Source organism: Perca flavescens, chromosome 22 (assembly GCF_004354835.1).
Source record: "Perca flavescens isolate YP-PL-M2 chromosome 22, PFLA_1.0, whole genome shotgun sequence".
NCBI lineage: Eukaryota > Metazoa > Chordata > Actinopteri > Perciformes > Percidae > Perca > Perca flavescens.
The window spans coordinates 1,170,821-1,314,160 of NC_041352.1; the positions used below are offsets into that span (position 1 = coordinate 1,170,821).

The 143,340-nt window shown below is 40.7% G+C and overlaps 2 protein-coding genes across 4 annotated transcripts; one reads left to right on the forward strand and one right to left on the reverse strand.

Moving 5' to 3' along the window:
- Nucleotides 1–13,618: 13,618 nt before the first annotated feature.
- Nucleotides 13,619–78,642, reverse strand: si:dkey-225n22.4 (collagen alpha-1(XXI) chain). Its single transcript, XM_028569955.1, has 30 exons — nucleotides 78,496–78,642; nucleotides 78,201–78,320; nucleotides 70,885–71,001; nucleotides 69,576–69,762; nucleotides 68,974–69,139; nucleotides 68,652–68,880; nucleotides 64,761–64,934; nucleotides 63,446–63,523; nucleotides 63,318–63,329; nucleotides 62,828–62,917; nucleotides 60,996–61,049; nucleotides 60,842–60,895; nucleotides 59,683–59,736; nucleotides 59,537–59,590; nucleotides 58,516–58,592; nucleotides 58,095–58,148; nucleotides 46,623–46,676; nucleotides 42,881–42,887; nucleotides 40,157–40,201; nucleotides 40,004–40,057; nucleotides 35,036–35,089; nucleotides 32,586–32,639; nucleotides 29,833–29,904; nucleotides 26,440–26,484; nucleotides 20,281–20,313; nucleotides 18,966–19,112; nucleotides 18,655–18,709; nucleotides 16,931–17,125; nucleotides 14,796–14,873; nucleotides 13,619–14,310 (listed from the first exon to the last, which is right to left on the reverse strand). Exons 1-30 carry the CDS (start codon nucleotides 78,640–78,642, stop codon nucleotides 14,123–14,125), a joined length of 2,748 nt encoding a protein of 915 aa, XP_028425756.1. The 3' UTR covers nucleotides 13,619–14,122.
- A 27,043-nt stretch (nucleotides 78,643–105,685) lies between these two features.
- zcchc2 (zinc finger, CCHC domain containing 2) lies at nucleotides 105,686–139,585 on the forward strand. Of its 3 annotated transcripts, none has more exons than XM_028569044.1 (14): nucleotides 105,686–106,690; nucleotides 111,804–111,924; nucleotides 112,453–112,523; nucleotides 119,238–119,309; nucleotides 121,753–121,853; nucleotides 123,216–123,319; nucleotides 124,580–124,642; nucleotides 126,272–126,326; nucleotides 126,508–126,628; nucleotides 131,500–131,567; nucleotides 131,969–132,039; nucleotides 133,636–133,752; nucleotides 133,909–135,534; nucleotides 137,940–139,585. In XM_028569044.1, the coding sequence occupies exons 1-14, from the start codon at nucleotides 105,893–105,895 to the stop codon at nucleotides 137,999–138,001; spliced, it is 3,450 nt and encodes a 1,149-aa protein (XP_028424845.1). In that variant the 5' UTR covers nucleotides 105,686–105,892; the 3' UTR covers nucleotides 138,002–139,585. The 3 variants fall into 3 exon arrangements, with proteins under 3 accessions (XP_028424845.1, XP_028424847.1, XP_028424846.1); XM_028569046.1 differs by having other exon boundaries at nucleotides 131,969–132,003; XM_028569045.1 differs by having other exon boundaries at nucleotides 112,456–112,523.
- The last annotated feature ends 3,755 nt before the right edge of the window (nucleotides 139,586–143,340 follow it).

Here is a 143,340-nt window from a genome sequence, read left to right on the forward strand (position 1 = left end):
TAGGCCTTAGTGGTCCCCTAATACTGTATCTGAAGCCTCTTTTATATAGACCTTAGTGGTCCTCTAATACTGTATCAGAAGTCTCTTTTATATAGACCTTAGTGGTCCTCTAATACTGTATCTGAAGTCTCTTTTATATAGGCCTTAGTGGTCCCCTAATACTGTATCTGAAGTCTCTTTTATATAGACCTTAGTGGTCCCCTAATACTGTATCTGAAGTCTCTTTTATATAGACCTCAGTGGTCCCCTAATACTGTATCTGAAGTCTCTTTATATAGACCTTAGTGGTCCCCTAATACTGTATCTGAAGTCTCTTTTATATAGACCTTAGTGGTCCCCTAATACTGTATCTGAAGTCTCTTTTATATAGGCCTTAGTGGTCCCCTAATACTGTATCTGAAGTCTCTTTTATATATCCCTTAGTGGTCCCCTAATACTGTATCTGAAGTCTCTTTTATATAGACCTTAGTGGTCCCCTAATACTGTATCTGAAGTCTCTTTCCTGAAATTCAGCCTTGGTGCAGAATTACAGCCACTAGAGCCAGTCCCACAATGAGCTTGGCTTAGGATGTGCCATTTCTGTGTCTGTAGCTATTGAGGGGGGGTGTGGCCTTGACCGACTGCCACTTTGCTCGTTTGAAAGCCATGATGTCTCTCTCTCATGGGTGGGCCAAATTCTCTGAGCGGGCAAAGCAGAGAAAGAGGCGGTAACCTTGTTCCTTATGACCTCATAAAGAGAAGATTCCGGATTGGTCCATCTGAGCTTTCATTTTCAAAAGGCAGAGCAGGATACCCAGGGCTCGGTTTACACCTATCACCATTTCTAGTCACTGGGGGGCCAAATGCCAGCATGCACAGTCCCACAATGAATGTGAGCAGCATTTTAAAAAGTGGCTACTGCCTGTTCCAAAGTGGATCGATGCGTGTCTGTGCACAGTTTACAGCATATCCTGTTTATACAACAGTAAAGAACAAACAACATTTGAATGGCCTATTTTTAGAAAATAGTGTAAACACTCATTGGGTGACCATGTTTGCAAACCTCATGTTTATTAAATAATATGCTGATCTTTTTTTGCCTACTTTTTGCTTTAAAAAAAGATTTGTTATAGAAATGATACAGCAGGCTTGTGATTATTTGTGTCTGTGAACGTGCAAGTACAATTGTGTACTGTATAACTAAATGGGAAAAATGAATTGATTGCTAATAAGATTATTGAATTGAATGAATTGCTCAAAAGGACACCTTTGCACATTGCCCAGTTTGGTTGTTTTTTGTGATGCAGACTTTTTTCATGTGAACCAGGAGTAAACATGAAGTCATATGGACTGACAAGTGACTGACAGCAGGTCATGCAGCTCTGTATATGTTTCTTATGTGTTTATTTTTGTTATCTGGTGTCACAAAGAGCTCATAAAGAAATAACTGCTCATGAGCATTAATAGTATTATTAGACAGAGTAGGATACATGATAACGTGCACAGAGTAGGATAAGAGCACAGCAGATCTGTGTTTGATTTATCAAATCTCTGCACTCACATGCTGTCACACAGGTATAGGTGTGACCACTCATTTACTGATATGCATAAATATATACTTATAATCAATATTTCTAAGTGATATATATTTTCTAAGATTGTTTCCTGAACAGTTCACAATCAGATTGTGTTTGATATTAATAATTACAGCAGGCATCTGTAGTGTTGTTTTCGTCAACAAAAATTATGACTAAATATCGTCGTCAACGAACCTTTATCACGTGACGAAAACGGTGCAAGACGCAACGTAATTGCTGGTCATGTGACGAAGACTATAATTAAATGTATAATGCATATTGTTGACGAATAAAAACGAGACTAAATGTGGTTTACAAAATAAAAACTATGCTAAAATGTCTCTGCATTTTTGATGAAAACCAAAACGAGACGAGACGAAAAAAAAATGTATTTAGAAGATGCAGCATTTAGAGGGTGAGACGAACGTAAACGACAACAAACTAAACCAAGTCTGCCAACCGGAGTTCGTCTTTGGGAGGAAAAGAATAAACGACATTTGGAAAAAAAAGAAAACGGAATGTGTTGTGGAAAAAGATGCGACCACAAAATCACAGGAAAAAACACAACGAAGCTTAAAGGTCCCATGGCATGAAAATGTCACTTGATGAGGTTTTTTAACATTAATATGAGTTCCCCCAGCCTGCCTATGGTCCCCCAGTGGCTAGAAATGGTGATAGGTGTAAACCAAGCCCTGGGTATCCTGCTCTGTCTTTGAGAAAATGAAAGCTCAGATGGGCCGATCTGGAATCTTCTCCTTAGGAGGTCAACAACATCAAAAGAAATAATTTGACAGATCTGCTAGACCGCTGCCACAGCTTCAGAGGGGAGAGTCCATCAGACTCCAACAGCAGGGCAGCTGGAAGCCAGCAGTCATCATCCAGCCAGCTGACACTGAGCACTCCTACATCCTCCACACTCCAGACGGACACCTCCGGAGCACAAAGGAGGAGCACAGTTGGTCTGAGGACAGGGGAAGTGCAGCAGACACTGAGCCTGAGGAGCCAGTCTGTACACCACAGACATCATACTCACCTGAACAATGCTCACCTGATGCGAACATCACACACCTGACACATACACAGATGCTCACACACCTGACACATACACAGAGCCTCACACACCTGACACATACACAGAGCCTCACACACCTGACACATACACAGAGCCGGCTCCATACAAGTCTGTCCTGGACTTGTGAAATGTAAAGGGTGTGGACAGATCGCTGCCCTAAAAAGACAAGAAAATAAAAGAAAAAAACAGAAAACAGAAAAAAAGACAAGAAAGAAACATGTCTGGCACAGAAGTTAAATCTGTAGATTGCTGTGATGTTTAATAGAGCATTGAGACTGCAATTTATTTAAAGTATTTTGGCACATAGCTGTACATTTAATTACAAGTGAAATTCTGGTTCTGAAAGGAATATATGCTATGCAATAATGAGTATTAGAGTAATAATATATTCTATGTTGCAGTATTCAGTATGCTAAGACTGTTTACCTGTTCAAAGAACGTTTATGTTACAGAGAGTTGTACCTACCCTTCCCAGCTGTGAAAAACGCTGCTAATCAGCACTTCATTTTTAAGGAGGTGGATGTTATATTTATAGGTGATTACCTCTTGTGTTTGATATTAATAATTACATCAGGCATCTGTATAGACACCTACTGCATATATACAGGAACTCGTAGAGGTCCTGACAGGCAGTTGTTGATCAGTTAATTGAATAGTTACCTGAAGGTACCTGCTGAAGTCTCTACCATTTATTATATTTATAAGTGTGTAACATGACTTTATCTTTTGAATTCATGCTAAAATCACATTCACTACTATCATGAAGTCCATCCATTTGCTTTTGAGACCACAAATAAACAGCACCGGTGTCTGCTTGGAAGGTCTCCATCCGGTAGTTTATTGCATCAGCCCCAAAGCGTATTAAATGTGCAAATGGACCTTTTATGTTTGAGAGCACAGAACCTTTATAATGTGCTGACAGGGGGGCGGCCTCTAGCTCACCCAGTAAGAGAGAGTTCGCCCCATGTTGTCTGATGTTGGCAACGCGGGTTCAAATCCGACCTGCTGCCCTTTGCTGCGTGTCATCACCCATCTCTCTCCCCCTTTCATGTCTATCCACTGTCAGAAATAAAGGGAAAAGCCCCCAAAAAATTATCTTAAAAAATATGCTGACAGGATTAAAGAACACAAAGTCTGTGCGTTATTCTCCACTGGGCGCGTCTGTGCTGCGTGATGGTACGGGTCCATATATCCGCGTTGTTTTCACAGATGGGATCGCCCCGCTTCCCAGCATTGCACGGTAGTGAGCTCGCCACCAGTTTCTCTTCGCTGTCCACTGACAAGCAAAGAAAACAGTTTACAGCCTCCTACAACCGCCATGGCTGCAGCTGATTGGACGAACGGGCCACATGGGGCTGGCTGCTCCACTCCATTTCAAAACTGACCATAATGGCAGCTCGTTTGGAATACAATCACATATTTTACAAAAATAGTTCAGCAAAACGTGTTTCTGAAAAGATTTTAAGCGAGAAATAGGCTGTGCAGTTGCTGAATCTATCTTCATTTCAGATCGACAAAAGTCAATTTAAAAGATTGTCGTCAGCTTTTGAGAGGCTGCGAGCCGGCCACTCCTCATTTGCATAAAGTTGGCTGGATTCAACTTCATGCAAATGAGGAGCGGGCGACTCAAACGCCCTGCTGCTCCAAAGTGGAGCGTCTTGCCTGCCAGAGGTAAGTACTTAAAAGAACAATCATGTGGTTATTAAGCTAGTATCTACCTTCCACTCCAAGCACTCCTGCAATTAAACCCCATGCCTTCTCTTTTCTGGCGCAGACGTGCTGTGTGGAATAGTTTATCAAAGGGTAGATTGGTAGGAGATTTGAGTTCCCATTGAATAAAGCTGTAGCCTATGTTCCATCAAAGCATGTACAGATATTATTAACGAAAACTGCAAACAAGAAATCAGTAAAAAAGTCAGTGTTACATAATTAAGTTTTATTTTATTATAACATAATTTTACACCAAACTAATCATGGAATGTATTTGCAAATTGTACAAAGTATATGTATAAAAATACAATTTCAAACAAGCATTTTTCCAGCATTTATGGATATTAGAAATAATGGTAACTTTGAAAAGGTGATTAATTGATGCATTTTGGAATATATTACAAATACAAAGGATAGACAAAATAATGCAAACAAGAGAGTTTTCATGAAGTGTCCTTTGTTTAAAGTACCGGTGCGCGGTGAGGTTGCAGGTTGCAATCAACTGAAAGCTCTCCCGTGTGCAAGTAGAGAACAACGGTGGCTGACGCGGAAATGCTAATGTCCCTATCTTGAGCCAGTGTTTGATTTGTCACTGTTGAAGAGTACCCACTTTGTATGTAGATATAAATGGCTCATTCCAAGTTAACAAAAAAAAGTATTTCAATTGATTATACACTAATAAAAACATAAGTTATTAATATTGTATTACATTTTTGCCAATAGATCGCCCTAAATATTACACATTAGACCTTTAACCACTCTAATCTTAAATCAAATGAATAATGGTAACACTTAAGTCAAAAGGCTAAAGGTAACAAATTATGTCACCATCTGCACTAAATAATCAGCTTTCACATAGCCTGCACTACTTTTGCTGTGAAGATTGTTGCTGATAGAGTCTGCTAACACCTTTTGTGGTAGGTGTCAGTATTATTTTTCAAGATACCGTGATACTGTGTTAAAACCAACCACAGCTACACTTTTCAGACTCAGTCACAGCCTTAAATGTGAAGCTGTACTCGGCAGAAAAACTGGAGCTTACTTAGAAGCAGAAGCAGAAGTAGCACGACATTGACATAGTGCTGCAAATAGCCTTAACACGGAGGGTGGAGTTGGGTGGTTGGGTGTAAAAAACATGTGACTTTGATGTTGTGGACCTTGTTCCGTCTCCTACCAACAGTCAGGTTCTGCGGAGGCTCCATGCAGAGCTTCCCCCATAGCCTACATCATATTTCCATAAACTTGTGGAACTCACAAAAGATTGGTTAAAAATAGAATGGTCAACATATCCTGACTAGTAGTCTTCTAGTATGGGTCAAGTTTAAAAAATGCTGGATTTCCCATAGAGCAACATAAAAACATCTTGCATTAGACCCTTACCTGGTAAACTCCCACGTCTATCAAACACCAAGCCCCTTGTTAGTATTGCTATAAATTCAGGTCGAGATATGGTGTAGAACAAGCTCCAGCTGGATCCTACATTTTCCATAATCCATCTCATTAGACCCTTTTTGCCTCCTGAATGCTCACTCCTTTTAAAGTCTCCAGTTTTTAACACAAGCTTTCTGTTAAAAAAAGAAGTCAAGTCTAAAACCAAGGTCAAAATAACCGTAATGACATAATCACAAAATACACTCTACAATTGTTTTCACAGACTATTACTACTTGTGATGAATAAATAAAACTGTATGTGTAAAATACGTGTATTAATTCTTAAAAGTATGGATTGAATGTAACTTACAAAATATCTAAAATGTACCTTGCCTGAACATAACCATAAAATAACATTAATCATACTTCAGCTATTACAGGAAAAACAAATGAAATTCTTTTACAGTGACCAGAGTTTCCTGCAAATCTACTATACAGGTATATGCCAATGCAAATTAGTTGTATATGAACATTGGTTTATTTAGGACAGGGATGCCTGCTAACATTTACATAAGGGCAATGTTTCCATTTTAACATTTCCATTATCTAAAATCTAACTGGCAGATTGTCATGAAATTCATGCTCCTCTGAGGATCAACCCATTTCATTCTCCATGAAGTTCTCTAGCATCACCGTCAGACCAAAATATCAACTTTGTAAACAAGATAAGTATAATATATAATATAATAATTACAATTTAATATACATATTGCAATGACATTTCTTTAGCACATTCATGGACCCCAGAGGATGAACCTTTACTGTATTGATGACTCCATGCCTTTACACTAGCATCTAGGGCACATTTAGACTACTGGAAAGTCTTTACGAATAGCACAATCATGAAATGTTTGATCAATCTATTTAGTACAGTAGGATGTGATATACAATACAGCCTCTCTGTGCTGCTGGCTATAGCTTTAGGGCGTTTTCACACATACCTAATTTGGTCTGGACTTTCTGACTTTTCAGTTTGATCCGAACAAAAATTACAGGTCTGAAACCCCCCCGGACTGTGGATCAAAAGACCAAATATTGGTCTGATAAAAAGTGGTGGTCTCGTTTCGGACCAAACTGAACCATGGTCCAGTTTGTTTATAATGTGAAAGCATTTTTTAGATGGTTCGGATTTTCAGACCAAATACAAGAAGCTCTGGCAGGCTCTCCTCGGTTTACAAGACCGGGGAAGCTCCTTTAAGGAATAGCTCGGTGCTTAGTGTGTGAGAAAGAGTGTGACGGTGAATGAGCATAGATCAGACAGCTGTCGGCTATCAGAGCAGAGAATACATCAGCAGTTTACTTGTCAAGTGGTAGTAAATGTACAGTGTAGGTTTCAGTTTGTCTCTGAATAAATGCTACAGAAAGAAAGTTCCCGTGTCTCGCTTCTCAACATCACGACAAAACAAAAAGAGCCTCGACAGTAGGGGGGGCAGCAGTCAGTAGGGGGGGGGCAGCAGTCAGTAGGAGAGAGCAGCAGTCAGTAGGCGGGAGCAGCAGTCAGTAGGGGGGGCAGCAGTCAGTAGGGGGGGAGCAGCAGTCAGTAGGGGGGAGCAGCAGTCAGTATGGGGGGCAGCAGTCAGTAGGGGGAGCAGCAGTCAGTAGGAGAGAGTAGCAGTCAGTAGGGGGAGCAGCAGTCAGTAGGGGGGGAGTAGCAGTCAGTAGGGGAGAGTAGCAGTCAGTAGGGGGGGGTAGCAGTCAGTAGGGGGGTAGCAGTCAGTAGGGGAGAGCAGCAGTCAGTAGGGGGGGGCAGCAGTCAGTAGGGGGGAGTAGCAGTCAGTAGGGGAGAGTAGCAGTCAGTAGGGGAGTAGCAGTCAGTAGGGGAGTAGCAGTCAGTAGGGGGGGAGTAGCAGTCAGTGGGGGGGGAGCAGCAGTCAGTAGGGGGGGGGGGCAGTCAGTAGGGGAGTCAGTCAGTGGGGGAGGCAGCAGTCAGTGGGGAGAGCAGCAGTCAGTAGGGGAGGCAGCAGTCAGTAGGGGGCAGCAGTCAGTGGGGGGAGGCAGCAGTCAGTAGGGGAGGCAGCAGTCAGTGAGGGAGGCAGCAGTCAGTGGGGAGGCAGCAGTCAGTGGGGAGGCAGCAGTCAGTGGGGGAGGCAGCAGTCAGTAGGGGAGCAGCAGTCAGTAGGGGGCAGCAGTCAGTGCGGGGGGCAGCAGTCAGTGGGGGAGCAGCAGTCAGTCAGCAGTCAGTAGGGAGGCAGCAGTCAGTGGGGAGGCAGTCAGTAGGGGCAGCAGTCAGTAGGGGAGTAGCAGTCAGTGGGGGGAGCAGCAGTCAGTCAGCAGTCAGTAGGGGGCAGCAGTCAGTAGGGGGGGCAGCAGTCAGTAGGGGGGCAGCAGTCAGTGGGGGGCAGCAGTCAGTAGGGGGCAGCAGTCAGTAGGGGGGGGCAGCAGTCAGTAGGGGGGGCAGCAGTCAGTAGGGGGGAGTAGCAGTCAGTAGGGGGGCAGCAGTCAGTAGGGGGGAGTAGCAGTCAGTAGGGGGGAGCAGCAGTCAGTAGGGGGGAGTAGCAGTCAGTAGGGGGGGGCAGTCAGTAGGGGGGCAGCAGTCAGTAGGGGGGAGTAGCAGTCAGTAGGGGGGAGAGCAGCAGTCAGTAGGGGGGGGAGTAGCAGCAGTCAGTAGGGGGGAGTAGCAGTCAGTAGGGGGGCAGCAGTCAGTAGGGGGGGAGTAGCAGTCAGTAGGGGGGGGAGCAGTCATTAGGGGGGAGCAGCAGTCAGTAGGGGGGGGGTAGCAGTCAGTAGGGGGAGTAGCAGTCAGTAGGGGGGGGAGCGGCAGTCAGTAGGGGGGGAGTAGCAGTCAGTAGGGGGGAGAGCAGTCAGTAGGGGGGGGGAGCAGTCAGTAGGGGGGGGGAGTAGCAGTCAGTAGGGGGGGGAGTCAGTAGGGGGGGGGGGAGTAGCAGTCAGTAGGGGGGGGGGGAGCAGTCAGTAGGGGGGGAGTAGCAGTCAGTAGGGGGGGGAGCAGTCAGTAGGGGGGGAGTAGCAGTCAGTAGGGGGGAGTAGCAGTCAGTTGAAAAAACTCCGACACAGAGAAAGGATACGAGAGGAGTATCTGGAGCTCACGTATGTGATGACAACAGGAAGTAGTTTTGTCACGTAGAGATCTTTAGCACGCTTGCATAGCTGCAGTGGGAAACTTACCGAATCAAATGTATACAATGTAACAAAAAACATGAACCTTGGTCCGGACCTTGGTTCAGACTTTAAGGTGTGAAAACGCCGTTAGACTTTCATTTTAAATGAAATAATGGTTGCAAAGTGAACAAACTCGGCAGCTGTAGGGAAAAGGCATACATATAGCAAAGTTGTGTGATATATTTATACAGTAAAATCATATTTTCATCATAAATTTGATAAAAAAAAAATGCACTGCAAAAATTACAATTATATTAAATAGTAGGGGTAAATCCTACCCTTCCAGCAGGACTGTTCTCTTGATGCACACCTGAATTCTTCCTACTCCTACTTGAATGACTTCTTACACCACCATTTGCTACTTTTACAGCAGTGATAATTAGACACCTGCCAAGATTAATTTGACAAGTCAAAATTTACAGTTTGAGAGCAACAACTGTGACCATGTTTGACTCTACAAGGCATTTGAAAGGGTACCAAATATTTTTATGTTTGCCTTATCATTCCTTACCATACATGGAATGTTAAGTCTCTCGTCTTGGGAAACTGGGACAACAAGCTCCAGCAGACAACGAACAACCGATACTTTCCGTAAACGGTGATGGAAAAACATTTGTGTAAATAAACAATAAACATATCTTTTTGTGCTCCTTGCAAACACATTGTTTCACTGCTTATTCCTGTAGGTGAATGCTATAGCAGCTTACTGTTGCTAAATCTGGATCTTAAATAGCAGCTCTATTTGGCTCCATAGACCTGTTCCCACGGATGTGTCATTTCTCCACATAGCGGATGTGACTGCACGCATGGCTCATCTGAATTCCTTTTGCTGAGTAAATTGACTTCAGATGGACCATATAATGGAGACCATACTTTTAATTATCAACCAGATTAAAACATGATAACATCAAAATGCTAACATGAGCTCTGCAGGAGTCATTTAAAAGCATTGACAGATATTTGCAAAAATGAATCCATCTAGTCACATTGTGGGCCTAGTGTATGACTTCACAAAAGTAAACATGGTCAGACAAACAGTCAAACAGTGGGTTCAACAACAAAAAAACAAGTAGGGAAAGCAGTTGCTAAAATGAATAAGCCAAATACATCAAGAAATCTAACATTCTTGGAGCGTGGAACTGTACAGCTATCCAAGCAGCCAATCATATGCCAGCACACTGCACAGAGCTGCGGCAACAGGCCAGCACAGGCGACTTGGTGAGATAAGGTCTGTGTTTGTTTCTGTTTCTTCAAAGAGCCTATTGGTGTACCAAATTCTCCAAAAAAAGCATATGTTTAAATAATGGAAGAGTCTCAAATAATAACCATGGCCAAAATACTTGATTTTGACCTTTTCAGAGAAATATTTTGAATCATTTCTACTCTGCTGTTTTTTCTGAGAGTGATTAGGTGAGGCCGGTTACACACCGGCTGCGTGGCGTGAGCGTGGCGTGAGCCGTGTCCGTTTATATTTGGGCTCCCATGGTAACAGGTTAGAGCTTACACACTATTTTTCACGCGACATGCAAGTGTGTTGGAAGCATTTCCAGGCAAACTAGAATACAAAAAGATGTTTATATGTCATTTTGACAGAAATACATATTAATAAATGACATGTTGATGTTTGAAAGTCTCTAGGTTTTGACATAAATGCAGATATAAATGTAATTTTAAAAAAAAATGATGATTTTCTAATATTGCACCTGTTAATATGAACGAAATATTCTGTAGCCCTTTTTTGCCGTCAATACTGCCGATGTTGTCTTTGCTGTAATCAGATCAGTATATATTTTTGTTTAACATGGTATTTCATTTTATCAATGAGAAACATATGTGACATATATATATATATATATATATATATATATATATATATATATATATATATGTGTCCAGACAAGGCTAGCAGCAGCAGCGCCGCTTCAGACACGTTTGTGGTGTGTAAAGACATAGTCAGAGTAATCCACGCAGGCGCTACGCAGCTGAAACGCCACGCTCACGCCACGCTCACGCCACGCTCACGCCACGCTCACGCCACGCTCACGCCACGCAGCCAGTGTATAACCAGCCTTACTGTCAATGAAACTCAACACTCCCAGCAGATGTTTCAAAGTAAAAGCCTACCACGAATGGGATGGACTGTGCCCTTTAAGCCACTGGGAGGCTTTTTATGTAAAACATCAGTGCAGGAAGTGTTGAGTTTTGTTGACGGTAACTTAACAGTGATCAAAACATAGTTAAAGTAAAGCGATTGGCAATAATTGATGCATAAAAGTATTTTTGTTAGAAAGGAGAGACTTTGAGCAGCAGTGTGTTGAGTTTTGTTGTACTGATGTACTTAATGCTGTAAAATTAAATTACACTAATTCATCAAGACGGAGTAGACATGGATAAAATGTCGAGTTTGAGCAAATCAAATTTAAGCATATTAATAAACAGGGAAGCTCCTTACTTAAATAATTCAAGAAAAACTTAGAAAACTAGAAATAAAGGCCTGTCGATAATATAAGCCCGCTCAAATCTGCAATTGAGGTAAATAAAGACCGCTATTTCAGCATTACCTGTAATCCACACACAGAAAAGCAATGCAGAATAAATCTATATAATATTGGCAAACAAGAAAACAAATATGAAGGTATGAGGTTGAAAACAGACAGTGACAGGATTCCTACAACCCTGGTGCCACAGTGATGGATTAGCATAACCCCTGGCGCTCCAAACACAATAGGTGAAAGAATATCTTTTCCCACCAGAAGAGATTACATGTAGGATGCACTAGAAGCAGACTGACAGTGAAATAATGTACTGCAAACTAACAATGTGGTTGGAGTGATTTTAACTCTGAGTTTTCTCATTTATTCAACTTTTAGGTTCTTATCTTTAACCAAACAGCCTGACCTAGCTGTCAGCTAACCTTTCACAACATAATCGTGTGATTGGTGTGTCTGGTTCTTTTATTGTGACACATTCCCATTCCCATTCATTGTCAAGGAGTGTACTGTACTTTTGACATCCTTTGTATACACAATAATTTGTCTCAGGCAGATCTTCACTACAAACACATTCTCACTCCCATCATGTAAAATAAGGGCGCTTGGTCAGGTGCCTTTGGCGTTGTTATTAACGCTAAAAGTCTCCTTTAGTGTCAGATCTGAACATGCTTTATGTAAGCCCACTTGGTCGGGACTATTGGCGTCACTTTTGACGCAGTTAGGTTTAGGAAAAGATGTTGGGTGGGCTTATAAAACGTACCTTTCCGTGACACGCGGGACAAGAATGGGACAGTTGGGTTTAGGAAAAGAAGAACGGGACAGTTGGGTTAAGGAAAAGAAGAACGGGACAGTTGGGTTAAGGAAAAGAAGAACGGGACAGTTGGGTTAAGGAAAAGAAGAACGGGACAGTTGGGTTAAGGAAAAGAAGAACGGGACAGTTGGGTTAAGGAAAAGAAGAACGGGATAGTTGGGATAAGGGAAAGAAGAACGGGACAGTTGGGTTTAGGTAAAGAAGAACGGGACAGTTGGGTTAAGGAAACGTGACACGCGGGACACTAACCCCGGTCGCAGGGGTGAAAGTCCTGTGTTGTTTGACCCAACCACCCTCCCTACGTGGAAATTTGGGCTTTAATACTACTTACTACGTTTTTTTTGCTCTTAATAATACAGTACGTCATTTTCAAGCGCCACGTAGCTGCTGCTCTGCCCAGTGTATTGTACACACACGCTGAAGGGGGCTTTTTGCGTTGGATTGGACACTGAGAGCCACTGTCCAAGCGTTCGTATTTTACGAGTTCGGAGTGAACGGGTTGCCACTGAAGGCAGGAATAATATCACTGGTTGATATTAACCTCATTTGGTGAAGCCAAGGGAACCACAGCTTTCAAGCACAGCATGTGTGCTAATACGTGCTGGAATGTAACTAAGTACATTTACTAAAGTATTGTACTTAAGTACAAATTTGAGGTACTTTACTGTACTTCTACTCCGCTACATTTCAGAGAGAAATATTGTACTCTTTACTCCACTGCAATTTACTGACTGCTTTAGTTGCTAGTTACTTTACACATTTTAGAAAATTATAAATTAAACTACCCAACAATATAACAGCCTACAAGTCCAGCTGAAATAATTAGACCATTAAACACTTAGTTGATTGACAGAACTGTCAGTTGCTAGTAGCCAAGGAGGAGACGGAGGATTAAAAAAACATGATGGACTCTTCAGAAGAGGTCATTATCTTCACTCCAGTTTCTGCGTGCGAAAGTCACCGGACGCCACAATCTTCTGAACATAGTCCTACTGAGAAATCCAGAGAGAGTTGTGTGGAGCTGATAGTCTTAATTAGCTTTGTAGCAACTCATCTGGCAATGGCTTCAATGGAACGGACATTTATTAATATCAAACAGCTACGCACTAAAGCTTTAAGTAAAAGATCTGAATACTTCGTCCACCACTGGTGCTAATTATACCCTTCTGATAATATTATGCAGTTATATGCCGTTTTTATATATATATATATATATATATATATATATATATATATGACTCATAGTCATGAATAAATGAATAGGTATAGGTAGAATGAGTTTTGCCCAGTTGTCAGTAGATCTCATTTCTTTTTTGCCACATTAGCCAACATAGGAGGTTTTATTAGGCTTTTTGAAATGCATTAAGACCTCTTCTTCTTCTTCTTCTTCTTTAATTCATTTATATTTTATACATTTTCTTGAGGAGATATGTCTGTTTTTCTGTCCATGCGTGTTGTGTAAAAAATGTGATGGGACTGCTGGTGATGTTAGCCGGTAAGCATCCTGTCTTGATAGCAAAGCCTTCAGTAACATTGACTCAAACATAGAGTAGCTCATGTAAAAGAGGAGGTAGCTATTTTTTTGTTATGTTATTTCAAATCCTAGTTTGTCTTGCTATTTCAAAAAAACAAACAACACAACTCAGTTTAAAGTGTAAAGTAGCCATGTTAGCCTGGTATCTAGGTCACTAGCCTGCTGACTGCCTTTGATTATGAATCCATCCATAATCATAAATCAATGCCCTGCCTAGTTCACTTATTTCAATTCAGCTCAACTAACAGGGTTATTTCTGCCTCCATCGCAGCTGTTCTCCACACACACTTTGTCATAAAGGAGTCAACAGTCACACATCTCTGTGTATCAGTGATACAGTACATTTCCTTGAATCACTTTGGTGTGTTCAACAGCAGCCTTTCCCACACTGCTATGTCATCAGACGTTGGGTCCTTTGCTGTAATGTTCCCTGACGTTGTACGTCTGATAACACATGGAAATATCACAAACCCCTGGAAGCCCTGGGTTGCCCCTTTTACCAGGATCTCCTGGTGGTCCTGGTTTTCCAGGAATTCCCTGGTTTCCTGGATGGCCGATTCCATCAAAGCCCCGAGGACCTTGAATACCTGCAGTGATAAGGAAAGACAAAAAAATTATAATAAAATAAGTTAGAACACAGCTGTTACTGGTATTTCTGCCTCATTTACGGCAAGAATGTTCCATTAAATGTGATCATAATTCTTGTTCTATGGACTATAAATAGCACATGCAGGATCATAAATTACATCTTCTCATGAATTAATAAGCTATTATAGCTTCCAGAGAAATACAGCACTCACTGTCTGTTACTTGGCCTTACATCTCCCTCACCCCACGGACCGAGCTGTCACTAAAAGTACTCGTTGAAAATTAAGTACAAACAGGGTCCACCCACATATTTCTTTGTTAAAAATGTAACACTACAAGCAGCCTTGATGCATTTTCGTTAAAAATGCACAGATCTGAAAGGCCAGATGTCAGAACGCCGTGGTTAGGTTGCTGAAATAGCTTAATCGGTGAAGACATGTAAAAAAAAAAAAAAAACAGGCTGATAGATAGGCTTTTTACATACCTGGCTGTCCAGGGGGTCCAGGAGGTCCACGGTAACCTTCTCCTTTGCTGCCTTTGAGCCCTCTCGGTCCTGTGTCACCTGGGGACATAATATGTCTGCTTTAAAAAAATAGCATCGGAGCTTCTATAAATGAGCTTTCGGATTTAGAGCTGCAGGGGCCAAAAAGCTATGTTCCCTCTAAAGCACCTGTGTCCAGTCTTGTGCTGTTGAACAGGCCGCAGGCTTTCATTGCAAGGCTACTCTACAGCTATTTATCACGCTAATTCTGATCTTTTTTTTTTGACAATCTGGATTTATTTAATTATATTAATTAAAGCACTTTGATGGCGTTTTGGGTAACATTTACATGGACACAGTAGCTTCAGTGCAGAGTCCATATGGCACAAAGTGAACCATTAGACAGGATTTCAACAGGTTTAGTTCAACATCGCTATCTAAATCATTTCAATGAAACTACAGCTTTGGGAGTCTTTGCTGCAGATTTAAGAAGTGTGAAACCATAATTGGCACATTCTCTGCAGGACATATAGTAACAAGACTAAAGGTGTTTTCACATTTAGTCCTCTTTAAACGAATCAAACTCAGTCCTCTTAAAGTGGACCAAAAAGTGGATGAACAGAAAAGGGACTCAGTTCTTTTTGCGTTCACATTGTCAATTTACTCAGTTACTCAGTTCGGTTTCTGGTCCGCTTCAGCTCTGATGGGGCCTCAGGGCTAAAATACAAACGCAAAAGGCTAAAAGATGAATAGAACCACAACGTGGACTTGAAGCGAGCTGTACTCAGACCACCTTACTACGGTTCGTTCCAGAGGCGTCTGAGTCCCTTTGGAGTGTTCACATATGCACAAAAAATGCTGACTAATAGGTGTGAGTTCTTTTGAGGGGCTGAAGTGGGCCAAGTGTAAAACCCCTAAGAATCTACTGCCGTTAAGGTTTAGCAGGTATAATGTTTACCATGTTTACCATCTTAATTTAGCCTGTTAGCATGCTAACATTTGCTAATTAACAGTAAACAAAGAGCACAACCGAGGCTGATGGGAATGTCATTCGTTTTTTTAGGTGTTATTATTAAGTAATGAACAAATTTAAATATTGACCTGATGATGGCTCTGGAGGAACAGGTATGGCATCCCCAAAGTGATTACAATTCATCCTGAGGGAAGACGAATACCTGTACTAAATGGCATGGCAAGAGACCTTTCACTAAAAACTGAAAATGTCAACCTCCTCGTGGGGCTGGATGGAAAGTCAGAGGATCCCTAAAGTCATAAGGATTCATCATCTGGGAACCATGCATATTTGTACAAAGGTGTGCCAAACCAATCTACTAGATGCTGATATATTTTACTGAATAAATGAAAACCTTGATCTGCTGGTGGCACTACAAGAAAAATCTGGGCCGAGGGGTTGGCATGGCTAGAAACCTCTGTATGCAGTTGCCAGCAGGCTGCTGTTAGTGTGGTGCCACTTCCTGCCACATAAGAATTTGAAAACTAAATTTGTTTACCGAGTAGAACCAGACCGCACCGAAAAGCTTAACGGGGTCTAGTGTTGTACTTCCATACAGTTGGTGACTTGCAAAATCAGATTAAATGAATTTTAATAAAACTCTCGTCTCCAAGTCCATCTTTCAGTCTCATCCCTCAGTGTTTTTAGCCAAGCCTGGAACCTGAAGTTGCCGTGGAAATAGTACACAGCAGTGGAGTGGTACAGTTTGGCATCTTTCACAGCTGATTAGCCACTTCATCTTGAAGGGGTAATACATCAAAGACAGCTCATTGAGATGGGTTTGCATTCAGTATTTGTTGTCTTTTGCTCTGCTGACTTTCACTGATGTTCGCTTGTTTAATGATCTTGTTTTATGGGGTACAGTGAACATCAACATATCCAATTTGTTAGTTGTTGACACTCTTTTGATTTTAATCGTTGAGGAAAGCAACAGTAAATTTTGTCCTAGCTCTTCTTCATGAAGTTGTGTTGTTATTTATTGCCTTGTTTTCATCAGGGTAAAGAGACTGATAGAAAGATATTTGTCACCGTTATAGACAGTGGATCAGACACCACTTGCTTAAGAAGGAGCATTGAATACCGATAACATAACGTCATTCCCTTAAAAAAGGAAGGGTCATATCACCTTTGAGGCCTGCAGGGCCCTGCATTCCAGAAGGTCCTGGGTAACCGGGAGTGCCACTCCTGCCAGGGTAGCCTGGAGTGCCCATGGAGCCTTTGGGTCCTGGGGCTCCTGGCTCGCCCGCGGGTCCCTTCATGCTCTGGCATGGTTCACACCTAGCTGGGGGGGCCAGGGTCTGGAGCAGTGCTGGGAGTTGATCTGCAGGGCACAGCCAGAAGGTTCTGAGTAATCCATTTGGATATTAAATATTATGTCAAAACTGATTCATAAAAGAGTCTGACCACATAATACTGTAGACCTAGTCTGGCTCAACAGATGCACATTGCTGGAATAAAGCCTGATATCCGTTCCCTCCCCTCTTGTTATCTCCGCTATGTGGGCTTAGCACCACCCCAGGACGGTTGGGATTGGTTTAAAGAAATACAAACAAGCCAGACTGTTTTTTTCCCCCCTATCCACGAATAAATAAAGGTGGTGTAGCCTGACATTACTCCAGCGCTGACACAGCGCTGTGGAGGTCTGGCAATGTGAGACTACTGTAAACCTAGTCTCGCTTTGCCAGACCATCCACGCGCTGCGGAGCGGAGGAGGGTCTGACTACTCCACATAGCCTTCCGGGATGGGAGAAAAACATGCTCTGGTATATTGGCATGTCTTTAAACCAAGTTTGTACCTTGTAAGGTACAAAATCGGAACAGCAAGAATCCTATCCTATCCTAACCCATCCTATGCATAGTAGCAGCGGGCCGCCAGTGGGCTCCATCCAGCCTCTTGCATCATAATGTATATGATATTTCTTAAACCCAATTGAGATCATCCTAACTAGAAATTCCAACTTAACTGATTACATGGCCCTAAATAAAGTGATATAAGATGTGCGTTTACATGCTCCAAAGCATTTAATCAGAATTTGACTTGGGCAAAGTGATTCCACCCACTGTGATGCATCTAATTTGCTGGAAATATAACTTAAGAAAAGTAGGGTCTCCAACAAAAAAGTCAAAAAATCAGCCACAGACCCATTTTGTTTTGCTACTGCCAAGTTTTAGTCCTTCCTGGGAAAGCAATGTCAGCTAATGTTAACCCCATTGTGGCACAAACATGCGCAGAATGATTAGGCATTCATATTTTCCTATTGAACGGATTATCAAAGGTTTACACCACCCCTGTCAACCCATTTTAAAAGTCTTTTCGATTGGGCCTGATCAGGCCAGTCTCTTCCGATTGAAGTGGTTACATGATGCATTTTTATTGTGAGTGGGCTATTATTCTGCTTATTAGTGGAATATTAGGGTCTATGTAAACACAGCTACAGTTGGGAGGAGCTATGATTAATGGATAAAGGTGAGGGAAACAAGGAGGCATGTTGAAATGGAAAGCACCCATAGTTTAGCTTGATTTGCTTTGGACTGAGGCCAAAGACTGTTGAATGTACCCACTTAATGACTTTCACTTTCTTGTCAATGAAGGTTAAAAATTAATAATACCCATCATATGTTGGGTATTTAACATTATGCTACTTTTTACAGAGATAATAATACATTAAATTGTTCACCAAATACCCCAGTTTGACCCAATGTGTTAAAATCCGTGCAAAATGTGCAACTCTACATCTGAGATAACTGTTGGTGTGTGCATCATTTGGTGTGTGCTGGGAGTGAAGTTTGGGCTTTCATACCCCAGACTCTGGTTTTCACAAAGTGACATAAAAACAAACAGATACTTACTACGCAAAACATCAGTGCAGAGCTTTAGAAGATGTTCATCTGAGGGAGGCTTGCCCTGCAACACACAATTACACTTTGATTCAGCGGAATCCACTGTGGGACTGTGATTGAGTGTGCCTGGAGATTTCCAGGACCTTCTCAACGCTCCACTCTCTGTCTTCACATAGACCACACACACTAACAGCAACACTCCCATTACTCCCACACATAACTCCCCCAATCCAGGCAGGAAATCACTGACTGTTTCTTTCAGCCCATATTTCTAATTTTTTTTATATCCCAGTGAGAGGGTCAGGAGGAGGCTCACTCACAGGTTTCCCAGGATATCCTGGTTGGCCTGGTTGGCCCGGAATCCCGTCATGACCAGGAAATCCCCTGGGGCCAACAGCACCCATGTGTCCCATGTCCCCTTTCTTTCCTTCAGGGCCCCTGTGGCCTACGTCACCTGTCACTCCTGTCTGAAGAAGCAGGAGGGAGGACAGAAAATATTAGGTTACAAAAGAGAAAAGTTGAAATTAAGGCTTATTTTGTAATAATTGACGACATTATGTTATCTAATACATAAGCATGAATTGACTGTTCTCTGAACAATGCCCAAAACATTGCTTACCAACCATAACTAGGCTGGTGTGTTACATTTTGCTGTAGTAAGAAAAAATCAGTATTTAAACAGTTCAGAGGGTTGTGTCTTCTTTTTTTAACCTTCCCAAAACCAAGAGTAAAAGTGTAAGGAATGAATCAAGCAGTGTGTTTGTCCGCGCCAATGTAAGTTGCAGTCATTAGCATGACTAGCTACTAGCTTAGTACCTACAGTGAAGTAGGCTAATATTACGGTCTGTGTTACTACCGTAGAGCTAATTAAAAAATTAATAAGTAATTTACATTAGGTAGTGGGGTTATAGGTTGCGTTGAAAAAAATAATTGTTCACAACAACAACAAGCTAGGACTAACTTACTCTACAATGCAACACAAGATAAATGCTGTTTCTTCTGAGACATGCTAAGCTAAGTTAGCTTAATTAGCTAGATAGCTATAGCTGACAAAATCTGCCTGCGGCAGTTGTCATTTTAGCTGGCAAAAATCAACGGTCTCCAGCTAGAAATGAGAAGCTGCCTTTGTCTAAGTCTGTCTGAAAACAAGCACCCATTGTTTAAAAATGGAGTATTTTAAGTGGACAATCTTCCACCTGATCTTTGCAAACTGCATGTGCCATGCGAGAATGGGTAGGTTGACAGGTGTGCTATCAATTGATATAATTATACCAATTAAATCTAAACACAGCATTCCAAAGGTTTCTAGTCTGTCAAAAATCATGCAAATACAGTGTGAACTTGTGTCAAATGATATCCTACAAATGGTAAAGCATTTGCACAACTGAGGTAGGCTATATCTCCATGAATTGTGATTCTGCAGACAGTACTGTAAGTGTTTGATATTTCAGATGTGTGCGCCTTTAGAAAAGAGAGCTTTTGTTATGTATATTTTTGCCCAGGGGGCCAGGCCTGGAGGTATTGGCTCTGTAAGTCTTCTATAGCAGCCATGCAGGCTTGACAGGGCTTCTCAGTGTGGTGCAGAATAAGACAGAATGGATTATATCTAATACCACAAAGTCTAATTCGACAAACCTCTCCTTTCCTTCCCATGGGTCCCACTTCACCCTGATGGAAGAAAGAAAAGAGAATGGGAAGGGTGGGGAGGAAAAGAGAAGAGGGGGAAATAGAGAGATACAGTTACAAACTTCAGTTTACATATCAAAGGCTGAGTTAGTATGTCAGAGGAGCTATGCTTGCTGCTCTGCATTGCTGATGCAGAACTATTCTCTTTTCTGTCAAAACCGGTGGCTTACAAAACATTTTAGATTGGTTATTGTAATGCATTTCCTAAAGTGCTAAAAAAGAAGGCTTTGGCTGTGTTCTGCTTCCCTTTAAATACTTCCTCTTTTTCATCCACACGTTCCTCTTTACTGGTAAGTTATTTTAGTAATAGTGCCATAGGAAACAAATAAACCAGTGTTCCCTCATTCTGCTTCAAGGAAGTTTTGTCAAGGAAACACATGATCATTGGGAGTACTTTTCACAGCATGTTAATGTCCACAGCACGCTGCTCTACCCATAGCATGCTTAAAAGCCCCAATTGCACATGCAGACTCAAACACTGGAGATACAAAAGGATGCCATTTATTGTGAATAGTCAAAAATACAAACTAAGCTTTGCATTGCAGCATGGGGAAGTTAACAAACATTCAGTGTAATGCAAATTTCCGATGAAGCACACAGTTTTCTACGTAATCCAACTACGCAAAGGAAGTTCAAAGAAAACGAAAAAGCTAGGAAAAAAAAAAAGCTGATTTTTCTTGGGCATCAGCTTCCAAATTCTCTACGGATTTTCAAGAGCTACTGGGGCTTGAATTACAAAAACGACGCATGGAAAAACCACTATAGTGGCAACATCACACACTAACTGGCTCTTTGGAGCTCAGTACGTAAATTACATGGCGCGTGGTTAATTAATGTATATTTAGTTATCGTAAGAATGCTTGAATTCTATTTTGGCTATCAGCAATACTCTATTCAATATTCAAAAGAGAATAGGTATGGGGATGGAGACTGCATGCGGGAGGATGATGGATGCAGCGGCGGCTCTTGAGGGCCTGGAAACTCGCTTTCCTCATCAGGCTAGTTCCCTCGGAGCGGCTCCGCTGGACCGTTTCCTGCAGCAGCAGGTGAAACTTTGGGTCTCCAAATGTTTGGATGGAGAAGGGGATCTTTGTTGAACTGGAGCCGTTTCTCAAAGTCTTTGCAAGCTTCTTCAAGTGCTTCTTTCCAACTCACGGATGGGTCTAAGTTCGTTCTAACATGGGCCCACAGGCAGCTTGTGGTAGAGAAGAACGAAGACAAAGGAATGTCCGATGGGTGTAGCAGCTGGTATCCATGATACGCAGGATGAAGTAAAAGAGAAGAAAGAGCATGCAAGTCTGCTGTCGTCTTTTACTTCAAGGTCTTGGTCCGAAGGCAGTGTCAAAGATGACCCTGGCCACTCCCTCATCCTAAATTTTCCTTGAATTAATTTTAAACTAATCTTTCCCTTTTTGACGTTAAATATCCCTAGTTTCAATACCTTACTCTCCCATGATTGAAACCTAGAGATATTTAGCTGCATGTAGAATACAAATATAGCTACCATTATTATTCAGCATTAAAACATAGTACAATAGTGTAAACATCAAACCATTGAAAAGCAATCAAGGATGCGGTCACATAAGAAAGCATCAAAGCATTCTTACATGTGTTGGAGCACCCTCTTCTCACAGCAGGATATCGGTGAGACTCATCTTTCCTGTTGTTTCAGTATCCTTTGATCAGTGGCTTTAGTTGTAGATGAGAATCTCTAGTTGTGTCCACTGGTGCGGTTCCTGACTCTCCAGGACTGGGCCAGTATTAGCAGTCAGAAAGTGGAATTCCTGTCCTGGGGTTTCAACTAATGTCAGCTAGTCTTACCAGAGTCCAGTTCTGGATGAGTTCAGAAACTCACCAAACGTCATTTAAAGCTATTCATGCTACAACGCTCCACATAAAACAAGCGTTAGGCTCTTGAGAGATGAGATGGCCTGCCTCTTTGGGTCACATGTACCCACACTGTGAAGTTGCATATCCACACTGATAATCAACAGCAGCAATTTTAGCCAATTTTGGTGCCTAAGTGTTCCCAGAGGCCTTATATCTGTTTGTTGGCCCAATTCCCACTTTTTGGCCTTTAGCTCCTCTGCCATACTCTTTCCATGACGTAACACTTTTCCCTTCAGTAACAATTTCCTGTGATTGGCTCCGATCCCCTGTCTACACAGGATGCATGTCAGTATGTATGTGATCTGCTGAAATTTGCCCTGTGCCTAAACTTCCAACGTAATAAGGTGTGATTCTGGTCTACTGTACATCATTAAAATGAACTGTCAACCTTGACTTTTTAGACAGCATGGATGATAAATCCTAGAGATGCTCAAATATGCATGAATACTAATATCTTCAGTTTCATTGTAACTGAGCAAACTCAATCTGCTGATGAGTTTGTTTTGCCATCTAACATTTGCTTTGCAAAATATGAGCCCTCGGATGCAGCTAACAGGTTTGATACAAAAATGTTGTTTCAATCTGTAATTATCTCCAAGCAACGCTCACATTGTAGTCTTGGCCTTTGCAAAAAACAGAGTTCTGCACTGTAATCTGAACGCCACTTTACTTTCCAGTAGAAGACAAGTGGTAATGAGAAGGAAACCCAGAAAACAGAACACACCCTCTCCTGAATTGCAGTGTAGTCATATATATTTTCCCCAGTAAGTATTGGTAAGTCTGTCTAAAGGCAAACATATATCTTATACATTTCAGCAGTGACAAACTTGTTTTTCCCTGATGTATTTAGCCTTAAGAGTGTGTCACAAGGAGGATGGGCTGCTCTCAACCCTGTGGAATTACAGTGTGAACATTAAGCAGCATACTGAGAAATACAATTGTTTTATCTGTCTCAAGTGTCACAGACAGGACTACACAACTCTGTCTCCACATGTTGCAATATTGCTACTGCTATGTGAAAACACATCCACACACCCACACACACACACACACACACACACACACACACACACACACACACTCACTGGATTTATTGTCTAAACCCCATCTAGGGAAGTGAAAATCGATGCCTCAGTAATCGATACTTACTGATCAATTCTTAAATGCTACTCACTTGGCAACATTCCCATTGAAACGTGTAAATTACAAAGCTTGGCCTGAAAGCTGGAAATTGCAGATCACAGATCGATTCATACCATTATGTTTGCTCATTACCAATTATTGATGAGGACGATAATCTCAACATGGATGAACAGGTTAAATCAATTATGCAATTCTGCTTCTCTCTCCTTACGAAGCCTTATTTAACCTTGTGAAATCATTCATGAAGATCTTCTTACAAGTTTACCCCTCTAACACTAGCTGGGAAGATGCTAGCACTAGTCAGTCAGAAAACATGTTGAAATGTCACAATAGGAATAGCACAAATGTAAATAATAAAATCAATGATGAATTCCATTTAGCTGCTTCAGTTTCAGGGTCCTGGTATTGTTCAAGCTGGCTAACAGTCACACTGTCATGGCTTACTGGGACACTTGAATAGAACAGATTCATCGTTAATGTTATAAATACCATCATAGCCAACTGTGTCTCAGCTGTGACACAATGGTAGCAATAGCTCTCTGAACTTGCCATCCCGCTAACCATTAGCCACCATTAGCCACCATTATCACTTATCAAGCACGTTAGCACAGTCACTCACTGGACAGTAAGTTCACACGTTTATTAAAGAGATGTATTTGTACCTGTGTAATAACTGTCTAACAACCATGCCTCTTTTTTAGAGCAGTTAATACTCCGGCAAAGGTCAAGTGGCGATTCCTTTGAAATTCCCTTTCTTTACAAGTCTTAGACCTGCTGCCTGTCTGTGACCTGCCCCTGTGCCTTCACTTTGTCAGATTTGTTTGCCCGTTTAGAATGTTATAATTGCCAACTGTAAATCTGTAAGCTGACCACTGATTTTTAGTTAAATGCCTGTAATTCAGGCTGCCATGCCTGAGTGTTTTAATTGGGTCTTTGATAGGGGTGCAACGGATCAAAAAAAACTCACGGTTCGGATTGGACCACGGGTTTTGAGTCACGGATCGGATACATTTTTGCATCAGCACAAAAAAGGGGGGAAATTAAATGATTCATTAAAAATGTTACAACAATAGCCTTTAACAATAATAACTTCTTTCACCAGTTAAATGACAAAAGCAGATGAGAAAAGGGTATTTCACAATAACTTTAAACAAGGTTTACCAGTTTCAAGTAAACACAACATTCATGTAGTCACAGCAGTGACCAGAGTGCTAGTTTGTGTCTTTTAGCTCATAGCTTTAGCGACAGACTGTTGTACGTCCTGCTGTTGGAATCCTCTTCAGTGAAATACAGTCACACGTTTACACCGTTTAGCTGTCAGCGTTTTAACCCGTGTTTAATCCAGCTACTAGTTAACGGTAACGTTAGGCTAACATCAACGTTACCTGCTGCCAAGTGTACCGTTAGTGTTAACTAGCGTGACATGCAGCGATGCTTCTGTTGCCTCTAACGTCTGTTTCGGAACATCAGAGAGCAGCACAGGCATTTAAAGCTGCCGACACACCAACCAGACTGCCAACTGTCGGCAGAAAAGCCAGTCGGACTGATCAGTCTCCCCGAGTTGGTCCAAAAAGTGCCTCGGAACACACCGAGGAGACGAGACGTAATAAGTCTCCATAACAGCAGGCGGCGCTAATCTGTATTGTCGGCCAAAAATTAAAACCAGCACCTGATTGGACGAACACGTCACGTGGGTCTGGTTTCTCTGGAACTTCAAACCCAGACTGTCATGGCGGCTTGTTCAGAATACCATCTCATATTGTAGTAAAATAGTTCCCTGAAACATGTTTCTGAAAACATTTGAAGAGAGAAATAGGCCGTGCAGTTGCTGAATCTGTCTTCATTTCAGATCAACAAAGGTCAGTTTAAAAGATTTTCATCAGATTTTGAGAGACTCTAGTCACGCTCATCCTGCTCCCCGTTTCCAGGTTGGCTCTCCACCAATCAGATGGGTCATTTGAGTCCCACTGCCGGCAGTGCCGATTATACACGTCAAATATGATGACGGCTCCTTGGACGGATGACGGCACGGAACACACGGAACAGACTCGAGTCACTGACCTCGCCAGACTGTCCAACGGCCGATTATCGGCTTGGTGTGTCAGCGCCTTAGGTGGCACCGAAATGAGACACCGAAATTCGTGTTGCTATTCCGGCACCGGTGAGAGAGAGATTTATCAGCCTATGTTAATTAACAGCGAGAGTAAAAGGTATTTCACACTATTATTATGGTTAAACTTTGCAATTGATGTCAGGCATTCCGAACGGTGAGTGTGATCCATACGGACCGCGGATCAACTGTGGTTCGTTACACCACTAGTCTTTGCATTGAGCCAATAATCTGTACTGTGACACTATGATCCTCATATGGTAGTTGAGAGGTTGAGTCTAAACACCAAAGCGAGCTGAAGCTTTGCCATGAGGGCAGAGAGACTCTGGAACAACTCTCCTAAACAGATTAGCTCAGTTTAGTCAGTAAACTCTTTCTGTGTCCCTGCTCAAAGTTTACTTTATCAGAATAACTGTACTTGATTTTATGATTTTACATTACTGTCTGGAGCTTCCTTGCTGTTTTATTCCCTCATTTTTTAGTTTGTCTCTTCTCATTTAGCCAGTTTTAGTATTGTATTGAATTCTGCTCTGCTGTTTGCTTGCACTGTTTTCTCTTCAGTCTTTTATTGCATTTTTATGTGTTTTATATGCTGCCGGATTTTAATCGCGTGAAGTACCTTGTAAAGTCACTTTTAGAGAGGTGTTATATTGGTAGAGTTCATTATTATCATATTTATTTTGTGATAAAGTCTTTGTGGTGACTTGTATCAGGGGAGTTATGATTTTAACTACGGACAGACTTTACAAAAAATGAAAACTCAAGTTCTAACCACAAATTAGCTCATTGTAAGTGAGGGCTGGCCACCATATTCTTCCTTATCCTTATGTCCTTGCGGGGACATTTGTTACTTGTAACTGCACACATACACACAAACACATTATTAAAACCCAGAATCCCCATTAAACCTATAGAAACATAAGCACCACTGCCACCCAGTGGAAGCAGTATGACACTTCACTCACAGGTACACCAGGAGTCCCTGGATCTCCATCTCTGCCTGGCTCCCCCTGCAAAGAGATACATCATGATTAACTGAATGTTTGGATTAGTCAATTTACATACCTGCTGGTATGGCTTCATGTGGTGTGTGTGTGTGTGTGTGTGTGTGTGTGAGTGTGTGTGTGTGTGTGTGTGTGTGTCTGTTTGTCTGTCTGTCTGTGTGTGTGTGTGTGTGTGTGTGTGTGTGTGTGTGTGTGTGTGTGTGTGTGTGTGTGTGTGTGTGTGTGTGTGTGTGTGCGCATGTGCCCAAGGGTGAGATTAAATGTGTGTGCAACAACGGGTGTGGCGATTTAGGTGTGTGTGTGTGTGTATGTGTTACTGTGAGCTGGTCCATGTCTTCATTCTGTGTGTGTGTGTGTGTGTGTGTGTGTGTGTGTGTGTGTGAGAGAGAGAGAGAGAGAGAGAGAGAGAGAGAGACAGTGGAGAAAAGGTCATGATTACCACTAGCAGCCAATAAGAGAAACCCACGGAGAGAGGGGATAGGAATTGGCTAGTGTTGACCTTTTACAAACCTGACTTTTTATCTCACGTGTGGCTGTGCTCTCCGTACTCTGCTCCTCTGGGCTCTTACACTCTTTTCCATTAGTGCACATAAAGGGAAGCAACTCAATCAGACTATTCATGACACGCTTTGATTGTTCAATTTGTGACTGATGCTGTGGTTACAATGGTAGAAGTACAACGGGACGGCTTCTTGTTGCTACATTGTTGAGGTGTTAATGCTGGAATAGGCCCCAGCCCTTTGTGAGTGTGAAAAAACAGGTATAGCTAATAAGAAGATCTATAATAAAAAGAAAATATAAAAAAAAAAAACTGTGTATATGTGACTGTATTAACACTGATATTAAGTATTGCATTAGTTTGGCTTCTTACACTCATACTAGTAGAAGATATTGGAGCCTACTCAAACATGCTAAGTACCCTAATTACCACTCAGAGGATGATATAAATCAGTGCTTCTTCAGGAGCAACTTGCAGGTTGACCTTTTTACTAAATTCATACTTGACCTTTCCTGAAAATGACTATTCGAAAAGTTGATACAGGATTTTATATGTTTTACAAGATATAACGGAAGGTCATAGCGATATGGGGCCAAGGCTGGCGTGTTCACCGTTCCCAAACCCCCCAGATGGACGTTGGTTTCGAGGCGCTAGTCTTTTGTGTCGACACAGAAGACAAAAACAGGAAAAATGGATGTGTCTCAGGAACAGAGGGTCGTAGCGGGCCAAACCCAGTGTGACCGGCCCGTAAAACAGGGAGATCGGCCCATTGGTTTATTGTAATTGACACTGGGCTTCAAGACAGAGAATGGAATTGGAATGGAATACAAGCACAAAAGTGGGTTTAAGAAGTGTAAATTTAAAGAGGCAGCCAAGAGAGAAAAGTCAAAGCTTAAAAAAATAGGACTTTTTTTAAATGCTACATGGATTATGATGAATTCACGCATGTAGTACTTCATGAACTATCAGTAATGTACAAGGATTAATGGTATCTCATGCATGACTTAATGCAGGAACAATGCGTTAATTAATGCATCAATGAAGGTATTTCAATCATCATGATTTCTGATTCATTAATGATGTTCATGTCTTCTTCGCAAAGCTGACCAGTCACAGTAGTGTACCGTCACTCAAAAGAATTGTAGTGTTATTAATCATTGTTAATAACACATGAATTCTTTATTACTTCATCATGTCTGTGGCCCTTCAAATAAAGTTGACCTGCTCCATCTTAAAACACTGATATGATTAAAGTCATGCATGGAATCATGATAATTCATGTTCCATTATTATTAAGTGTTACCAACAAAAAGGCCCTATTTCTAACTTGTTCATAACACTGAAAAGGGTTATAATTCCAGTAGCACATTCCAGCTTCAACAGTTTCCGCGTGCTGTCCACTCCGTTCACTGAGATCACTCCCTGTGCTCATCAGCTGGTCACTCTGCTTTACCGACATTGGGTTGATGCAACAATTAATTGCGTCATTCTCAGTTCATTTTTATTTTTTAAAACAGGAATCGTGTGGCCGGGTTGGGACAGTGGCTAGAGCAGGCGCACATATATATGGAGGTTTATGCCTCGACGCAGAGGTCCGACCTGTGACGATTTCCTGCATGTCTTCCCCCTCTCTCTCTCTCTCTCTCTCCCCTTTCTCACATATCTGTATGTGCATATGACTTTCCAGTTAATAGTGTGAAGAAAAAGTACAATACCTGGTGTCCTTTAGAGCCCGTCTCACCTCTCTCGCCCTAAAAATACATTGAACATACTGTAATTTCATTTATGCAAATGGACCATATTTATATAGCGCTTTTCTAGTCTTAACAACTACTCAAAGCGCTTTTACATAGTAGAGGAAGCACTCAAACATTCACCATTCACACACTGTGGCCAAGGCTGCTGCACAAGGTGCCACCTGCTCATCAGATAAACATTCACACGCATTTGCATTCGGGGTTGCCCAAGGACACTTCAACATGGGACTGCAGGGCCAGGGATCGAACCACCAACCTCCCGATTGGCAGGTGACCATTAATGTTCTGACAAAAGTAATGCTGCCCTCATCATGACAAAAAGGCATCATGAGCATCACTGTCCTGTTGATAACATACAGTAGACCTACTGTAAAAAAGAAAAGAAAATCAAATGCAGCATGTTAAGTACTCAATGCAGAAAATAAATTCAAATTTTAGAGACTGGAAACAATCCAACGAGTTGTGTCAATCAAGTGTGTAATGGTGTAATCATCTCAGCTGGACTTGTAGGCCGTTATATTGTTGGGTAGTTTAATTTATAATAAAACATTGTATTTTTAAATCAAATGTATTTTGTGAGTTTGATTTGTAAAGTAACTAGTAACTAAAGCTGTAACAGATGAATCTAGTGGAGTAACTAAAGTAACTAGTAACTAAAGTTGTAACAGATCAATGTAGTGGAGTAAAAACTACAATATTTCTCTCTGAAATGTATCAGAGTAGAAGTAGAAAGTGGCATGAAAAAAATAAGACTCATCAACATTTGGACTTAAGTACAGTACTGGAGTAAATGTGCTTAGTTACATTCCGTCACTTAGCATGGGCATGCTGCTTCTGAAGTGTGAAGGACAACCTTTAGCACTATTTAAGTTAGTCATGTCATCTAAGCATAAAATGAATAATACATTAACACGTATGCATTATGTTAAGCTGTCAACATACAGTACATGTAAATGTGATCCTGACAGCCAAAGCTATAAATCATTCATAAAGCGTTGCCTCTGTTGCCACTTGTAGACTTCATTAAGTCCAAACGAAACCATCCAGGTCATTTATTTTAATTGCTTCATGTATGCTATTATATGAATTGACTCTCACCTTGTGACCTTTGAACCCCGGCATCCCCATGGCACCCGGCAGCCCTGGAAAACCTGACTCCCCTGTTGAGCCCTGCAGAGGTGAAATATTACTGTGGTCTGGAAATCAATGGCTGGCATTTAAGAAAATGACAGGGTTCATACAGTGTGTTGTGATATTCCCCTAAAACTGGCCATTTATTTCTCTCTAGAAAACAGTTGGAACCATCCTGTCTTGGTTTGTAATCCAACAAGGGAGCAGAAAAAGTGTAGCTAGTAGTGGTAGTAGTAGTAGTAGTAGTAGTAGTAGTAGTAGTAGTAGTAGAACTGGTTGGTAGAATGAAAACAAACAGACAATGGTAGCCAAGAGTGTATGTGGAGTGTCAAATACAGCAACGTGGGGACACAGCTAGAGAGAGAGGAAAAAAGAGAACCAGTACTGGTCCCTACACCTTGTACTTGGTTCTGAAGTGACTCAGGAGTTTCTGGAGGGTTTCCGACTGGGACTGAAACTTACGTGCTTTCTTGCTGAGGGATAAATAAGAAGATGTATACCAATGTGCCTCAGCTACGGAGCTAGAGCACCAACTGTGATTAGACTAGCTTAGCATAAAGACCAGAAAGAGGGTGCTCTGTCTAAAGCAGTCTTGTATGAAGTACTTGAAAGTCATACTTGAATAAAAGTACAAGTATCTACAGATATTTACTTTACTTAAGTATCATAAGTAATTGTCTGATATTAGATTAGATAGTACTTAATTATTAGAAGTCAAAGTAAAAAAAACTTTGGTTATGAACTTTATGGCCAAAGGGGTATAATGTTATCTTCATCATCATCTGTTACAGCAGGTGTTTCCATGACACTATCAGTTATTCTGCTTCCTCCTCTTCTTCTTTAGTTTTGGCCTATGGTTTTCTTTTTGCCGCTGGGCAACAACAGGCATTATGTCACCAACTGGAATGGAGCGTGCATTAACTTGCAAGTTAGATGCTGGAATTATTTCTAAAGTCTTACAGAGTGCTGCAGGAATCAGTCCTAAAACCCCAAAGGGAATTTTGAAACGTTGAATGTTTTTTTTGTTGTTGTCAGATGCCTGAAATAAAGTCTGTGATTAACTCAAGCTTAAGCGATTTCCACATTTTGTTCCCAACATAAAATACATACACATTTTCAGATTTAAAAATGGCGGCTGCTAACAACTTGGTAAATGGGACAACATTTTGCCAAACACGCAGAATCTGTCGCAAACGTTGGCTTTTTACTTCTGTGGTGTTCCTTTTGTGGAGATTAACTTGCCGAACAAAATCTCCAAGTATCATAAACATATGTTGTTGTCAAAGTAAAAAAAAACGCAGATTAATCAGGCTCTATGATGCCCCTTAACCCCGTATATCACTGAATACACATCCGTCCGCATGTACGTACGTAGCACTGTAAACATGATGGAAGCAGATGACAGAACTGTTGCTCATTCCTGCACTGGGCTTAACAAGCATGACATGGGAAGGACTCAGCCAGCGACAGCAGGTTGTTACAGTAAGAGCCAATCAGTGCCCTTGGTGTAAATAGGAACCGATCTTTGGTTCCTCGGACGCAACATGGAAGCACATACAGTTTTTGACCACACACACATGCACACCAACACCACAATGCTACACAGGCATACATACAAGCAGTGATTTGTCTGGAAACCCAACTAAGATCATGGAAATAAATGGAACCAAAGGCTTTAAACGCAAATATGATTTGGACTGTCATTGATCAAAAAGGTCAAAAATGCGTCAATTACTCTACCCCTGGAACAGCACCTCAGGGGCTTAAAGATTGGGCTTAGCCTCTACATTTAAAGCCAAAAACTGTATGTGCTTCCAGGTTGCACCCGAGGAACTAAAGATTGGTTCCTATTTATACAAGGGCACGGATTGGCTCTTACAATAGCCATACAGACCTCTACACACATCAGACTGCTTGGTTAAAACTCAACATTTCTTCGTTTTCGGCTGAGATGGATAGGATTCAGTATTTCAGCGTTTTCACCGTATAAGACTTCTGCTCAGAGCCTAATCCAGACAGAACAGCATACTGAATTTCAGTCTGCATGCACATTTTTTCATCTTAAACTTGTAATACTGGTAGTGAGAGAACAGGTTTGCGGACTGCAGAGTCTTTTGTGTGTGTGTGTGTGTGTGTGTTTGTGTGTGTGTTTGTGTGTGTGTGTATGTGTGTGAGAGAGAGAGAGAGAGAGAGAGAGAGATCAGAAATCAAAGGAAAGCAGAGAAACCCGACAATGACAGCAAAATGCAATGCAGATTCTCATGCAAAGACACTCACACTCAACACTGAGCTGATATTCAGGTCCAGCCCTATGTCTATTGATGGGTTCACTCATCTACCAAAAATCCATTTGAATATTTAGAAAAAGTTCTCATGGCAAATATTGATGTATGCGATTCATTCAAATTAATTATTTACAAAGCATGTAATTAATTATATTAACTGTGGACAATAATAACAGACACCCTGGCTGTTTCTCAGATACGTGTTAGTTAATTAGTGAGCTATAGAAGTGTCTGGAGATGGATTTTTTTTCACTTTGGATGGAGCCAAACTAGCTGTTTCCCCTGCTGAAAGCTAGGCTAACGGCTGTTTATCCCCACTCTAACTCTTAAAACCAGACATTTTGGTCAAAAAAAACAATCATCTAGCGACACTAGGTATGATGTAAATGCCTATAATTATCTAATGTCTGGTCGATAATCTCCGGCTCTACTCACCTTCTGGCCTGGTGGACCAATAGGACCAGTGACCCCTGGGTCTCCACCCTTCCCCTAAATAAAACACACACACACACACTCACACCACATTTGTCTGACAATACTTCTGAAGACCTTCTGTTAAGTACACTCATTCCTAAACACAAATCATATGGCTCTATTTTAACCATTACAAAGACCAGCACACCCACCAGTGTGAGCATATCAGAGTGTAGTTGCATGCTGTGCAGAGGGCAGCATGCACAAAATGTTGTCTGAAGTGGAATATAAATCACAGCATGTGGTGATTAATCACTATGCTCTTAGCCAGTCACGTTACTGCTCTCTTCCTTGTTAAACAGCTGTGTCAGTCACACGAGGTATGACAGTGCTGGCTCAAAATCTGTCTGAACGAGAGGGGGACCAGACGTATCTGCCAGAACTAATAAAACATGATCTTACAGATTCGTCTGGTTCCCAGGCTAGTGTCCACTTTCAGTAGAACTCAATCAATCGCATGATGATAAAGCTAAATTGTTACTTTTTTATTTATTTATTATTAAACCTTTATTTAACCAGGTAAGGCTGATGGAGAACAAATTGTCATTTGCAACGATGACCTGGCCAAGACAAAGCACAAACGTTAAACATTAAATACGCTAAATTTAAAGGTACAAAATACTGCAGTCAAGAGTCTACCAAAAATACAGGTCAAATATGTTCAATAAACAGTTTGTGCAGTGTGATGTCTAAGTAGTATGGCAGTAACGCAATACAATACAATAGTCCAAGTAAAAATACTGAGGGTAGTACAGTCTATATACAGTTTGTGCAGATGGAGTAGTGCAAAAGAGCATTAAACTTTAAAGTGCTCATATTATGCTCATTTTCAGGTTCATAATTGTATTTAGAGGTTGTACCAGAATAGGTTTATGTAGTTTAACTTTGAAAAAAAACACCATATTTTTGTCGTACTGCACATTGCTGCAGCTCCTCTTTTCACCCTGTGTGTTGAGCTCTCTGTTTTAGCTACAGAGTGAGGCATCACACTTCTGTTCCATCTTTGTTGCACATGCACATGCTCAGTACCTAGGTAAGGACTACTAACCAGTCAGAAGCAGAGTATGAGGGCGTGCCCTGACAGTACCTAGGTAAGGACTACTAGCCAGTCAGAAGCAGAGTATGAGGGCGTGCCCTGACAGTAGCTAGGTAAGGACTACTAGCCAGTCAGAAGCAGAGTATGAAGGCGTGTCCTGACAGTACCTAGGTAAGGACTACTAGCCAGTCAGAAGTAGAGTATGAGGGCGTGCCCTGACAGTACCTAGGTAAGGACTACTAGCCAGTCAGAAGCAGAGTATGAGGGCGTGCCATGCTAGCAGCTAGGTGAGCATTATAACGTGTGTTCCAAAGTGACCACATTTGTCTCTGAAGTAAAGGCTGGACTACAATAGAGCTGTTTGGAGCAGTTGGTGAACAGTGTTTTCTGTTGGAGTAAGTCCCTTTGGGGGGGACTTTGGGCTTTTTCACTTTGTAAACCTATAACGTGCACAAAAAAGATATATGACACAATAAAGGAAAGGGAAAAAGCCAAAAAGCGTAATATGAGCACTTTAAGCACTGCCTGATAGGGAGGTTCCCAAACATGTGTTAGGGTGTGTAAAATCAGAAATGTTTATTTAGGCTGTATGTTTATTTATCTATTTATGTTTGCTTTGATCGATTTACTGAATTGTCAGGTGCCATTTCCTGCGAGCACTCTTCCTCAGCACACTGTCAAAGACCACATGTTCACCTTCATATGCATGAAACTCCAAACGTTCACTCACTCTCCTGCCATCTGCATGTCGTGCATGCTGTGCCCTGATTATACAAATTCCAAAGGGACAGGAAATCTGCATTTCAAGGTCAGGGAAATATGAAAATGCCCCTTGTGCTAGTCTTTGCAAAAAGGGGCACTCCACTGACTGTACAGATAAGGATTAGTTTATTTGGTATTGTTGCAGTTTTGGGGGCTATAAGTCGAGATATTACAGTCTCTGCTTCTTTGATTTTGACCATTCTTGTTCACTTGTCTCTTGCAAATCTCCCAACTTTACAAAAGATGGCAATAACGAATCACTGGAGTACCCTTTTAGTTCTCTAACTAACCCCCAATTATGTAAAATACTGTTACCCTCACTTTGCATAAATGTGTAAAAGAGTCAAACTTAAACTTGTTCTTTGAACGAGAGAAATACAAGTGTACACACATCAACAGTCCAAATATGAGCCGTCCTTGGCAGAATAGCATATATCACATATTTAGAAACACCTACAATTTGCCTCCCTCTCAGCAAAATGTAGTTTTCTCTACGGGAACATCAACATAACAGGGAGGGAGGGTAAGCATTAGAACAGGCTGAGAACAGCCGAGCGGCTGGGGAGCAGCAGCCATTAGCATAATAACTAATTATAACGTTCAACGCACAGACCTTGGGACCATCTTGGCCAATCTCTCCGGGCGGCCCCCGGGGGCCCTGGATTCCCTGGATTGAGAGAGAAATTGGGGGAGAGAAGGGAAAGGAGAGGGAGGGCAGGAAAGGGACAAGGGAGGAGAGGAATGAGAGGGAGAAAGAGAGAGAGAGAATGAGATAAAAGAGACAGGAACGGTGCTTTGGGCTGAATGTGACAGAGTGCGTGACGGCTTAGTCAGGAGGGACTGAGGGAGAAATGAGATGGCTCAGGCGCACACATACACACACACACACACACACACACACACACACACACATACACACACACATACAAATTCATGCACTTTGACTTTGTGTGCGCAAACACACACCAGTTTGCATATTGAACAGAGCATTCTGCTGTATCAAGAGCCCAGCTCTATCTTCCCACATGCCTTCACCAGAGAAACACACACACACAAATAAATATACTTTCCAGTAATCTGTTTGACTGTAAGAGAAAAAAGGTAATATTTTCAATAAAAAAAAGCCAAACCATAAAAATCTGAGTATCATTATCAATGTACTATTGTTGCCCAAATCGGTATATTTGTTGTTTCTTTTGTTGATTCAGCTCCTAGAATGCCCCTAATATGAATACCAATTCCAATTCAAAATGTATAAAATATTTGTTTGAGTAGTGTATGTACATCCCAATATATATATATATATATATATATATATATATACATACACTACCGGTCAAAAGTTTGGGGTCAGTTAGAAATTTCCATTCCACTCCATTATAGACAGAATACCAGCTGATCTGAGTGGGTGGCTGATCTTTAATGCAATATCTAAATTGCCCATTATCAGCTACCATTCATCCAATGTTCCAAAGTAACATGCTGTTTACTAATCTAAAATCATTTTAAAAGTCTAACTGAGAAAACATCGGCGAACGCTTTTGCAGTTATGTAAGCACATAATGTAATCTGAAAACTGCTGCCCTGGTTAAAAAAACAATGCTACTGATCTCAGCTGGTATTCTGTCTATAATGGAGTGGAATGGAAATTTCTGACCGGTAGTGTATATATATATATATATATATATATATATATATATATATCAGGATCATCCGCAAAAACTCTATTAAGAATAAAGGCACCCACACACTGAATAGGGGTCTTCCTTATATAGACTTCACCTAATTCCAATCAGGTGTGAATCCCAGCTGAAGGCCTTTTATCAACCTTCCATTAGCTAAACCTGTCAGGCTTTCCATTCTCACATGCCACACCACATGACCACATTATAAAGGTGCCAAATGTAACACTCCAAATTTTTATTTTCAAAGGCAAAAAAGGGATCACCCTGTTCCTCTTTGTATACAGGGTATCTCTCGTACCCTAATCCACATGTACACAGATTCAACATGTGGAGAAGTCGAAAGCCTGACAGGAGTGCTCTGTCAAGGTACGGTTGCTAAGCTAAGATTGGATAACCACTTGTGAAAAGGCTGCCTTTCTCCCTTTTCACTAGGCCCTGTTCCCAAAATTAATACTGTTTTGTGTCTGCTTAATCCTTCATTTTAGTGTAATGTTTGTTTATTTGCTACTTTATCATTTGACATAGGCCTGTTTGCTTTATGGGTTCATAGTAATTTGCTATGGTTTTTCCTGTGATCAGTGTATTCAGAGGGTCTTGTTTCTTTGAGGTATTTGATTGCACTCTATTGATGTATATTGGTGCTTTTCCATTACATGGTACCTACTCGCCTCGCCTCGACTCTACTCGCCTTTTTTGGTTTTCCATTACGAAAAAAAGTACCTGGTACCTGCTAACAGGTAAGTTTTTTAGTACCTGCTCAGTCGAGGTTCCAAGCGAGCTGAGGCGAGCCGAGAAGGTGACGTGAAACCCTGCAGGCTTCTGATTGGTCGGAAAGAAGCGTCACTGATCACTGCATTGCTAGCGAGAGACGGCATTTTTAAATAGTTTAGCCAGCGGTGTTTTTTTGCTGCTGGAGGCTCCACGCAGAGCTTTCTCCGTAGCATACAAGTGGCCTGATGGTTATACTGGTGCGCTGGTGTGTGCATGTGTGATGTGTGTGTGTCGAGTCGCCGTATGTGTGTGTGTGGGGAGCTAGTGAGCGAGGGAGAAGTGAGAGAGTGACGGCGATTATCTCCGCAGCGAGTAGCGACTCTAGAGTCATATATATGTGACCACGGTGGGAAATCTGGAGCAGTACACGTGAACTATCTCTTTGATATGTTGTTTACGGAGACGGAGAACCAGGAAATGCGTCGGGGATATGTCAATGGGAAAAGCAAGCTACTAAGCCACGCCCACGGCAGTCGCTATGACGACCAGCCATGCTGAGGCGATACTAAAATCTGCAATGTAAAACGGACGCACAGCGAGTCGAGGTGAGTAGAGTCGAGTAGAGTCGAGGCGAGTCGAGCAGGTACCATGTAATGGAAAAACGCCATATGTAACTGATATCGAATTGATATGGAGGTTTGTGTTGTAAATATTGTAAATAATTTGTACACCTTGACGTAATTGATGGCTCAACCTGGGGTTCACAGTTGGGTCGAACCATGTGTATGTAGACCTTCTTGGTCACATGTTACATATATAATAGTACATATATCATTTAGAAACGAAAGGTTTCAAAGATTAAGGGTTGAAATATATGCGTGGTAGATGCATTTGCATCTGAACATTTTACGCCCTTTCAGTTGGTACGTTAACACAATCCATTTTTAAACTTAATAGTTTGCTGCGGAAACACAATATAGGAAAATAAAATACACAAGTTAAAGCAATAAGAAACAATTTACAATACATACAATGCAATGTAATGTTAACCATGAGTATGTACATATGAAAGACCATGGCTGGGTCAAACTAACTGTTTGACAGTTAGTTTGACCCAGCCATGGTCTTTCAGTCAAACTAACTGTCAAACTAACTGTCAAACAGTTAGTTTGACATTTATGTATGGTTATTAATTGTGGTTGCCTAGATACAAGGGGTGGCTCATCCTACTTCCTCCTCCTGACTCTATATGTGTCTGTGTCTTAATGGGTGTCAGATAAGTCAGAGAACCACCCACTGCAGGCAGAATGTCATAGCAGTGTTCTGACAGGAATAGAAAGAGGGGGTTGAAGACAAAAATATGAAGCTTGTGGTTGTGGAAAGGTAGTCTCGCTTTGCCAGACCTTCCTCCAAAGCACGCTGAAGGAGGGTCTGGCTACTCCACATAGCATTCAAGGATGGTAGGAAAACGTGCTCTGGTTTAATGGCATTTCTTTAAACCAATAAGAATCGTAATGGGTGGTGATAAACTCCCCACAGAGCTGCTGCAAAAACTCAGATTGGACAGATAGTCTAGCTAGCTGTCTGGATTTACCCTGCAGAGATCTGAGGAGCAGTTAACCATAGTCCTCACAAATCCACCAGAGGTTAGAACGCCAACACAAAGGAAGAGGAAGGTAACAGAAAAGACATGCGGAATTTCCTGTAGCACCGGAGCAATCCTGGAAGTGGAACACGAAGGATATAGACTAGTGGAAAGGTGACCTCTGTGCACTTAGATCTTAGTTTCTGTTTTATATGTAAATCCATGGCCATCCAAATGTGTCCTTTAATGTATGTTAAAGTAAATGTCAGTATCCTCTCATCTATCTGTAATGTCACACTTTGACCACGAGAGGGTGGCGGAGATACAGACATATTGTCCAATGATCACCATGGTGGTCTGTGTATTCACAGTGCTCTGATGTAATTGCATCTGGCTGTGTGTAATCTTGTTTACCAGAGGGGGGTGCCCTGACTGTGTGTACAGCCGTAAACCCACACACACTCATTTGACTTCTAGTTCTAAATTAACAGCCAATCACCGCCTTAATGGCATTGCAAAGTAAATCAAATGGACTCATATGGCGCCTGGGCTAAATTAATGATCCCATTATGAGCCCACTGCAGAGACAGTAATGTGAATTGTAGTCTTGGAGCTAAGGCTACATTGCTCAAAGACAAATGTGAAAACAGGTGGACCTTGTTTTCACATTTTCACAATTTGGAATATGCTGTATATGTTTTGATCCCATAAGGATTAAATGTGGGCCAAGTAGGCATGCAGGATCAGTACCATGATCAGTCTTGGCAAGCCTTTGTGAGCTGACTGCATGGGCCTCTTCTAGGTTTCTTGGACAAGGTAACATTTGACCAAATGTCCCTCTTCCACTGCCAATTGGGACAATCGTCAATAGCCTTTAATTACTCAAGATTTGTTTTGGGCAGAGGGTTCCTCTACAGTTTTCTCCCAGTTTGGAATACCAAATTCCCTATATACTGCACTACTGAGAGACATGTGCTACCTCCATGTGGCCAGCTGCTTCTTTTCACCTTCCGGGAAAGAGCTTCACTGTGCAGGAGTAAAGACCTCAATATGCTTCCAACAAACTAGGTCGTAGGATGTCCCTAATGGACTTAATAGGCCGTGTCTAAGAGCCAAAGTGTTTATAGCTGTTCCAAATGCTCACTTTCTGACAGCTTTTCCCTATTTCATAGTGTTTATTCGGTTGTATACACAAAATGTGACAGAAGTAACAGTACAATTTTTTTTTTTTTAAAGAGAGACATTGAAAGGAAAGTTCAAGCCGTGCTTCATTTTAACACCTTTGCACACATGGACACTTGCTACACTAAGTGGGCTTTCATAGAGTTACAAAAACTATGTATTCCTCATTCAGAAGGGGGTTTGAAAAGCTGTTTGATAATCTGAAAAGCACTTAGTTTGAAGCATACTGAGACCTTAATGCATCGAATGTACATGCTGTCCCTAACGTGCCCCGACACTCACTAGTGCAGTAACAGGTGACGTGAACCCATGCAGCAATTGTGTTTGCTGAAACAAATGAGGTACAAATACTGGGAATCATCACTGAATCATTTCAGCATGTTGAAGAAAAACTGAAAAGTGATGATGTTGTACCAACCAGAGTTCCATTTAGTCCAGGTGGTCCTTGTGGCCCAGGCAAGCCTCGCTCTCCCTAAAAATACATTCAAGAACAGAAAATAAACAACTGAAGGGAATTCATTTATTTCACCAACTATTCTGACAAGTTCCTTTCAGTCAGATCACGTTTTACCTGATGTCCCTTTGGGCCAGCTTCGCCAGGAGGTCCCTGGACACCCTGTAGACGACACAGTAAGGGTTTGACAAAGATTATTATTATTGTGACACTGTGTCAAGTTTTCAGCCTAATTGATGTATTTTACCTTTATTCTGAATATTTAAATGCACTGTAAGATGCTGTAAAATGCTGTGGTATGCAACATTCCTCATTTGAATACAACATTGATAGACCATTAAACATTCAGTGGTCTCTGTGACCATGTGTGTTCACACCTAAGTCCAATCATTGAACCTCTGCTGGATGCACACAGTGTCAACACTGGAAGTATATAGCTATGGTTGCCATCTTGTCCAAGGTCCACCTACTTGCTTGTTCTGGAGCGTTCAAACATTTAACACAGTCTTCATAATCATGTTTGCTCAGTTGCCTTGAAACTGTACTGTAGATTTACAAACTTTTCATTATTCTGAGCTCTTTTTGGTCTTTTCACCAATGCTGGCCTTACGTAAGCTTGTCATCTTATTCTTAAAGTGACTATATGTAACTTTTAAATGTTTCTGAAACTGTGTAATGTTCCATCTGATGATCATAAATTACCTGTAACAGCAAACAAGACTAACAGTGAAAAGAACGCAAAACACAAAATGATTTTCGGCAGGTAGATGGCGCTACAGAGCACACATTCTGACGGGTTACAGATTTCGGCCCGGAAAAGCCTGCCTAAGTGAGTATGCAGGTAAAAGCTGGTAGGAGATTTCTTTATATAGGCCTAATTGTATTTTAATTTAATTGTATAAGTTATCTGCTGTAGTTATGGCTGATACTGGGGCAGGACCAGCACAGAAAAGGAAATAAACAAAGAACTGCTAAAAGCTAAAAAAGAAAGTGAAAGACAACTTGCGAAACCTGAGTCACACTCGGTCGGGCTTTCAACAGACGGAGACAATTACCGGATTGTAAATGATTTAACACCGACTCCGAATTGGCCCTCAGGTATGTAATATGTCTATTTAATTCATAAACTAACTTCGGATTATGAAATGTGGTTGTCCAAAGGAGCCTCTGGAATCAACACAAATTGAAAGTTACAAATGAGCACTTTAACCTTGCAAACAGCAGACAAAAGAATCTCACCTCATGATCGACTTACTAATGACGACTCTACTATTATCTATTCTCTCATTAAACTAATTTCCAACTGTAGCTGTTTTCAGTTAAAGATCTCTAGACTAGCTGGTGAACATAGTGGAGTGTTCAGCAGCTAAAGAGAAAGATATTTCCCTTAGGAGCTGGTGGAACCCAAAACCGAGCAAAAAAGAAGGGTGAATATTGTTGGCCGACTCCAAATGAATGTTGCTCTGTGTCTACTGTATGTGTAAATGTGTCCATCTTCCTACAGTTACCATTGTCTAGCCAACAGACAATTGATATGCACATGGCCTATTTCAAGACATGCTATTAGAGGTTACACACTTCTGAAAACTAAAGGCAACTGAGTGGGCTGTAAAACAAGGCTGATAGACAGACATGGAACCATACAGTGTGGCGTTGTGTGACAGTACAGGTTTTTGTGCTTTCTGCTGCAGGATATAATGGATGCAAAGAAGGTTCCACAATTTATTTATTTGAAATTTGAAGAAAGTTTTTTTCTGTCACAGTATTGTATGTGCTTTTTAATGATTAAAAAGCTATTTTCGGTAATATCTAAATGCTTTTTTAAATTGCTGGTGTTTCTTTTAATATCTTTCTTTTAAAATTTGAAATCCTCAAACAGATTGATGGAAATGTCCAATTATGTGCACCAATGTTAAGAGAAGTGTCTGTTACTTTTTATGTGTCTTGGCAAGTAGATCCCCACAATTTGGAAGCTGTCTTTAAACACAGGAGATGGTACTGATATAAGTTCATTAAGTAAATATGAATAGGGGTTACAGTATGCTATGTCCTGTCATCTAATGCATCAGCTAACAGATGTTAGACTATGATCTAGGAAAAGTTAAAGGCTTTGGAAAAGTGGCTCTGTTAGTCTCCCTCCCTGTCATACAAATCCAAATGGATCATACTGGAGGATCAAAGTGCTTTGGGTTCAGACTATGTGAACCTGCACTGATCATTCCACTACAGATAAGCTTGCTGTGTGTGTATGTGCGATAAAGTAAAATAAGTGATATGCTCTGGGTTTAAAGTAGTCTGATAGATCCGGATATCAGTGGGTGTCTGACACGGTGGCTTTACCTCAGTAACAACATCGGGGCTTTTTCTCTAACATCACGACAACTTCCTGTGTACTCTGTCTTCCTCTCTGAGTCTGTTTGTCAAAGATATCAGTCAATGTCACATTTTAATCTTAGAAAAGCCAAATAGACCATTTTAATTCAATCCAAATGGTTTGTCAGATCATGGCAAGGTGATATCCATATATGAACATTAGATTTCATTGTGGATTGACTGGGATTAAAACTAAACTGATTCAAGTTCTGTGCCTTTTTAGGTTCCAAAGAGAAGGTATTTGGTGGTGATGGTGAAAGTGATTGAAATATGAGATGCATCCGTTTCTCTGGAGAAAACATGAGCACCGATCAGGGTGATAATAATTCACATTAGAGTGACGCGGGCCCTGCATCGTAACATTTGTCTTACTCATCCATCTCTCATCAGCATACCCGCAAGTCTGTGGATGGATGGGGATACATGATCTGTCTTTAGCAGATCCCGGTTATCGAGACAGCGTCATACCTTCACCCTGAGGTGAACAGAGGGCAGAACAGGAGAGGGTAGGACGACAGATGAGGTAGGGAGAGGAGAAAGTAACAAAGAAGACTTTCAATTTGGGACTAAACAACAGCTGCGCTGGACTAATGTCATAGGAAAATACTGTAATACCAAATGCCATCAAGTCTAAAACAATTCACACAACAGAACCCAACCAAGCCCAAGGCATTTAGTCCTATATGTCGTAAAGTCAGTCTAACAAGCTTTAAACGTGTATCATTATTTGCTGCTTACAAGTTGAATTCCAGTTTCAAATAACGATCAATTTGGCACACCATTTAGCACACCATTGTTAAATATGGCTTATATATATATATTTTTTTTTACTCCACTCCACTTTGACAGCTCTAGTTACTTTGCAGATTTACAAAGTAGGATATTAATACAAAATATAAGCCAACCAAATCAATATGATGTAATATTATAGATTAAGCTACATAAAACAAATATCAGCTACAACATTAAAGTGATGAAAACATGAATGCATCAATAATTATAATTTAGTAATATAATATAGACCTACATGATTGTGAAATGAGTCATTCTACATAATGAGTACTTTTATTTTTGGTACTTTGATGCCAACACTTTTGTACTTTTACTTCAGTACAATTTTGAATGCAGGACTTACTTATTGGGCAATGGTAAATACATTCACTTTAGAGTTCTGCAAATTTGGAATAACATGGCCCATTTACTTCACCTCTACGAGCGGATCCACAGATTTTCACGATGCTATCAAAATTAATGAATATTGTCTCAAACTTTCACTTACAGTGTCACAGTGATGAAGCACTCCCTGTTTATTATATAGTGCATTGTTTTTACTGGACAGCATTTTATTTTAATGTATGAATTCTGAGTGCGAATTTTTGAATGATACTGTATATAGTCTCTTCAAAAAACACCCAAATGGGATGAAAGAAGTAGTGCCCTCAATGCACTGTTGGATTTAAAGTAAACTTTTGATTGTCTAACATATAGGGAGTGAATAAGTGGACAAGGGAGTGATTTCGAACACAGTGATTGTTTTAAATGCTAATGTGACTGGGCCTCTAGTGTGACATTTCAATAAATTGCCTGCACCTTTTTTTCATCTAATCCAAAATCAGATTAGAAGACCCATAGCGGCGGTGCACCCCTTGTTTGCCCAAAGAAGTTTGAACAAAAACAAGATTGAGTCAATCTGGACATTACAGGTGTGCACTGGAGCTCTTGTGCCTATATTGCTGCTTTGTTCCTCCCTCAGCCTGGCACAATGAGGGATGACTGGGCTTCTAGCTGTCTTCTATCAATATCTCTGTGCATTTAGGACAAAGATAGGACCAGAACATGTTAAGCCTAGCTTAGCACAAATTGTAGCACACAAAAAGCCCCTAGCTTTGTTTCTTTCTTTTTTTGAAATGAAAAAAAAAGAAGTAGGTACAAAACCTCTGAGCATCACTTGCCATCATATCATCATTCCATATAGTATACCAGATATTAAATGTGTCTGGCCATCCTCTCATACTTAAAGTGCTCATATTATGCTCATAGGTTCATAATTGTATTTAGAGGTTGTACCAGAATAGGTTTACATGGTTTAATTTTCAAAAACACCATATATTTGTTGTACTGCACATTGCTGCAGCTCCTCTTTTCACCCTGTGTGTTGAGCTCTCTGTTTTAGCTACAGAGTCAGGAGCAGAGTATGAGGGCGCACCCTGACAGTACCTAGGTCAGGACTACTAGCCAGTCAGAAGCAGAGTATGAGGGTGTGTCCTGACAGTAGGACTACTAGCCAGTCAGAAGCAGAGTATGAGGGCACACCCTGACAGTACCTAGGTAAGGACTACTAGCCAGTCAGAAGCAGAGTATGAGGGCGTGCCCTGACAGTACCTAGGTAGGGACTACTAGCCAGTCAGAAGCAGAGTATGAGGGCGTGCCCTGACAGTACCTAGGTAGGGACTACTAGCCAGTCAGAAGCAGAGTATGAGGGCGTGCCATGCTAGCAGCTAGGCGAGCATTATAACGTGTGTTCCAAAGTGACGACGTTTGTCTCTGAAGTAAAGGCTGGACTACAATAGAGCTGTTTGGAGAAGTTTGTGAACAGTGTTTTCTGTTGGAGATGGTAAGTCCCTTTGGGGGACTTTGGGCTTTTTCACTTTGTAAACCTATAATGTGCACAAAAAAGATATATAACACAATAAAGCATATGAGCACTTTAAAGACATCAGCTCTAACCCAGCTTGTAGAGAGGCAAACAAATCCATATTATAATACAGTATTACAATATTTGTTTAGATCATTTCAGCTTTGCTCATCATCCTTCATTCAGGGATGCATTTGTGACTACATACATATAGGCATTGTTTGCCTGGTTGTGTCTACATTTGATGATCAAACATGATGAACACAGAGACAGTTTAATGTAGCCTCTGTTACAAGGCAATAACAAGCGGGACAATGGCATATAGTAAAACTATTTACAATCATAAAGCCTGCATTCACAGTTTTTGTTTCCCAGCATTCCATGCAAACATCAGCTTGATTGGGAAGGGAGGGTTGGGTTTTGGGATGCAGTGGGAAGCTGCTCTGCACGCCACGCTGTCTGCTACTGTGGACCTATGAAGGTCTGTGTGTGTTCACATGCACATGTTGACATGGGTCTCCACTGTATTTTATACAGCATGTGCAACCTACATCCAGACAAACTGGGTGTCTGGATATCAGTACTGAAAGCTGTGTAATTAGAAAAGACAGAAAAACAAGTCCCCTAGTTTGTGTGTTTGTGCACATCTATACGTGTGCTTTGCTTTAGACACAACCTCTTATAAAACGCGTGGTTGGGGCGTGCAACAGCAATGAGTTAACCACTCTGATACTTAACAGACACAGGATGTAAAAGTGTGAACATTTAGAGTACATAAAGATGGCATAACATTCATTCAGTTATGATTTCAAATAGTTGTAAGGTCCCTTAAATATGACAGCATTTCCAATGGCCTCTCATGGCCACAGTTATGATAAATGTGGATTTTAAAACAAACATCACAGGATATCCAGATATGTTGTTTTTCTATGAAAAAATAAGGTCAAATTCTTCTATTAGGTTTAACTGATTTTTTTTACAAACCATGCTGCATCCAGTATGGATAGTTAGTTAGTCATAACGACCTAATAAGAAAGCATGGACTGCAAAAAATAGAACATTTGGCATATTAATTAATTTCTTTCGGCAGTTAATTGAGCCTGACTTCTCATTGCCCTTGCATGTGTGTGTGTGTGTGTGTGTGTGTGTGTGTGTGTGTGTGTGTGGGCAGTGAGTTTACTAGCAGACAACACTGTGTAAAAGTGACAATGAATCCAAGCTCTCATGTTTACGTCCTGATTACTCTGTCCTTGAAATCTTTATGGGACCATTTAAAAACAAGTTGCTTGTTATATCTACAGAATGCTGAGTTAACAGGAATTGTGTTTTGTAAGCAGTCTGCCTCTGCATTCATCAGGATCTATAACACTGAGCACTTTGTGAATTATGCTCTAACAGCCTATATTACTACATTGATCTATCATCATAATTTGTTTCTGACTTGTAATCGCTGCATATTCATTACACAGAAGTGTTTTAGCTTCAATATCAAATAACTGAAGCCTTCAACCCCTGACAGATATCACATGTTGTAAAATCACGTCATGCAGCATTCTGTAATCAGTATCGACTCACCGGGGCACCTTGAGCTCCAGCTGCTCCAGCAGTACCACTGAATCCCTTCTCTCCCTGAGGACACAAAACACAAGTGGTGTTGTGATGAGTCCTGCAGGGTAACATTGGTCTTACAGTATCTGATCATCATCACTTATTCACATAGTCCTGTGAAAGAAGACACAACTGAATAGAGCATAAGAGTAAAACTAGGGAAGCACCAATATTAAAATGTTAGCCAATACCGATATTAACCAATATTTAACTATGTCAATATGATCTGTATAAAATAAGTTTCTATGACAATCATATGTTGTACATAGTGGAAAAAAACGTGTAATCATTTAAATTAAAAAAGTTAGTCTTTTCTTTAGTTGCAAAACATTTGGAATAGCCCATAGGCCTACATCATAGATGCACCACATTTGTTTCCCTCCAAAGTTACAGGGACACCATGAAAAACACAAGGAACTAAAAGTGTTAGTTTTTGCTTACTTTTATAAATTGTGACAAGAGTAAAACTTAATGAAAGTCCAGTTTAAAGGAGAAATCTGGTCCAAAATGAACCTAGGGGTTAATAACACGTGTACCAAGACGACCGTTCTCTGGGATATGTTTTCATGCTAATCAAATGTGACCAGTTTTAGCGCCAACCGCTAATTAGCTTATAACAAAGTGTGGTGCTATTTTGAGCCTTGTTAGTGGTATAGAAATAGAAATTTCTTTTTATTTAAGCCTTGCCCCGATGATAAGCTAATTAGCGGTTTGCGCTAAAACTGGTCACATTCGATTAGCAACACGTGTTATTAACCCCTGGGTTCATTTTGGGCCAGATTTCTCCTTTAACTCACATCTGTGAAAAAGCTTGTATCATTATAAAGTATCTATCTATCTATCTATCTATCTATCTATCTATCTATCTATCTATCTATCTATCTATCTGTCTGTCTATCTATTAATAAATAGGGTTAGGGGTAGCTAATCTAATGTAATATAAACAAAAGATAGTCAGTTCTAATGAGAGAACATAATTGTTAATTTGATTATTAAGCACATTTTTTTTATAGACATTGGTTAAGTAAAGATCATGTGAGGGACACCTCGGATGGCTCCAATTACCAGCTTTTGGAAGCTTCTGCAGTCTCTAATTGTGAATATTGCTCAACGGAGACAGACTAATTTTAAATTTAAAACATAATGCAATATTTGTCTTTACTACTGTTAAAGGCGTTGGTTTTAACTATGCAAAAACATACTTGTACAGTGGACTGCGGTGGTTTGGATTCATACACTGCCTTACAAAGTTTGGTACTTTTGCTCGTTTACCTGGAAATCCTTCTTATTGTATCATACTGTACGTAAATCACACAGGAAAACTCCATTTGTCCGTGCTACTAGCATCTAAGGGAGTTGTCTGCATATGGCGTGTCCTGAGTTTATCTGTGGCAGTGATACTGACGCATGAACACCAGGCGAGTCCTGTGGTCAGAGATCTCGCAGTGAGGTGGGAGCTTGTTAAATCAAAAATGAACAGCAACAAACACATTTTAAGCCACAACACAACACACAAGACACCAAAATCCACTGCTTGGTTTTCCTCTAAGACCTCTCTTACTGGTTAACTATGTTTGTTGAAAGAATTACGACGCAAGTGGTATGTGAACGTGTTCCAGTTTGAACCGCGGTAATACACTGCCACTGGCGATGAACATGTATAACAAGCTGTAAAATATATTCTGGTACTGCAAGCCATTCATTTGTTAAGTTACATGATATTCCCAGTATGTATATATATATCAAAATCAAACTTGATGTTGTAGTGTCCCAACATACACACCACTTCATATTTCCTCTGGCTTTTGTGGAATCACAAATCGTCATAAACACCAACTTTGGTTAACAGTATATTTAAGCCATCCATTTAATGTTGTTGCAGTTTTTAGGTTTTTTTTTTGGGGGGGTTCATGTTAAAAAATAACTGTTCTCATTCCAACCTGTTATCTCTTGAATTCAATGTGTTTAGTAGATCCATAAATAAATAAAACATGAAAAATGAATATCTCGGGGTGTTCAGTTCTCTTCTGTTTCTCTGGATTTGGATACCTGCACTCTGAAACTAGCTTACTATCCAGCTAGCAGGTATGTCACAGACTAAAGCTAGCGACCTAGCCTGCTATGAATTAATAAAGCGGGCTAACGCCAGCTGGCTCAATGATTTAAACTTGCATGCTAAGATCTTAATGGTATAAGCGTTGCCAAACCATGACTCATCATAGACCTCCGTCCCCGCTGACATTTTGTTACATGTTACACCACACACCTGGTTCGTGAGGTGCATTCCTAACCAGGTGACCAGAGCTGCTCTGGCTGAGCGGACACTGGGGACTTTATTGATGCATTTAAAATACTATTTGGTTATTCAAAAATGTGATTAATGATTGCAAATGGCTCTTATAATATGCATAATATTTTGTATTGCCCCAATAACCCCCAAGCCAACTGGCTCCTAATGATACTACTGGTTCCTGTTGGTGCTCATTTGAGTATTTCTGGCAGCGGGACAGCGTATGTGGGATTGAGTCAATAAACTACAGTGTGTGTGTTCATGGTAAGGAAACAGACAGCACAAAACATGATGACTTTCAGATCTTGTGAATTCAACTTAAATGCAGTCATGTATATTCATGTATGTTCTTATGTGAAACTCTGCAGGTCCTCTGAGGAAAACTCTCCACAGGATTCCCAAACTGTGCATTATGACGGAGAGAGAACAAATGTAGTGAATGTGACTGGACATGATAGTCAAAGCCTCTAACACGGCCAGCTATTATTGTGTGATAATGTATTATTTCTGATACCATCCCATCCAAGTGCACCACAGGTGCCTGGCCATGAAACTACCAAAACTGCATTTGGCACTGGTCCCAACACACTGGGCAGATTGTCCTTGATTCGGAGAAATAGAGCGCCTGATGTTAATTTGCTTTAACATTATGATAGACATGCTTTCTAACCACTGGGGGCCACTTACAATTGAATTGAATTAAACTTGATTATTTAATTAACTTGATAAAAAAAAAAAGCAATCCTGAAAATTCCCAGTATGGATAAAAACATGATCATGTCCCAAGATTTTTAGACAAGTAGGCAAAATAACTAAGATCTGTCTTTGTCTGCGTGTATAGTCTTGAAATGTTTTTTAATTGGTTAATCTAAAACAAACGTCAGTGCTCTGCTGGCCTTCTAATATGACACCATGAGGTTTAAAGCACTTTCTTAGTGTTCTCTGCAGACACAGAGGTTACCCGATCCCACCAACATATATTTTAAGTGCAGAGCTCTGCATGTTGGCAGTAAGGAAACAACTGAATTAGCTCTCCACTGCGTCTGTTTTCTTTTGAAGTGTCTCGCCGCACTACGCACATAAACCCATAGACCTCATAATTACACAGCCAAGACGCCCACCGCGGCCCAATAAATGACAAGATGACATACGTTTCTGGATGCCTAGAACAAGAGAAAATAGACAAGTGCACAGAGATCGGCTGAATCTGTGAGCGGACTAACCTGCTACTTCCCCTCTGCCACATATTGTTAAAGACTAAAGAGACTGCTTGACATCTCTGAGCCTAACTAGAATTGAATGAATTCTGGTAGGGGATCTAAAAGAAAAGTCAATAAAATATAAAGACAGCTAGCAGAACAATACAATATCAAAATAGAGTATATTCTTTATAACAGAGGATCAAACTAAACAGTGTCTATTGCTCAGTTACTGCCCCAAGCAAAGGAGTTCAAGTATGTCAGGGGATTGTTCACGAGTGAGCGTACAATGGAACACAAAATCAATAGGTTCAATTGGCGCAGCATTATCAGGAATAGAGATATAAAGACAGAGAGGAAACAAGGAAAGAAAGAGACAAAAAGGATCCAGTTGAGGTAGCATCTGACAAAAAGTCCTCCAGGACACCTCCCTTTAGAGTTTTTGTCTTTAAAGATTATTTTTTGGGCATAAAGGGGAGAGAGAGAGGGGGAATGACATGCAGCAAAGGGCTGCAGGTCAGAATTGAACCCTGGGCCACTGTGGTAAGGAGTGAGCCTTAGTACATGGGGTCACATGCTCAACTGGGTGACCTACCAGGGCGCCCCCCTTAAGAGGTTTTTACAGGCGTCCAATTGGTAGAAGACCCCAGGGCAGACTTAGAACATGCTCATAAGGATTACGTTTCCCATCTGACCTGGGAACACCTTGGGTTCTGGGTCCTGGAGGAGCTGGAAGCTGTGGCTTGGGAGATGTTTCTGAGAAATGTGTCCCCCTTCAAACATAGTACCAGGTACCCATGACTGACAAATGCGGCACTAAAATCCTTAGTCTCAAAGCTTTTGTTGGTGACAATGCACTGTATCTGACCAGGAAATCATCTTTAGGAAAACCACAAATTCCACAGCCTTCTGCAGCTTCCTCCACCACCCCTACCTCCTTGTGTGCTAATCGTTTGGTATTGTTAATTTAACTAATAACTGCTCAAAGACCAGAGCCTCCTCCACCAAATCTAGATAACTAAATAACCATTTGCAATCAATTTGTTGACGATAAAAGCAATTATACAGACCATATATTTCTCAACCCCATACTTGTTATACCATGCTTCTTTACTGCCCTATAGAACCTTTAGAAGACCTGCCAACTGCTCAAGGTCTGACTATTCACCCTGCATAACAAAAACATAAGAAAAAAGCAGACTGGCAGCTAGGCTGATTAATTCTAACCTCACATTATGTCACTACCTCAGAAAGCATGTCTCTCCGCCATTATAAATAATGTATCCTGTGTGTTTCCCTGTGTGTCTGTGTGTGTGTGTGTGTGTGTGTGTGTGTGTGTGTGTGTGTGTGTGTGTGTGTGTGTGTGTGTGTGTGTGTGTGTGTGTGTGTGTGTGTGTGTGTGTGTGTGTGTGTGTGGCATTAAGGGTTCTTAAAGTAAAAGGCCTGTTTATTTTCAGCATAGAAAATGTTAGGTGTCACTTTGAACACTTTAAACTCCAACTGAAATCTCATTTAATCATTTTTGTTGTCAAAATAATGTCAACATCTACAGTGTGTTTAATTGATGGCAGATAGCAAGCTGAGCCCCAGGAGGGGAATGAAAGACAAAGAAAACAAACTTGCGATACTGACACCATGTCATGGACAGAGTGTGTTGTTAGTATTATCGAGTAAAGACCACATCGGCATTAAACCGGACCCAAGTGAAACGTGGAAGGATATTTACATTCTGTTTAATGTGCTACAGTTGAGCAGCTAATTAGCTATCTAGCCTGTAAACCGACATTAGCAGTGCACCTTTCCCTGGTGAATCTTTGTTTGGTTGCTTATTTAAAAAGCCGGGGATTGATGAGATCCGTCCAGAAATGCTGAAAGCTCTGGGTGTGGAGGGACTGTCTAGGATGGTTCAAAAAGGGGGACCAGAGAGTGTGAGCCAATTACAAGGGTATCACACTTCTCAGCCTCCCTTATACGGTCTACTCCAAGGTGCTGGAAAGGAGGGTTCGGCCAATAGTCGAACCTCAGATTGAAGAGGTTCATTCTCACTAGGATCCTGGAGAGGGTCTGGGAGTATGCCCATCCGGTCTACATGTTTTGGGGATCTAGAGAAAGTATATGACCGTGTCCCCCCGGTCCTACTGTGGGAGGTGCTGCGGGAGTATGGGGTGAGGAGGTCCCTTCTCAGGGCCTATAGTGAAAGCTGTGTCCGGGTTCTCGGCAGTAAGTCGGACTCTGCTTCAAGTGAGGCTTGGCCTCTGCCAGGGCTGCACTTTGTCACCAATCCTGTTTGTGATATTCATGGACAGGATATTGAGGCAAAGCTGGGGTGGGGAGGGATTACAGTCCTTTGGGCTGGGGATCTCATCGCTGCTCTTTGCAGATGATGTGGTCCTGATGGCATCATCGGCCTGTGACCTTCAGCACTCACTGGATCGGTTCGTAGTCGAGTGTGAAGGGGCCTGGGATGAGGATCAGCACCTCTAAATCTGAGGCCATGGTTCTCAGCAGGAAACCGATGGAGTGCCTACTCCGGGTAGGGAATGAGTCCTTACCCCAAGTGAAGGAGTTCAAGTACCTTGGGGTTTTGTTTGCGAGTGAGCGTCTGTATATTGATCTGTTTACCAAATCAGTATTTTTCTCTACCCCTGTGACCCCGCCCGAGGTACATCTGTACTTGTTCTGTACAACTGATGATTTGGAGGTCTAACAGCCTGCAGGCTGGAGAGCTGTACCCTATGTAGTCAGGAGGTCTCGAAACTTAACTAAATTACAAGCACAGTGTTAAAAATAAACACAGTGGCTGCCCTCTGATTTGTATAATATTCCAATTTTAAACACTAAAACATCTTTCCAAAGGTCTCCTTACAGGTAACAGTTATACTACTAGTAATTAAAGGGAAGGAATAGGTTATATACAGTATCTGTATCCCTCTGTCACATTGAAACCTCACACAGCTGCATCTGAAAATCCATAATTTTGGGTGTAGAAAACTCAGTGCATGATAATAAGAGACCTACACCTACCACAAGGCTGATCATCTTCAACTTGTTTCACTTGAGTGTGAAACAAGTTGATGTATAGCTGAAAGAGAGCTTTATGTGTGTGGGAGTGTGTGATTAAAGACCATGCTGACAGCCTAAAGCCTTACACAGTATATCTAAGTTTAGGCCTCATTAACGTTCAATGGATCTGTCGTGGATGGGTGGACATAAATTATTTACAGTCGATGAAAGATGTTTCCTCAGGCAGTGACCACACTGCGAGCTAATTTGGTTCTCCACAGATAACATCTGGATTTTCCCCCTCCGTACTTTACTATGATTGGGTGTTCTCCACCTGGCAGTTGTATGGGAACTGGCTTAATGCTGGGCTTACACAGCAGTATTTACAAGCCATATTCCAATGGGACACTTTCACAATACTGTCAAAAGACATCTGTGATATTAAAAATAACACATCCATTTCACTGCTGTAGCCAAGATTTTGCAAATGCTGAAGTTGAGTCCAAATCCTCCCTAAAAAATGTTTGACTAGACACCAAAAAACTTTTCTCTGATAAATTAATTCATAGAATTTTCCGGTTATATTCTCTATCCCTGCATCGTGGTCTAAATGCTGTTTCAAAAAATCAGCCTTAAAAAAATCCTTGATGTGGTGACTGGATATTGTAAACTCCTCCTCAGGTCATTAAAATCCCCAAATTCCCAAAAACAATACTGAGGACGTGACCTAAGTTCTAATTTCTTTTAAGCCAACAATTAATATATTGATAAAGACCATAATTGTTTCTTTGGCTGGAGAGGGAAGGCTTTGCAACAGCATTTAAATCTTATTGTTGTAAAATAATATGGGAAATGCTTTTGAATTCACATTGGACTTCATGCCAATAAAGCTCGAGATTTTATCAAAACATTAGTCTCGCATTGTCACATTCCACCACAGCGCTGCAGAGGAGGGTCTGGCTAGTCCACACAGCATTCCAGGATGGCAGAATTATTGGCATCTTTAAACCAATCACAATCGTCAAGGGTGGCGCTAAGTGCCAGACTCTGGAAGGAACTTGTTTTGGTGGAACATTGTACGTTCAAAAGTAGTTTTAGTTGTGCAACAGAAAACTCTGATTGGACAGATAGTCTAGCTAGCTGTCTGGATTTACCCTGCAGAGATCTGAGGAGCAGTTAACCATAGTCCTCAGAAATCCACTGGAGTTTAAAATTACAACACAAAGGAAGCGGAAGGTAACGGCTATCCAGCTGAAAAGAAGGACATCCGTCGGAATTTCCGGTTGCAACTGAGCAATCCCGGAAGTGGAACATCATGGATATAGACATATCAAAACATCGACCGAATGGCATGGTAGGAAAAGCACTTCTTGGGCTTTATGTAGGTAAAGCTGCCTAATGTATGCAGCTCCATTCATTCCACGATAAAGACCATATAAGACCATGTCACACTTAGGAAATAGTGTTTCCAGTTTATAGACAATGTAATTTAACAGTTTGATGATAATAAATGTGAAAACACAATCTTTTTTTAATTGACGGGACATGGACCTAAGTATCTACAAAATCTTAGTATTGGCCCTGAAAGTATCAAGTGGTTTTGGATTTATAATCATAAAAAAACCTTGTTCAAGTGCCTTTAAACTTATGAAAAACAGTAAAAAAACAGAAATCAGTTGCAACACAAAACAAATTAATTTTATATGGGACTGTTATAAGCTGAAATAATTCTAACTGGGTAATTAACAGAAGGCAACACACACTGGAATTCACTTTTGTGGGACCCTGATTGTTTAAAAAAAGTCAATACTGAGAACAGTCAAAGAAATCCATGCCCAGCCCGGAGCCAGATCAGCATCATCAACAGACGTGTTGTCTGTGGAAGTCTTTTACCACAGCTAATTTGATCGAGCCGTGTGATGATGAGTTTCTGCCTCTGTTAAATCAGCCTAAAAGACTCCAAATTTACCTCACTGTGACTTCAGAAAGACGTAACTACTCAACATGATTTCTTGTGCTCGAGCTGAATCGAAATCTTGTTAGACCTGTGACGCTCTCAGCTCACCTGTGGAATATTTATATTCAGCATGCTCCAAAATAAATGTCCTTGTCAGTCTTCAACAAATATTAGAGAAAAGCTAACATGTGCACACAAAATACTTCAAATAAGTGCAGCCAAAATACCTTATATGTTTGCTTCAGTGATTCATAACTGGCCAGTTTGGTCAAAACAGGGGGAAATTTGATTCATTACAAACATATTGGATCTGGTGCCATATGATTTGCGTTATGTCATAACGGGAAAAGCATGAGAGTGATCAGTGTGAGAATAAACATATTACTGATTTTAATGTCTCATCCAACATGTCTTGAAGTGTCTGCTGTTAATCTAAAACAAAATCTCAGTCAATAACAACACACTTGGACACAGAAACCCAGTGTTCTCTATTAACTGGAAGTAAGAGCCACTTCATTTTACAGATAATCTGAGGTCTGCATTTAAACTCTGACCTTTTAACCGCAAAATTACACTCAACAAGCAATTAGTCCTCTTTACAGCACACGTTGCTGCGTTCTATTAAAGGCAGCCTGTTTACTGTTGATCATTAGGACGCTCAATGTTCCCTGACATTGCAGGAAGAAATTCTGTTTGTTAGTCTTGTGGCCTGTTTGATGGAACCCAGGTCAGGTCAAGACTAGATTGTTCTAGGACTGTGTGATAAGTCTAGCCAGTCTTATGTAGTCTAATGGAAGTCTTATGTATTTTATCTTAACATAATGCATTCATGAAAGAAGATGCAATAGAAGCAATGATCTAGAAACAGCCTACCGTAAACATGATATCAACACTGAACCAAACCTTTGGTGGTCAAATGTTGACCACATATAGTTGTACATGTACAAACTTGTACTAGTTGACTTAATTCAGTCTGAGGGCCAATACTATAGTGTATGGTGCAATTCGTAGTTTTCACGTGACGTCACAGCACTATGAGAACGCCCGCCTGGAGGGCAAAAAGAAGCTGCTCTGAACTGTCCATGACGAGTCAGCTCAACTTTTACCACACTGTAGCCAAAATATCAGATAGTTGTTGTTCAATTGGACGCACAAACCGAAGACAGACAAGCCTGTTCTAACGTTTGCGCGCTAGTAAGCCATCTTGTTCCCAGAATCGTGTCCGATGGAAGACAGAATTGCATAATGAAATGCAATCCAACAGCATAAACAAAGTGACTGAAAACTATGAATAAAGGAGCTTAGGCTAAAATCGGGACCTAGACCATCTGACCAGTTGGATGGAGTTTGTGTTCTTCAAAAGTAACCTAACAGTTAACAGTTTAGTCTTTCCTAAACACATTTACCACACCACACCCCTCCCATCCCCCCCCACCCATCCACACATGGGCACCAAATGTGTGCTGTTTTCAGCTCCCTGTGGACCACCACCCTTCAGTTGGTGTAAAGCACTTCCAGATTCTTGGGGGGGGAAAGTAGTTTATTATGATAACAGGAAGAGTCCCAAATTACTGAGCAGGGTGGCTGCAAGTCAAACTGGTAGAACAACCAAATGAGTTCAGAGAAGACTCAAAATAGCATTGCACACTTGTAGCTGGTGGGCGTGCTCACATGCTTGCAGATGTGTGCATGTGCTCTTTCATTTAGCCACTTGTTCTGTTTAAGTAACCACAAGGGAACATCCCATTTACAACATGAATGTGGCCTGCACTCATGCAGTGGTGTTAATTTCATTGACTGAGGAAAGTGGAGAGTGTTTTCAGATTTATTGTATGACTTTACATGGATGCATGTAAGTCTGTTTGATACATAATGATTTTAAGCCCAACATGGGAAAAGATGTGACTGAGAGATTGTTTGTTTTACTTTCACAAAGGAAGCTACTCACTTTTCCTTTGAGGTACCATGTGTTGTCAAAAAGTACTATACCATGATTTTCACATGTGGTAGACCATTTACTGACCATCGCACGTTCACAATTACCACAAAATGAGTCTGACCTGCCAACGCCAATTCACCCTGCCTGCGTGCGCACGGCGAGAGAGGAGAGGGAGATGGAGAGGGACAGACCGAGACGATGTGCTGCTCTGCTTACAGTGACAATTTGGATGTCATCCTGATGAAAGCCTTTATTAGAAGGACAACTAAGAGAAGGTCGACTTTTGGCAATGCATGAGCCTGAGTCAAAGTGAGACAGCCTATATGCAGTGGTTAGGAGAGTACCATTTAAGAAACTCAAGTAAAAGTAGAAAGGATTCTGATAATGGAAGCTAAAGTAATTCTGTGAAAAAATTGTAAAAACGCAATGCAGGCTGCTTTCCAGCATAATTTGTTGTTTGTTTAAAATAACCAAAGAAATAAAATCAAACTCTCTGTACCAATTTAAATTGCTAGCGTCATATCATTTTGCATTGCGTCAAATCGCATTGAATCACATTGTGGTGAATCAAATCGTGTCAAATCGCACCGCATTGCAATAAGGGGTGAACCAGATAGTATCGCATCGGTAGTTGCTGCATATATCGTTAATGAATGGGATCATTGGCAATGCACCAAAATGTTTATTGAATCGGCCTGAGACTAGAGACCCACATCCCTAGTCCAGCAGTCCAATTTGTTCGATAAAAACCTTCTGTCTGAACACGTCTTTAGACAATAGTGTGCTTCCAAGCTTCATCACCAAACGTCACTGTTGGACCTTACTAATGTTCTTGTGGCTGAAAGGGAACAAATCCCTGCAGCCAGGTTCCAACATCTGGTTGAAGGTTTTCACAGAAGAGTGGAGGCTGTTATAGCAGCATACAGTAACAATTCCTACGGTTTTGGAATGAGATGTTCAACAGTCAAGGAGTGTTATGTATGGATGTCCACATATTTTAGGCTCTGTAGTGTGTCTATGTGATCTGCCAGTAGCTACAGTCTGCACTGACCTTTGGTCCTGGTGGCCCAATTTGTCCGCCGGTGCCTGGCAGTCCTGGCTCCCCCTGGTTGGACAATGAACACCCACTGAGAGGCAAAGTGGAGCAGCAGCAGCCAAATTCAACACTATTACAGTAATTATCTGTCCCACTTCAAACACTGCGCTGGTACGACTGCAGAGACTGCTGTGACATGAGGAAATCCCAAACACACACACCCATGCACAGAGGGAGCCAAACCTCCAGAATTAGAGAACGCTTCTCTTTCCATATGTTTATAGTAGGGTTACTTACTGTGCATCTGGCTTGAAGTGGTTAGGTTGTTACATTTGGCATAATATTTTATTTTCATAAACTGACACCTCAGATTTCATGCTTTCACATCCTGGAACGGTCAGGTACGCTGGCTTAATTCCTGTTGTGGACACATGACCGTTGAACAGAACAGGATCTTACCATTGGTCCAGCTTGTCCTGGAGGCCCTAGCTCGCCTCTCTCACCAGGAAGACCCTGGATACAAAGAAATCTGCTTATACTGTATTTTGTAGTGACATTTAATAAATTTAAAATCTCTCTTTTTTATATCTAATCAGTATTAAATGTTTATTTATGTTTTTTATCCTTTTAATTCATCAGGACACTAACACTCTTCACTGCAAACCCAGAAAAAAATCAATTCAATTTCAATTCAATTTTATTAGTATCAAATCATAACAAGAGTTATCCCAAGACACTTTACAGATAGAGTAGGTCTAGACCACATTCTATAATTTACAAAGACCCAACAATTCCCCCAAGAGCATGAAAAACTCCCTTTAGGCAGAAACCTCAGACAGACCCAGTCTCTTGTAGTCAGGACTGGTTCAATTCCACTGTCCCATACTGCCCATGAATATATACTGTATATATATATATATATATATATATATATATATATATATATATATATATATATTTGCATATATCTATATATATGCAATATAGACAGGCTTTCTTATCCAGGGAGATGGTAGTAGGGCCAACTGGGGCTGACCTGGCGAAAGCTGTGTCTTGCAAAAAAACCGAGTACGCTACCGTAAAAGAGTCAAGTGTTCAATATTCGCTCATTTTCTGTTTTGAAGCTATATGGCGTAGTTTCTGTCTCCCCCATGTGGAATTCTAAGTAATGACGCGTCTACATGATACAAGCCTACCCGGAGGATTAAAAAAACATGATGGACTCTTCAGAAGAGGTCATTATCTTCACTCCAGTTTCTGCGCGTGAAAGTCGCCGGACGCCACAATCTTCTGAACATAGTCCTACTGAGAAATCCAGAGAGAGTTGTGTGGAGCTGATAGTCTTAATTAGCTTTGTAGCAACTCATCTGGCAACGGCTTAAATGTGATGGACATTTATTAATATAAAATAGTTACGCGCTAAAGCTTTAAACATGGCTTTATTAAGATAGTCTCACCTTGGGTCCTGGGAGTCCTGGTTCTCCTGATAAGCCTGGTTCCCCTCTGTCTCCCTGGACGTGTCAGCAGAATCAGGAACTATTAGTACTGGCAGCAGATAAAAAAGAAGCCACAACACTGATACAACTGCTTCCTAAAGACTTACCTTGTTACCTTTTAGACCGGGCTCCCCTCTTAGTCCTGTGGGTCCACCTTCACCCTGCCCAGCCAAGGGAAAACAGAAGGTAGGAGCATGTAATCAAAGTATGAAAGTAATTTAATGAATAAATGTTATCATACATTTTAAAAGTCCATTATAAAGTCTATAGAGTATTGGTTATGGTTATGGTTATGATTATGGTTATGGTATAGGTTATAATTTATAGGGTATAGGGTAGATATAGGGTTAGGTGCCTTGAAGTCAACGGTTGCAGCGCTGCCTTGAAGTCGATTAGGCAATGATTATGGTTATGGTTATGGTTATGGTTATGGTTATGGTTAGGGTTAGGTGCCTTGAAGTCAACGGTAGCAGCGCTGCCTGGAAGGAGACGTTGGGGGTTTAAAACACCATCAAGCGACCTGAACCTGCCGTAGGTGATGACTTGGGAGTAAGAATACGTTGCTCCTCCGCTCATTTAATAAAATATTATGGTTGATGGTATTAAAAGCTGTGCATAAATTAAGAACTAAAATAGCATTTTTGCCATGATCAGACTGTAAAATGATATAATTTGTGACACTATGGAGAACTGTCTGTGTGCTGTCACTTTAAGGGAAACAGACAGCATTTATCAAATACTTTTTCTGCTAAAAATTCCAAATATTGGTTGCATTGAACTTTTTCTAGACTTTAGAAATGAAAAGAAACGTAGAGATGGACCTGTGGTTCGGGGATTGAGCAATAATTATCTGTGTCTTGAGTGGAGTTGACATCTCTTTGGTGTAGCAGCAGTGCAGTAAAATCAAAGTAACAATTGTCACTTGCATTGTAGCGATTCGTACGGAAGAGGATTGGGGGATGTGAAAACTGTATTTGGGTTCAGAGTTTGAAGTCAGGATTCTGATTCAGAATTCTGAGCTTAATCCCAGCATTCTCACTTTAATCTCAGAACTCTGACTTTTTTTAAAGTCTAAAAAAATTGTTTTTTAAAGTTTTAAAAAAAGAAGTCAGAATTCTGAGAATAAATTTAGAATTCTGAGATTAAAGTCACAATTCTGACTTTATTCTCAGATTTCTGACGAAAAAACTCAGAACTCAATACATTTTTTTTTTACGTGTGGCCCTACTCTTCTTCGAAGATGTTATAATGCAACAGATGCTTTACCTTCATCCCTGGTAACCCAGGAGGGCCGGATTCCCCAGGTTTCCCATCTTTACCCTGGGGACAGAGACAACATAGGCTGAATCTAGCATGTGCAGACAACATGTGGTGACAACAGCATGAAGTGGTGAAAAGAAAGAAACTGATTAGCACTTACAGGCTTACCATCAGGTCCTGGTGGTCCTTCCCTACCTTTCTCACCTCGGAAACCCTGCAGTATTAATACATACATAGGCTTTAATAAATGCACATTATTTTAGCCCTGCTATGGCTGGCAATGTTAATAATAATAATAATAATAATAATAATAATAATAATAATAATAATAATAACTTGTATTTATATAGTGCCTTTAATTAAACCCAAGGACATTTTACAGAATGACTGTGGCTCAGATAAAGGAGGTTGTAGGTTGTGGTAAACAGGTGGTGCCCAGGGATGTAGCACTGTGGATATCTGCAGGGAGGGTGTTCCAGAGGGATGGGGCTGCAACACTAAAGGCTCTGTCTCTGAAGGTACAGAGTCTGGTGTGGGGAATGGAGAGAAGGACTGCAGATCTCCGGGTGGGGTGTATGGATGGAGGAGGTCGGAGAGGTACTGTGGGGCCAGGGTTTTGTAGGTGAGGAGGAGGATTTTATATGTGATGCGGGACTTAATTGGAAGCCAGTGAAGGTGGATGAGGGTTGGGGTGATGTGCTGCTGGTTATATATATGTTGGTCTGTTGGTCAGTCCGCTCTGGGTCGAGACTATTTGAGGCTCTCGGGACTCGCGTCTAGCCCTTCGGCATCATATTTAGATGCACTTGGTTGGCATTTTGGTGCACTCTTTGACGCTCTGGGTCGGGACGTACATTTAACTAACATGCAGCACGAGAGTGGGACAGTTAGGTTTATGAAAAAATCTTGGGGGTTACAAAATGTACATTTCAGTAACACGCGGGACAAGAACGGGACACGCACCCAGTGATTCTAGGTCTTTCATACTAATCGCTGCCGTATATATATGTAAGAATACTACGTCATCTTACAGCTCTACGGCCGAGCAGCTGCTCTGCCCGGTGCGTCCTGTACAGACGCTAATAATACGAGTCCATATACGCATTGTTTTCACGGATGGGATCACCCCGCTTCCCAGCATTGCACAAGTGGGCTTGAGCTGAGCCGGCTGCTCCTCATTTACATAAAGTTGGCTGGATTCAACTTTATGCAAATGAGGAGTGGGCGACTCTAACTCCCCGCTTCTCCAAAGTCCCCGCGACGCCACCAGAATGCATTACACAGTTTATGGCCACATATCTGAAAAGCATGCAATTTCCAGCAGCTTCAGCTGCATATTTAAGCAGCTCTCCAAAAACAAAACTTGGAGATTCTAAAAACCACCCTGGGTAAAAGAAATAAATACTACTGTGAATCATCAGAAGTGAGTCACTACGACTACATGTCATTCAAGGTCATTAGTAGAGGACATAAGTTGAGGTCTGGAATATATCGTTTTGGTAAAATGCACCAATTCCACATTAAATACATACAAATTAGTTTTAGAGTTTCCAATTGGCCTGTTGTAGTCGCCCCTCGCTTTCCATATACAGACGCATATATCACTGTGGCCCAGTGTGTATATAACTACCAGTGTGTGTAATAACATCCAATCTACTGTATAGTGTTGACTCCAGTTGGAGCAGATTTATTATTGGAACAACAAGAAAGAAATACGAGAAAAAAAATGTGTATGTAAGCAAGCAGTGCATTCTGTATTCCTCTATTTGTAGATCCTAATTGGTTTCTGAACACCTTAAATAATAAAGTAGCTAATTTGATCACCCACACCACACACACACAATTACGTCAAAGTTGGGCAACGGGGTGCTGTACACCAATATATTTGTGCTTCAAGGCCATGGTGTAAAAGCCACCAGAGGGACAAGTCATATATCAAATGTCCTTTGAGTCTTATAGGAGGAAGTGTGTGTGTGTGTGTGTGTGTGTTACCATGGGTCCTGGCAGGCCGCGCGGCCCTTGTGGACTGACGGCACAGTTGCAGTCTTTTTCCTCCACTGTGGCTGTTCGATTCAGAGGACACTGGAAACACAAACACACAACCTGTCTGCGATACATAACACACTCAAAGCTTCCTCATTTGGTAGAGATAACACACGTTGATAAAGCCTATATTACATTATAAGGACAAAAAAAAAACTGATACAGATGTAGGATTTTTTTTGTCATTAATATAAGCTATATTCATGTGTCCTAAACATATTATGTTACCATCCTAGGATTTTTTTTACTGTTTACAAAAAAAGACTTTCCTCTGAAAGGGCAAACTTCAGTCCCTATAGAAGCAAGCTATGAACATTGCCAGTGATTCTGACTCTGCAATATCTTATTCGGTGTGATATCATATTTGCGCTACATCAGTAAATACTTTAGGCCAAACTTTTGAAGTGTGTAAAAAAAACTGGATAGAAACCGCACTTACCCTTTCATCATCCTGTAGCGTAAGTGAGAGAGGACAAGAGAAAAAACAATGGTTATCATTGTACAAGTACAGAATGTGACCTTTGCAGTGGAGATTCCAGTAGATACAAGCGACAGAGGAGATCTTACCACAGAGTAAATCTCACAAGCTGTTTCTCTCTCACTCTGATGAGGATCACAGTACAGACGCAGCTTCTGAAGCTCCACCTGAATACAAAGACAATTCAAAATGAAAAAGTGGTGAGGAAAATGGGAAAACGTAATAGATTGATGAAATTATTAAAGGTCCTATGACATGCTGCTTTTTGGATGCTTATATAGACCTTAGTGGTTCCCTAATACTGTATCTGAAGTCTCTTTTATATAGACCTTAGTGGTCCCCTAATACTGTATCTGAAGTCTCTTTTATATAGACCTTAGTGGTCCCCTAATACTGTATCTGAAGTCTCTTTTATATAGACCTTAGTGGTCCCCTAATACTGTATCTGAAGTCTCTTTCCCGAAATTCAGCAGGAATTGGTGCAGAATTACAATCACTAGAGCCAGTCCCACAATGAGCTTTCCTTAGGATGTGCCATTTCTGTGTCTGTAGCTATTGAGGAGGAGAGAGGGGGGGCAAGGTGGAGGGTGGGGGTGTGGCCTTGACCAACTGCCATGCTTCAGGTAAATTTACCTGATGAAGGTCTGAGACCGAAACTTATTTTTCTTCTTAATAAATTATTGCTTGCGTAATGGTCAGTGTGTGGGATTTTCTCTAAACTTTTTGATCTGCTACTTTTGATCATATCCTTCGCACCTGCCCGACAAAAGAGGTGTGCAAAAAAGCTTTGCTACGATGCCATGGGACCTTGAAATGTGTGTCAAGCCCAAAAAAATAAAGGAAAAACAAGAAGTAGAAAAATGAAATGAGCTATTGAAAAAAACCTGCATTTTCATTTATTTTATCAAATGACTGCTGTCAAAGGTCAGTAATAAAGTTATATTTTTTGTCTCCATACATGCCATTGCCTTGGAATGGAAATGCATGTTATGTTGACATGGAAGAATAAAGAGAAACAAAGAGAGTAATTATGTAAAATAAATAAGAATATCTAAAATAAATGCAAAGACATCACTGTATGTCCTGCATAAAGAAAATCAGGATAAGGATCTGGTTCATGGGGTTTTGGAAAGATACTGGAATTATTTGTTTACTTTCTTTTTTATTTCCATTTGTGCATATTTATGCTATACTAGTTTCAAATACGTTTCAAGTGTTAGAACAAAAAAAAACATTCATTATTTGTGGCTGCTTTTACTATAGCCTACATTTAAATCTGTTTCTCAAATCAACTCAAATGTGTTGCTTCATAAGCCAGACAAAGGGATCACCTGCACTTGGTGTCAAAATGTATTAAAATCATTTCTTTTCTTTCCTCCTCTCAGTTTCGGTGTCATTACTCACAGGCACAGTGATGTCTGTTCCTCGCCTTTTAGCAACCTGCGTCTCCCCGTTGATGTAAATCGGTTCCACCGGTTTCAGCATTATCTCCTGGAGAGGCTGACCGTCAAGGAAACTGGAGACCTGGCGTGGTCTTACCAGGAGTTTGAGCTGATGCCACTTTCCATCATACAGATTCTGAGAGAAGGCACACATATGAATTTCATAAATACCGTTTGTCGGGGTTATAGATACATTTCCTGAGAGTTGGTTCATTTATGAGACTGAGACATATCTTTGTTCAAGCAAAGTTGGATGTGAAAACAAGTTCACTCAGCCTTCCATTTCTGTTGGCAGTCCTATTTGTGCACGTGTTTCATCTAATCGAATGTTGTCATTAAGGCCAAAAATGGGTGCTCCCTTGTGGCTGGGTTAGCTCAGTGGGTAGAGCAGGCGCACATATATAGAGGTTGTTCCTCGACACAGAAGGTCTGGGGTTCAGGTCAGACCTGTGATGGTTTCCTGCGTGTCTTCCCCCTATCTCTAACCTTTCTTACCTTGCTGTCCTGTCCATTAAAGGCACAAAAGCCCCCAAAAAAGTGTGTTCCCTAAATGCTGCACAAATAGTTAAGACCAAGAACTCCTTTTTCCATCACAATCTTTTTTTCTTAAAAGGTCAACCCATCCAGAAGTAGAGAGAGAAACAGAGCAGCTATTGTTTCACAGGGACTAGGCCACAGCCATCATTTCCAAATGACAAATCACAGGCGTCTACGTTGGGCCACGTCAAACCACATCAAATCAAACATGTGCAAACACAAATTGAACATAATTACAACCCTGTATGCTATGTGTTAGGATGGAGGGTGGTGGGTGCCCTGTGGAAAAAACAGCCTGGCGTGTTCAACGGGATGTATTATTACCTTGTGCTGCCATGAAAACAGAGACATGTGCTCCAAGAACTACACATCCAACCAACTAGTTTCCACTGGAGAAATCCGGGGGTTCGGAGTAGGAAACGTTTTCTTTGAGCCTCCTCCATGGTCTCCATCACATTACATCTTCACCAGTTCAGCTGTGTATTTGAACTGAACAGGGGATGCTGTTTAAATAACTGCTAGTTTGGCTCTCTGTAAGTCATCCCAGTCAGGTTCATTCACAGAAAGCAACATGACGGGAAATCCGACGTTGGAAGAGACCGAATACACTCTAATAACACAATATGTTCTTTCAGGGGCAGGAAAATAACGGTAGAACCGCACAGTAGGCTCTTTGTATTAATCAATATAAACTGTGACATTTATGTTTTCCTCATATTCATTTAATTTATGAATCAAGTTTCTTTCTACCATTATGAAGATATTACTAATGGTGCAACTTTAAGCAGCTGCATTGACGGAGTTAGATTCTCACTGCTATAAGCCTGGTTAAACTGTCCCAAGTTGTTAAGTTATTGACAAGCTGAGACATCATATGCTCACATGCTAAGATACCACTTTACAAGACCCAACACATGTATGCAGATTCAGAATGCTGTGTATACATTTTCAAATAGGACTAGAAAATGTCCAAAGTAAATAAAACCAAATTGAATAATTTTGAAAATGTGATTTTCAGTCTTTGGTCTTCTACTACAAAACTCATAAATTCCTAAACAAACCACATACTGTATAATATCTGAGAAATCATAATAAATACTTTTGTGGGAACTTAAACATATTAGTATGTTTGATCATCTATTGTATATACAAGGATATTTTAGGGTTTTTTGTCAAGCCATTTAATTTTGGAAATTTGACAGCCTCAAATCATCACAGTATTTACAATACAGAAAAAATTGCACTTCTCACTTCTCCCAGTTACTATATACAGCTCACAAATTCAGTTTTCATCCTGAATAATATATTCTCTAGACTAACAAACCAGACCCACATCCAGATTTTGGGTCTGGAAACTCTCCATTGACAGGGCTCAGTCCAAGGGGCGGGATAAACGGTTGTCTTTCAAATTCCCCTCTGCACCAATAGGATAGCGCTACAACCAGGCAGAGCAACGAAGAAGGTAGCGAAGCTAGTTGATAGATTCAACTTTTGTCATATCCGGCCGGCAAAACTCCAAACACATCTTCCTTTTTTAAGAATGATTTCTGTGCCGTTATTTGTTCTTTTCTTAAAGAAAAGCTGAACTCCAAGTCTTCCAGAAGACCGCTGCTCCCAGCAGCAGCAGCAAAATAAATTTGCTGCCACTAGGGTGCATCTAGATTTCTAAGCTATATATTTACATATCTTTTTTAAAGATGATTTCTTTTCAACATTTTACCATTATTTGATATTTGTTGTGCATATTTGTGCAACACCCGGCTGTGATCACTGTATGTGGTATCCATCTTAACTGAATGGCTACCAGAAGCCCTGGTCCTGAATAGTTTTAGCCAGAGGAAGAATTCCAGTTCTCACCTCTGGAATTAAAGATCATTGGCTTATGAGCCAAAGAGGGAGGTATAACGTGATTCAGGGGCATACTTTTATGTATATATGTCATGTATTTTGGTTTGGTTGAGATACCTTCAAAGCACTGCATTCCAATTTATTTTCCAAAAACAAAGTGGTAGCCATTGCTTTGGTCTGACTGATTGTTATTATGATAAGATGAAAGATGAAAACACAAGATGAAATAACATTTCACAATAATGAGCTGAATTAGATTTTGAATTTTGAACACTTTGGGTCCCCATAGCAACATCCAGCTGTGTAAGACTAATGGTCGTAGCCTTACCGCTCCTTTCTTTATTCCAAATCATTCAGTTTCCTTCTATTTAAATATGTATATATATATATATATATATATATATATATATATATATTTAGGACTGTCAAAATTAACGCGTTAATTTTTGCGTTTATTTTTTAATATTTAACTCGTTAAAAAAAATGTACGAAATTAACGCAGCTGTGTTTGTTTACTTCATGTGGCGGCTGAGAAATGTAATACGTCTACATAACAGCAGGCGGCGCTACTCTGCATTGTTGCCCAAGTAATGAAAACCGGCAGCTGATTGGACGAACGCGTCACATGGGTTTTCTTTCTCCGGATATTGAGAGCCAGACTGTCATGGCGGCCGTTCAGAATACGATCTCATATTGTACTAAGATAGTTCACTGAAACATGTTTCTGAAAACATTTTAAGCGAGAAATAGGCCGTGCAGTTGCTGAATCTGTCTTCATTTCAGCTCAACAAAGGTCAGTTTAGAAGATGTTCGTCAGATTTTGAGAGACTCTAGTCATCTCATTCCACTCGCCATTTCTGGGTGAGTCCCGACTGCCCTGCCGGCAACTGAACTCTCGGCTCGTTGGAGATGAACTGAACTCTCGGCTCGTTGGAGATGAACTGCGCCTCGCCTGTAAAGTAGACGAGAGCAGGCGACAGCAGCCGGGGACGGTGACAAAAATCTGCTCTCAAGTCAGATAGTTTCTAGCCGTTTCAGCAGCCTTCAGCAGGACTAAATAAGCCAAATTTTTGCTGCTGTTGTTCTGAAAGATATTATATATATATATATATATATATATATATACGACCCTTTTCTTAATCCGTCCCACATTTTTAAAGTAAACCCATTTCTATTATTTGTAATAAACTGTGAGTCACCCAAGAATCTGTGCAGCAAACAAGGCTGACCAACAGAGCTAAACCTAAAGTGATACAATAGCCAGACTGATAAAGTCTTTGCAGCTGTGTCCAGAGGCTAAGGTAGAGACATCCATTTCGTCTAAATTGGATTAACCAGTTGACAGAGAGCTATCAGGCATTTTCACACGTGGTCATATTGGGAAAGGAGCATTTGTCAATCATTGGAAATCAAAGCCCAGCCAAAAGCCATATTGATCTGGTAAGGACGTGAAACTACTAATACCAACCTGAAAGCCGGCTTTAAAGGTGACTCTCTGCTCCTTTTCTGTAATACTGGTGGTGGTGGTGGTGAAGATGACAGTTTTGTCCTTCCCATTTAGTGTCACTGCAGCCTGGATCTCTTTATCTTTAGACAGCACCCTCCAAAGGTCAAAAGTCAGCATGCTCAAAGACCCCTTTACACGCAGGGTTGCTACGAACACATAGGATGGAGGGAGTCCTTCTGGGAAAATATCCCTAATACAAGGATAAAGTCAAATACCTAAATATAAACGGTGAAATGAATGATAGATTTTTAAAGACCATTACACTCTTTAGACAACATTCTACCTGGTATTTTCAGTAATGTCTGTTGAGACAGACAGTGCATAGGCTGCCTCAGAAATCAGAGAGCCAGGGATCTCCTTGGCCTTCTTCTGAATGTTCATGCCCAGCATCAGCTCAAAGCCTTTCTCATCACGAGACGCCACCGGGATTCGTGTTGGACACACAGACTCTAGAAAGAAAAGGGTCATTTATTCAGGCAGCTAAATAAGAGCTAACCTCTAAATATGTATGCAATCATTCATTGTTGGGTCAACTGTGTTATGTGGTGGTGTATTTTGTTGTATTTTTGTGGACGACACAATTGAATGAATATCTTTTGCTGTTGAATTTAAAATTAACAAACATAATTCACTGGATCTCAACACAAGTGCAGGCTCAGTGAGCCCTAATGCAAAAATGGAACAAGCACTGGAACAAGAAAAACTACAGAGAAACTACAGATGCAGCCATTAATAATGTTAGTAATTACGCCTATCTTTTTTTCACTACCACATGCCGTAATGTCTGCAGTTACACTGCTTTTCCTTCAAGTCTGTCTAGTGGAGAGTCATGTTTCTATGTTCTCTAAACATGCCAAAAGAGATAGATGAAGTAGATATCCTGACCTTCACAGAGTTTTTGCTCCATGGAGTCTCGAATACGGTCAATGGTGGTGTAATCTTCGGCATACAGGACATAGGTGGATGATGGTCTATTGGCGATGGAGACAAGCTCCGAAGTGGTGATCTCACTGCCAACTCCAACAGCAAATACTATAATGCCCTGAGCTCGTGCCTCCATACTGGCATCCACCTAAAGAAACATAGGCTTTCTCTGGTGAAAATTAGCCCCCAAGAGGCTTTCCATTTAGACCCTTGACAGAGGAGTTTATGAAAAAACAGTATGACAAAAATACAATTAACAATATAACAGCCAACAGCTTTCACATAAATGTCATCCACACTTTCCTCCAGCGCGCTTTGGAGGAGGGTTTGGCAAAGCAAGACTATAGTGTGGATTAGGGCTGTTGGAATGAATTCCGTGAGTCAAATATAATTCGAATAGTAAAGTAATCAATACTATTCAAAGCTGAAATTACTCAAATGTAATTTTTTAAAATGTATATATATATATATATATATATATATATATATATATATATATAGGTTGGCTAACATTAGCTAATCTCCCTCTTCTCATGTCTGATTAACTATAAGTTATGCAAGTGAGAAACACAAGGCAATATGAGCTAACGTTACGTACCGAGTAACGTTAGTACAACATCATGGAGCTAACATTACGTACCGAGTAACGTTAGTACAGGGGGAGTAACAGGCTGCGGCTGGAAATCGGAAGAAGGATGGGAAATAGTTTTAGTTTAAAATCGACATCCACAGAGCCTTAACAACAGAGCCGCTTCACTACACTTGTTAGATCATTTTTCATTACTGAGTTCTGTGTTGATTGTTTGTTGCTGTGTGCTCGTGGTGGAAACTAATGTAAACAGAGAGCGGCGTGCCAGAAATGCAATGCGCCGTGACGTAGATCCCCTTCAAGGCCAGGCTGATGTTAGAAGTCCCTCTAGTGGACAGAACAACCACATGCTTATAGTGGCATTGACAATAAATGAGCCTGAGTAATGTAGTACATATTAATAACAGGCTGTATTTGAGCATTAAATATTCAAATATTATTCTAATATTTAAAAAAAATAACAAATGAAATTTGAATGGTATTATAGAGGAAGACTGACAGCTCTAGTGTGGATAACCCATTGTAAGATAGCGTTGCCTTGTTGAGGTTCTATGGATGGGAAGATCCTGTCATTCTTTTTTCCCACTGTAATACATCTGAAGCCCCCTGTGTCTGCCACCCAAATAAACGTATTCACTTTGTTTCAACCCAAGCACTTGAACCCGGCAGAGTGACATTTACCACGTCATCCTGAGATTTGCCATCAGTAACCACCACAGCTATGCGGTTCTTGACCTGGCTGGATCTTTGGGAGGAAGAGAAGACGTGGTCCACGGCAAACTTGATGGCCCTGCCAGTCTGCAAGACAGTCAGAAAACAGTGATGACCTGGTGGAGTACATTGAAAAATGCCATGATGCTGTGAGGGATCATGTATGTGAACTTGTATGTTCACCAGCTTCCAAAAAGCAGCAGATTAAAACATGTATTTATTTTTTTTCCAAACCTAGCGTGCCTGTATGTTTATTGACAATTTCTGTGCTTGTGGTGCTGTGTGGTCATGTTGCTGCAGATGCACCTGTGGTAACTTAATGTTGGAACCCTTGGACCTGCCTAAGTGCAGTCTGCCTCTCCATAACCAGCCAGCTCCACTTTATTAGTTTCTCGTTTTTGGATGGAGTACTGGAAGTAGTGAAGATTTTTATAGGCCATTTTATAGTAAATTTGAGGTCTGTTTCATTCCTCAGGGTGCAGGTGCCCTTATCTACCAGTTGGAGTCCTTAGTGCAGCAACCAGTGTCTAACACCTAGCTCCTGTGTCAAGTCAATGCTTTCTATTTGTTTTATTAGTTCAGTTTGTTCTTACCACTTCCTGGTTTTGTTTCATACTCACCTTCTCGTCTTGTGTCAGGTCTATTTACTTCCTGGTCTTAGTCTGCCTTCCCACCGTGTGTGATTACCTTTCCCCCCCATGTCTCCTTATCTCCTCCGTCCTTGTGTATATAACCCAACCGATGCTTGTGAGTTGCTTTACTCCAAATAAACCTGTTTGGATTTTATCACCTGAGAGTTGTGCTTCTGTGGGTCCATCTACCATGTATGACCACTCATATATGGAACCCCAAAGTGTTAAATACTAAATAAACACAAATATATTATGGTATAAATAATCATATGAATAGATTGAGCAAAATATTAATACAATTCAAGTCATTATTATTAAATTTTTATTTCATATGCATTTAATGATAGACATTTGTATATTAAAATGCTCCTTTTTTTAAGACTTGTTTTTGCGTCTTATATTTGCATTTCTCTCAATTACATAACATTTTATGTCAAGTTTTATTCCTAATGTACCTTTCTATAATGCCACATTTTATTTCATGCCAGTAGTAATTACATGGTAAACCTACCATGCTATCTGATGATATGAGCGTGCGTGATGACGTTGCGCCCGAACTTCGGTACTCGCGATCGCCATCTAGCGGCTGAATATGGTAGTGCATCTAATTGTCGAAGCTGCGTTAGCCAACAATGTGACCTCAGGGTTTGTAATCCTTACACGTGTATACAAGTATGAATCGTTAAGGTCGAGATAATCCTCCCCGCTAGCCGAAATGTAAAATTCAATAGGGCCGCCGTCCGTTAGAGCTGACATTGGGGTGATTTCTACAAATGTTGATTTTTCGATAGATGTTTGTGTGTACGGTACTGTAAACAGATCCAATTCTGTCTTCACACACTCTTTGGACTGATTATGAATAAACGCCATGATTGATTCTGTAAAATTAAAATATGTCTTTTGTCAGGGCCAAAGAGCGTCGATTCGGAGCTCTGCGCCTACTGACAGATGCCTTCTTTTTGAGGATCTTTCGTTTTTTGTGGGTTTTTTTATGCTTTTTGTTCACAGTCCGGCAACGGCCACATCCTGGTGGGCTTCTTTTTAATGCTTTGCGTCTGTACACCATGAGCCCATTGCCCTGTTGCCTGGATGCCACGGCGTTCCTGACATTAGTCACAACATCGCCAATAAAACCACTTGCTGCTGTTTTCAGATGGGGTTTGGTTATATTAAACCCCTTTTTTAAAAGTGGAACAGCCATTCAAAATTAATTTCTGAATATCCCCCCTAATCCATGCCCATATTGTGTGCTGGAGCCTATGAATCCCGGCAACTCTCCACCAGCTTGATTCATGTAATAGTGCATATATCTTCCATCATCGGTTGTGTACGCTTTCCTCATCATTTTAATGCTGTTTCACAGGTCTAAAATGTAGTTTGACAATTACTTTTCCGTATGAGAAAGGGATGTGTTGGTTCTGATCGTCTCGTAGTTCTATCTGAATATCAGTAATAGTCAAGCGTGACAACGATGTGTAGTGAGGACTGTCGTAACTCAGAGTGGGCATGCGTTTGCTCTCATCAGAGATATTTATACAACGGAGCAGGGGTACATGACTATCACCGACTAGCTGGTAGTCCACAATGTCACTATAAATAAATATATTATAACGACCCCCATGCATGTCGGCAGGGTGTGGAGCTGCACATTTTAAATGGGGGCCAATGTGAATTTCGAACACAGAGTCTGGAATGAACCCAAGAATTTCGTCCAGATGCCCCCTAAACACAATATTACAGCCGTCTCCTCCCGTGAAAAGAATCTTATTAGTGATAGGGTTGTGGCTCATAGTTATGTGGGCTAGGGCTGTGTTAGCAGCACATTTCATATTATATTCTTTAACAATGCTGTCGATCGTATTATAAGAACCAACTGTTAGCCTTAGCTTGTTGAACATTTTCGTTTTCGAATGTAATATGATCGGTTTAGCCAGTTTTGTTCTGAATTGCCAAATCTTATTATTTGGATAAACTAATTGTGAGGCATTACTAGGTAGCGTAACAAAAAATCTGTTCTTATTCATAGCTCCAACACCTTTCACTAACAAACCACAATGACTAATATTACAAGACTGTCCCAGCTCTTTTATCTTACATCTTCTATGTCTTTTTCAGAGATCCATGAATTGAATTTCTCCAGCCATCCTAACCATTTCACAAGTACAAGCTTTTTACGTCCTGCTTTCTTTCGAGCCAGGACTTTCTCAATTTTAAACACTTTGTTTTTGTCTACAATTACAGCCTGTAACTCTGCTTCGTAAAAGGTACCTGTCACCGGCTCCCCACTATTGTCTTTCAGTATATAAACAGGAGGAGTTCTACCTATACGTTTTGATATTGTAAAAAACTCATCTGTAAAAGTCTGTTGGTAACCTTTACGAAACATGCCTCTGTGCTTTGATATCCAAACGGTGTCCCCCATCTGAAATTTAAACAGCACTGTTCCATGTGGTCTCAGTTTGTACAGAGTGTTAAAGACAGTTTTCTCATTGTCTTTACATACGGAGGACGGAGCCATTTTTATTGACCTATGGTATGCAGAGTTGTAAGCAGCAACCATATCTCGTACTACCTCAATATATCGGCGCGAGTTAACAGCCGTTAAATATCTCCACATTCTGGTTTTGAAAGTCCTATTGAAACGCTCAACAACACTTGCTTTTGTTTCGTTCGATGTGGAAAAATGGTGAATTTTATATTGTGTCATCAATTTTTGAAAAACCTTATTATAAAATTATTTTCCAGCGTCTGTTTGAAGCTTCTGGGGTATGCGTCCTTGTTCCAATATTTCCTTAAAGGCACTTGTGACAATAGGACCCGATTTGTTTTTAAGACATATTACCCAGGCATATTTAGAAAACACATCAATACATGTCAATAAATATTGCATATTATCGTTTTCCGTTGAATATTCAGACATATCGACCAAATCAGCCTGAAATTGCTTATCGATACCATTAACAATCACTCTGTTTCTTGGGAAGTGTTTCAATGCAGGGGCGTGCAGTGTATACACATCCTGCCTCAGCAGAAACTTTTTAACCGTGGGGATAGTTGGAGACAAGCCAGTACATTCTTTGACGGAATCACGAAGCCTGTGTACACCTCCTAACCCTCCTGGGTGGGACGGATCATAATATATTTTGTGCATAACCTTCTCCATGATTCATTTAAAACACAAGTGAACACATTAGAGTTATGTCATTCTTTTTATTTTTACAAAACACACTCACACAGTCATACAAATGACAGTTATGAAGACAGTGAAACCCGTTCTATCATAGATAGCATATTGGCTAATATGGATACATTGCTTTTACTGATTATGAATATACGCAGTTTTTGCAAATCCTGTAAGACATCAGTATACTATTTTTCTTGCACATACAAACTCACTGTATCTACAAGCATTGTATACATAGTAAAGTGATAGGTGATAAACTTTCAGCATCTTAAAATTGCGTGTAATGTTGGCTATGACATCACAAAATGTTTCCAATATACTCTCACGTGTCATTAACATTGATAATAACATCTGCAACAGATCCTCCCAAGGAGGGGTGCTTTGTTGTCTTCTTACAATCACCATCAGTTTTTCTAACCTACTCACAACTGTACGATCTACATCAACACTCTTACATTGGTATTTTTCAACATCGTTCACATTATTAGCAATGGCTTGATCTAAAATACCAGATAAATGCGATACGTGGTATCGCTCACTGATATGGTTATACATTACACATAAACAATTCCCCATATTTATTAGTTTTTTCTTGCATATAAATCTCTCCAATAGTCACCAATCTCTCTAATTTCGGCTATTTTGACAACATCATCCCCTATCATAGAGTCATACATAGCACTGATTTTAGTCGTACCATCTTCAGCCGTTTTCAACTCGTACAAAACTGTTTCGGATACTCCCCGGATTCTACCCTCATCAGCCGTGAGATGTTTCATGGACAGAAAACGTTGTACGACCCCAATGAATTTGAACTTTTTTATAACTCTTGTCTAGGCACAAACCAAATGTAGTGGGTCCTATTCTAGATGTCTCACCTTCTTCAACAACAGATGATCCAGATTGTTGTCCAAATGCGTGGAAAGACATGGCTGAAAAACGATTCCTCTTTGCTTTTGCCGAAAAAGAATTAAAAAGTGAAACTCCAGAGGGCTTTTTGTTGAGGAAGTCTGAGAAAACGAGGTAGCAAACTAGCTAGCAGAACAGCTAAAAATGGTGAAACAAGGGGTTTTAAACACCACAAACCACACCCTGTAGGGCGTTTTTACAATCCACCAATAGCAAACCCCTTCCTAACAGCTAACCATTGGTCTATCAGACGTTTTAACACCTTTTTACAAAATGTAAATGATGCCTCACCCCCACGTAAACCATGACGACCACGATACCTACGTCATCACATCCGCTAGATGCGTGCGCAGCTTCGACGACGAGATGCACTACCAGGTTCGGCCGCTAGATGGCGTTCGCGAGTACCGACGTTCGACCGCTACGTCATCACGCACGCTCATGTCATCAGATAGCATGGCAAGAATGCGCGTGCGTGTGATGACGTCACACATGCACGCGCAATCTTACCATGTAACTACTACTCATGCCGTCGTTATTCATGACAGTGGGGTTGTCAGCACCCTATTACCATTCAGCAGCTTGACAAGGCTGCTCATGCTACCTACCTAGCCGGCCTGCTTTATTGTGGTGACAGCTGGGCTGCAGTCAAATACTCAAATTTGCTTAGGAAGGTTCCTAACGGAGTGAAATGACCCGGAAGTAGTTAAGTGGCTGCCATGATAAGAGCCATTGGAATTGTGTAAGTGATAAGGAAAGGTGCTTCATTGCTTCCTTTGTTACCTCCTTTAGCATAGGATACACTGGACCATCCTTTACGTCCCACAAGTCTTTGTGGCAGCTAAATTTAAAAGCTACGCATCACCATTTCGCCGTTAATTATCTATAAGTTGTGCAGTAGCGCTGTAATCCTGTACGCACTGTGCGTACATTTCATTTTCGGAGAAATTGCAACACATCTAATAGGCCTAATAATGATAATGTGCTTTATGGCACTGTTTGAGTGGTTTAATAAACCGGCTAATGTGAGAACGTTACTCTCCTTTCCAATGCGTAACATGACAGTGAGCATGTGTTAACAGAACTATGACTGAATGGATCGCTGAATCCAAAGTTACACAGCACACCGGACAGCGGTTTATCTAGAGCCCAGTGCAGCTTATTTCAATATATCTGTTTTGTTAAAAACTCACTACAGATATGATACATTATTATGACCATTTGTAAAAGTAGGAATATTATGTGAGAATGCACGGATCGGCATTCATGGCATTCAAATCAACTACCTGAAATCTCCCAGCCACACCAATCCAAATAAGTTATTGCCACCCTTTCTACAGTCTCTGTAGTCTATTGCTTTTAAATGATGCATTGTAGTGATGGATCAGTGTTTTCTTTGAAGATTTACTGTAGTGATGAGAGAGGCTGTTTTTCAGTAACAGTCAATGTTTCCATGCGCGCAGTAATGTCACTGTTGCTGATATCATGGGATATTTAAACAGCTAAACTAAAATCTGTAGTTATAAACTTGACAGAGAAAACATAACTCAACTTTTAGCTTATGAAATAATCGATGGAGCCTGCATGAAACATCACGTTTAGAACGCTCGGGGCAAAGTATTCCAGATAATCTTGTTTCACCAGCAGACCCTCGTCAATAACATCGAGTGTAAGAACAGTCGGATTCTCCTCGCACCGTGGTTGTCTTATCCTAATTCCTTTTGAATTCTCCTTCACACCTTTCCTTGACCTCATGACTTTTACAATCGGAGTTAAGGAAAAATGGGTTAGGAAAAGGACTTAGGAGGTCATTTTTGGACTTTTCGACTGCAGCCCTGGATTGTGACTGTGACTGCTGCCATCGTCCTGCTCGACGCCCACTGCTACTACTACTATTATTAGTCATAGTTATATTAGCTTTAATGTTATATTTCTCTCTCTCGCTCTCTGTTTCCCCCAACTGGTCGAGGCAGATGGCCACCCACTTAGAGCCAGGGTCTGATCAAGATTTCTGCCCGTTATAAGGAAGTCTTTCCTCAACGCCGTCGTACCAAATGCTTGCTCTTGGGGGAATTGTTATGTCTCTGTACATTATTCTATCTGTAAAGTGTCCTGAGATCACTTCTAAAATTAAATTGAATTGAAATTGATTTGAATTATGAGTTGGGTTTTAATCATTTCTTAAATTGTTTTGCAGATTATTGTTTCATTTCTATATTGTACTCAATTTATTCAAATGATTAGCTATCATACTTTTTTATTTAATATTGAATGCTTTGGGTTCCATGGTCATACACCTTTATTGGCTTCCAACCCGAGGACACTGCCACGCTGTTTTCTCCTTATTTTTTAATTTCTAGTGTGTTTCTAATGTGATTTTTCTGATTAATTTAACTGATGAATTTTGGGTCACTCACATCTGTCTTCCCAGAGCAGGGACTCTATTTTCGTGGCGGCGCAATGACCAGGGCAAGCAGCACACCAACAGTTTGGAATTATTATATATTCTCATAATACCGGCATGCAAATTAGGACTGACAGTTGAAAAAATGCTGTCCTGCCTGTGTGTTTCCTCCCAGGTAGGTGATGCTCTGTATGGCCTGGATGAGCTCCCCTCCACCCTGGTGTTTCCCCAGAGGAATCTCCAGACGAGGAGTGTCGCTGTACTGAATCACAGCCACCTACAGCACGTACAAACAAAACAAAGTAGGTGTAGTGCAATTATGTGTGTTTTATCAAAGCTGACACAAAAAAGACAGATGACAGAAGACAGAAAATAATTGGATGATAGTTATGAGACAACATCTGAAACTCAACTCATGCTCAGTGCAAACAATATAATGTGGTTGACGTTACCTGTGTGTAGTGGGAACTGATGTCAAATTGGCTGGTGATGTTGATAAGCCACTGCTTGGCCGTGTCAAAGTCAGAGAAGCCAACACTCCATGAGCCATCAACAATATAGACAAGGTCATTTACAGCTGTGCTGCAGCCTACACACATAGATACACACACACACACACACACACACACACACACACAAGCACAGTAATCAAATCACATATAAACTGAAAATCTAAAAAAGGTCACTATAATTTAAATTATGATGTTAATATATCATCCCAACCTTTTTTAATCAATGACAATAACAGTGCAGCTGTTCTTATTGAAGTCAACCCTAACCCTAACCTCAGTTTTATGAGTGAGAATAGAGTGAAGCAGATATCTTTTGGAAATTTTGCTTTTTTTGATTATGTGGCTCCTCAGCAGAGTTCCTCCTCTCAAGCAGTTCCTTAATATCTACAAGCCACCTGAATACTATGCAACCTCCTTTGATGACTTTACCGGACTGCAGTCTATAATCTGTTTTGACTTTGAGAGGGACTAAAGAACTGTACTGTGTTCTTGATAACTGTCGTCTGACTCAACATGTGATGGAGCCCACACACAACAAGACGCACACTCTGGACTGGATTATCTCTGAGGGTCTGAACATTTTCAAGGTTATGGTGACTGATGTTGCTCTCGGTTTTCTTTGACAACACGATCTTCGTGCATCTCCAAAGAGGTTATCAGAAAATGGTACATCACTGAAAACACCTGTGAAACATTCATTCAGCTCTTCTCCTCTACACCCACCCCGTCTTGGTTCTCAGTCACTGAGCTTGTGGATCAGTTTACTAGTAAAATAACAAATGTTTTTGATGCCATTGCTCCCACTAAGGTGAAAGCTGTCTCTGGTAAGAAAAGATCTCTATTGAGAAATACCACACTGGTAAGAACAGAAAAAAAGAGTGTCGAAAAGCTGAATGCAGGTGGCGGAATTCTTTTTTTCTCTGTTCATTATGACATCTACTGTATAAAGACAGACTTTGCATTTATAATTTGTAACTGAGAAATGCAAGACGGTCCTTGTTCTCTAACCTTATCGCCAAAAACAACAATAATGCATGTGTCTTGTTTGCTTCTGTCGATAAGTTCACGAACCCTCCAGTAACAGCAGTATCTGAACTTTTGTCCACCAATTGCAATGAATTTGCCTCCTTCTTTACTGACAAAATTCTGAAAATTAGACAAGCAGTCTGTGGCTCCATATATATATAATAAAATCAATTAAAATACCATGACGCAATTAAATGCGATCAACCATTAAAAACCTAAAGGGCATGTTACGTCTGAAATCCTCCTCCTCCTTTTTCAGAAATGTTTGGTTTTAGATCTTCTACAGATTGTAAAACATGTCTCTTTTTTCAGGTAAATTTCCACAGCCCTGAAAACTGCGGTCATCAAGCCACTGTAAAAAAAGAAAGAAAAAGAAAATCTTTTTCAACCGCTAAACTGTTTTGATGTCTTCCAGTCAGGTTTTTTTGACCACACAACAGCACTGAGATGGCTCTCGTTAAAGTCTTTAATGACATCCACTTAAATACAGACAGTGGCAACATTTCAGCCTTAGTATTACTTGATCTCAGTACTGCATTTAACACGGTCGACCACAACATATTACTAGACTGGAAATAGAAGCGCTTCTCTTTGGTGGTGGGTGAAAAAAAAAAAAAGGTGCTCTTTGTTGCAGGGGTGAGCCAATAGCATCAGAACAGTGTCTTGATATTACACACTGGTCTGATATTACTAGGCTGATTGGAAAACTAGGTTGGACTTTCTGGCACAGTACTAAAATGGTTTGAATCCTACTTAAAGAACAGGGACTACTTTGTGTCTATAGGTAATTACACATCTGAGTGGACAAATATGACATGCAGAATTCCCCAAGGCTCCATTCTGGGGCCTCTTCTGTTTAACATGCTTCCACTGGTTCAGATTATGGAAAAGAATAAAGTAAGCTACCATCGCTGTTTTTTTATTGTTTTTAACTGCTCTTTAATGTGTTATGTAAAGCACTTAAAGGTCCAGTGTGTAGGATTTTTTGCCCCCAACTGCTCCTTCCAGGCAGAGTTGCGACCGCTGCCTTCAAGGCACCTAACCCTAACCTTAACCTTGTCCCCTTGTGCCCGTGCCCCTCGCAGCACCCATTGTGGGTGTTGTGTTTTAACCCAAACCTAAACCTAACCATAACCAGTGCCTCCCAACGTTGCCTTCCAGGCAGCGCTGCCTGGAAGGCACCGTTGGGGACAAAAAACACCGATAAATCCATGTTTCCTTCTTCAAACTTGCCGGGGGCCGGGAAGCTACAATACCCATTAGCAGCATTAGCAGCACCTGTGAGTTTATCATTTGACAGTGAAAACGTGAAAGGCGGAGCAGTATGTCCTGTATGTCCCTTACCGGCTAACCTATTTCAAGATGGCACATAAATATGGAGTGTCTACCCCAGTTCATGTAAATGCAAATGTAAAATTTCAAGCCAAAAGGAATACTTGGAATTGATGGTGGAGGTAAATATTCATGAAAAACACGTTACACACTGGACCTTTAAAATTACCTTGTTGCTAAAATGTGCTATACAAATAAAGCGGCCTTCCCACCTTGCCTATTATTTGTAGGTAGACCTCCTGCCTGATACACATTAGGAGGCACGGCTCCCCTGTACCAATATGGTATGCCGTTTTGAGTTATCGCTCCAAAAAACAGCAGCAGCCAATGCAGTATGTGCAATAATTTTGCCTCCACCTACACTCCGCCCACAAAAAAACGTTAAAGGGTTTACTAACAGAAAAGGGGTCTATATAACAAGAGTCATCCCTACCTGCACGGACATCTTCCTCTTCTGCAGCCTTCAGGGGGGTCAGTAGCAATATTGCACTCCATAATGACCACAGCAACATGGCTCCGTAGGAGAGCGGTCTACCTTGGTCCTGTCCAACCTGGCTAAATTAGAAATTAGAATATTTTTTACATTTTAAGCTTAAATGCATCAATCTTGTGCACTTTGAGAGCAAAATTAGGAGGCTAGATACAGTATTTGAAGAATTGTGTGCTTTTGTAAACAATGTTGTGCCTTAGTATTTGTCTTTTGCTATGTTTTGTATTGTGCTATGGACCTTTTTTGTGTCCTGAATAAAGAATAAAGTAACTAAAGTAAAGACAAAACTTACCGCAGTTCACAAATGGTCAAAACAGAAATGTAGCTGTTCCATGGTATATATGTGGGGCTTTATTTTGGCAATTCTCCAAATTGATAGAGTAGAAATGCTTGATTTTGAGTCTGTATGTATTCAGAGTACTGAACTCACAGTTTATGTTGGTAAGGGTTAGCACATTGTTTAGTTAATGTGTTGGCAGAAAGAATGCTGACACATACAGCTTGAAGCAGAATATAATTTAGTGAAGAGAGCCAAGGTTGTTGCACATCTTAAATCATAAGATGTTTAAGATTATTATTACAGAAGACGCACACTAAGAGCACCCAGTGCTTCATGGCTGAGTCAGACAAATGAGGCTAAATTTGGAGTGAAGGCTAGAAGGGTTGAAATTTTATTTTTGAAAAAACATCCCTTTTAGTCAAAATATAACAATATCAGATGCCGACGGTAGATTTCCAGTAAGTGGCTGGCTGTTTGAACTGTACTACAGTGACCTTTGTGAATATATATGGCTACAACTTTTATTGCTTGAATTTTCTTCGCAAGGTTTTCAATTCTATCTTAATTATTGATCAAACAAATGTCAAAATTGCTGGAGATATGAACTGTGTTCTTAAAGCGAGCTTTGATAAAAAAAAAAATTAATCTCACTGCAGCAATCAAAGTCAGGACAGTGTCTAAATGCAATAAAAAAAAAAAACTAAACCATTGTGGACATCTGGACATTGTTGTTTCCCACAGGCAGAGAGTATTGCTATTTTTTCCTAGTACATAAATCCTTCTCTTGCATTGACTTTAATTCCTTGATTCTAAACTTATCGCTCCAGCGATGGATGCTGTCTATCATCCTATTCTAATTTCAGACCATAGTCCTGTCACACTAACCTTGCAATTTGCCAACTTGGACACGAGAGGCCGTAGAACTTGGTGTTTTGATCCTGCCTTGTTGAAGAAGAAGAACGCATTTAATTTTCTCTTCAATCTAATGACAAGGGTGATGTAGATGATTGGGTTTTATGGGAAAGCTTGAAGGCAGTTATGAGAGAACATATTTTTTTCCCACATCAGGTAAGAGTAAACAAGAAGAGGTAGCCCTTAAGGATATAGAGGCTAAATTACAGAACAATTGGAAGAGTCATAAGAGTTTTACCTGACAATAGAAATATTAGGAAAGATCACTAAATTGAAGTATGACTATAACATTATGCGAAGTATGACTATAATAATATGCTGTGTGTGTGTGTGTGTTCCCAATTGGCTAGTTCGAAACAAAGACTATTTGAAATAGGGGACAGGCCACATAAGTTATTAGCGAGGTATCTGATACAGGCTCAGGCATCAAAGGCCATACTCCAAATAAAGAACAAAACTGGAGAGACACTTACAGGAAAGGGGAAATAAATGAATGTTATATAAGGCATACAGCTCATTACTGGTATAGATCAAGTAGTAATCCTTTGTATGCTTAATTATGCCAGAGAAGTGGATTCCATAACGAGCACATATTAAGACAATATGGCCTGTGTTGCTCATCCCAGTGGAAGCTAAACTATTAAGCAAAACTGTGGTCTTAAAAAGTCACATGGTCGAGATGGCATGTGTATTATCAGTCTCACACACTTTGTAGAAGTTCCACACCGCCGACATGTTTTAGAAACAGCTGATAGAACTATTGTTTTGTTTGCAGTAGTGTGCGCACGCCTGAGCAACCACGTGCAGCTCCTGGCCGGTAAGGTAGACACAAAAACATAGGAAACTAGGATCCAGGTTGAAAAGAAAACCTTTATCTTACGCTTTAAATTTAGTTACAATAACAATGTGACTTACTTAAATACAAATTACAGCAGTCACATTGTAGCTCACTGCTTACTGTTCCATTTTCTTTCTTGTGTGTGTGTGTGTGTGTGTGTGTGTGTGTGTGTGTGTGTGTGTGTGTGTGTGTGTGTGTGTGTGTGTGTAAACCCTCCTGTTGTCTTTGGGTCAAATTTGACTCATTTTCAGAAATCACAAGTAAACTTTTTCACAAGTAAAACAAATGATCAATAACTATTTGCATTGAATTTGGGTGTTTTATTCAATTTTATAGCATTTAAAAAATTAATTAAAAAAAACGACAAAACCGTCAGGAAAAGTGACCAAAATGTTGAAGAAAAAGTTTAAAATTTTGACCCCAAAAAACTAAAAGTTGCATGGTCAAAGGGAAGACAACACAAGGGTTTAACCATATCATGTCCAAACGAAGAAATGCTAATATTTTAGCTTGTTTCTGAAGTCTTGAGGCTTTGTATTCTATATAAAAAATAAATACACACACATCTTAATACATACAGTAGTAATACATATGTGTGTTTCAAAGAATTAGACTCTTTCCATCAGTCCATAAAAAGTCCAATGAATAGACTGTGTTGTAATATGGAGTTGGCACATATTTGATAAATGACTGCCTTGTGAAATCACCACATCTCTACTGTCCCCACTGCTCTTCTTCCCTCCTCCTCTTTCCTGTAAAATGCTTTTGTGAGTTTTCATGTTGTGCCATGCAACATATGGTCTAGTAGTGTGTTTTCTGTGGAGCTCTCCCTGTGTTCATTTTGCAGCGCAAACATGGTACCACGACCACAAGGCTGGGCCAGAGAAAATAACAACGTGAGCCCTATCCTGGGATGGGAAAACAGAAATATAAACATGGCAGAGAGGGCTGCAGAGTGCTGGCAGAGGATTTAAAGACGTGGGAGGATCAGTCAGCTGAAGAGAGTACAGCTACCACAACAGTTCTTCAACAAGTCTCCTCCCAGCTCCCGTAACGCTGTCTTTTTTTCTCTGTCTCACGTTTGCTATTATAGAACCATATTGCACAGATGGTCCTCACCAAAAAATATCCGTATTGTGTGTCTGGAAAAAAAACTCAGATGACGCAAAAATCGTCATTTTGCAGTTTTTTTCCAGACACACAATACAGCTGTCTGTGGTCTCAGGGGGACATGAGGGAGGGAAACAGTCATTCAAAAATATTAGAGTTTCTACTGATACAAAGCTTAATGCTAATCGGTGAAGTATCCCTTTAAAATCAAACTATATTGCACACATCCACGTATAACATGAGACTAACAATGACATTCATTCAACATTCATCATAAAACAAGGGCAGGTAGTTTTGATAATAACTATATTGCACAGTTATTAATATAAATAATAATTTAATATTGCGCAGATCAATTAAATGCATTGTAAAAACACTAATAAGAAATGTGAATATGGGCGCAGAGACGTTACGTATATAGATTTAGAGTCTGGATGGCTTTTGGAAAGAAGACTTTAGTAGTTCCTTTACTAATGTTCTGATGGACCAGCAGCGTCTCCCCGAGGGCAGGAGATCACAGAAAAGGTGGCCAGGCTGAGAACTGTCTTTAAAGCAACACCAAAGCACTTTCCCCGGTCCCCCTACAGGTTGGAAGCGGAATTGTGTCCGTTATGTCTCATTCGAACTACAGATCCGCTACCTGATCGAGTAAGCCCTGACTGCAGTACGCAGATTGAGGAGTTTCAATGTGGGTGGAGCTAAACGTTTGACTCCGCCCACTTGCCAAATAGCAATTGGCAGAGCCATTTCTATATCACTCTGGCAATTGGTCTGACCTGATCTGGCAAACTTACATAGTGAGTTTATAGCCAATAGAGGGCCGCAAAGCAAATGCAGAAGTGCCGTTGACCCTGTTACCAGTTGATGAACCACTGAAAAGATTTTGGAAACATTATTTTAAGGTACAAAAGAACCTTTGGTGTTGCTTTAAAGGGGTGATAGAATGCAAAACCGATTTTACCCTGTCATAGTTGAATAACGACAGTTCGGTGGGTAAATAGGACATACATAGAAGCTCAAAGTCCCACTGACACCCCTTTACTATGAAAATCTCATATTTTGAAACTGCCGCTGAAAACGGGCGAATCTCAACAAAGCTAGTTGCTTACGTAAGCATCTCAAAATCCGGAACCTTTGTCAGCCCATGGGTGTATTAAGAGAACGGTCACGCCCCAACATTTACATAGGCTACACAACTGACCTGAGATAAGGTAGTCTTCTTAATCTAGGTCATGCAGATCTCTGCTATTCCATTACAAAATTATATTCTGAAACTTTTTTATGCGAGAAATCAACTATGTTAAGCTCAAATATGGGCTGTTTTACAAAAATGTATGTCTAATTGCAAATTTTGTCCGACTGTGTGTCGGACTTCAGCGGCCGGTGCTGCCTGGGTTACTGCCTCGCCGCCCGGCCTGCCTTCCTTCACAGACCCCGGCCTGCTATGAGCTCCGTTACGGCTGGAAACCCACGGCACTTCATACCCGCGCAAAATTTCACCGGTTTTTGGCCAATGGACTACTAAACGCTGGTGCTCTGACATAGCTCCAGGGCCTGCAGTTCCCCTCTTCCTAATGCCAGGTGTGTGTGAGTGAGGGCGTGGTCAGCGAGCTTGTTACGCCAGCAATCTCTTACCACAGGTTCCAGTTAATCTTATAACGTGTGTAATTATAATGTGTTGAGTTATTTAAACAAACGATCGGTGAAATACACGCCTCTTGTCCGCAAGTCTCATTGATAGAGCCTGCGGCTGGATGGAGCTAGCTAGCCTCCTCTTCGAATTCCATTGGAATTCACAAAAATTCATTAACTTGAAATCGGACACCGTTGTTAGCTTTATAAGACATTTAGTTAGATGTTGTATAAGTGCCGTGACGAAATTCAAACTGTAAATATACTCGGAATTACACCGAAAATGAAGCTAACTCCGTGATTTGTAGCTAGCTACACACAGCTAGGATTGAAGGGAAAGTCGCAGCTAACGAAACACCTAGCTAAACTTCACAAATATTCATTAACTTGAAATCGGACACCGTTGTTAGCTTTATAAGACATTTAGATGTTGTATAGCTAAGTGGCGTGACATTGGGTGTAACATGTGGTAAGAGATTGCTGGTGTAACAAGCGCGCTGACCGCGCTCTCACTCTCACACAACGGGCCATTTAGCTAGCAGGAAGAGGGGAGTTACAGGCCCTGGAGCTCTGTCAGGGCTGCCAGCCTAACGGAGCTCACAGCAGGCCAGGGTCTGTGAAGGAAAGCTGGCCGGGGGGCGAGGCAGCAGCACCGCCGCTGAAGTCTGACACACAGTCTTACCATATTTGCAATTAGCCATACATTTTCGTAAAACTAAATCATTTATATAGTTGATTTCTCACATAAAAAAGTCTCAGAAGTGAATTTGGTAAGGAAACTTTGCAGTGTCTGGAATATGAGATTCTGTCGCTTCTCTAATGTGTGTGTATTGGGGATTTGCTCAACCAATCAGCACGCAGCTCATCTAAATATTCACGAGCATAGAGAGCCGAAGTCCCGCCCCTTAACTCTGAAAAAATATGAACGGTAGTGAACGGGGAGAGGCAAATTATTTTTTGATCCCGTTTGAATTGAGCCATGGATTACAAATATGATGTTCGTCAATTTAAAAGATAATTGTTCAATGGAAGAAAGTCTCAGTTAGCCGTAGGTTTGTCGTAGTACCACTTAGTTTTGTGTGAAACCGCTCAGTGAACTAAATCTCCCGTCTCACACAATCTAGCTACCTCACCTAGCTTGATGCTCGGCTTGCTCGCTAGCTAGCTAGCTTAGCTCTGTTAAACAACACATGTAAAGTTATCTTAACTGCTGGGTTTTATCCGGTCAAGTGTTCTCAGCAGAGAAGCAAAAGAACAAGCGAGATCCTCTGATCATTAGAGTAATGTTACATCCCCGGTACGATACACAGAGACATCGTAGCTTCAGCGAGACGTCATCCATGAGACATTGAAGTGTGTAGTCTTCTTATACTTCAACAGTTTAACAACAAACTGAGACTTTCTTCGGTTGAAAAATAATGTTTTAAATTGACGAACATCATTTTTGTAATCCATGGCTTAATACAAACGGGATCAAAAAATAATTATTATCTCTCCATTGACTGTCGTTCATATTTTTTCCGAATTAAGGTCCCATGGACTGGAAGTAGAAGGGCGGGACTTCGGCTCTCTATACCATATTTGGAAGAAAAGCTCTTGTTACAAATAGGGCCAAAACACAGGGATGCATAAGGGCCAATAAAATATCAACCAGGCCATTTTCAGCCCAACCAATGTTATATACCCCATTAGGTGACCTTAAGGAACAGTGTGAAATACTCTATATAATCATTCTATCACCCCTTTAACAATGTTCTTTGCTCTGGAAAGGTAGTGGGTGTGTGCAATGTCCTGAGGTGATAGGGGGGAGAGGGCAGCCGATGATTTTCTGTGCGGTGTTGTGATGACCCTCTGCAGTGCTTTTTTGTCAGCTGCTGAGCAGCCAGCCTACCACACTGTGAGGCAGTATGTTAGGATGCTCTCTACTGCAGAGTGTTAGAGGGCTGCCAGCAGCTTTACACACAGGTTATTTCTCGTAAGAACTGAAAGCATAATATTGCAAACTCAAGCCCATCAAGCAACAACAGCTGGGAATATTGACCTGAATGTAACATTACCTGGTAATACTAACACAATTGTGTCCCACTTTCAGCAATGTTCACAAGTCATTTTTTGGAAGTCCAAGTCGAGTCTCAAGTCTTTGAGCTTGAGTCCAAGTGAAGTCTCAAGTCTTTGAGGGGCAAATTCAACTCAAGTCTCAAGTCTCTGGCCATCTGATCTGTCCCTAGTATTGTTAAATATTATGAATTCAAAGTATGTCCTGTCGCTAGGAAACAAATCTTGTATGCTTTAATGGAGCTAGCTTAATTTTGTTACCTCCAGAACTTACATTGGGACTCCAACTACTTAACACATCCCTTTAGCCCTTGGACCTGGTGAAATATGAACCTAAGACTGTCACATCATATGGATACAACTATAAAGATACAATTTGCCTGTTCCCAGCATTAGCACAACACTTTGCGATGGTTAGCTTGTTTCCTGTGACGATATATGCTAAATGTAACGTCTCTTTCACATTGTCCAGTGACTGACCTATCTGGGTGCGTTTTGAGATGTTCAATGTTGTTAATACGGCATCATTTATCAGCAGGACAGGAGACAGCAGAGTTTTTTCCCACCCACATCCTGCTTCTAATTGGCTCTGACCCAGATGGCAACGAGTACTAGCCAATCAGAGGCAGAGCAGGTCAATCTGTTTTATCGGTTTAGGAAAACGTCAGTGAGTGACGTTTAAATGAAAATACGCGCGAGTCGGGACTGATGGTGAGTGACTGGACTGTAGGAGAGTTTTTGGAGGAACAAATGCCCAGGGAAAAGTGGGCGAAATATACGGGAAGAAATATAACAAAGACTGGGAGAAAGAGAAAGGAGTAAAAGAATGGATTCAACCCGTCGCGGGTTGAATAAATAATTTCTCCTGTTTCTGGGTTATTTAAAAATGGGATCTTCTGCAGTCCCTGCAATAATAAATAAAGAATTTGTGAATTCAGGATGATATTTATTTGTGTGTGCAAATTTTAATTATCAGAGGTTACTGTGTGTATAATGTGCTTGGTACATCAGTCTATATTTGATATCCCATCAGTTTTCTAATGTGAAATAATGTTAAAAGGTGGTTTAACTCCCTATTGTAGTCATTGTCCTGAAGCTCAGCGGGGAGAAAAATAAATAAACTACCGTGTGTACAGTTTTGCAAAACTGCGCACAGTTTACCAATCTGTCCACATGGATGTAAAATTGACAATCTGTACCCACGGATTGTAAAACCGTGCACACAGTTTATTTATTTTTCTCTTCCTGGAACCTAGGGGGGCTCCGTAGAAAAAGTTGCTCATTTTGGGCTTGTTTTCCCAGGCCTGGTGGCTTTTTTGTCTCGCGAGATCTGGCAACACTGCGCATGCGTTATGTTGCACATTATGGCAAAGGGCAGGGGACATGCAGCTCGTTATAGGTTTCCCCAACGTATATGCGCCAATAAAAGAAAATAGAAATACATGAATACATTTAGATTTAAAAGCAATAATTGCATGAAAACAGGATGTTGACAAGTCTTGAAGCTCGAGTCCGAGTCAAGTCTGAAGTCTTCTGGGTTGAGTTGCAAGTCAAGTCTGAAGTCAGCTGTTTGTGCGACTTTAGTGCGACTTAACACATAACAATAGACTTTGCACTTTGCAGCAACAGACACATTGTACAAGTACATTGGTCAGCTAAATGTAACAATGTAATGTAATAGTGTAATTGTGATTAACCCCACATAAAAAATAAAGGCTCACAAAAACATCTTTTAAGTGGGATCAAAACAGGGTGATACAAAAATAAATTCAAACAGACAATAACTAAAGCGTGAGAGAAACTGTGATGGCTCCGTGGCTATGTGCAAAGTAAGGCATATGCTCCAACGGGAGTTGCCTGGCCGTTGCAATCATGTTGCATGCTAAAAAAGTAGTCCGTGTGCTGGCTTTATTTCAATGTCCCACTGTCTGGCTACTTGCAGAAAGTGCTTGGCGCCCACGTCGGCAAAATGCCTCTCCCCTATTTTCATAAAAGTCAAAGCATGCGACCAAAGTTCCCACTGTAGTAACTGTAGTCTCCAGTGAATTTAGCAGTGCTGCATTGCTTCCTGATTTCCAAAACTATGGAGTGTCATGAGGCCCAAATCACAGAACGGGCCTAAAACAAATTAGTGGCGTTAAAAGGATTTTGCATTAACTTGTTATTTTCACGTTAATTTTGACAGCACCAAGTCTATTCAGGTTTATAAATTAGTCCCGTTTCACCAAGCCATATATGAGATAATTTATTGCAATAGTGCTTTAATAATGGATGTGATTAGTTATGGGAGCAACTTTCTGACGTTTTTGATCCCGTTTGTCCTTTGGAATGCGCCTTGGTCGACGCTCTTAAACAAGACTCAGAATCACTCCACTGTTTTCATTTTGTTTTCACGTTTATTTTTCTTTATCATTCAAACTTCAATTTGGTACGTTTTCGTCTTTTCCACAAAATAATGAACTGTCCCTACCAGAAGGTGTACAAGCATTGACAGCAGAGCAAAAAATAAAAAACAACTTCAACTCACAATCACGTAACTGTTCTGAGCGGTACTTGTAAAATCACTGCATTTATGCACAATTTATCAAACATAAAAGTCAATATCGAAATCCAAATTTTGACTCCAACATTAGTGTTAATGTGTATTTCCCTTGATGTAGTTGCCTTGAACTGTTCTCCCTCCTTTGTTATGCCCTTCTTTCTTGTTAAAGGCCCTGGGTTCACCCCCACTGATGTTTTTGAACTTATCATGCCTGACCTCTCGTGAGGACCATGTGGGTGTAACATGAGACTATGCTTGATTTACATCTCTCTTACCATCCTATTAGTTTTGTTGCATCTGTCAGTTTGGGAATCCTCACACCTTTATCATTCTTATTGGGTCATAGTTTCTGTCAATCTTTAACCTGAGCAGAGGTCTAATCAGCAAGAATACGTGAGCTCACCAGGGTGGGTGTGCAGAGTCTTTAATGTAACATGTCATCTAATTTGTTGACTGAATAACCCCAAGTGGTTTTAAAGTGCCCATATTATGAAAAAAATCACTTTTTCTGGGATTTGGGGTGTTATTTTGTGTCTCTGGTGCTTCCACACGCATACAAACTTGAAAAAAACCACCCATGCTGTTCTGAGTGAGATACGGTTTCTGAATGTGTCCTGCCTTCAGTCTCCGGGTGAGCTGGTCAAAATCTGCACAGCTTTCTACGTCACTAGCCGAAACATTTGGTGCATGCTAACCACTTTAGCTAATACTACATCAGCTAGCTGTTTCTCCAACTTCAGCCTGTACAAGGCAGGATTAGCCGGGAGACTTCTTCTAAACAAGGGCACACTTCCAACTTTGCGTGGAATACCTGCAGAACAGGGACATGGAAGTAGTTCTATACAATTTGTTTTGTAGATTAGGGTGAACTCATGTGTGTTGTAGCAGTGTTTTGCCATTGAGAACGAGGTGGCTAACCGCTAGTGCCGCTAGCAACAGCTACTTACATGCCCCTCATCTGCTAGCACCGCTAGCTAGCTAGTAGAAGTAGCTAGCTAGTAGTCCTTACCTAGCTACTGCGCATTTGCGACTCCCAACAGAGAGGGGATAGAAGTGAGATGCCTCACTCTGTAGCTAAAACAGAGAGCTCAACACACAGGGTAACAAGAGGAGCTGCAGCAAAAACAAAAATATTGTGTTTTTTTGAAAATTAAACCACATAAACCTATTCTGGTACAACCTCTTAATACAATTATGAACCTGAAAATGAGCATAATGCTTGCTTTGCCTTGACCTACCATACCGGGCAAAGTGAGAGCTTATACTAATAGAGTAATGCCTGTATTGGCAAATAGGGTGATTTAACTGACTTTAGGGAACATACAGAAAGCTGTTACAGTGCAGTTTACAGTTACCAAAATATCCTAGAAACTGTATATAAAAGCTTATTGGAAAGCGTCCTATCTTTTAACATGATCATGTGGTATGGTAACCTAAACATCCAAAGAAGGAACAAACTGCAGAGAATAGTGAGCATGGCCTCAAAATTATAGGGAAGCCACAAAAGCACTTAAGCAGTATTTATGAGGAACGCATTACAAACAAAGCTGAGAAAATTATTAGTGACCCCTATCCATTACACAGTGAATTTGAACTCCTATCCTCAGGGAGGAGTACCAACAGCAGATAGAAACATCTTTAAGAAATCCTTCGCCCCCATTGCTGTGAAGGTGCTGAATAACACTGGGAACCGTACTTAAGAATGGAAAGTAGGGCGAGGCAGACTTCCGGGTTGCAGTTTTTTTTTTAGTAGGCTATATTTATCTATTTACTTATTTACTTTTGTAAATGTAACCTTTGTAAAGTCACTTCTAATAAAATGTATTGTCTGTCCATATCCATATTCGAATCAGCAGTTCTGGCTTAGTCTGGACCACTATGTAGGATACCATTCAAGACTAGAAGAAACTGGAGACTTGTGCATTGTTAATTGGTCAGCAAAACAGGCAATATGTTATTTTTAAAGGGTTAATAAAGGATGCTTGTTTTGGTTTTGCTTTTAAGAAAAAAAAACAACAATGAACATTGAAAATGATATAGCTCAAAGCATTCTACAAATCTATATGTGTCACAATAGACATTTCTTTCACCAGACATTTTCAAGTTTTATTGGATGCATTTCTTTTAGGATTTTCAAGGTTCAAAGCAGAATGTATTGTCACAATATACAGGTGAACAAAATTGCTCTTCTCCAGTGCTTTGGTATGTGCAACCCTGGTCTGTCTATGCTGGCTCACTGGCATGGTTTACTGGCACACCTAAATATAACAAAGTCATTATTATGATTATTATTATTATTAGTAGTAGTAGTAACATTTGTGCTTTTCCATCAAAATCACTGCTGTGAAAAACATGTTGCTACATGTTTGAGGTGTTCCCACTAATCTGTCTAAATGACTTAATATGACCTGTATTTACATCTCTAGTGTGAACAGTACAGTAATCAGGAGTAGGCCTTTGGACTTTGACACATGTTCATTTTACAGTCAACATTTGTTTCTTTTAACCATGGCCACAATCTTCCTAACCCTAACCAAGTAGTTCATAAACCTAACCAAACCTTAACCATAGTGATGGCATATCAGGGCACTTTCCTATTGTGATTTGTAATGGTTTTGGAAAACACTGACAAAAAAAACGTTGATGCCAGATCATCTATGTAATAAATCGGGAAGCCTCTGTATGTGTGTGTGTGTGTGTGTGTGTGTGTGTGTGTGTGTGTGTGTGTGTGTGTGTCTGTCTTTGAAATATCTCATGAACCGTTCATCCAATCTACTTCACACATGGGTACCCAATGAACTTGGGGTTTGGATTTTCAAGCATTTGGAGCAATTTCGAGAGCATTGGCTATTTGATAATAAAAACTCTGAATAAAACTTAACGTCCGAACAATAAAGGTTGAAGACGCAGCAGGCTGTTGACACGCTCTGTAAAACAGCGGGGGTGGGGGATATTTACCGGCTTTGACTACGGTTAACTTTTTGCTGCTTCCAACGTTACGTGATTGCTGGAAATCAGCTACCAAGCTAACGTTTCGTCACTTTCCTGGAGCACGGGCTGGGGAAAAAAGGCACTACCGTAACGCTGGCTTTTCCGTGTCTACCCTTCCCGATAAAAGCCCAGCTTAAATTCACTCAGAGCATCTCGCTGAGAGGAAACTCAATAAGAAGCCATTTTGCCAACACTAAATATCAAACAAAATCCAGACACTATTTCGTATTTAGTTGCTGTGAGCTGTAAATTCACCACTTCTAAACAAACAGCAGAACATAACCTAATCTCTGAGCTTCCTCCGCAGCCACACCCCTGCTGAAGTGTTAAATTCGTTAACGATAATTGGAACAGAGACGCCACCACTTTCATAACGCTGACTGTGGCGATATCAACATGCATTCCCGTTTGAGAAATAGACAACACTAAAACGTAGTTGAACAAAATCTCTCTTTATTTCCATTGCCCTCCACCTTTTCTTTCCGCCACTTCTCTCTCTCTCTGTCTCTCTCTCTCTGTCTCTCTCTCTCTGTCTCTCTGCGGACAGACATTCCGTAGCCGACTCCTTCTCTGTGACTCCGTGTCTGTGAGTGCGTCTCTGGTGGTTGATTAACGCAACTTTTTGCTGATTGGCTTAGCACACACACTTTTTGCAGGTGGGTAGCACACTGCCATGAGTCCATGAAGAAAATGTCTGATTACTCCACATTTTAATTGTGATATTTTGTGATTAAATTCTGAATCTGCAATTTTCTCTGTCAGGTAAGTGTAGCAGTACAATGTCTTCCTCTGAGCCTACGTAGCCTACACTCTAAGTCAGTAGTAGGCTATACAGTGGAGTTGCATATTAAGTGGTTTGGGGTCCTTCTGTAATTCATTTTGGGGTACTATTTGGTTCTGGAGAATGCTACAAGCAGCAATACCACAGGCCAAGCAATTGCCCTGTTCCAAACAGGCACATTTTGAACAGGCACTGTATTAATACAACTAATAGGAAAATATAATAAAATATTTTGTTGTTTAGTTCAGAAGAAATTGTTGACACAAAACTGGTGCGATTTTAATGATCATCTCCTTGCACCGTCTTCTTCTGCAATGGTCTAATGGTACCTGACTGGAATTACCTCCACCCATGTGTCCAACTCCTAATATTCACATAACAGCAGTGAATGAAAAGGCGCGTTAATTCCTTTTCTTTTTCTTCTGAATATTCAATTAAAATGTGCTCAAAAATTTGGATTGAAACTTGACTAATGATAAGACAAACTTTTTTCTAGCCAACTGTTTCCAATGGTCAGCCCTACGCCAGCTCCAAACATACTCTACATTTAATTCTGTGGATGTCATAATTCAATCCAGCCAGGTCTCTATGCCAATACAGGTATCGGATGAAGACCAGGAAAACCATATACCATAACCACCTACTTCTGAAAATATGTGTCCACTAAATATGTGTACGCCACTTCCCACGCAAAGGTTGTGATTTATAAAAAACAAACTTGACGGGAGAATGTGCGGTCCTCCACGCAAACTCTGACCCATGCGAACGCACATTTTGGAGACAAAATAGGAATTGGCGACGCAGATGGTGAGGTGGTGAACTGAAGTCAGGCTGCAGAAAGTAAATGGGAATAAGATAACTCTAATATTTTCTAGTATTGCTGCATCACGCACATTTTTCACTCCATATCATCCACGTTACCATGAAGATTAAATCCAGTAGTGTTATTTGTGCTTGTACTGAGTAATGACTGTTCCATAAACACCTCCAACTCAAATCTTAAATAAAAATGTGTTCTTAATATTTAATCGGCGCTGTCTCACTGTCACATTGTCCACTATGGAGCGCAGGAGGAGGGGATGGCCCGACTGCATGGAATACAGGATAGCATCAAATACCCTAGCATTAGATAATGGCAGAACATAGTGTAAATAACTAAATATCTGTCTTTAAAACTGTACGTATATCATCAAATGTCAAAGTCTGAAAATACAGCCGTTAAGCTCTGGCGCAATCGTTACCCTTAATGTCCTCGTTATCAGTCCAAACTTTAATACTGTTCATAACAAAACCTGCATGAAGAAAAGTGTGTTTGCCTATCAGACTTTATTTTGTCTTCAAATTGTATCTCGGGGTGGGGGTACCACTAGTTGGGTTTTTGGGCGTACGTACACTTATAGTAAGGATCCTACGCACAGTTTTATAAATGAGAGCCCAGGAGTCAAATCTGTATGGCTGTAAATAACAAAGAGACAGCATGCCAGTGGAGAATGTTTCACTATTTCTAAAAGTATCTCTGCCAGGATCCTCAAAAAGACACTTCATTTTTTTCCTTCCTTGGATCCATCTATACATCCTCTCCTCTCTTTCATTTCAAAGCTCCCTAGTCATTACAAACATACAGTAAGGATAGGTGGGTAGTGAACCGAAATTTCTCCAAACCTCACTCTACATTTGGCAAACCAGAAGTGCAGTATACCAACCACATCAACCGCCCCCGCTGGCTTCAGTATCACAGAGCATTCCTTGTGCACAGATGTTGCTGGGATTGCTCAGCGGTTTACACAATAAAGATGACTGCAGAGAACATAGCACTGCCATATATTCCGGGCATGATCCACTACATTTCTGACTGAGGGCTTAGAATATTATTTGTGCTGACCTAGGTACTGCGCATGTGCGACTCCCAACAAAGCGTGAGATGCCTCACTCACTGATATAACCTCTAAATGCAATGAATAATATACAATATGAACAATATGAACCTGAAAATGAGCATAATATAAGCACTTTAATATTTCTACAGACTTGCCTGGCCTGCCATAGCTGGTGCAGCAGAGAAGAAGAGCAAAGGGGAGGTGAAACATTTTAAAGTTATGAGGAGACAGTAGATATCTGTGGGATCCCTAAAAGTGCAGTCTGCTGGATATCAGGTAAAAAAAACACTTTAAAGTCAAAGTCAGAGAGCTCAGTAATGTAAGACACACAGCAACATCTATGCTAACATTAAACACCATAACTTACTGGTCATACCAGACCAAGACAGGCTGTGTCTGAATTGAACAGGTGTATGTTTTATTGCTTATGAATTGTTGTTTTTCTTTTGTAAGAAGAAGATTGTGTTAATTCCTCTTTCTACATACATAGTCTTGCTGTAATGGCATGAATAACACCCAGTCAAAGCAAAAATACTGCAGCTACGGTGACCAACGTATTTTAGCTGTCATGTAAAACCTCCTGGGGACAGGTAATGGGGACTACTTCTTTTAAAGATTATTTTTGGGGGGCTTTTTTCCCTTTATTATGACAGGAATGGTGAGAGAGAGATGGGGGACGACACACAGCAAAGGGCCGCAGGTTGGAGTCGAACCCGAGCCGCTGAAAAAGGCCTCAGCTTACATGGGGCGCACGCTCTGACTGGGTGAATTAGAGGTCGCCCCAGGGGACTACTTCTGAAGTCTATACTTTTCTGCCTTTTAGCAATGAAATTATCATTAAAAACATAGCTGCCTTATCACCTGACTATCTTAAACACCATCCTACACAGCTTCTCCATCTTTTCCAAATCATTCAGTAGTTGAACATATAGTAATTAGGATGGAAGACCAAGTTAGACTACAGACTGAACTAACAGCATAACTTTGAAATGCCAAGAGACACACAGAAACAAGACTGGTGCCGTGCTCTAAGGCAGACAACATCGCTGACCCATAATCACAGAGGTTGATGTATGCAGTTATACTGTATATTTAGCTTGTCTTCTCATCCCGATGGCCGGTCACTTGTGGCCAAACCAAACCAATGCCACAGTAACATCAAATTTGGAAAAGGCTATTAAAAAAAAACAGTGACGATACATGCATGCAGATATATCATATATCCAGCTGTGTATTTTAAGAGGTAAATGAATCCACAACCACCAAGGTAACAAGCAACAACCAACAAGAACACAGATCATTTCTCCCTATGACTTAACACTGCTTTGATATTGATTGTGATACATGTACATCACAAAATATGATCTGAGATATATCACATAGTTGACACTTTGATTAGCCATCTACATAACAGCACATGCAGTAAAGAAGTGAAGACAGGGTCTTACCTTTCTCTTTCAGCTGCTAGTAGGCAATGATGAATGCCACTTTGCTCCAGAGAAAGTGAAGAGAGTGAACTCCTGACTTGGTAGTAGACAGTCCTCCCACTGGTTGGCAGAGGGAGTGGTGGGAGTGTCAGGGCAGCCTTTATAAATCCTGGCTAGCTTCACTGACTTAACCACAGAATGTGACACTATGGAGACCAATGTGGACCTAATGTGGATTTACACACACGCAAACACACACACACACACACACACACACACACACACACACACACACACACACACACACACACAATGTGTAGGCTGACCACAGTGTGAAAATGCATTAGAGTTTGTGTGTGAAAGTGTCTAATAATCATCATATTAAATCATAGCTAACACCTTCCATTTATTCAATAGTAGTGCAGTGCCTGTTCAACATGTAACTGTTTGGAATAGGCCGGTTGCTTGGCCTGTGGTACAGCTCTCTCCAGAACCATTTTACCCCGAAATAACTTACAGAAGGACCCCAAAGTAATACGTAATATGCAACCCAACTGTATCCTATACTTACTGTGTATTCCTACTTCAGAGGAAAACATCGTACTACTACATTTACCTGAAATGAAATGTTACTGGCTACGTCGCTGATTCAGATTATACTCACCCGAAATACAATTCAAATATGTATTGTTATTCATTAAACCATCCAGCATTATATAAGAGTTGAAAGCTCCTCCTTGAACAGACGATAAGTAAATGTAAGTACATTGTGCTGATAATGTCTCTCTTTTTACTCTTCACTTTTAGTAAACATCTGATTGCAGGACTTGTACTGCAATCAGATGTTTACTAAAAGTGCAGTATTAACAGTTTTAGCCTCCAAAAAATAGTTACTTCAGAAAAAAAACATTTTGAGTACTTCTTCTACCACGTTAGTCATTACTTTTACTAAAAATATTTTCTCCCTGAATTTTGTCAGTTTTTTTTTTTTTTATCATTTTAGTCAAAGTGATTCAGATAAGATTTTATCTGATATATCTTATTATCTGATAAAAAACACAGGTGCCTACTGACTTAACTGCTCCTCAGATCTCTGCAGGGTAAATCCAGACAGCTAGCTAGACTATCTGTCCAATCGGAGTTTTCTGTTGCACAACTAAAACTACTTTTGAACGTACACATGTTCCACCAAAACAAATTCCTTCCTGAGGCTATTTTGCAGAGGCACTGGGGCTCTGTGCGCTGGCCAAGACGATTGTGACTGGTTTAAAGAAATGCCAGTAAACCAGAGCATGTTTTTCTCCCATCCCGGAACGCTATAAGGACTAGCCAGACCCTCTTCAACAGCGCTGTGGAGGAAGGTCTGGCAATGCGAGAACAGACTAACAGACACCCAACTGTCCTGCTTTAATACAGACATGTGAACCTCCTTCATGGAATAACGGCGGTGCATGATTGAAACATTGACGTATGATGTGATTATTTACTTATTAATTGAAGGTGCCGGAGCAGCTCCAGATTGTTTCGGCCCACTTTGCCCCTGGTTGAAATATTATTATTGCAGCTTAGCAGTTACTCAGCAGAAGTAGCCTAGGCTGTTTGTGGATGTGGACATGGTTTGTATTGAGCCCAGGGCAGAGAGGTCTGGGGATGGCTCATGAGAGCAGTGCCAGGTGAGATGATTGACACAGCTGGTGCTCTTTGAATAACGATACTGGAACCTGGGATGTCTGGCACACACCAGAGACAAACAGCCGCGCTGGCTGTTGTATTTTGTTTACTATTGAAATGAAAGCAGAAACAATAGTGAATTTACTGTTTATCACGGATGGATGGATGGATGGCTGGCTAGTTAGCTAGATTGCTAATTCCACCATGCTTTAATGCTACACTGGGAACAGAAAATGAGACGAACAGCCGATCTGTGGCCAGTGGCAAGCCTTAGCTTATCCTTCTCCGGAAAAGCTGCCTTCCGCTCTTCTCCCAGCAAAGTAGTCTGCCAGCGGCAGGGAGACCGCAGGTAGGGTTTAGCAATATGTTAAAATGTTCCAAACTGCCAATATATACGCGAAGGTGTGTGTGCAGTGGTGGCTGCCACAACTAACCCCTCTCCTCCGTCAGCTGGGAGATGCGAGATCTCTATCCTATCAAGACTAATGCTGCGTGATATGGGGAAATATCTGGAAATGAGATGAAGACTTTAACAAATGCTGAATACAATGAGTTCAGACTAATGCAGCTTTATTCACACAACAAACAAACTTTCATAAAAGGGAGAACAGTTGACATGCACCAAATGTATACACCAACCACTCTCCTAGAAAGGGAGATAACCATGTGTACACACTCCTATGAGCATGTACCCATAGTGTCTCAACAAACATCAAAATAACTCCTCCTTTATACTTTTTGTCCTCACACAATCCAGGCTATGTATTTCAGTGCAACAGTTCCTTTCAAACCTACACCTTTTATGGCCGATGCCCCTAATAGATTCCTGCATTCCAATCTATTCCTGTGGGTGGAGGTTGTCCCCAGACTAACCTTCTTGTGTAGTACCCTACATACAAGATATGAAATACATTTGAAAACCTGAATGCTGAAATATCCAACCTATCAATCCTCCCTTTTTTATCCTAGCTGAGATACAGTACTACAATGTGATATGCAACAATATGAACCCATGGAATACATTTTGAATGATGCATTATCCAAAATACATAAATTCCAGATTACCTGAAACATTAACAATGCTAATCATGGCAGAGGCGAAAACCTGGTGGCTGTTTCTTTACCAGGACAAAATTCCTCTGCGATCCCCTCATTAAAATGCTGCCAGCCGAATCTTTGTGGCGATCACATTGTTTATTTGTCATGATAGTGTGGTTCTAAACGTATCCTTCATCGTTTCCTACATGTTCTTAAACCTTGTTACATTGAATTTCTCATGCACATCTTTTAATCCACTTGCAGTTGATGTTGAAATACCAGACAGTGAGTAAGACGTAGACCTGGTTCTCCGTCAATTAAAATGAGCGCAAATGTACATGATTATCAAAACCTTTATGTATTTAACAAAATATGTTGATCCATCATTGGGCTGTAATGAACTGAATTCCATTCGCACATCTCCTTCTCCCTTCTCTGATCCGTCTGCTGACCGTTTATCAAGTGTCCCTTCTGACAGACCTATTGATAGGTGATGGAGACCACAGGGTCATCTGGTTAACCCCTCTGAGGCCTTCACCCCCACCCTGGCCTCTTGCATTGTCACATTCTTGCTTTGCAGTCTCAGTACTGAACTGCAACTTCAGTTCATCTCGAAAACCATCTGGGTGTCCATTTCAACCATGGGCAGTTGGAAATCCACCGCTAAAAATAGTCCCCAACAAATGCACTATTTACATTTTTTTAATAACATTTACTAACAAACTACAGTGCCCATCTGTTTGGGATATTACTGAACTTGGAAAGTGACTATTTTTACGAAAAAATGTACGTCTTAAGTAGGGTTGAGTATCGTTTGGATTTTTACGATTCCGATGCCGAACTGGTACTTTTAAAACGATTTAAATCGATTTTTGAAAAACTGAAAAATGACATCAAAGAAAGGCTCTTTTATAGAGTTTTTTTTATTGAAAATTATTTAAATGTAACAATATATTAACGTTTTAAAGTACTTAAATATATAAGTAAACCTAAGTCACCTAACACACAACTACAATAATGTAACAATAAATAACAGTAACACTATTAAGAAGTAACAAAATAAATGTTGAGTTGGTATGCTAAGCGATCACGTGCAGTGAATGGTTAATATGCTTTTATGCTTTTAACGGTAGACTACAGAGAAAGGGTGATATTTTTACGTCCGTTTCGGAGCGAAAGAGGGAAAATATTTCAGTCGACACATTAAGTGGAACCAAAATGAGGAACCAACATTTGCGTTTTAATCCAGTCCAATTCCTACCGGTTGCGTAGGAACCAGGTTTCGGTACCCAACCCAACTGGGTTTTGGTACCCAACCCTAGTCTTAGGTAAAAACTAATGGACAAACCAACACATTGCTGTTTTTGGTGTTTGATGAGATTTGTTGACAGTAAGAAACATATAGAGCAGCTCTTGCCTTATCCTTTACATCAGCCTGTTGCAGGTTGGAGCTGCAAAACTTGTTGCTCCAAAGCAAGCTTTGAAGAACTGCAAATCATCAGCAGTCAAACCAAGCTAACTCAGTTATGTATGTACAAAGAAGATAAAACCCAATCCCTGAAAAAGCAGTGGTGGAGGATGTATTCAGATTAAAAGTAGCACTACCACACTGTAAATGTTACTGAAGCAAAAGCACAAAAGTATTATCAGCAAAATATAACTCAGAACAGAAAAATATGGAGTTAGAATCATGCCAAAACCTCACACACACACAAAACGTGTTTTACTCACGCCCAAACTATAATACTACATCTAGCAACATATATGTAGATATTATCATAGTATGCATTTCTCTATTTTAATAATATTATTTTGGTCTTATTACTGGTGAAATATTACAGTATGCTTTAAGACAGAACAGATATGATCAGAGTTGGGCGCATGCAAAGCCGATTTCCCACAATGCAATGCCGGCATTCATTTCAGAGAATCAGACAATGATCAGCGGGTCTTTAACGCCAGCATCGCTTCAATATACATATATATATAATCAGTGGTTTTGTCACCAGCAACAACACTTTGCTCAGCTTTGTTCCAGTAAGTTATGCACCATAATAACGTTTAAAAAAATCTGCGGGTATATATCTATGGTCCTGGCAGGCTTAAATTGACTTAACAGTGCCACCTGCTGTTGTGGAGTGCAAATTACAGGACATTTGTTTGAAAATGTACCTGCATTCGTGTGTGGATCTGAGGACATTTGTGTGTGGATCTGAGGGCATTTGTGTGTGGATCAGCAAGGCGGAAAATAAGTGCCAAAAGTCACGTGACAGTTTTTCGTACTTGAAGAATTTTTTTTTGTACTTGAAGGATTTTTTTTTGTACTTGAAAGATTTTTTTTTGTACTTGAAAGATTTTAGTTTGTACTTGCAGGGTATTTTTTGTCATTGAAGAAATAGGTGTCTTTGTATGTGTAAAACATACTGTATTTGTTTGATAGGTAGGTTTCTTATTTGCAGAACAAAATGCATTAGTTTGTGAATGATGTTTTGTATTTGCAAACCACACTGAGTTTGTTTGTGAATTGTTGGGCGTGAGTAAAACACGTTTTGTGTGTGTGTGAGGTTTTGGCTTGATTCTAACTCCATAAAAATACACCTATGACTGTTATGCTATGATATTATTAGAATATTATTAGTGATGCATTAATGTGTAGCATTTCACTACACTATTTTGAATTATGTTCCATACTGTAGTTTAATCTGCAACAATGCATCCTCTTAACTTGACGTGAAGAGAAGTACAAGTATAAAGTACCTCAAATATGTGCTTAAATGTACTCATTATATCATTGCATTCCACCAAGTTGCCCATTAGTGAGACGGGCATGGTCTGTCATACAAGGACAAGGAACTCTGAGCGGCCGTTGCCCCCTGTTGGAGCAGCAGAGAGTAGTTGTTCTCAGAGCTCTCTTAGGATTAAGGTTGCTGTTCCCTCTGTGCTTTAAGGCCTGTCTGAACTCTGTGAATAAATAAATAAAAAAGAGAGCAAAACCATAGCACTGCATTTAAAAAATAAATAAAAAAGTGTCTTCACTTCGTCTCAATACAGTTCAGTTTGGGATGCAAGGACAGTGTTGTTTTCTCCTTTTCATGCAGGAAATAAATTGGAAGAAATTCAAGAAAGCTACTATTAAGTTCAAAATTCTAACTATTAAGTTTTTTGCTGGAATCATTCAAATGAATGAAAATCATATATGCAAATCACCTCTATGACAATCCAGCCAGCATAGCAGCTTTTATTTCTCTCAGCACCCTGATTGTCTTTTCTTATATCCTTGTATCTGACCTCGTGTTTTTGGCGAGCTGCAGGAAGTGTAATCAGGAAAAAGGAGGCAGTTATTTAAATATTCAGATCCAGACTATGCAAACACGCCAGTGGCCAGTTTCGCTGACCAACACATCTACACAGAGAAAGTAAAGCTGACCAATTCTGCTGTCCTTTTCTTTGTGTCACCTTTTACCTCTAGAGGGCAGTGTTGGCTAAATAATAGTCCGTGAAACACCCCTGACTTCTTAGATGATATAATGCACAGATATGTCCCTGGTAGATCCCTCAGATCTACACACTCTTCTCTAACTGTACCAAAAACTAAGGCAAATGCATGTTGTTGCTGTTAATATATCCATTATTACTGTTTTACTTGAATGTTTCTCATTTCACTTCATTTTGTGTATAAAGCGTTCTATAAATCTACAGTTTTTTATTATTATTATTATTATTATTATTATTATTATTATTATTATTATTATTATTATCATCATCATCATCATTGTCACCTAAAAAAGGGTAGCGTTAAAAGTTTTAAAATTCTGTTTTGTTTGGTTGAGTGCAACTCTTGTAATATTATAGCTTGATAACACAGAACATCCATTACCCATGCTCTAATTACAATGAAATAGCACATTGGTGTGGCCTGTGACAAAACTGGCCGTGACAACATTACCCATGATCCCCCAAACTCCCCCATGTGTGTATGATTTTACTTTAGAAACATCAACAACTTTTTCCAACAATGTCCTTAATGCTTTGCTCCCTTCATAATTACTACGGCCACTAGAGGGCGCCACCACTATAAACATAAAAATGAGTCATAATGCTGCTTGAACAAACAACTAATGGGGTCATTTTTCGGAAGAGGACAGCCTTGAAAAAACTTTGCGAATAGATGATATCCACAAACAAAAGAAAAAAGGTGAAGGCTAATACTGCAGCAGCGTTCAGAGGGGCTCCAAGATCGGACTTCTTCTCTCCAATCATTGCAACACGTTGTTACAAGATCTTGGAGGTGCACGGCTCTTCCTAGTCAAAAAGAACCTTTCAGATATCCACAACCTCATTCTTCTTATCCAGAATGAACATTCCAGATATCTGCAATAGAATTCTTACTAGGAAGAACTCCTATTTCAGATATCTACAATCAATTGTTACTAGTCAAAAAACTCTAATTTCAGATATCCAAAATGAAACAAACATTCCAGAATTCCATATTGTAATTTTGACTATCCAAAATACATTCTGACTAGTAAAAATGTCATTACGGATATCAACAATTGGTATTATGGCTAGTAAAAATGCAATTTCACATATTTACAATTAGAAATATGACTAGAAATAATACAATTGCAAATATCTGCTAACAGGTCGATAGGATGCCATTTTAGCATAAAAAGGGTTCGTTGACAATTATATTTTAGAAAACCATAATAGCATTTCTACTAAATTGTATTCTCACTAGTTAGAATGCCAATAGAGATATCCAAAATGCGAATTTTACTGGTAAAAAAAATATTTTAAGATTATCTACAACTTTGATTTTACTGGTCAAAACTAAATTTAAGACATCTAGTATTGTAGAATATTTGTAGAAGAAGGAATGTATCATAGAATTCAGGGAGTTTTTTTTTTTTATTGTTACTCGTTTTGATTTGTTTGTTTGTATTTTTGTAATTATTATTATTATTGAATCCTTTAATTATTCCTTTCTTTACCTAATAATAGAAAGTAATCCAGGAAGGGCATGTCATGCTACATCCTCCAGTACAGGAGGGAGCGGTATGCACCTATAAGCAACCCGCCATAAAACCAGAAGAAGAAGAAGAAGAAGAAGAAGAAGAAGAAGAGGAAGAAGAGGAAGAGGCGTAGAAGAAGATTGTAACGTAGAAAAAACAAGGGCTACAGTAGTATCGTCGCGTCAGATGATTAGCTACTAGTAAAACACTGTAAAACGACTGACAGTCCACCTCTGTTTTCAGCATTACAAAACGGTGTACGTTGTCAGCAATGTATATTTGTCCGTTGTTTACACGTTGAAGCCTCTCTCGCAGCGCTGATAATGCTGAAAATGAAGCTACCGATGAAAACGGGCGAGGAAGGAGGCGACGAAACGGCCGAGGACGGTTCATTGGATCGGTCGGAGCACCAACATATTCCCCGGGTGGTACCTCCTCCTTCAGTGTTCGGCGGACTGGCTGACTCGCCCACACCTAGTGTGTGTCCATCCCAGCTGGACAAGGAGACTGTTTTCGAGTGGTTTGGCCTACATCTAAACCCCGCTAAGCGAATTGAGTTCATGTGCGGGCTGTTACATATGTGCCAGCCACTGGAGCTCCGCTTTTTAGGATCTTACTTAGAGGATCTCGCTAGGAAAGATTACCATGTTTTAAGAGACTTTGAGTTTCGGGCAAATAGTCCGAGTGATTTGGGAGTTTTAACGGACGTCATTGATCCAGTGGTTCGGTCCAAACTCCTGGTCTGCCTGTCCCTCCTCGGGTCTGAAAGCAGGGAATGTGCTGGAATACTCTTTCGGATACTGAGCCATGTAGACCCGGCCTTGTTCTACAAAAAATATGATTACACCCTTCCTCCATTCATGGACCCTGACCACCACTCATTTCACCCACCATGCCCTGACAATGTGTACGGCGGGTCTGAGCAGACCTGCGGCTTCTCCTCTGACGAAACAGCGGCCGGACCTCTGGAGCAGTTGTCGCTGCTTTTTGCCATGGCCTCTCTCCACCCAGCTTTCCATTTCCACCAACGGGAGATGGTCCGGGGGCAGCTTGACAAAATAGAACTTGCCATAAAGGAGGAGAGACGTCAGAGTCAGCTTAGAATAAACGCCCAGATAACGGTAATGAGCAACAAACCAACATTAGTTCCATTAAATGTTAAGCTAGCTCAAAACTTGCTCTACTTCAACTTGTGTTCTTTAAGAGGGAGTTCATGCACTGTAGTGTTAGCTGGCTAAAGTTACAAGTCAATTAAAATATACATGTAACGTTACGTTATAGGTAATAAGACAATAATACGTAACGTTACATTGGCCAAGTGTGTAACGCTACTAGCCTAGCAGGAAACTTCATTTTCCTATCATGAGCTGTCATCCATGGCAGGACAGCTAACGCTAACAGAGTTAACGTTAGCAAACACGTTAAGCTAGTTGGTAACCGGCCAGCAGTTAAAGTTCGGTAAGTGGTTTCAACCAGTTGCACAAGACATGTTCAAATGTTTGGGGGTATTTCTATGACTTGTTGCTTTGGTTCCATGACAGTCTGTCTTAGTTGTCAGCGCTGTGGATCTATACTGGCTACCGTCATCTTTCTAAATGCTCAGTACAGGGAAACTCCTCAACAATGGATGGTGGATTCTAAGCGGTGCCCCTATTAAATCTAACGTTACATCCATGATCCAGTATTGTCTAATTACTCAACCGCCTGCAAATCCAGTCAGATGTGGATCATGTTGGTACATTGGAGGAACATTTTGCACCTGTTACTTTTCAGTTGCCTGAAAATTGGAGCATATGTTTGAATTTAACAAACCTAGATTGTAGACAAGCATGGGTTTAGCCTCTTTCTTAGTTAAAATTAGGATGTAAACTGAGTTTTTAACTGATCGCTTACTGTAAAATATGAACCGAATTTCATAACTAAACCCCAACGCTTTCCAGCTCCAGATAACTCTGTAAACATTATTTGTGTAACCCCTGGAGTCTAGTGCCTGCAGCAATGCTCGTCAGTTACTGAAGCCAGAATATCCAAATTTTTGCCAAGGAGGATGAAGCCTGGCTGGGCAGACCAAGTGGCGACCGAGTTGAGTGGGAGACACCTGCCAATCAAGCAAACATAATTCCAATCATACCTCTATATTACAAATCACGTGTCAAAAAAAAATAGTTGCGTTAAAAGGAATTTGCGTTAAGTCGTTATTATCGCGTTCATTCTGACAGCCCTAGTATGTACACATATAAATGGAAAAATCACTTCCCTAATCTGAAGTCATGTTAGGAATGCAGAGCTGTTCTGCAGCAGACTCTCAAGTGTCAGAGCTTCCTACCAGCAAATGAAAACCCCCTTACCCTTTAGGGTCAACCGCTGAAAACAAATTTCAACTTGTGTGGGTGTCTTCCTGCCTTCGTTCCTGTTCAAACCAGATCAAGCCATCAGGCGATTGGCTTCAGGGTTGTGCGGCGGTGGGAGTGTCACTTAAACGGCCCATTGGTGTGACGTCCTTTTTGTGTTCTTCAATCCCCCAATTTAGCACAAATGGACTTTATATTTACTCTATATTTCACAATTATTGTTTTCCGTCGACAATTCCGAATTATTTCACAGAGAAAAGAAAAGAGACAAGCGATTGTGCTTTGTGCTGGAGCTTGTTGCAGATAAGTCAGCTGTTACATAGTCTCGCAATTCCAGACCTTCCTCCACAGCGCTGCAGAGGAGGGTCTGGCTAGTCCAAACAGCATTCCGGGATGGGAGAAAAACGTGCTCTGGTTTATTGGCATGTCTTTAAACCAATCACAATCGTCTTGGGCGGCGCTAAACACCACACGGAGCAACAGTGCCTCTGTTAAATAGCCTCGGGAAGGAACTTGTTTTGGTGGAACATGTGTACGTTCAAAAGTAGTTTTAGTCATGCAACAGAAAACTCTGATTGGACAGATAGTCTAGCTAGCTGTCTGGATTTACCCTGCAGAGATCTGAGGAGCAGTTAACCATAGTCCTCACAAATCCACCGGAGGTTAGAACGCCAACACAAAGGAAGAGGAAGGTACAAAACGGACAGACCAAACTGCTTTGGTGTGAAAATACTCTGTTGTATTTGTCTTTGTCTGTTGTATTTGTCTGCTCCCTGTCTGCCATGTCTAACGTCTAATCACAGTGAGCATCTATTAGGGCTGGGCAATATATTGATATTATATCGATATCATGATATGAGAATAGATATCGTCTTAGATTTTGGATATTGTAATATCGTGATATGACATAAGTGTTGTCTTTTCATGGTTTTAAAGGCTGCATTACATTAAAGTCATGTACTTTTCTGATCTTACCAGACTGTTCTAGCTGTTCTATTATTTGCCTTTTCCCCACTTAGACATTATGTCCACATTACTGATGATTATTTATCAAAAATCTCCATGTGAAGATATTTTGTCAAAGCACCAATTGTCAACCCTAGAATGATATCGTGATATCTGATTTTCTCCGTATCGCCCAGCCCTAGCATCTATCTAATAAATCGGGAAGTGTGTGCGTGCCTGCGTGGTCTGTCTTTGAAATATCTCATGAACTGTTCATCCAATCTACTTCACGCTTGGTTTCCTGGGTACTGGATGAAGTTGGGTTTTGGAATTTGGAGCATTAGGAGCAGTTTGGACAGCATTGGATAGCATTGGATATCCCAAAACAGTGAATAAAACTAAACGGCCGAATGATAAAGGTTGAGGAAAAAATTGACAAAAAAACAAACAACCTGCAGCACAAAAGACGCCACACGCAGCAGGCTGATGACTTGCTTTGTACAGGGGGAAGTTTACCGGCGTTGACTGCGGTTCACTCCTTGCTGCTTCCAACGTTACAAGATTGCTGCAAATACCAACAAAACGTTTCTTCACTTTTCCTGGAGCACGAGTGGATAGCTGACAGGAACATCGCACCTGTTGTGCTGAAAAAGGTTGAGGGAAAATAAGGGGCTACCGTAACACTGGCTCTTCCATGTCTACCCTTCCCAATAAAAGCCCAGCTTAAATTCATTCAGAGCATCTCGCTGAGATGAAACTCAATAAGAAGCCATTTTGCCGACACTAAATATCAAACAAAATCCAGACACTATATCGTATTTAGTTGCTGTGAGCTGTAGATTCACCACTTCTAAACAAACCGCAGGATATAACGTAATCTCGGAGCTTCCCCCGCCGCGCTGTGCCGATATGGGAGACTATCTCGGAGCTGACCGGGCAAAGACAACGGTCTTCATCAGACTCACCCTGGGGCCGGTTGTTAAGTGTGCTGCTAACTTATAACATCACTGTCGGCAAAAAAAACCACAAATCAAATCCATGCTTCAACTTTAACCGACAAGCCACCAAGCCTGCATGGAAATGAACACCTCTGCTGAAGTGTTAAATTCATAGGGATAATGATGACGAGAAAAAACGCTGACTGTGGCAATATCAACATGGAATATCGTTGATGAAAAAGACAACACTAAAACGTAGTTGAACAAAAACTCTTCCACCTTTTCTTGCACCCCTTTCTTTCTCTCTCTCTGTCTGTCGCTTTGCGGACAGACACGCACTCCCATTCCGTAGCCGATTCCGTCTCTGTGAGTCCGTCTCTGTACCTGGTCCGGTTCCGGTGGTTGATTAACGCAGCTTTATGCTGATTGGCTCTCATAACACTGCCATGAGTCCATAATGAAAATGTCTGATTACTTCACATTTCAATTGTGATATTTTGCAATTAAATTCTGAATCTGCAATGTTCTCTGTCAGGTAAATGTAGCAGTAGGGCCTACAATGTTATCCCCTGAAGTTAAAGTACACTGTAAGTCAAACAATCAGTAGGTTACAGTGGAGTTGCATATTAAGAGCTTTGCGGTCCTTCTGTAAGTCATTTTTGGGAACAATTTGGTTCTGGAGAATGCTACAAGAAGCCATACATCAAGGGCCAAGCAATCGGCTCGTTCCAAACCGGCACATTTTGAACGGGCACTGTACTTGTACCAAATACAGACGTCCAGTTGGTCCAACACTCTGCAAGGCGGTCTCTGTTCTAAATAAATCCAGGAGGTTGACCTCATTGGGAGTCAGGGCCTGGTCTGGTGAAGATGCGCTGCTCTTAATAAAATCACACATCCCATTTTTAGAGTGCTGTACTGTGTCTGCACTGTGGCACTGTCAAATGTGGTAAAAGACAGAGGGAGGGTCTGTGTATGTTGCTTTTACTGTATTAAGTAATTTTGTTGAATTACATTTTTTTTAGGTTATGATTTCAAACTGGCCAGGGATTAGCCTGCTGAGCTAACTGTGGCTCATTTGCACGTACTTTGCTGTTGATAAATGAGCACTGTCCCTGTCAAATAAACAAATAATTGAAATGAGAGAGGAACAGTGAAATAGAGCATGGTTGAAAACTAACAGTGGTTCCTGGTGTTTCTTTGCGTTTCATGTTAGTTTCATCCCTTCTGATCGTACACCACAACTCTGGTGTAGCTCAGTCGTCAGACAACAAAACAGACCACTCCTGATGTGGATGCACTGTGCTCAAGCATTAGCACTTTCAACGCTTTTGACTTAACAAACAGGTTTGTTATTAAAACGTTAGCCTCGCTTTGCCAGACCTTCCTCCACAGCGCTGCAGAGGAGGGTCTGGTTAGTCCACACAGCATTCTGGTTTATTGGCATTTCTTTAAACCAATCACAATCGTCTTGTTTGCTAAGTGCCGGACGGAGCCACGGCGCCTCTCCAAAATAGCTTTGGGAAGGAACTTGTTTTGGTGGAACGTGTGTACGTTCAAAAGTAGTGTTAGTCGTGCAACAGAAAACTCAGATTGGACAGATGGTCTAGTTAGCGGTTTGGATTTACCTTGCAGAGATCTGAGGAGCAGTTAACCATAGTCCTCAGAAATCAACTGGAGGTTAGAACGCCAACACAAAGACAGAGGAGGGGACGGACATCTGGCCAAAAAGAGGTGCATCCGGCGGCAACTGAGCAATCCTGGAAGTGGAACGTCGTGGATACAGACTATTGAAACGTCAAATAATTAAACATGATATCTTGGTTACTGCGGGTATGATGCTGCAAAACCTAAAGGGATGGTGCATTTGATCAGTGTGTTTCATGTTTAGATAAGTATGAAACATGTGAAATGCATTATAGCCGCCCAGTAATTGAAGGTCAAAATTGTAACGAACCAGTGTGAGCCAGTACCTTACTTAGTGTGTTGTTGGTCTTCAGGAGCTGACGGGTCAGGAGACAGATTACCTGCCTTCCCCAGCACTGGATTTGGGGGAATGTACAGCCTCCCATTCTCCCTGCCAGAGCCGCCGCTCCAGCCGCTGGGCAACACAAAGAGAAGGTGATTATAATAACCATTAATTTGCTGCAGGTCCAACGGAGAACCGTAGAGCATTTTGATCTGGGGATTTCTTCAGGCTTCATTTGATTCACTCCACCAAAGCAAGTCTTAGAATAAACACCGTGCTGGGGGGAACTGCCTGCCACATTTAACATGTTTCATCCATAAAGCTTGTTGGGTTACTATAGCTAGAATTACATTTTTATGTTTGGTTCTTACTTAATTTACTTGGCCCTTCATTGATTTTTATGCTTTTTTATGTTGACTGTTGCCACAGCGACATATACAGTAGAGCCCTCTCCAGTTTAAGTGTTTCCTTAATAATCTTTTGAGGGCAAAATTGTCTGGACACACTAATGTACTAATTGATTCCTCGTAAGTGCTATGATGACTCTGATTGTATAGGCTTGTTGTGTTTGTGAAGTCGATATTTCCTGAGTCCTAATAATAGCTACGTAACTCTTGTTTTGTTAAACTTGTCTGAGAAACTGAGTCATAATAGTTTATTACTGCTCTCTGTTGTTGCAGCAGTGCATATAGAGGGAATCGTGCTCAGGGGCATCTCTCGGACCAGGATGGACAAGGAATACAACTTTGAGGTAGGTAACAACACTGCACACACACACACACACACACACACACACACACACACACACACACACACACACACACACACAGCTCTGCTTCTGATTAAAATGTCCAGTGAAATGTCTGGAAGTGTTCTTTTAGTGCGATACTGTGTTTGTCAATCTTAAGTTGGAAGACTGTAAACACTCCGTCTTGATTAGTGTAGTTATATCTGCAGTTTCCTTTAGTTCACCTAAACACACACACACACACACACACATTCACTTGTTTTCAGCTCTGCTGCTAAACACCTTCCAGCACATGTGCTTTCAGTGATGTTGAATATACGCCCCTACTGTTCTGCATGCATTAAGTGCAAATTGAACCATCGTAGTGTGAAATACAGTTTAACTGACAGACGGCCGCCGCCTCTGCAGCTTGTTCATGGAGGCAATGCGTACTCCTGTATGGTTCGCATCAGGTGTTAAAGCCAACTGTACCAAAACACGGGATTGGACAACTATTTAACGACTACGAGATGTTTTCACAGGTTAGGCAACTGTCTCAAATCAATACTGAGAGACAGCAGCGCTGCACCACCGGTCCCCCAGGGACAGAGGAGATCCCGATAGCGCTAGCTTCACAGCGCAGCGTTCGGATCCAGTCAAAACAGCGCCAGCTTCGTGCGTAAAATGTAGTGGCTGTGGGTGAGAGGGAGGCTGGCTGGTGAAAATCTGACGTTTTGGCGCTTGTGATTTTCCTTTGGCGCTAGCTAAAAACCTCTTTGGGGAGCGCCAAAACTTTCTCTGTGCAGGAAAAAGCCTGCTTTCAAACAACTCACATTAGTGGCTTTTTAACATGGCTCTCTGGCACAGACACACAAGGAGACAGTGGGATTTCCACATGGTCTCTTTTAGTCCAAAAACCATGTTCAGACACACTGATCAACTATATACCTAAAGATCCTTCTTTACAACAAACACATGCAGAAACAGATGGACATTTCCATACCTGCTCCTGCCCTTATTATAAAATTGGTGGTATTGATCCATTTTTACCATCTAAACAGAGCAAGTGATGATTGATTATTTACTAAACAACATCCTCTCACTATCGGATCAAATGACATATTTCCAAAAGGCAGGTTCTACATGTGTCCATATTGTTACAGGCACAAATGTGAGTCTGTGGGTTAGTTGTAGTGGGCAAAACTGGGGCAAATGCCCCAGTTGACCATTGGACTATGCTAATCCCAAACTCTTAATTCCATAGTCAGTCAGAGTGAGGCTGCTTATCATTGCTAATGCTTATCCCTTCAATAAATTCATGTTTTCCAAACAGAGATTCACATTAACAAATAGGAGTAATTTAGTGCTCAATTACAGAAAGAAAAATCAGCAAAACAGATGGCGAGGAGAGACTGTCCTGTTGGCTTGACTGACGAAGCTCAGTCAAGCCAACAGCACTCACAACAGTGAGCCTCTGACTCTCCATCTGTTTATACTGGACCAAACCACCAATTAACACACAAAGACACGCACAGATAGTAACACATGTATTCATACTGCACCCATGATCTTAATAGGCATGTTTAATGTCATCATAAAGCATAATTAACAGTGTTTCCCATACATAGGTTCTGCTTGGGCACCCTGCCCAGGTGGATTGAGACCCGCCCAGGTAGATAAAATCTGAATCACATTTTTATTTAATTTTTTTCAAATCAATGTATTTTCTAAAGCGCACACAGACCAACCACCTCCATAATACAACCAGCCAGTTGCCCGATCGGGCCAGAGCTCGAGAAAGTGAGCGAGCAATGGAGCGGCTGCACTGTGTCTGCTCTCCGAGACTTCCCCCGGCTCCCAGCGCAAAAACCGACACAGACAGGCTTGTTTACTTCATAGATTAAATCAATCCTGAAACAACAACAACAAAATACAAGTTGAAATGGAAAATAATGGAGAAAAACGCAACTGGTTGAGAATGACGACTTGTGTTATAGAGTAACGTAACTCCTTTGGGGAATGGCTCAAGTTTAAGCCTACTGTGTGTGAGATAGCGCCAGTGTGAGACAGTGGATGCACTCAACGCAGACAGCTGGTGGCTATCGAAGCAGAGGTGGAATTAACAGTCAAGAATTAAGAGTCAAGTTGTAAATGTACAGTGTAGGTTTCCCTGTTAAGCAGGAGAGGAGAACCTGTTATTGTACTCAGTTAGTTACTGTTATAGAAATAAACTGAAGGGCCTGTTTTAATTTAATTTAGGCTATTTATTTTAGATAATTTTTGTAGTCTGTATATTTTCAAATCGGGAAGAGACCCTGTCTTTGCATTTTATTTGATTACAGTCTGTTTTGATTAAAGTGCTTGTGACATCTCACATGTGGCTTTGACTTACGACTAAAATGAATCTAGCACACTTCCTAGAAAATACAGAGTATATTCAGAAATATCGCGAAATATCGCCATTCAGTCTAAAAAATACCAAGATGTTTTTTTGTCCATATTGCCGAGACACCCTTGATCCAATATTCATGGTTTCCTATATAATTGCGCTACTTAGTCTTTAGTCGAAGTCTAATACTGTAACACATTCCAAATACCATAATTGCACAAACCATCTTTGTATTGTCATTAAAGACAGTTTAAATACTTGGCCAAAACCAATTCAGTTTGATAAGATAACGGAGCATAGCTTTGCTATAAATACAGCCTGCATCATCTCACTTGTCTTTATAAATTCATCTGGTGTAAAGACAGTTATGCATCCCCACAGTTGCATATTGACTGAGTCATACTGATAGTATTTTTGTGATACAAAATAAATAAGATTCTGTGTAATAGCATGTTTTTCGTATAAAGACCAGAAAAGAGGATTGTTGACTACTACAGAGGATTGTTGACTACTACAGAGGATTGTTGATCTGGACAAACTAGAGCTGAACACCTTTCAATACACGGAACATCACTCACAGGACTTGGAAAATGATATTGATCCAGTAAACAACTTTTTCCTCAACACCAACAGCAATTGCTTTTATTACAATAATGAACAGTTCAATTGTTCAGTTAAGACAGAAAAACAATTACTTATAATCCACTTTAATAGTAGAAGCCTATATGCTAACTTTCATAACATTACACATTATCTAAATCAATTTAAACAGCCTTTCAATATAATTGCTATATCAGAAACTTGGATAACTAGTGAAAAGGGTTCAGATTTTGAAATTAAAGGATATGACATGTGTTGTATTAACAGGGAAAACAAGAAAGGGGGTGGTGTGGCTTTGTATGTGGACCAGAAATTAAATTACAAGGTGGTGGAAAATATGTCAGCAGTGGTGGATGATTTACTTGAATGTGTTACAATAGAAGTTTGTAGGGAAAAAAAAAATGTTATTGTAAGTTGCATCTATAGATCACCAGGTTCTAATATTGATTAATTCAAAGACTGGATGCAGGTTCAATACAAAAACAAATCAGAAAGTTATGTTCATCTGTGGTGATTTTAATAAGCACAACATGACAGAGGATTTTATTAGTACAATCTATAGTCTGGGCTTTCTTCCCAAAATTACCAGACCCAGTAGGATTACTTCCCACAGTGCAACATTAATTGATAATATTTTTTCAAATGACATGGATAACAACACAGTGAGTGGACTATTAATAAATGACATCAGTGACCTCTTACCAGTTTTTACAGTTTACAACCACAACTATACATCTAAAAAGGAGAATAAACCTCTATTCAGACGGGTCAGAACAGAAGAGTCAATGGTTGCACTAAAAGATGATCTGCTCTCACAAGACTGGAAAATAATATATCAGGAAAACGATATTGACAATGCATATGAAGAATTCCTAAGAATATTTAAATTATTATATGATAAGAATTGTCCGATTAAAAAAATATTGCAAAAAACAAAAATACAATGATAGACCGTGGATTTCAAAAGGATTACAAAATGCCTGTAAAAAAAAAATTCACTTTATAGGGAATTTATTAAACACAGAACTATAGAAGCAGAAAATAAATATAAGAAATATAAAAATAAGTTAATTAGGATTATGAGAATTTGTAAGAAAGAATACTATTGTAAATTATTAGATAATAATAAAAATAATATGAAGGGTATATGGAATATACTAAGTAGTATTATAAGAAAGGGTATGAGTCAGTCTAATTATCCCCAGCATTTCACTTGTAATGAAAAGAACATTAATAATATGCAGGACGTGGTCAATAATTTTAATAATTATTTTGCAACTGTTGGACCAGATTTAGCTTAAAAAATTCCTGTTCCGCAGATAACTGATAACAGATACAATGATCTTATTGAAAGAAATCAATGCTCAATGTTTCTTAAAGCTGTGGAAGGAAAAATAAATAATAGACATTGTTAAAATATGCAAAACTAAAGCATCCACTGATTGTAACGAAATAGATATCAAGATAGTAAAAAATGTAATTGAGGGGATCTCACAACCATTAACTCATTTTTAATTTGTCATTCCAAACTGGTAAATTTCCAACTAAAATGAAAACCGCAAAAGTCATACCTTTGTATAAAACTGGAGATAAACACTACTTCACAAATTACAGGCCGATGTCTTTACTGCCACAATTTTCAAAAATTCTTGAAAAACTCTTCAATGACAGATTAGACAAATTCATAGACAAACTCATAGACAAATTCAAATTACTTACTGATAGTCAATATGGATGTATAAAAAACAGGTCAACATCACTAGCTTTAATTGATCTCATTGAAGAAATCACAAATTCCACAGACAAAAAGAAATATGGAGTAGGAGTATTTATTGATTTGAAAAAAGCATTTGACACAATTAATCATGACATAATTAATAAATTGGAACGGCTCGGGATTATGGGGATAGTGTTGAAGTGGTTAAGCAGTTATTTAAAAGACAGGCAACAATTTGTGAAGTTGGGAGATTATACATCTGAATGTTTGGACATTGCGTGTGGTGTCCCCCAGGGCTTAGTATTGGGACCAAAATTATTTATCCTCTATATAAATGATATATGTAAAGTATCTGAATTACTGAAATTTGTATTATTTGCAGACGATACAAACATCTTTGGTTCTGGTCAAAATTTACAGCAACTCTTGGATATAATCACTTCAGAATTCAGAAAAATAAAACAGTGGTTTGATATGAATAAGCTATCATTAAATATGAGTAAAATTTCATGAAATTCATGATATTTGGTAATCATAAATCAATCAATCATGTACAGTTACAAATAGAGGGTGTTAATATAGAAAGAGTATGTGAAATGAAATTTCTTGGAGTGATTATACTGTAGATGACAAGATTTGCTGGAAACCTCATTTAAAACATCCAAGCAAAACTGTAGTAATACTGAAGTATTGCAGTTTCGGCTAAAGCAAAGCACAGTTTAGACAACAAATCACTTCACATCTTGTATTGTTCAATGGTGTTACCGTATTTAAGTTACTGTGTAGAGGTTTGGGGTAACACATATCACAATTCATTGAAATCGTTAAGTATACTTCAAAAAAGAGCAATAAGAATAATTCACAACACTGGATATTTGGAACACACCAATTCACTATTTTTACAGTCTAAAGCATTAAAATTACTTGACCTAGTTGAATTTCAGAAAGGTGTAATTATGTTCAAAGCGAGAAACAATTTATTGCCTGGCAACCTACAGAAAATATGTTCTGAAAGAGTGGGGGGCTATGACTTGAGGGGAAAGTCAAATTTGAAGACTCACAGTTTTTGCACTACAAGGAGAAGTTTCTGTCTATCTGTCAGCGGCACTAAATTGTGGAACACACTAAGTAATGAATTAAAGCAATGTCCAAACATATTCCAATTTAAAAAGATGTTCAAAGAAACTATATTCCAGAGGTACAGATAACAACAGTGCAATTAATTAATAATCTGGGCTTACATTGAACAATGTGTAATATGTGTAGAATTATTGTTTATAGGTAAATATATGAATTTCCATTAATTACAATTTTTTTTATCTCTGTTGACTTATTATTATAACATTATTATTATATTATATTATTAGTAGAACCCATTTAATAGGAAAGAAAGGGTATGAAGGGGTAGGAGTACATACGTTTTACTTCTTCCTCCTCCTTTTTGAATGTGTAAATAGGTCTTTAAGTACAAGAAATTCTGGAGTTTTATTTTTTTAACTGTTCTTTTTTACATTACTATTTTCTTTGGATGTTGTATTGTATTTACATGTTCAAAATAAAAGCGAAAGAAAAAGGAAAAAAGGAAAGTATTCATTTCTATAGATGGATATCGTATATAAATTATGCTTTTGGATGAAATGACACATGCCTATTAATAAATATGAAAAGTTTTAAAGTCTCAACCATTACATAACTTAAGCATATGTGGCTTCTGAATGGGAATAACTAATGCCATATCTACATGATTATAGAGAGAGATTAGAAGGGATGCATGTTTGTGTAGACTTTGACCTGCTCCTACTTTTTTCGAGTCATTTTGGTGTTGTGTAAGTTGAATGTCAGTTGTCTTCCATGCCTGTCTGGACACTTGATCACCAAAAATAGATCCCCTAAATCAATATGGTGTAATCTTGTCTGTTTGGGTGTGTACTTGGGTGTATGTGTGTTTTACTTTTACGACATTGTACCATGAAGTTCTAGCATAACCCCATTTCCTGTGCAGTGATAGAGAATGTCCTCTGCTGTGTTTCAGGTGAAATGGTCAGACTCTTCTTCTAGTAGTGTGACCAAAACCCATCTGGAACTGGAGAATTTCCTTCTTAAGGTACCCACTTTTGTTATTGTCATTTTTCACCCATCCAGTGCAGTGACAAACATTTGAAAATCTAACCAGTCACACAGAAGAAAAACCACAGTTCCTTTCACGTCAACTTTACCACTCTGACTAGGACTTCAATTCTGGATTTATGGGCGCCTGGGTAGCTCACCTGGTAGAGCAGGCGCCCATATATAGAGGTTTACTCCTCGATGCAGCGGCCGCAGGTTCAACTCCGCCCTGCGGCCCTTGCTGCATCTCATTCCTCCTCTCTCTCCCATTTCATGTCTTCAGCTCTCCTACAGTATATAACTAAAGGCCTAAAATGCCCAAAAAATGATCTTCAAAAAAAATTGATGGTGCTGTTGTTACATTTGCAGTTCCAAAGTGTTAAATATTAAATAAATAAAAAAATACATTATGAATACAAAACATGTATAAATAAACTTTTATTGGGAAAAAAATTTAAGAAATTATTGAAACTCCACTCATAATGATAACGTTTTTTAAAGCATTGTTTTAAATAATTTAATAAAAGTTTCATTGGATATACATTTTATTGTATATAAACATAATGTCAACCTGTCCTTTTTCAAAAGTCAGTTTTTTTCCGTAATTACACTTTTCAAACTTTTATTTCACGTCAAGTTTTATTTGATGTCACGTTTCATAATTCCACATATTATTTCATTATTCATCCTTAATTTTACCTTTCACTCGGAGTCCAACACACAATCACTGTAGTCAAAAGCGTCCACTGGGTAAAAAATAAATAGGCTTGAAGTGTAAAAATAGGCTTCACATGACAAGACGCCAAGCAATCACGTGGCCTGTGTAGACAGCTGGATGGATTGTGATAGAATTATACGTGTTCCGACATGCACATGAGATAGACAACTGAAAAACCTGCTGAAACGTCAAACCAACCAACTCCCGGCTGCTGCTGTAAATACACACCGTACACTAACACACAAACTGAAACTCTTTGACCTGGCTTATGGCGCTTACCCACTGCTAGTACCAGCTCGACTCGACTCGGCCGCGGTGCCCCGTCCTCCATTTTCCATTGCAGATTTAGTACCGCCTCATGCGTGAGGTGAGCGTGGCTGGTCGTCATAGCGACGCCGCAGGAAACTGCTGTGACCTAACGCAACACACACCCAGAACTAGAAGGTGTGTTGTGTTTTTGATTCTCGGCATGTGGCTGTTTGCCAGAAGACCCATTTAGTTTCTAAAGAAGCCGGAGGCAGCAAAAAACCCACAGCTGGTTAAACTATTTAAATATGGCGTGCTTGTTCGGTGATTAGTGACGATTCTCTCCAACCAATCAGCAGTCTGCAGGTTTTCACGTCACCTTTTGGTATCGCCTCAGCTCGCTCGGAACCTCGACGGAGGTGATACTAAAAAAAGTACCTGTTGGTGAGTAGAGGCGAGTCGAGCAGGTACCATGTAATGGAAAAACGCCATAAGTTTATGATTCTACCTACCTATCTGGCTAACTAGCTAGGTCAGAATGTGGGCTTAGATTATTATTATTATTATTTATACTGTATATTTTACACAATTTATTAATGTGATTATTTCCCAATTTGTTTTTTTTATTTATTTGGTACATGAACACTCTGGGGGCTCCATAGTTACAAAGCTACATCCTCATTTATGAAAATGACTAAGGCAAATGATGCGTCTGCATGCCAACAAGTAATTTTACTGTAATATAGTATTAGTATTATAGTAAATAATCATTAGTTATATGGATATAATATATATAAGTGGGTAAAGGCAAATAATGGAACAGCTAAAACAGTCTGGTAAGTTCAGAAAATGACATCACTTTACTGAAATTTAGTTTTAACACCAGGAAAAGACACGTAAGCCATATTACAATATCCAAAATCTAAGGCGATATCTAGTCTCAAATCGCGATATCGATATTATATTGATATATTGCCCAGCCCTAGGACAAGTGTATCGGTGCCATGGGCAGTTTCAAAGCAATGTCAGAATGAGAACCTGTTAGGCCTTTTTATAGAACACAACACCTGTGCTTTTCCAAGGCAAAATGCCTGATGTATGGAAAAAAGCCCATTTGGTGATATATATATATATACATACATACATTTACATACTTTTATTATTACTTTTACATTATTTTTTAGCATTTTAGGTTTGATAGGACAGACTTTGTTTGATGGGACAGTTTAGGCATGAAAGGGGAGAGAGAGGGGAAAATTAATAAATGCAGGAATTGAACCCGCGGCTGCTGCGGCAAGGTCTGAGCCTGAGTATATGGGGCACACGCTCTACCAGGTGCGCTACCCAGGCACCCCCCATTTGGCTTTATTACTGCCTTAAGACCAAATAATACAGACAGAGAGACTACGAGACAGATTTTGTGTGAAGAATATTCTGTCTGTTATAGTGTGGATGATTGTCATTGTTTTTTTTGCAGCTTCCTAAGGATCAGTGTACTGAGTCTTTTGAGAAGAGCATCTTGAGGCTTCTGAACCAGGGCGACCGTAATGAGAGCAGGGAGGTGGAGAAGAACCTTAGGTACTTGACATTTAACACGGTCTCAACTGTGGTCATTTAAAGGGATATTTCACCGTTGGAAAGATGAATATATCTTTAAATTGGGTCACTTATGTAGTAGAAATGTGAATTTGTTTTAGGAATTGGTGCCTTCTAGGCCGAAAAAATATGGATGAAGGACACAAAATCCCAGAATGCACTTGCTTCGCTGCTTTAGAGTATACTCCCAAGCCACGCCTACCGTTTACAGACAGACAGACAGACAGTGAGACAGTCAACTCAGCTCAAGTGTGTCTTATTGTCATTTCAACCATATACACGAAACAACGTTTCACCATGGCTCAAGTGGTGTTACACAGTTAATAAATATATATATATATATATATATATATATATATATATAAAAAACAACATTATATAAAAAACGACATACAAAATATTTAGTGCACACACATTATATGCGCCGTAAAGTTCAGCTAACACATAGCTACTAGCATTAGCGCTTCATTTATCGGTCAAACCCTAATAACTAACTTCCTGTTGTGGTCAAAACAACAGCATGCACCCTAACACCCTGGGGAGACCTCTGCTCTAGAGTACAGGCTCACTCAGATTACATGATTATCGCTTTTAAATAGGTGATGCACCTCTCTCTCTCACACACACACACACACACACACACACACACACACACATACACACATACACAAACACAACAAGGTGTCCATCAGTTTTATTTTGTGTGAAGTGAAACTTATCTGCCTTTTCATCAGCAGCCCAGCCCACGACCCAGCTGCATTGCAATCATCTTTTCTGCTCGCTCTAGTGATCCTCTCACCTTTTATGGGTCTAGGCTTCACTTGTGCCAGGGGAAAGCTTTTTGCTTTATAATTTCAACTACAGTATGTTGGCATTGCAAGAGACGTCTACAGATGGTTGCAATTTTGTTTTCATTAAGCACTAATTTGCATGTTAAGGACAAGTATGTTATGGTTTGATCGCAGCCAGACAAAACCCAATATTGTGAAAAACATGTATAGGTCTATTATTCACCGTGAAAGTATAAAATTGTGGGTTTTTTAAAATTATCATAGGATTCGTCCCTCCTTCTAGATGCAAAAAGGATTTCAAAAATTAAACTTTGAGAACTAGTTTGGATGTGACAAGGAATTGTACATAAATATTTTGTGGAAACGCAAGGAAAAATGTTTGGATGGTGATTTGAGTATGCCTAAGCTTTGCTCAGCTGCATATCACAAATGCAATGTAGCTAAATTGCTGCATCATGTATTAATTATTCTTGGAGGAATAAAAAAAAAAAAACTTAATGGCTAGGTTTCCCTTCTTCTCTGTTTTTGCCTCTTCCCCTCTTTCTGCCTTTAGGGAAAGGTTCCTGTCTGCTCCTCCAGTCTTCAGACAGACCAGAAAGGTCTGCAGCTTCTTCAATTGTGACTCCAGTTACTCTACAAAACCTACTTGCTGCAGATGTGAGTATCAGACTAATGTCTCATTTCCACTGTATGGTACAGCTCGACTCTACTCAACTCACTTGGTACTATGTACATTTCTAGATTTTGTGTTCCACTGCAGATAGTAGTACCCCATCAATTAGGGGTGTTGGCAAAAAAAATTATATCTGTAAGAATCACGATTCTATTTTGATTCCCAATTCCAAACAATGTTTTTCACGTTTTCTTCCCTACTAAATAACCTAGATATTGACCAATATCAGACTGAATTGTCATGGTACAGTAATGGACTAGTTCCAGAAGGTAGCAGCAATGCAACATTGCAGATGCCTGCTGCCATTAAACTCCAATGAAGAAGACGACTCGTTCTAAATGAGGATGTAGTGTCCCTTTAGCTCAATAGCGCAATCGGGAACGGCATTGTTGCTTTTGTGGGGTTGTAGGCGATTTGTGTTTTGGTACAGTTCATTTTAACACCTGATGCAAGCGGTACTGGAGTAGGCTACGGAATATATAAAAAAAGAAAACCTTACACTTCATAACATTTTGTATTCATAACACTATTGTATTATTGTACAAATTAGCTACAACAGTCACTCCTAAATTTTTCAACTTAGGAGCAAAACGTGCTCCAAAACAAAGTTACCATAAAACCCTGTTCATATTAATTAAATAAACTGGACTTTGGGGTTAATTGTAGTCAGATCTGGGCCCATGGTCCTGGTTGTGAAAGCCCCCTTACTGCATTATATTTTTTGATTTTGAATTGTTACCTGCCAACAGAATATTGTGTTTTCCTTGACATAAATAAAGACATTTTCACCATAAATGTGTGCCTAAATATGTATCAGAATGCAGGAAATTAAGGTCTCTGACGCTCAAAATTTCCCCCCGCTTAATATGTGTCCGTGCAAAGGCCCATTCTGAGTCAGGAAAAACGCTGTATATCTATCAGCACACAATACTTACTTTTTTATTATTTTCTTTTATGAAAAACATGGTTCATCATTATTAATCCGCATACACACAGACTGGATGTTACGACTGCATATCTGTAGATGTCCAAACAGATGTTACATTACATTACATTACATGTCATTAAGCTGACCTTTTATCCAAAGCAACTTACAATTAAGTAAGTTGTCAAAGAATAAAACAATAAACCACAAACGGTGACTGCTGGGGAAACCTGTACTGTCATAGATGTCACTGAGATGTGCCTCATGGGGCATTGTGTGATGACTGTTGTAAGAAACAAAGTTATCTTTTTCTTTTTAGGTAACTGCCAGCTGGGTAAGGCCTACCAAGGAGACTGTTCTGATGCCTCCAGTCAGGAGGAAGGTAAGAAGAAATTATTTGATTATTCCACTCATTTTCCAGTGTTAAGAAGTGGCAGGGAGAGCGCAGCAAAGAGGACAAAAGAAATGCACAAGAGCATGTATATTCAGTGAATGAGGCCCGATTGTGTGATATAACAAAGCAAAGGAACGGCCAGGGCTGCCGTTGCAGCTGCAGCTACATAGTAAACGTGAAAAGCTAACTAGCGTTTATTTTTGGAGGTCGTTTGGAAAGCCTGAGTCTGTTTCAAATACTCATATTTCACAGCTATATTTGCCTGATCACATGCCGGACTGCGTTCCGCTGGAGCAGCAGTAACTACAGACCATACCTGGCTCATACTTGCATCAGAATTGTTAATGCTAGAAGATCTTGTGTATGTTAGATTTATGTTCTACTGCTTTGAAACAAGCACTTTCTTTTAACCTTAAAGAAATTGTGCAATAGAAAAACTATACTGATTTATTTACAGGGCTGCATGTAATGGGATAAAGCAGAGTCAACGCAAGAGACATGATACAGTGAGATACAAAGAAGGAAGGCTAAAATTAAAAATTAAAAAAGAAGTTTTTAATGTATGGACATGGATTGTCATGAAAAATTTCTCAATGCTCCCAATGATAGTCATATTGCAAAGTCAGAAACAACAGGGAGAAAATCAAAGGCCCAAAACTGTGTGTGTGTGTGTGTGTGTGTGTGTGTGTGTGTGTGTGTGTGTGTGTGTGTGTGTGTAACTGGAAGTAGTATTATTAGTAGTCATACTTCAACCTTAGCTTGAGAATTTAGGACTAAATCAATTTCATATCTGTGTGTCCAGTACAGAGAGTGGTCAGGGCAATGTTTAGCACAAAGACTGAAAGCAGGGGGTCAGTGCTAGCATGACACCATGAAAAGGCCTCCCAATAAACACCAAATTCTCACTGGATATGTTACTAGTTTCTGTTGGTAGCTTGTTAAAGAATGCTTTACATGCCACATTCAGAAAAAAATTAACATGAGTAACATAAGTAACATTAATAAAAAGCTGGTCAGTCTGACGTCATGTTGCCTGAGCTCATTACTATTCATGAGCTCGCCCAGTTGGGCTGGGTAAAGGATTCTGACAGCCAGGCTCTCATTGGCTAGCTGTTAGCCAATCAGATTCAAACAGCTTAGCTTGTTGACTATTAATGAGAACTGGCAGAAATCGAGCTGAGTCTTCCTGCAGGCTTTCTATACCACGCTAGAATGGCTTGAAACAAGGTAACCAGTCACTAGAGAAGAACTTCAGACATCACCACAAAGTAATGAAACACGTGTGGCAGGGCAACTTTTAATAAAAACTATATAGAAATAGCGTTCTCTTCACTGTTAGTCTCGTTTGCTGCTATAGGTCATAGACAGATGAAATCTGAACAGTTTAGAAACATTGAAAAGTTCCACATAGGTATTTTAATGTCTACGGTCTTGCAAAAAAATTCTGCTTAGAGATTTAGCAGAATTAAGAACAACTGCAGCAACAAAATTTAATATTGTCTTTTGAATATTTTTTTTATGATTAACAATTTGTTTTTTTAAACGGCATACAAAACACTGTTATTGAATATTGATAAACAGTCGGTGTAATGGTGTTTTGGTCATTTTTTCCCTCAGAGTCGTATGCTCAAGGACACAAGAAGAAACACGGGACCAAGAGTCCATGTCAAGGGTAAGTAGACTGTCTGTGGTCTGATCTGTGCATCTGTAATGTTTTCATCTTCATCATAAAAAGTAGGATATCACTTAATATTGTACAGTTCATGTCTTCAGCTCTCCTATAAAAATAAAGAGTGAAAAAAAATGTCATGATCTGATACACACTTACGCTATATTCCTCTTTTCTCGACCAGTCACTCTAGTGCGAAGGGCTCCCACGGAGATAGTCGGAGAGGGGGCCACGTTGCAGAGCTCAATGGTCCAGCAGAGAGGAGGAAGAGCTGTACACTGAGGGGCAGCCAGGAGGGGGAACAGGTAAGGCTTGAGGGCTGAAAAGGGCTGGCCAAAAGTGTTTGGTGAAAAGAAGGTTCCTTCTCTTTTTCCTGCAGTACATACTGTATCACTGAAATCATGGTTTACAATACCTGGAAAAGTCATGGAATTTCAAAATCTAATTTTCCAGGGCTGGAAAAGTAAAGGAATTAGTAAAATCCTTGAAAGTTTGGAAATATCACTGAATTTCCAAATCAAAATCCCAGGCCTTGAAAAGTCATGGAATCCTTAAAAAGGTGAAATCCTTTGATGTTTTGGAAAAGTCATGGAATTATGTTGTGTTTAATAAAATTAATTGTTGAGTGATCTTCCGTCGATAGCCTTTAATGTAATGTAACATTTAAAACCAAATGCATTGTTTGTAGGCTTATCTGTTGACGTAATATAGCTCTAATATCTGTTGGATGTGTGTCAACGTTTTATTTACCATCACGTACGTTTCTTGATTTGGTCTCCCGCCTCTCCTCCATTTATGCCAGTTAGCTGAAATGATGTTTGAAGACTTTGAATATGATATGTTTGAAAAACGCCGGGCAAGTATACATTTAATATTTCGTGAGCTACACACTTATGTTGCCACATTGTTCAGTGTTTCCCACAGATTAGAAAGCAATTTGTGGCGGGGGGGGTTGGGTTTAACCTCGACAACCCAACTGTATTTTACCGCAAACTTGCGACTAGTTAACTTTCTAAAGCAGGCGCAATTTGCTAAGAGTCGGGTCGGTGATGGTGAATGTGTGATTGTGTAAAGGTGTTCACGAGACCGATACCAACCTTTCCTGAACTTGTGAATTTCGCCAGCCGTCTTCTGTCCTTTATGGAGACAGACGCTGAGTGCACGGTTACATTTGTTGTATTTTAGCAGAATACTGAAAGTAGCAGAAATGCAGAACTGAGTACAATTTAATATCTGTTTGTTTATTTCTTGCAAGTATGTAAAAAAACATCCCCTGCTACTGAGTGGGATAAACAGGCTGATACAAAAAAATAAATTCAAGCAAACAGTAACTAAAGTGTGAGAGAAACTGTGATGGCTCGGTGGCTATGTGCAACGCGAGGCATGTGCTCTCCTTCCGCTGGAGCTCCGACTGCTGTCCGTCCACGGCGGGCTGAGCTGCCGTCTATCAGTATTAAAGTGTAAAGTGCAGGTTAACCACCACAACCAATTAATATGTAAATAAAGTGCTCAATATGTATGTATTTAAACATTTCTGTCTTAAAATGCGTTAAAATAACATTTATTGGGGTTTCTTCAAAGGTAGCATGTTTTTTACAGTAACTGGGTGATGACGTCATAAGAGGGAGTAGCAACCCATAGCGGGTACATAGACAGGCCAACAACGGGACAATTTTATCCATTTTCGCCATCTTATTCATCACTAAATTCACTTCTGAGAACGTTTTAGGCGAGAAATTAACTGTTTAGATTTCAAATATAGGCAGTCTTCCTAAAACGGTTGCTGAATTGACAATTTGCTTCAAAGTTTTCAGAGTTGAGAAGCTCCATAAAGTAACGTGACAACCAGCAGCGCCTGCCCCGGCCGCTGGCTCGTCGCTCGGACAGTCTCGCTCGGACTCACCCCTGTAAACCGGAGGTCTCTCAGACCGCTCTCGTAAATAAGAGGCTTTTATTTCGCCGTTGACAGATCGTTTGTTTAAATATCACAACGCATGTCCATCATAAGATTAACGGGAACCTGTGGTTAACTGTCTTTTCGGAGATAAACTCAACAAGCACCTGATAACCTCGCTGGCCGGCCGTCTCTAACACACACACGGCCACACACACACACACGCACACACAGCGCCACAGCGCAGCAGCAGAGGAGAGAGTGGGTCCCAGAGGCAGCAGTAAAATCAGCCCACTTCGTAGCCACAAACCTCACCCAGGCACCAATGGTGGACCCTCTGCCCTGTTTCTGATGTACTCGGACATCCCGCACAAACACAATAGTTTACCATTTTAGCTAGCTAGCTAGGTCTCCAATATAACTGCTAGCCTACTAGCCGTTAGACTCTTGGAGTCTCTCTTAGGACGTCACACACCGCCTAGTGGAAGGGAGGGGGAGTGCTTAAAACCACTGTAAAAAGTACCAACTTTTCATATTATATTCAACATTTTGTTATAAAAAGCCATACAAAACAAGGTGGGCGGCTATAATCTTTATGTTTAATAAGCACATTGCTTAACTTCATGAAAAATGTAACCTGCAATTTACACTTTAAATTGAGACAATTTCATAACCTGTGAAAACATCTCGTTAAATAGTAGTTAATTCCAAGTCTTGGTAGGCCTACAGTTGGTTTTAACACCTGATGCCATATGGTAGTACGCATGAACAACAAATGGGACCGCTTTATCAGCATGGCCCAGACTCCCTGAACAAGCTGGTTACATTTGCAATTAATCCGCGGTTCACATGCATGCCGAACCGTACACTACTACACTACTACTGTACTGTATATTCAACATCACTGACAATTTATTGATCAATATTTCAAAATAGAAAACATTACACTTAATAACGTTTTGTATTCATGACAATTTTGTATTATTGTACAAATTAGTCAGTAACCCTGACGTGCGCAGAGGTGCGATAGCCCGTCCAACGCTGCGTTGTGTTGACTGACGTTAAAAGGAATTTGCGTTAACTAATTAATAACGTGTTAATCTTGACAACCCTAAATCAAATGCATTAAGAATACACTAGTCTGGCATAGCCTGACCTATCTCCACAGTGCTGCAAAGTAAGGTCTGGCTCTACCACACATACGGAAATAGGGTAGGAGAAAAAACGCTTTGGGTTGTTTGCATTTCTTTTAACCAATCGCAACCATCTTAAAAATATGGGCGCAGGGTGAATACAGGCATATTCAGACAGTATGAGAAAAATAATGTTTAAAGCATGTAAACATGTGTTAGTAGAAGCCCAAAATGCAAGTACGATCCTGAAAATGAGCATTCCAGGTCTTCTTTAAGAGGGGATGTTGGTTTGTGGGTCTGTTTTGTTGAAGGCGGTGCTGGGTCAACATGTTTTGTTTCTCTCTCGTGAAACAGCAGTAGAGGCATTCAGCAGTGTTGGTCTAATGATTATCCCGACTGTAAAGCTCAGCAGCACAGTTTACATTTAGGGACAATTCCTTGAACACTAGTTAATCATTCCATGTTGTAGTTACATGAAGGCCTGCGGGAACATAGCCATCCAGCAGTCTGTGTGGGGGTGAGAGTGTGTCACACACTGCCACGTGAATGGGAGTACTCACCGCTAATCTCACTGATATAGGTCAAGACTACGTGTATATGTGAGTGCGAGTGAGGCAGCTGACAAAGCACCCCCCCCCCCCCCCCCCTCCCCTCTCTCTATCTCTCTCTCTTGCTCTTCGCTCTTTGTCACAATTGAGGCTTCATACATTCAGATTCATTTTATTTAAAACAGGGACAATGCACAAGTTAACATTAACCTTGTATAAGAACAAGGAGAGATGCATTGTGCCAGGCTGTAGCACAAGTGCTATTTTCCGCCCGTAGTCCCTTGACAGGTCATTAACACAATAAAAATTCCATGCAAGTGAAATACAAAACATTAAAATATACAATTTTACAACCACAGTCACACCTAATTTACAGTTAAAACTATCATGTGCTCAATTGTCCCTCTCCCCCCCACCCACCAACAAAGCTATGCAATCAAAATCCTTACCTCTCCCAATATACACACACACACATTGCCACACGCACGGGTACCCGCCACACACGGCGGAAAAGTTGAGAGAAAGGAAAAAGAGCGTGTGTGTGTGCGTCCTTGAGAATTGTAACTCGTATAACTTCTGTTGTCAGTTAATTGAAGCATTGACCGCCATGAAATCACCATATGTCAGACTGACCTGCCGGTCATGGCCGAGCACGTGAAAACCGGCCAATTCCGGTCACCGGCCGCTCTATCGGTGCATCTCTAATTATTTCCATAGAATGTGAAAAGAGACAGATTCCAACTGTGATTTTTCTGGTTTCTTCCAAAATGCAGCAATGTTATATTTGAAATGAAGACCGAAGTATACCATCTCTTTTTACAAGTAACAATCTACAGCACACAGAATAAATATAAACAAAATGTGCAACACAAAAGACCACTTTCCTCCAAAAACCTATCTATCCTAACATTGAATTACATGTCTGGGATGTTTGGATCATAATTATGTACCTTACATGGAGCAATATACTGTAGGTTTCAATTATCCAATTAAATTGTAAAAATATTTGAGCTAACTATAAATCGAGGAATCTGCGTGTGTACCTTTCGTGTATGGCAGGCGCCGTCTCAGGAAAGCTGTCATGACCACTTGAACAATGAACGCCGTGTTTGAGCTATGTTACTGGTTACTGGTTGCACAGCGTTTGTCGTTCGACTGGTACAGTCTTAACAATCTATCTTTTTAATAAACTGTCTGTACACTTACAAAGTTCTCAATGCTTCGGTTTACTTGTTAGTGGTGTAGTTACCCATGGCCCCGAAGGCTAGCGTTAAGCTAATCAACGGTTTGCGCTATCTTGTTTCAAGCTACAGACACATTGGATTAGCATGAAAACATGTCCCACAGAGACTTGCAAATCGCTACACATGTGTTATTAACCATTAGGTTCATTTTGCGCTGGAATTGTCCTTTAACCCGAATATAATATATTTTTTTAAACTGCATATAAACGCACTGATTGGTTCACAGGCTACCGGTGTCGTGCCAAAAAGTGGTCATCCTAAATATATGGTCACCCAGCTCCTAGAGGAATTCTCTATTAAAAATGTAATGTTATGTTAAAGGTTTTGGTTGAACCTGACTGCCTGTTCTCCTCACAGCACCAGGACACTGAGAAGAGAAGCCATCCAGTCACTAAAACAAAGAACAGGGGCCTGCCCACAGACAGGTAGGTCAGTTTATGACCGTGTTATAGTGACCTTGAAGGTATCAAAGCTAGAGGGTGAAACTGCTTATTAACATATAGATGAATGACAGATGTCATGCTTACAGTGCCACATAAAAGCTATCAGTGGATTTTATTTAAAGTCACAGTCGTATGTCTTTGCAGATGAAAATGATTTAATCAAGTCTGTGATCTGTTTAGACATGAGAGAGAGTGTAGTGCTAGTGATCTTAAAGCTACTCGTGTTACTGTACCGTGGAAGGACTTGAGCACTCTTAAACGCCCATCAGTCTATAATCTGGCTGTGACTCTACTCATCACGGACCGCAGTTGTATTCTTTGTTGTTGTCTTTCTCTGTTGAATTCACTCTGTCCTCTTGTGTCCCATCTCTGTCTTTTTTTAGGGACAAGGGGAAGGGTGCTGCCTTTATAGCCAACGGTAGGTTGGTAGCAGCTCTGTCGCCTCAGAGGAAGAGTGAGTGTCTAAATGGCTGTTGCAATGTCTGTAATAGAAGCAACATGGCAGTGTTAACATAACAAACAATGTTAATCCTCCTGGTTGAGTCGCTAAACATATGTCAAAATGAATCACCTGCATTATGTTCAAAAGTTTAAAACAATATTTGGGTGGTTCTGCCTCCAGGAAGCAGGCACAGTCAGTGGCTTGCTCTTATGGGAAATTGTTGGGTAAATTATAGAGTGTGGTCTAGACCTCCTCGATCTGTAAAGTTTCCTGAGATAATTTCTGTTATGATTTGACAGTATAAATAAAATTGAAATTGAATTGTCTGCATGATGGTAGAAATCAACACAATAAACCTTACAAACCTAAGGACTGACCTTTCCTATTGGTTGCATCCTGCCTCTTAGATTAAAATAAAAGATAGTTTAGAAAGACAGTAGTGTCGCCATCTTGGAATACAGTCATGAGCAGTCGAATCACGAACGCTGTGTTTGAGCTATGTTACTGGTTACTGGTTACACAGCGTTCATGGTTTGACTGGTCGTGACTGCTGTCCCAAGATGGCAGTTGCCTCTATAACCGAAGGTAATGTCTTTCTAAACTCTCTTTTTAATAAACTGTCTGTAGACTTACAAAGTTGTCAATGCTTCTGTTTACATGTAGGGACCCTCATTATGCTACCGCGGAAGTGTGGTGATATTTTGAGCCTTGTTAGTGGTAGAAAATAGCGATTTTATTTTTACTCTCCCTGTGCCCCGAATGCCTAGCGTTAAGCTAATCAGCGGTTTGCGCTAGCTTGTTTCAAGCTACAGACACATTGGGTTAGCATGAAAACATGTCCCAGAGAAAGGTTGACTCGGTACACGTGTTATTAACCCCTAGGTTCATTTTGCGCCTGATTTCTCCTTAAATGTAAAACTCGCAAAGCAATTATTTGCACAATAAGAGAGCCAGATTACAAACACAATGCTATGCACATGTGGAATGTGTTCCCGTACGCTGTCATTCAATGTAGTGTGTACACAAACGCATGCTCGGCCACTGTCCCCACTGCTGCTTCCACTCAGGTCCATTTTCAAACGTATCAAGACTGTTACTCCATGTTACAAAAATCTGATATGCCCATTAAATGATCCTCAAAAAGCCTGTTATAGGCTGGAAAAACCCCTTTTAGCCAAATCGCTGTTTTTTTTTCTCTCGTCCACTTACATTATGTAAATTAATGTTCCTTCTAGATAAAGTTATTACTATAGATCAGAGGCTATCAAGCAGTAAGGCAGGAGAGCAGCAGGGGATGCACGTAAAGGGAGTGACGTAATGCATAGCGATAAAGAGGACAGGACGTTACTGTAGTTTGGCCACTTATCAATATAGGAGGCTGTTTAGGAACTTTAAAAACCCTTAGTGCCTGATTGCCTTAATTTGCGTCAACCTTTGCGTCCTTCTCGTAGTAAAATTGAAACACACAGACGTGATACACAGATTGTTATCCACTATCCATTCTCTCTGATGTCCATTAAACAGGTACATACTTTCACATTTAGTGAATGCTCTACAGGCTGATGTCTGGTGGCATGTCTGCAGTTTAACAAATGGTTGTTGTTGCAGATGGAGGTTTTGGTCCAGATACCTTTGGTGACACATCATCAGAAAGCTACAGCTCTCCATCCAGCCCTCAACACAGAGGACAAGAGAGCCTGGATAGTGAGGACGACCACAACAAAGGTAAAATGAACACACACACACATAAAATGAACACGCACACGCACAAAATGTATGGAATGTAATGTAATGAAGCATGTACCTGTTGTGTGCTACATGCTTCTCTTATTGTCATAAAGATGTTGGTGTAATGTGGAGTGAACCTTGTTTCCCTGTTAGATACAGACAGCCACTCCGATGACTCCAGCAAAGGCCCGGGGCCCGACATGTTCTTCACCCACCAGACTGATCGAACTGTCCACCCTCTGTCTGCCAACAACCACCCGGGCCAGACGGAGCCACTCTTCTTAGAGACCAGCACAAACCCCCCCCCTCTCTCCTTCATGCAAGATGTGTGTTATGTGCTCCCTAACGGTGCTGCTGACTCTCCACTTCCACTGGTCCCTCCTCCCAGCCAAAGCATCGTCCCCGATAGGAAGCCCTCCTCTGGGTCCCTGATGATGCAGAGGCCCCTAGTGCCTCCAGCTGTCCCAGGCCCTGGAATTGTGGGAGACCCAGAAAAGATGGACATGCTCCCAACCTTTGGGATCCCACCTATTGGCCTCCACGCTTCAGGAAGTCCTACTGTGCAGCCTCTCGTTCAGAGGTTCAAAACGGCTTTGCCTCACAGTCAAGGTGGCACCGATGGAGCTTCAGGGAGTGGTTCTAGTCCTGCTGCCCTGCAGGCTTCACACCAGGCTCCTGTCAGAGCCATCGGTGTCATGTCTCCTGGCCCCACATCCTACTCCTCTCCTCTTCATCAGTCTCTGACCTGCCAAGACTCGGCCGGTGTGAGTTCGGGCCTGGCCTCAGCTCTGCCACATGCAGAGACTTCACATGCCAAGCACCCCGGCTTAACCTTACCATCTGGACTGCCTTCTCCCTACACCCTGCCCCCTGGCCCTACCTCTGCCATGCCTACTGTAGGAGCACCTACAGCCTCTGGAATAGCTCCATCTCCTGGACATGTACAATCAGCTGTTCCTCTAGCCGTGCCCACCCACACCCCTGGACCTGCCCCCAGCCCCAGCCCAGCACTCAGCACGGCCCACAGCGACTGTACATCCTACAGCAACAGCAGTGCTTCCTGTGGAAGTGCCCCTGTTGCCCCTGGCAACCCTATTACTCTCCAGCAAACCCAGCAGCAACAATTGCCCCCCCAGCAGCCGACGCCACCACAACCACAGCAGCAGCAGCAGCCTATGGGCTGTGGGACCTGTGGTTGTCACAACAACTGCGGTGGCCGAGGCAGCAACAGCAACAACAACAATGTGGGGGGGGTCCCTGGCTGCCAAGCCCCCTTATTCTTCTCCCACCAGATGGCGGCGGCGGCAGCAGCACGCCAGGTGTTCAGCGTCCCACCCCCTCTCTTCCAGCTCACAAGCCTGTGCAGTAACCGTTACCTCACCCAGGCCCAGCCTCCTCACCAGGCCAACGGTGCTACCCCCCCCCCCTTCTTCCCCACTGCTCCACCTCCTGCACACCCATCCCCCTACGGCCCCCTCCACACCCACTCTCACAGCCACGCAGACGTGCCATCACATATGCTGGGCACCCAGGCGGCTGCGGTAGCCGCCGCCGCAGCCGCAAACTACAACCTCCAGCAGCAGATGGCGCCCGCGGCGTCGTTCTGCCAGCGTGTCTACCAGCATATGTATGCTAACCCCATGGGCCTGCTGCCTGCTGCTGCACTGGGGGGGGGCGGGGTCAATAAGAAGAGCGGCAACGTGTCCTGTTATAACTGTGGTGTGAACGGCCACTACGCTCACGACTGCAACCAACCCTCCATAGACTCCACGCAGCAAGGTAGTGCAGCCACACGGAACAGGGAGAAACAGAGGACCCCTTAGTTTCACTTTCCCAGAACCCCCATCGGCCACTGGCGTCAGATAGTCCAGCATTCAGCCCGGACTATGAAAAGTTAGGGCTCATCATCGCCAAGTATATTTTTGAGTTGTTTACTTTCATCTCTGTTGGGTTACCTCCTTCAGTTTGTTTTATTTGGCCAGAAGAGAAGTTGGGCCACTGAAACATTCAAAGTTGCACCATGTTTGAAAATGCTAGTGTGGGTTGTCTCCCGGGACACCTGTGTTGCGGTGTGATAGGGGGTCCGGATGGGGAGTGTTCTTACCTGAGAAGGAGAATCATGGCAAAAGGCAGATAGGTTTGTCACACATAGCTATCAGGGACAAGAATCAAGGTAGTTTTGGCTACATCTCAAATTCCGCTGGGATTGGTTATCACATGAGAGTACTATGCCAGTGCTGGTAAAAAAGAAAAAGAAAAAGAATGGCACTCAGAGAGTGCAGGCCTCTGTCGAGGCCATGCCCTATCTCGCAATGTTATTGAAAGTGAAAAATAATTTGTGCATCTGTCCCGTGATTCGGATTCGCTCCAAAATGGAATGGGTTTGCCACCCTTTCACCCAGTTTCATGAAAATCGGGCCAGTGGTTTTTCTGTAATCTTGCTGACCAATACACAAACAGAACCTACAACCAGCGTCTGCTTGTGAATGTGTCAACCACTGGGTGGGCCACAGTTCCACATGGTTCCCATAGAAAGGTTTAGGGGAGCGGCTGTGGGCTGCACCCGATCAGAGTCTTAATTCTCTTGTAAAAAAACAAAACCTAATATAAGGCAGGACTAGTATTACCAGGGGACCTCATGTGCTCACAGCGAGAGCTACATGACACATGCCACATCGATGTAGTGGCATGTGTCATGTAGCTCTCGCTGTGAGCACCGTCCAGCAGTGAGCCCCAAACTTAGCAGAACAAAAGAGCTTCAAACGCAAAGATTGCACTAGAAGGCTAACTAGAGTTAGGAAGTAGACTGTATAGCCCATTTTTCTGTATGCAATGTAAAAAGCCTTTTATTTTTTTTATAATATTGTTTTTAACTGATAGTATTAATTAGTCAAAAATTCTTATTGTCGGTTAACGGTTGATCCTAAACTTCCCTAGTTCCCAGGTAATACTAGTCCCGTGTGAATAGGGCTTATTATAAAGCATAAAGCGTACCTTTGTGTGTTTGGGTGCATGTCTTCTTTGCCTCATTTTGGTGCCCTAAGCCTCATTGGGTTCATTTTCTGCTTTTGACCACAAGTTGCAGCAATGGTTAAAAAAACCCATCTGGTATCACTTTACTTGAAGGTATCGACACAATCGTGACATGACCCTGTCATGAACATGTCATAAACGTTTATGACTGCTGTCATTAAGTGTCATTCGGTTTTTGTCATGACAAGTGTGACATTGTTTAGGTTGTCTTGATTATGGCAACTTGACATTAATCAAAGTGACATTACCAGAAGTTGTCTTGGTCATGACAAGTTGACATTACATTTCTTTGGAGTGTCCTTATTAAGACAGATTGACATTAAACAGGATGACATTATGTCAAGTTGTCATGACCAGGACATCGTCTGGTAATGTCATCCTGGTTAATGTCAAGTTGTCATTACAAAGACATCCCAAACAAATGCAATGTCACCTTGTCATGACCAAGACAAATTCTGGTAATGTCACTTTGATTAATGTCAAGTTGTCATCATCAAGACAACCCAAACAATGTCAACTTGTCATGACAAACCCCGGATTGCACTTAATGACAGAAGGTTTAGGACTTAGGACTTGTTATGTCATAGCTATGACAGTGTCATGTCATGATTATGTCGGTACCTTCAAGTAAAGTGTTACCACCCGTCCTTGGACTCGTCACACAGAGGTGGGGTACCTGAGCTGCTTCCCTTCCCTGTCTCCCTGTGTCCCAGCCGGTCTCAGTGGGACTAGATCACATCTAAACCTCATCCCTTCCTGCCCTGTGAAGGGTGTCATTCAACAATAAGGCTACATTGACAACATTAATAACAGAAATGATGTTCATTGAAAAGTCAGCGGTTTTATTATTATTAGAAATAATGGCAAACCAGTGACTGCCAGCATGGTACAGAACACACACACACACACACACACACACACACACACACACACACACACACACACACACACACACACACACACACACACACACACACACACACCAGTCCATGGTTTAAAACCCATGTCCATGAAGAAAAGGCGTGTTTAGACCTTTAGCGATCTTGAGACTATTGTTTGTGTCAACCGTCCACTGATTGTGTATCCTCTGTGTGTTTGGGTGCCTCTCTCTATGTGTGCATGTGGTTGCCTGTGTGTTGGTGACATTGCAGGTGGCTTCCGGTTAAAGTACGCAGCCTCCCACATTTCAGAAGCACTTGACAATGCCGACTGAAGAAGAAGAAGGAGAAGAAGAAGAAAGGAGGAAGAGGAGTCTCTGGTTTCTTCCTCTGGTCTCGCCTGTTCTCCCCCAGGCACCGTGTGTGAGCAGTGCCCTGGAGCTTTGCTGTACTTCACACCCCACCCCACATTCTCCTAAAGAAAGTGACATGCCAAGGGCTCCGCTCCGTGGACAAAGCCCGGCTACTTGTGCCTGAGAAAATCTTGTTCCCATGGAGATGATTCACTGTCTCGTGCACGCCACCGGTCCACGTGACTCCCGGTCCCTTCCTTTTTAGTTTGTCTTTGATATTTTTGCACTGAGGGTTGGAAACGGTTAACTTATTACTTAATTATTTGGAATTTTGAGGATTTTGTTTTGTGTGTTTTTACGTTAAGTTGGAGAAAAAGGTTCTTATAAACTTATTTCTAAAGCAGCGCATTTCTGCTTTCTCCTCAATATTACTGTTCACCTAGGATTTTATTTGTCGGGCAAAATTGTACAGCAGTTTTAAAAAAAAAAATCGGAAAAGGAATGTCGGCAAGATGGATTATATTGTTTGTTTTCATTTTCAACTTTGCTGTACGGTTTTTGAATGTGTTCACCTTCTCATTCAGAGCAGCAGTGTGTAGGATTTAGTGGCATCTAGCACTGAAGTTGCAGATGGCAACAAAAGGAACCTCCTTTCCTCACCCCTCCCTTTCCTCACCTCTCCCTTTCCTCACCCCTCACTTTCCTCACTCCCTCCCTTTCCTCACCCCTCCCGTTCCAAGTGGGTAGCAGCACCCACGGTGGCCTTCGTTTAACGGGAGAGAGCATGACAGACCCTTTCTAGAGCCAGCGTTTCTCCGTTCTGGGTTACTGTAGAAACATGGCCCCCATATATAGATATGAAGGAATCATTCTAAGCTAACAAGAACATTGGTAGTTACTTTCAGGTGATTAATTTACCAATGTAAACCTCATTATGAATATTATATTCCATTTCTCCCAATGCATCCCCTTAAATCCTCCACACTGGCCCTGTAAGAACCTGACAGTATCACAGTGTATGTCTGTAGTGCATTTTTGCTGCTTGATATACGTTATGGTTGGAAGATAATTTCTGCTTTTATGAAGTGTTTTTTTTAATTATTATTTTCATTTTTAAAATGGTTTTATTTGGTGAAATGCACTATAGCAAAGCAGGAACGCAAGGGCACTGAAACAGTCGGCACCACATCCAAGCAGATGTAGCCTGGCGATTTATTCCTTTTTACTCTCACAAAAATTAACATGAAACCGTTAATAATCAGCACAGACAGCATTTGGACTGTTTTTAGTGTAGTTTTAATATTTCAGGTGTGAAAACGATTTCTAAGAGAGAGGGATTCCTGTGTTCTTTATCAAACTCCACATACTTTAGACCAACAACAGAAGAGAAGACCAGTCGGACCACGTCTCTCTCAGAGACCTTTTTATTTGGTCACGAGCTGTTTTAAATGTAGGACGATGAAGTAGAGGAGTGTCAGCTGTCAAGGTACGATTCTGCAGAGGGTGGAGCCAAACTACGTATCGATTGAGTCATCGAGACTTCTATAGAAAAACTAAAAAAAAAAACACTACTTACCTACCAAATCTATTTGTTTGGACTTTAATGTCAGTATTGTCAGCCTCGTCGTGAGTTCACTGTTCCCAGCTGGTTCCGTTCGGAGCCCGTGTAAGAGCAGGATGACGCTAAAACAATAACGGCCTCTTCTATGCTTGCTCATTGACTAAATGATTCTGAAATATTTTACAGGTTTTGATTTTTCCACAAAACGGCTAATAACTGACCTAAACTATCTGACAACGGTGATAGCGACACTAATGACTACATCTTAACTGAGATCCCTATTTGTGGATCAGGACTTGAACACTTAGAAAACAGCCTGTACACTCTACTGCCTAACGGGATTCTCTGGGATGGCTTTCACAAACGGATTTGGGAAACCTTTGAAATAATGAACGGGAGGCAGCGTGAGCCCCAAAGTGTACAGTTTGAAATAAGTAATTCATTTAACATAGTTGGTCAAATAATTGAACAAACTAAATTAAAGCTCAACTCACTGAAATGTCATCATTTTTGGTTTTATAGTGACTTTTTTTTAAATTTGATAATAGAATTGTGTAACCCCCATGGCAACCGCCTTCTCACCTTAGCCAATCACGTGGCCCCTGCCTCTTAAACTAGCAAGCTTAACAGCTCCACAACGACCAGATTTAGCTAGTTAGAGCAAAAGAAGTGGCATTAAATGAGTGTCACTTAAAAAAAAGAAAAGAAGGCATGTTCATACTGAAGTACAATTTCATAATGACATTTATTCACATTTATTTATTTGAGGTTTGTCATGCATTTAATATTCCAACACTTTAAGGTTTCATATGAGAAAGTGGGAATAAGGAGTTAACAGTTCTCACGTTACAAAATCATTGAGATAAGAGGACATTGAACATCTCGTGGCCTGTTGATAGTGAAGTGTACATTACGAGCGTCTGTAGGCGTTTTCTGTCCAGTCTCTGAAGACGACAAAAATATGTCGGATTTTGGTTTTACTCCATCGATATCCTGGCAGGATGCCACTTCTCAGTGACGCACTCACTTGTTTATTCTAGTCTGTCCAAGTTAATGTGGTCTTTCATGATTTCCCTCAGCATCGTTGTGTCCAAGCTGTGGTGTTCCTGGTCCGAGGGTATTGTGTGTGTGTGTGTGTGTGTGTGTGTGTGTGTGTGTGTGTGTGTGTGTGTGTGTGTGTGTGTGTGTGTGTGTGTGTGTGTGTGTGTGTGTGTGTGTGTGTGTGTGTGTGTGTGTGTGTGTGTGTGTGTGTGTGTGTGTGTGTGTGTCCTCGTTTTCAGGGCTTAGTGGATTCTCTGCTTGTTTTTGTCTGCCGTCACTGCTCAACCTACTGTCAGTGCATTAGTTGAATTAAAGTCTATGCATACACACTTATTTTCCTGAATGGATAAAGTGACGGTCAGGAGAATGTGAGATGTTGACGCACACCCCCAAACACACTGCTGTTAGATCAGACTGTCTCCAGTTTCAATTGAACCGTTATTAATGTCCCAAACGGTTTTCCAGAGTGTTCTTCCTTTCATTCGAGACTTGAAGTGGATCAGAAGATCCTGCAGAGTTCTGGATCCAGTGATCACAAGCAGTGAGCAGATGTGTCCAGTGTATATACTGAGGATGCACCAAACAACCCAAAAGTGTAGTTGTGTTGGCCTTGAAAATGCATGAATGAAAAATGCTGTAGTGTACATTTGCGAGGTCTGCTCGCACCCTCAGTTGTAATGTTTACTGTACTCTTTGATATCTATGTACGGGAAAGGTCAAATATATTTCTAGAGCGAAATTTGGATTTTATGCAAATTGTTGATCTGTTTTTTTTCCCCCTTTAATTAAAAGCAATAAATCTAAAAATAGAAAGTGAATTTGTCCCGACTCACTTTTGATTTATTGTTTGGGTATTTCACGTCAAAAGTAATTAATGTACTTAATTATTCAGTGCATTGTATGAATGGCGTTGGTATTCATGCTGAATTACAATATTTTGTACATTTTTACAGTAACTATACTGCACACACTGTTTTTTTTATTCTCTATAGAGTGGGAATGCAAAGATATGGAGGACAAGGGTGAATGTTTACAGATGTACAGTACAAGAGATGATGCAATTATGAATATGGTTTTGGCCAACAATGCAATTAGGATTTGAGGAATAAATGATTGTATCTCGAATAATTAAACCATATTCAACAACAATGCTGTAGGCCCGGAGGCAGTTTTGGGAATTGTGTGTAGGGTTGAAAAAAGGAGACATAAAACTGTAATCCGTTTAGTGTGTTTTCACGCTACACAATCAATTTCAGCAAATCAGAAGAGATGCCATTAGGATGATTAAAACAATGACAATAAACATCCTCCCTAGGTTGCTATGTCCAATTCCGATGGCCCCAGTTATCGCCCCACACACGGATATCAAAAACCTCAATGGTCGGTTTAGCTCCTTCAAATGGGTCGGGGAGGAAGTTGACAGCAACAAAATATCTATAGGGCCAGTTTCATGCAGCTCGCATTTCATAAACTCTCTTATAGCAGATATCTTAACCAATATATGATTAAAAAGGCTGCCATACTTTGTGAAACACATTGCTTCTGTCGTGAAACGAGCATTACACTCCCTCCCGCTCTCTTAACCACCCCCACCCCACCCCACCCCACGCCTCAGCTGCACTGCTCCCAGGCTCTGGAACTCCCTGACCCCCCACACATCCGTCAGTCAGACACCATAATCATCATTCAAATCCCACTCGTTTAGTATTGTTTTAACTCCTATGTCTCTTGTTCCGTCCTGTTTCGTCTTGGTTACTGCCCATTTTGAGGTTTATATCTAATGTAAGGTAACCTTTGGTGTTTGGAAAGGCATCTCCAAATAAAATGCATTATTATTAGTAGCAGTATTCCAATGATACATATTCAAGTATAATCTTATGCCAGTATGTTTTGGATGGAATCTGTTATCCAGTTGTAAGCATAGAGCCTCCTTTTATATTTACCAGTGACCAGAGGTGTCAAAAGTATTCACATTCATTACTCAAGTAGAAGTATAGATACTAGGGTTTGTAAAGACTTTTGTAGAAGTTGAAGTATCAACTCAAGCTTTTTACTTAAGTAAAAGTGTAAAAGTACTGGTTTCAAAACTACTTAAAGTATAAAAGTAAAAGTAATGTAAGGCAGAGATCTTCGACAGGGGGTCATCAGGGGCCTCCAAATTATTGTACATTTTTGAGTCTTTAAAAAGAAAAATATACAATTCCTACATATTTTTAGCAAATATAAATTCCCACTGATGATAGGCTTACTGGCCTATAGGTAAGGTAGTTACTAAGATATCAGCCCACAGATACAGTTAATCCTAGAATTATTGTGCCACATATGTAACATTAAAATATGTTTTATAAAATCATGTCAACAATTAATATTTTCATAGCTTATGAAAAAAGGGTATGTAAGAAGGCTTTAGGTTGCGCTAACAGTTATTGTAGGCCCAGTTGAATATGCAACTTAATTTCATACAATATGTAGTAGGGGGTCCCCGCTACATCTCACTTTAAGTTAAGGGTTCTCATCCAACCAAAATCTAATTCACTCGCTCCGGATGGAACGATTTATCTGGATAGGTTTTTGTGTGTGTGTTTTTTTTAACGATGACAAGCCGGAATGAAAACAAGCCAAACTGAAATAGGAGGCGAGGCAATTTTTAAAATGTAAGGAGTAGAAAGTACAGATAATTGCGTGAAAATGTAAGGAGTAGAAGTAAAAAGTATGCTGT

What these genes read in the sequence shown, in the direction of transcription:
- si:dkey-225n22.4 (XM_028569955.1), bottom strand. Translation starts at nt 78,642, where the DNA reads ATGTGTGTAGGCTGCAGCACAGCTGTAAATGACCTTGTCTATATTGTT. An exon ending in CAGGACTCCCAGGACCCAAG is followed by an intron (nt 58,593 to 59,536) that starts GTGAGACTATCT and finishes CTTTGTATCCAG; the next exon opens with GGTCTTCCTGGTGAGAGAGG. An exon ending in CCATGGGAAGGAAAGGAGAG is followed by an intron (nt 19,113 to 20,280) that starts GTTTGTCGAATT and finishes CTGCTTCTTCAG; the next exon opens with ACAGGAGTGACAGGTGACGT.
- zcchc2 (XM_028569044.1), top strand. Translation starts at nt 105,893, where the DNA reads ATGCTGAAAATGAAGCTACCGATGAAAACGGGCGAGGAAGGAGGCGAC. An exon ending in AAAACCTACTTGCTGCAGAT is followed by an intron (nt 123,320 to 124,579) that starts GTGAGTATCAGA and finishes TTTTCTTTTTAG; the next exon opens with GTAACTGCCAGCTGGGTAAG. An exon ending in TGCCTCCAGTCAGGAGGAAG is followed by an intron (nt 124,643 to 126,271) that starts GTAAGAAGAAAT and finishes TTTTTCCCTCAG; the next exon opens with AGTCGTATGCTCAAGGACAC.